The sequence below is a fragment of the Capra hircus genome, chromosome 9, assembly GCF_001704415.2.
Source record: "Capra hircus breed San Clemente chromosome 9, ASM170441v1, whole genome shotgun sequence".
Taxonomy (NCBI): domain Eukaryota; kingdom Metazoa; phylum Chordata; class Mammalia; order Artiodactyla; family Bovidae; genus Capra; species Capra hircus.
Window position 1 is genome coordinate 48205151 of NC_030816.1, and position 144179 is coordinate 48349329.

General features: G+C 41.3%; 4 protein-coding genes across 5 annotated transcripts; 2 read left to right on the forward strand and 2 right to left on the reverse strand.

Annotated features, from left to right (window-relative positions):
* GABRR1 (gamma-aminobutyric acid type A receptor rho1 subunit) lies at window positions 5448-39288 on the forward strand. Its single transcript, XM_005684689.3, has 9 exons — window positions 5448-5821; window positions 21103-21209; window positions 22855-22922; window positions 24516-24739; window positions 29113-29195; window positions 32144-32284; window positions 34696-34848; window positions 36685-36881; window positions 38627-39288. Exons 1-9 carry the CDS (start codon window positions 5718-5720, stop codon window positions 38918-38920), a joined length of 1371 nt encoding a protein of 456 aa, XP_005684746.1. The 5' UTR covers window positions 5448-5717; the 3' UTR covers window positions 38921-39288.
* On the reverse strand, window positions 50231-63469 carry PM20D2 (peptidase M20 domain containing 2). Its single transcript, XM_005684818.3, has 7 exons — window positions 62908-63469; window positions 60455-60603; window positions 56125-56267; window positions 54631-54785; window positions 51890-52025; window positions 50769-50876; window positions 50231-50544 (listed from the first exon to the last, which is right to left on the reverse strand). Exons 1-7 carry the CDS (start codon window positions 63361-63363, stop codon window positions 50405-50407), a joined length of 1287 nt encoding a protein of 428 aa, XP_005684875.3. The 5' UTR covers window positions 63364-63469; the 3' UTR covers window positions 50231-50404.
* SRSF12 (serine and arginine rich splicing factor 12) lies at window positions 93045-109258 on the forward strand. Of its 2 annotated transcripts, none has more exons than XR_001918543.1 (5): window positions 93045-93251; window positions 101132-101478; window positions 102300-102423; window positions 102601-102742; window positions 107209-107661. XR_001918543.1 is itself a non-coding variant. In XM_018053153.1 (5 exons), the coding sequence occupies exons 1-5, from the start codon at window positions 93187-93189 to the stop codon at window positions 107576-107578; spliced, it is 786 nt and encodes a 261-aa protein (XP_017908642.1). In that variant the 5' UTR covers window positions 93045-93186; the 3' UTR covers window positions 107579-109258. The 2 variants fall into 2 exon arrangements, 1 of the variants encoding a protein (XP_017908642.1); XM_018053153.1 differs by lacking the exon at window positions 101132-101478 and adding an exon at window positions 100890-100994 and having other exon boundaries at window positions 102320-102423; window positions 107209-109258.
* On the reverse strand, window positions 121124-125253 carry PNRC1 (proline rich nuclear receptor coactivator 1). Its single transcript, XM_018053154.1, has 2 exons — window positions 124477-125253; window positions 121124-122222 (listed from the first exon to the last, which is right to left on the reverse strand). The coding sequence occupies exons 1-2, from the start codon at window positions 125020-125022 to the stop codon at window positions 121779-121781; spliced, it is 990 nt and encodes a 329-aa protein (XP_017908643.1). The 5' UTR covers window positions 125023-125253; the 3' UTR covers window positions 121124-121778.

Here is a 144179-nt window from a genome sequence, read left to right on the forward strand (position 1 = left end):
CCTTGACTAGACGGACCTTAGTCAGCAAAGTAGTGTCTCTGCTTTTGAATATGCTATCTAGGTTGGTCATAACTTTTCTTCCAAAGAGTAAGTGTCTTTTCCATAGTGATGGGATTTTAGCTGGACATAAGGTGAAATCACTGTAGATGGTGACTGCAGCCATGAAATTAAAAGACGCCTACTCCTTGGAAGAAAAGGTATGACCAACCTAGACAGCATAGTCAAAAGCAGAGACATTACTTTGCCAACTAAGTTCTGTTTAGTCAAGGCTATGGTTTTTCCAGTGGTCATGTATGGATGTGAGATTTGGACTGTGAAGAAAGCTCAGCACTGAAGGATTGATGCTTTTGAACTGTGGTGTTGGAGAAGACTCTTGAGAGTCCCTTGGACTGCAAGGAAATCCAACCAGTCCATTCTGAAGATCAGCCCTGGGGTTTCTTTGGAAGGAATGATGCTAAAGCTGAAACTCCAGTACTTTGGCCACCTCATGCAAAGAGTTGACTCACTGGAAAAGACTCTGATGCTGGGAGGGATTGGGGGCAGGATGAGAAGGGGACGACAGAGGATGAGATGGCTGGATGGCATCACAGACTCGATGGATGTGAGTTTGAGTGAACTTCGGGAGATGGTGATGGACAGGGAGGCCTGGTGTGCTGTGATTCATGGGGTCACAAAGAATCGGACACGGCTGAGCGACTGAACTGAACTGAAGGTGACTCAACTAGAGACTACATTTCTCAGACTCCTCACAGCTAGAAGTGGCTATGTGGCCAAGTTTTTGCCAGTGGAATGTGAATAAAAGTGATGACTACAGTTTTTGTGTCACTTGTGAAATTGCTTGCCTTTCATTTCTTCTCCTTGCCTCTCTCAGTGGCCTGGACCACAGTCTTAGCAGCCACCCAACTTTGTGCATCTAAGGACCACACACTAAGAAAGGGCAGCAAGACAAAAAAGACCATCATATGCAGCAGACACTCCCATCAGTCTAGGTTATTTGCCTCTGAATTTTTACTTTTCTATCCTATTTGTTTATCTTCAGATGTCTTGTCAACTCCTTCCCATGTCCATGTCCTGCAGAGGGGCACAGATACTCTGCAACGGAGTCATGTGGTGTTAACGGAAAAAAAAAAAACAAAACAGAACAACAGTCATCAAGAGCACTTACAAGCAGGAAAGTAGCAAAGATCACACAGTTTTCTGAGCTCTCCTGATCCCCGGAGTTGTGTTTGGCATGGTTGACTGGGGCTAAATGGCTCCAGGATGGGCTCCTGCCATCCAGCTTTGCCATGGGAGCTTCCTGGTGAAAGAAGAAGTGGCTCTGTTGGGAAAGCTCAGCACCTGGTATCAGCCTGTGCTTCCACTGAGCTAACTCAGATCTGCTGAGCCAGCTCGCTACAAAGCTACTGAGAAAAGTAGGAATTGCCCCTGTGAGGCCATCCAGGTTTGTTTTCTGTGGTTATGTCCAGGCTTCTGGCTGCTGGAGCTAGTCCAGGGTTTTCCAAACAAGAAAGAAAGAGATTTTCTAATCTGGGCATCAAAAAGCCATTTAATGTCCCTCTCAATGCCTTCTTGGCCTGGAGACATTTTTAATATACTCAACCCCAGAATCATCCCACTTTGCTACTTTGGTTCTTCAGCAAGTCACTATTGGCTTCCTAGGTGGCTCAGTGGTAAAGAATTCACCTGCCAATGTCAGAGACAGGAGACTCGGGTTTAATCCCTGGGTGGAGAAGATCCCCTGGATCAGGAAATGCAACCCACTTCAGTATTCTTGCCTGGGAAATCCCATGGAAGAGGAGCCTGGCGGGCTACAGTCCATGGGGTCACAAAGAGTCCGAAATAACTGAGCACAGATGCACACACACACACACACACACACCCCAACTAAGTATCTAATGATGCTTGGCTTATGTTGACTTCTGGAGACATCAAATATTCTGCCTTTCTTTCTGTGCGTTGAACTGTTTCCAACATGTATTTATTGAAAGTGCTCTATTCTGATTTATACAAGAGGATTTAATTATGACTCACATAACCATAAAATGAACACATGTGAAACAATTTGCTTAATTCATTAATTAGTGAGGGAACATGCTATAACTGGTTCAAATGAGGATTTGCTTTTCAGAGATTTACATTCTCTAGTGGACAAGAGGAATAATTTGCATAGCTATGGACAGGAAGGATATGTATTACTGTTAGTTTTCTACATGTTAATATCTACCTTTCACAGGGTTGTAAAATAGCGTAAAGAAAATCAACACTCTTCCACTTTTGGTGGGAATGTAAATTGTTACAGCCATTACAGAGAACAGTTTGGAGGTTCCTTAAAAAACTGAAAATAGAGCTACCATATGATCCAGCAATCCCATTCCTAGGTGTATATATCTAGAGTAAACCATACTTCAAAAAGATACATTCATCCAAATGTTCATTGCAGCATTTACAATAGCCAAGACATGGAAGCAATCTAAATGTCCATTGACAGATGAATGGATAAAGATGTGGTACATATAGACAATGGAATACCACTCAGCCGTAAAAAAGAATGGATGATGCCATTTGCGGCAACACAAATGGGCCTAGAGGTGATCATACTACATGAAGTCAGAGAAAGATAAATATCGTGTGACATCGCATATAAGTGATATCTGTTAAAATGATCCAAATGAACTTATATACAAAGCAAAAATTGACTAAAAACTTAGCAAGCAAACTTAGTTACCAAAAGTGAAAGGCAAGGTTCAGTTCGGTTCAGTTCAGTTCATTTCAGTCACTCAGTCATGTCCGATTCTTTGCAACCCCATGGATTGCAGCATGCCAGGCCTCCCTGTCCATCACCAACTCCCAGAGTTTACTCAAACTCATGTCCATTGAGTCGGTGATGCTATCCAACCATCTCATTCTCTGTTGTCCCCTTCTCCTGCCTTTGATCTTTCCCAGCATCAGGGTCTTTTCAAATGAGTCAGCTCTTCGCATCAGGTGGCCAAAGTACTGGAGTTTCAGCTTCAGCGTCAGTCCTTTCAATGAACACCCAGGACTGATCTCCTTTAGGATGGACTGGTTGGATCTCCTTGTAGTCCAAGGGACTCTCAAGAGTCTTCTCCAACACCGCAGTTCAAAAGCATCAATTCTTTAGCACTCAGCTTTCTTCACAGTCCAACTCTCACATCCACACATGACTACTGGAAAAACCAAAACCTCGTCTAGATGGACCTTTGTTGAGAAAGTGATGTCTCTGCTTTTTAACATGCTGTCTATGTTGTTCATAACTTTCCTTCCAAGGAGCAACTGTCTTTTAATTTCATGGCTGCAATCACCATCTGCAGTGATTTTGGAGCCCCCCAAAATAAAGTCTGCCACTGTTTCCACTATTTCTCCATCTATTTGCCATGAAGTGATGGGACCAGATGCCATGATCTTAGTTTTCTGAATGTTGAGCTTTAAGCCAACTTTTTCACTCTCCTCTTTCACTTTCATCAAGAGGCTCTTTAGTTCTTCTTCACTTTCTGCCATAAGGGTGGTGTCATCTGCATATCTGAGGTTATTGATATTTCTCCTGGCAATCTTGATTCCAGCTCGTGCTTCCTCCAGCCCAGTGTTTTTCATGATGTCCTCTGCATGTAAGTTAAATAAGCCGGGTGACAATATACAGCCTTGATGTACTCCTCTTCCTATTTGGAACCAGTCTGTTGTTCCATGTCCAGTTCTAACTGTTGCTTCCTCACCTGCATACAGGTTTCTCAAGACGCAGGTCAGGTGATGTGGTGTTCTCTTCTCTTTCAGATTTTTCCACAGTTTATTGTGATCCACAGAGTCAAAGGATTTGGCATAGTTAATAAAGCAGAAATAGATTTTTCTGGAACTCTCTTGCTTTTTTCATGATCCAGTGGATGGTGACAATTTGATCTCTGGTTCCTCTGTCTTTTCTAAAACCAGCTTGAACATCTGGAATTTCATGGTTCACATATTGCTGAAGCCTGGCTTGGAGAATTTTGAGCATTACTTTACTAGCGTGTGAGATGAGTGCAATTGTGTGGTAGTTTGAGCATTCTTTGGCGTTGCCTTTCTTTGGGATTGGGATGAAAACTGACCTTTTCCAGTCCTGTGGCCACTGCTGAGTTTTCCAAGATTGCTGTCATATTAACTGCAGCACTTTGACAGCAGCAGGATTTGAAATAGCTCAACTGGAATTCCATCACTTCCACTAGCTTTGTTCGTAATGAGGTGGGGAGGGATAAATTAAGAGTTTGGGATTAACAGATACACACTACTACATATAAAATAGATAATCAATAAGGACTTAGTGTGTAGGATAGGGAACGCTACTCAATATTCTGTAATAATCTATATGGGAAAAGAATATGAAAAAGAATAGATATATGTATGTGTGTGTGTTCAGTTTTGTCTGACTATTTGCAACCCCATGGACTACAGCCTGCCAGGCTCCTCTGTCCATGGAATTTTCTAGCCAAGAATACTGGAGGGGGTTGCCGTTTCCTGATCCAGGGGATCTTCCTGACCCAGGGATGGAACTAGCATCTCTTGCACCTCCTGCATTGGCAGGCAGATTCTTTACCACTGTGCCACCTTGGAGGTCCAGATATTGTATGCTGCTGCTGCTGCTGCTAAGTTGCTTCAGTTGTGTCCGACTCTGTGCAACCCCATAGACGGCAGCCCACCAGGCTCCTCCATCCACGGGATTTGCCAGGCAGGGGTACTGGAGTGGGTTGCCATTGCCTTCTCCAATGCATGAAAGTGAAAGTGAAGACGCTCAGTCATGTTCAACTGTTAGCGACCCCATGGACTGCATCCTACCAGCCTCCTCCATCCATGGGATTTGCAAGGCAAGAGTACTGGAGTGGGGTGCCATTGCCTTCTCTCCAGATATTGTATATGTATAACTAAATCACTTTGCTGTACACCTGAAACTAATACAACACTGTAGATCAAACAGACTCCAGTATAAAGAAAAAATACAGAAAAAGAAAGAATTTACTATCCTCCACATCAAAGCAAAACAGACAAAACAAAGACAATGAAAACCATATCCATAGAGGATGAGAAGATTCCTGGAGAGTCCATCAGACAAGGATTAGCCTTCTGCTGAAGTGTTAGCCAAATAGACAACCCAGCCAGTTACAAAGCCCTGAGTTTCCACAGATTCAACCACAGAGAGGAGTGGGGGTGGGGAGCTGTCCAAATCCAGCCCTCATCTGAAGCAAATAATAATGGCTAAAAGCTTAAAATAGATCCAGGGAGGAGCTCATTTTCAGGGCAAAAGAAGCAATTCAGCACCTCAGGCAGTTCTGGATTTGGAAATTGTTTTGGTTCCTCCTTACTTCCTTCTATTTGTTGGACCAGAAATTCATACAGACCTTTATGAACGAATTCACCAGGTCTGACGATGAACTTATTTAGACCAGCCAAAATAATTGTCAGCCAGGGACACAGGACTTCAACCTCCCTGCAGAAAATCCCTGACATCTGACGTAGGAGGATTTATAGGTTTAGTGGAAATTGCTTTCTCCTGCTCTCCAGATTACAGACTGTGGGTTGATTTTTTTTTCCCCGTGAATAAACATCTTTCTAATAATGAACAGACCAATAATGTCTTAAGAGAGAAAAAGAACATCCTTTTCCTTTTTTTTTTTTTTTTTTTGCTGTTTCTTCAGAGAACCGTTTGGATTTGGAAACCCACATTGGCCATACAGAATATGAAAGTTGGCGTTTTCTTTTTGTGGTGGGCGTGGGTTTTGCCTACTGAAAGCAGAGTGCACTGGCGAAAAAGAGACATACAGGAGATGTCGAAGAAAGGCAGGTGAGTGGACATTTCAGCACAGAGGATTTAGGGGGAGATGGTGTGTACAGCGAGCTTCTGGTTTAATTGTGGAATCGTTTCCAGTATGTGGTGTTTCCTGTGGATGCCCTTTGCCTTCTTGCTCCTTTACCCTGTGTTCTCCTGCTTTCCTCCCCTCTTTTTTTGTGACGTTAGAATTACGTTTTCTTTTTAAATGATGCTTAGATTTGATACAGTGCTATCATTGCATATTCTTCAATCTCTTAGGAACTGTCCTGGGTGAAAGATTCTGGGTGAAAAAAAGCATATATGCACGTTAAAAATAATAAGGGCAATTATTTGGTGTTTGCATCCTAGGTTGGAGTGAATCTGGGAATTCTCAAATGACTGATGGGACCTCTAATTAGGGAGAATGATTCTGTGAGTTCTAATTATTTCTGCTAGATGTGTAGGTCCCTTTTACAATCTTTTAAAGGAGAACAAAACAGCTTTCTTCAAGCTATATGGCCAGGAGGATCGTTAGATTGTCCCCATTTGTAAACTGGGAGGGTACAGGGGTGGACCAGCCTGAGGACCAGCTGCTGATGGTTGCCAGTAAGGTACGTGCTGCCCTGGCTGTGCCAGCCCAGACAGAAACAGACTGATCCTTCGGCATCAGCTTCACCAGGGTGGCTCTGTGACAGCGCTGGTAGTGGAAGTGCATGTCTGCACACCTGCTTGCCAGACACGCATCAGTAAAATAGGATATTTGGAGATCCCGCTCCCCACCCCCCAAACCAGCTCTCTCTTTACTGATGAAGAGATGGAGGCAGGAAGGGCATTCTTGATTCTTGGTTCTTTATCACCCTGAGTTCAAATTGAGCTTTAGCTTTCTTCATCTCTGAATGTAAGATGAACAGAGGTCATAAGTATCAATTAATATGGGGCTTTCTTGGTGGTCCAGTGGTTAAACCTTCTTCCTTCCTGTGCAGGGGGTGTAGGTTCAATCCCCAGTCAGAGCACTAAGATCCAACATGCCACAAGGTGTGGCCAAAAACTTTTTTTAAAAAAAGCAAAATGGATGAATATGAAAGGAAATCCAGCTTCTTGGAGTCTGGGGCTAGTGGGAGGGCTGGGTGTCTGACTCCTGAGTGACCCACTCTGGGTTTGAGAGAGCCCTTCACACCTGGGCTTCTGAACAGCCAGCTATGGCTCACAGCCCTTGTTTCAAGCAGTTTTAGCAACATATCAAAGTTAAGGAGCTGAAATATCCATTGGTTGTGGTGGGCCCAGGACACAGACAGGGACTGCTGTGTGCAAGACACATGTCCCATCACTGTCAGAGTCAGAGGCTGCTGGACAAACAGTGGAATTTGTGGAGCGGTGCCGCCATAGAGATGATCTGAACCAAATGTGCTCTCGAGGATTACAGGTGACAGCAACAAATGCTATTGGTGGTCACCAAAAACTTCTCAGCCTCTCTCCCAAGCCAGAGTTAGAGAGGTGACTTAGTAGGAATACCAGTGTGTCACTAGTGGCAAAGAGTCTGCCAGCCGATGCAGGAGAGGCAAAGACTCAGGGTGGATCCCTGGGTCAGGAAGATCTCCTGGAGAAGGAAATGGCAGTCCACTCCTGTATTCTTGCCTGGAAAATCCCATGAACAGAGGAGTCTGGTGGGCTACAGTCCATAGGGTCACAAAGAGTGAGACATGACTGAGTGCGCGCGCGCGCACACACACACACACACACACAAAATGACAAAGCGAAATAAATTTTCTTTTAAAAATTACTTAAAGGAACTTTTATTTTTATTATGGAAGACATGTTATTTTAAAAACCATAGGAAAAAAATTTTTTTCAATGCACAAAATTCTCCCATAATCCCTAAAACCTAGAAATAACCTTGTTAACATTTTTGTGTATTTTCTTCTGTTTTTTTTATAAGCATGTATTAAATATTAACTAGTCTGGGATTTTTCTATGCATATAGTTTTGTAACCATATTGTATCTAATGTGATTTTATCTGCATATTTTCTTACTTGAAGTATATAGTGTTATCATTTGAATGAACACTATAAAGCACAATAACAATTAAAACTGCTTAAGTATCTTCCTCTGCTTACAATATTTAATTGTTTTCTCTTTGTTATTATAAATATTCTGTCTGGATATCTTTGTATACAAGGTCATTGTTTATGTGCATGATTATTTAATTAGGATAGACTTCTGGAAGTATATTAGACCAAATGGCATAAGAACATTTAAAGTTCCAGTAGAGTTGGCAGAATTGCTTTCCAAAATGGTGAACCCAGCCAGGTTTTTTGTTTTTACGTAGCCTAAATTTTTAAAGGGCTCACTTAATTTTAGCCAGACTCTAAATTCATAAACTGCTGGTAATTTGTAGCGAGGCTGCTTTTCACAGTTCATGCTAATAACATAAGAAGCAAGGTGAACTCATGCACATGGTGAGGGTGAGGCTAGTGAGGTGCCAGTGATGCAAAATTTAAAGAGACCCTTGGGAATGCCCTGGCTGTTCAATGGTTACTACTCCTTCCACTGCCAAGGGTGCGGGTTTGATCCCTGGTCAGGGAACTAAGATCCCAGAAGCTTCAGAGCACGACTGAAAAATTAATAGCTGACTGAGTGAATGAATAGGGCCTTGCACGACCCAAGAATAAGGGCCTTCTTACATTTTATGCCTCACTTGGGGATTACTCTAGTCTCTGCCCTGGCAAATAATTTCTGAGTTTTTCTCAGCATCTTCTTGGGAGATATATCCAGATGGGATCCACCTTCATGAAACATGCTGGATAAAGATCAGAGTGCCAGGGCAGTGAGCAGTGTTTCTAGAATGTATCAATACTTATGGTTTCTCCCTGCTCCTTGGAAGAATGAAAATCTAGCCTGTCTACACTTCAGGCCCCTGGACAAATTTCTGCTCAAGCTCTGGAAGCACAAATGGATCCCATCAGAAGCAAAGTACCATTAGCATTCTTATCTGTAATGCTATAGAACTCAAATTTAAACTGCAGGAAAGTGAGGATCTAAGAGTTTCAGCTGATTTCCATTTTGGGGAGATGACACTGGTGGCAGGGTGGCAGGAAGATGCAGAAGGAGTTGCAAGGCGGACTGAAAAAGTCATCCTGCTTTAGACCGGATGAGAGACGGTGAGAGCCGGAGCTAGGACGGTATTAGTGGGATGAAATGAACAGGGATGGGGGAAGATGGATGAGAAGTTTAAGGAGGCAGAGTTGTCAGGATTAGACTGGGTGGGAGTCTAGCAGGTATCTGGAAGGTGTAACTGGGTAGAGGGGAGTGCCTGGAAAGGGAGAGCAGGAGGAGAACAGGTTTGGGGACAAAGTATGAGCATGTGGACCCAGGTGTTCTTACAAGCTACTAGGAGATGATTGTCCAGTTGACAGGAAGGCCTCCAGGTCTGTGGCTCAAAAGAGAATTAGGGTCTGGAGGTGAAGCTGTAAAGAGAGTTCCTCAGTGGTGATGGATGAAGTGACCCAAAGACAGCATGAGATAAGAGCAGGACAAAGAGAGAGCTGTGATGAGCAATATTTAAGGCAAGGATGAAGAGGACTCCGTGGGGACCTCCCTGGTGGTCCAGTGGTTAGGAATTCGCCTTGCAATGCAGGGGACACGGGTTCAATCTCTGGTCGAGGAACTAAGATGCCACTTGCTGCAGGGCAACTGAACTCACTCACCACGAGGAAAGATCCCACGTGACGCAACTAGAGGGTTCAGGGAAGGAAGCTGGAAATGGGTGATGAGAGAAATGGGCGTAACACTGGAATGGAGAGGTGTCAAAGAGGCTAAGGGAGCACCTACGGGACAGTCATCAGACGCGTGTCACAGAGCAGACACCGCCCCGGGCAGTGGGTGCCTCATCACTGACCAAGTCAGGTACACACTCTCCTCGCAAGAGGCTTACGGACCAGAGAGGCGTTCAGTTGAGGTGTCAAAGGTTTCCAGAAGGAGGGAGCAATCCATGGTGGATTGCAAAACCTGGTGGGTCAGATCCCACCGGGGTCAAAATCAGTCAGGTAGAGGGCCAAGATGCAAGCTCCACTTACGGGATGAAGAGCCGTTAACAATCTCAGCAGGAGGAGACGAGTGGTGGTGTGTTGAGGACAGGAGAAAATGGAGTGAATGTGGTTCACTTTTACAAGAAGCCTGGCTGTCAACTGGACCACTGAGACTAGAAGAAAGTGAGAGGGATAGACAGCGATGGGAGCTTGCAGCGGATTCAGGTGATGAAGGGCAGAGGCCAGGAGGGAGGAGGTTGTTGGCTGTTAGAACCTGCCCTGACAAAGCGCAAACCTCTGGGTTATGGGCGGGGTCTCTCTGATCGCCCTATACCTCTTTTATTAGATTTTTATTTAAAAATATTTTTTCTTAATTTGGCTGTGCTGGGTCTTAGTTGAGGCATTCAGGACCAATTCCCTGATCAGGAATTGAACCTGGGTCCCCTGCATTGGGAGTGTGGAGTCTTAACTACTGGACCACCAGGGAAATGCTGTGATTTCTTCTTTTAAGTTAGCAGTGTTCTCTCTTCATTGCATCCCTTCATTCTCCAGAGAGCTTGCTAGAACTTTGAGTCTTCACTTTGTGTTTCTCACTTGTCTGGTTACAAAGCGCCACTCATCCTGACAGCTTCCTGAGCCTTCGCTGGGCTGCTCCAGGGCTCACCACACCCATCTCTTCCCTCTTCCTCTGGCTCACTTATTTTTCCTCCTCCAAGTGTTAGCACAGATGTCACCTTTTCTCGAGGACCTTCCTTGGCCCTCCCCCATCCCTGCATCTCAAGGCTCAGCTGGCTTTTTTCCGAGCTTCCGCGGCCCCCATCTATCCTATCTCGGACAACTGATCATTCAGCATTATCAGCCTATGAGCTCCCTGAGAGCTGTCTGCCCAGGCTGCCATAACAAAACGCCGCAGGTTGGGTGCCTTAAACAACAGACATTCATTTTCTCAGGTCCTGGAGGCTAGAAGGCCATGATCAAGATGGTGGCAACTTTGGTTTCTGGGAAGGAATCTCTTCTGGGCTTGTAGCTGCCGCCTTTTTGCTGTGTCCTTACAGGGTCTTTCGTCCGGGCTCACCAATGGGGAGATGGAATGTGATGGGGAGGCTCTTTGGTGTCTCTTCCTCTTCTTAAGTGGGCACCAGTCTCATTTAACCTTAAATACCTCCCTAAAGGCCCTGCCTCCAAATACAGTCACATGGAGCAGGGCACAGTTAGGAGACTATATGAATGGGCAGGGCACAGTTTAGTTATAACAAGGGCTCAGCTAACACCTTTATTCTTGTCTCCCCAGGTTCAAGTACAATATCTGATAAATAGCAGATATTCAAGAAATGTTGTGCATGAATAAATGAGAGACTCTTAACCCTTCCTTTTCTTGTACTTCACTCACTCATTCATTCATTCAACAAATATGTATTGATGACACTCTGCTCCAGGCACTGGAAGAAGCGGTGAGCAAATTGGACCTCACCCCTTCCTCTGCAGAATTTCAAAGGCCTTGGAAATGCCCTCCTTTCAAAGATGAGAAGAGAAAGGCCCAGAAAAGTTCAGAAGTCGTGCCAGGTCACACAGTGTACCCTCAGAGTTCCGTGTCCCCCGTTTCTCTACTTCCTGTGCCCAACTCTGCCCACTGTAAAAGGAGAACAAGAAGTTATACTCATGGATGTAAAATTCAGGTGGAACCATATGAAAATGTTTTCATATGTCAAAACCAGAGCAATGTTCACGTTAACATTTTTTAATCCTTATAGTGATCCTATAAGGTTAGGGTTATTCCCTCATTTTATAGGAAACTGAAACAGAAGGATCAAGAAAAGGGGATGTTCAAGGTTGAGATTTTACCAGAGAAGCAGGTGGACAAATATGCCCTTGCTGCGCCATCTTGTCCCCCTGGGAGGGCCACAGCGGGCCAGGTCTGAGTGTTGAGGATCCATCAGGTTGGTGGGAACCTGGGTCCATTGTGGTAGCAAGAAGGCTGGATCAGAAGACTCTGAGACAGCACAAACACCCCACCCACCCCAGACACAGCCTTCCGGTTCTAGGCAACTCAGGTCTCCCACAGGTGTGCAGACTTTAGGCATCATGGAATTTTCCCTGCCTCGATTAGTAAGGGTTCTCCCAAGAAATAGAACCAATAGGATGTGCATAACATGTATATATGATGTCTGTATGTATGTGGGGCTTCCCTGGTGGCTCAGTGATAGAGAATCTGCCTGCCAATGCAACACATGCAGATTCAATCCCTGGGTCAGAAGATCCTCTGGAGAAGGAAACGGCAACCCACTCCAGTATTCTTGTCTGGGAAGTCCCATGGACAGAGGAGCCTGGTGGGCTATAGTCCATGTAGTCCCAGAAGAGTCAGACGCAACTTAGATACTAAACAACAACAATGTATGTGTATCTATCTACCTCTCTATCTATCTCTCTGTGGTATTACACACACACACACATATATAGTACAATATTTATTATAATATATATATACCTATATATGTGTATATACGGGTATTCCCTGGTGGCCCAGAAGGTAAAAAAATCCGCCTGCAATACAGGAGACCTGGATTCAGTCCCTGGGGTGGGAAAATCCCCTGGAGGATGGCATGGCAACCCACTCCAGTATTCTTGCCTGGGAAGTCCCATGGGCAGAGGAGCCTGGTGGGCTATAGTCCATGTGGTCCCAGAAGAGTCAGACACAACTTAGACACTAAACAACAACAATGTATGTGTATCTATCTATCTCTCTATCTATCTCTCTGTGGTATTACACACACACACACACATATATAGTACAATATTTATTATAATATATATATACCTATATATGTGTATATACGGGGATTCCCTGGTGGCTCACAAGGTAAAAAATCCGCCTGCAATACAGGAGACCTGGATTCAATCCCTGGGGTGGGAAAATCCCCTGGAGGAGGGCATGGTAACCCACTCCAGTATTCTTGCCTAGAGAATCCCCATGAACAGAAGAGCCTGGCAGGCTATAGCCCATGGAGTCACAAAGAGTTGGACGCAACTGAGGGACTAAGCACATACGTATACACACACACACACACACACACACACACACACACACACGAGGGGAGCTGGGGTGGGAGGAGGATTTATTTAAAGAATTGGCTCATGTGATTGTGTGGGCAACCAAGTCTGAAATTTACATGGCAGTCAGGCAGGCAGGGGGAAATTCCAGCAGGAGCTGGTGTTACAGCTGAAGGCAGTCTGCAGACCAAATTCCCTCTTCCTCAGAGGACCTCAGTCTTTTTTTCTAAGGTCTTCAACTGATTGGATGGGACCTACCCACATTATGAAGGGTAATCTGCTTTATTTAAAGGCTACTGACTTAAATGTTAATCATATCTTAAGAACACCTTCATAGCAACATCTAGGCTGGTATTCAAACCAGAGTCTAGCCAAGTTGACACCTAACTTACCTATCACACAGTCTTAGAGGCAGTGGTTTGAAAAAGAGATCATCAGTTACCCAAAAATCCATTTAGTGAGGAATCCAAGGAAAGTTATACTTGAGAGAAAATACACAATCCTTACTCATTATGTGGAAAAATGCACAGTCTCTCTAGCAGTACAAGAAATGCTGTTCAAGAAATTATAAATAGCATGATGGCAGAAATAAATAAAATAAAGAAAAATTAAATGCACACACACATACTCACACAACCCCCAGGCCAGTGAGTCTATGGGGAACACAAAACCATCTCTGTGGGGCTCTGACAGTAGACTGACCATATTTCCACATTGCCGTCTGCCAGTAGGACTACAGCTATAATGTTGTTCAGTCGCTCAGTTGTGTCCAACTCTTTCCGACCCTATGGACTTCAGCATGCCAGGCCTGAAGATGAAATAATGAACAAAGTGAAGTATAACTTATCAAATGCTCTGCTATTAGTTAAATGAGCCTTCCGGCAGAACGCTGCTCCTAACGGGCCCCCAGACCTGATCTAACCTCTGGGAAATGTTTTGAGAAAACATCATCCTTAGACAAACTGACTGGGAACTACAGCAAGGAAATATCAAGAAGAATGACCATGGGCCAGAATTTTTCATAATCTCCAAGAAGATAGAATAAAAATGTATGTTCAAAAAACATACACCTTCCATTCAGTCCAAGAAGCTGTCTCAAATGTCATCCTGTATTATTATAACTTCAGTTCAGTTCAGTCTCTCAGTAGTGTCTGACTCTTTGTGACCCCATGAACTGCAGCACGCCAGGCCTCCCTGTCCATCACCAACTCCCGGAGTTCACTCAGACTAACGTCCATCGAGTCGGTGATGCCATCCAGCCATCTCATCCTCTGTCGTCCCCTTCTCCTCCTGCCCCCAGTCCCTCCCAGCATCAGAGTCTTTTCTAGTCAGTCAACTCTTCGCATCATGTGGCCAAAGTATTGGAGTTTCAGCTTCAACATCAGTCCTTTCAATGAACACCCAGGACTGGTCTCCTTTAGGATGGACTGGTTGGATCTCCTTGCAGTCCAAGGGACTCTCAAGAGTCAACACCACAGTTCAAAAGCATCAATTCTTTGGCGCTCAGCTTTCTTTATAGTCCAACTCTCACATCCATACATGACCACTGGAAAAATCATAGCCTTAACTAGATGGACCTTTGTTGATGAAGTAATGTCTCTGCTTTTTAATATGCTGTCTAGGTTGGTCATAGCTTTCCTTCCAGGGAGTAAGCGTCTTTTAATTTCATGGCTGCAATCACCATCTGCAGTGATTTTGGAGCCCAGAAAAGTAAAGTCAGCCACTGTTTCCACATCTATTTGCCATGAAGTGATGGGACCAGGTGCCATGATCTTAGTTTTCTGAATGTTGAGCTTTAAGCCAACTTTTTCACTCTCCTCTTTCACTTTCATCAAGAGGCTCTTTAGTTCTTCTTCACTTTCTGCCATAAGGGTGGTGTCATCTGCATATCTGAGGATATTGATATTTCTCCCAGCAATCTTGATTCCAGCTTGTGCTTCCTCCAGCCCAGTGTTTTTCATGATGTCCTCTGCATAGAAGTTAAATAAGCAGGGTGACAACATACAGCCTTGACATACTCCTTTTCCTATTTGGAACCAGCTTGTTGTTCCATGTCCAGTTCTAACTGTTGCTTCCTGACCTGCATACAGATTTCTCAAGAGGCAGATCAGGTGGTCTGGTATTCCCATTTCTTTCAGACTTTTCCACAGTTTATTGTGATCCACACAGTCAAAGGCTTTGGCATAGTCAATAAAGCAGAAGTAGATATTTTTCTGAAACTCTTTTGCTTTGTTGATGATCCAGTGGATATTGGCAATTTGATCTCTTGTTCCTTTGCCTTTTCTAAACCCAGTTGAACATCTGGAAGTTCATGGTTCACATATTGCTGAAGCCTGGCTTGGAGAATTTTGAGCATTACTTTACTAGCGTGTGAGATGAGTGCAATTGTGCGGTAGTTTGAGCATTCTTTGGCATTGCCTTTCTTTGGGATTGGAATGAAAACTGACCTTTTCCAGCCCTGTGGCCACTGCTGAGTTTTCCAAATTTGCTGGCATATTGAGTGCAGCACTTTCATAGCATCATCTTTCAGGATTTGAAATAGCTGAACTAGAATTCCATCATCTCCACTAGCTTTGCTTGTAGTCATGCTTTCTAAGGCCCACTTGACTTCACATTCCAGGATGTCTGGCTCTAGGTGAGTAATCACACCATCATGATTATCTTGGTCATGAAGATCTTTTTTGTACAGTTCTTCTGTGTATTCTTGCCACCTCTTCTTAATATCTTCTGCTTTTGTTAGGTCCCTGCCATTTCTGTCCTTTATTGAGCCCATCTTTGCATGAAATGTTCCCTTGGTGTCTTTAATTTTCTTGAAGAGACCCCTAGTCTTTCCCATTCTATTGTTTTTCTCTATTTCTTTGCATAGATTGCTGAGGAAGGCTTTCTTATCGCTCCTTGCTATTATTTGGAACTCTGCATTCAAATGGGTATATCTTTCCTTCCTTTGCTTTTTGCTTCCCTTCTTTTCACAGCTCTTTGTAAGGCCTCCTCAGACAGCCAAGTGTCCAACTTGGAACATTTCAATTCCTTGTTCATAAGTTCCTAGGGACTCAATCAGTAAATGCACTCATTTTTTTCCCGACCAGGATTGAACCCAATTCACTTGCACTGGAAGCATGGAAATTAAACCACTGTACTGCCAGGGAAATCCCAATAAATGCCTTTGTTTAATCAGTGAGTGGGCACCAGTTTTGTGCAAGGTCCATGCTGGCTCTTCTGTGAGGGGAAAGGTAAGCTTGGACCTTCCACATTGAACCCAAATTGCAGGCAATGGGAGCCAGATCTCCCAGTGAGATACAGTGGCCAAACTTGCTTCCCATCCTTAGAGCCAGAGCCTCTGAGTGTGACTCCTGGCTCCTTCACTTTCACAAGTTATTAAAACTGTCTGTGTCTTAGCTTCCTCATGTATGAAATGGGCACAATGGCAAGGCCTACCTCACAGGGTTGTTATAAAGACTAACCCAATTAATACATGTGATATAGTTAGCCTGGTAACTGGCAGAGAGTAAGTACTCAGGCAGTGTTAGTTATCCTTTTATTTGCTATGTGTTACACTTCATTTCAAGGTTAATACTCGTACCTCAGCTGGTAAAATGATGCTGGTGACATTAAAAGTATTTTTAAGATATACGTAACTTGAGTTAGAAGCAAGTTATAGTGTTTTTCCCTCTCTCAGGGTTGTAAGGATATACTCAGGATGGTACAGGTTATTTCTTAGTGGTTTTCATCCTTTCCTTTAGGCTTCAATCTATTTTCCAAAAAATGTTAACATAGGAATGTGAACAAAAATAGTTATTGTAAAATATTAAATAGCAACAATTTAAAAAAGATTTTATGGGAGTTCCTTGGTGGTCCAGTGGTTAGGACTCAGTGCTTGCACTGCCATGGCTGGGATTCAATTCCTGGTCGGGAACTAAGATCCCACAAGTTGCGTGGTGTGGCAAAGAAAGAATAAGATTTTATGTGTCCTAATTATCAGTTTTTTGCTAAGCTAGAATCTCAGCTTCATGATGGCAGAGATAGTGACATCTCAGAATTTGGCAGCCCTTCCTTGGGTTCTGTGCCCAGTTCTGTTTTAGACTGGCCCAAAGCCACAGTAGGGCTTCTCTGGTGGTTCAGTGGTAAAGAATTCACCTGCCAATTCAGGAGACTCAGGTTCGATCCCTGGATGGGGAAGAATCCCTTGGAGGAGAGCATAGCAACCTACTCCAGTATTCTTGCTTGGAGAATTCCATGGACAGATGAGACTGGTGGTCTCATAGCAACTAAACAAGAAAAGCCACAGTAAGACTGGGGCCAAACTTGACTTTTATTCCTATCGCCTCTTTCTTCCTGCATCTCTTGTATTGCTCTCTGGTATTGCTCTCACCCATCCAAAGAACTAATACCGTTCTTCACTCACTAACATGTGCTGAGAGTCCACGGGCACCCAGCACTGTGCAAAATGCCAAAGATGAAGAGGACTCTGCCCTCAGTGGCCTGTGGCCTCGTCCTGCCCCTGCTGACCATCCACTGTGATGACCTGTAGCTCTCCCTCCAGTCTTTGCCCTTCCCCAGCCCTGGGACCACCTCCTGCAGAGTGCACACCTGCCCCTGCTCCACTTGGTCGCAGATGACGTAATCCCTGTGCATCAGCCCTAATATCCCTGGGTATCAGTCGGGTCTTGGCAGAAAACAGCACTGCACTCAGAAGGGCTTAACCAATAATTGAATAAAGAGACCGCTCGCAGAGCGGTGCACAGGGCTCAGGGCAGCAACCAGGCAAGTAAATGCCCCACCCCCAAGCACAAGAAATACAGGAAGACGTGACTACCTGCAGACCTGAAGGGGAAATTGTGTAACTGGAGCTTAATGAAGTACTGTGATTATCTGTGGTCACAGAGCAACACAGACATGGCTAGTCCCTGGCATCGAAGCCGAGAGAGAAGGAGGAGTTACCCTCTGCTCTCTCATTTCCTGCCGGTGCACTTTTGGCTGAATCCCTAAGCTGAAGTGCAAGGATGCCCAAGCGAAATGGTCTACCTGGCAATGTGTCACTCTCCACACTGACAGCTTCATGGCAGTTCCAGGTTAAAAATGCCATCAGTTTCAGTTGGGGAGATAGTTTAGGTCAGACCTCTTCAAATCAGGCCTTCTGAATAATTAATCCTCCAATTCTTGCTTCTGTGGGTCATGGGAATTGCTCGTTGAAAGCTAAAATAATGCACTGCAGTTTTGTAGTCTTTTTTTTTTCTTTCACATTTTATTCCAGTTAGATTTGAAGCAAATCTACAGGGTGAAGGATATTTTGTTGATTTGAGTACCTGGACTCTCTAGAACACATTCAGTTTTAATTTCATAGTAAGCCTCAAAGACGGAGTGCACAAAGATGTGCTCAAGTAAGGCAGACAGTGACCAGAGGTGCACGCACACCACTGTAAGGGGCCTCTTCCCCACACCTAAGCTGCAGTGATTTGCAGCAACGCCTCTACTCCTGGCCAACGGGGAGGGAGCAGAAGGAGGGCTCCTGGCTCCATTAGGAGAGAGAGGAGGTGGGCAGCAGTGGCTTCCTCCCTCCCTTCCAGCAGCAGCGTACCTCCACCCTGATCCATTAGTTAAGATTCTTCCCCAGGACGAAGCCTTTGCTGCCAGCTCAGCGATTTCCTTCCGTTAGGAGGAAACTTCCTGTTGGCTGAGAAACAACAACGGCTCCTTCCATGTGCAGTCCACCTTCAAGTTTAAAAAGTACACACACACACACATGATCCCATTGGCTCCACGCAGCCCTGGTCCTGTCACAGAGCTTCACCTTCAATAAGATGAGGAAACTGAATCCCAGGGAAAGGTACCCAAAGGCACGGAGCAGGAAGGTCACTGGAGAGTGGAACTCTGCTTTTCTGTCTCCCGGACACATTCTCCGCACCCCCCACCCCCCACCCAGAATGATAGTTTCTTCAGGAAAGAAGATAGCCAAGCACTGAACGATGGACGGAGCCAGTTACAAGGGAGGAAATTGTGTGTTGAGAATGAATGCACCAGAGCTCTGTTTCTCAAAGTGCCATCTTCAGGGACTTTTCTGGTGGCCCAGTGGTTAAGACTCCATGCTTCCAATGCAGAGGGCACAGGTTCCATCCTTGGTCAGGAATCTAATGTCTTACATGCTGGGTGGCATGGCCAAAACATTAAAATAAAGTGCCATCTCCTGACCACCACCACCAGCAGCAGCATCTGAAAACTTGTGACAGATACAGATTCTTAGACCTTAGCCCAGACCTGCTGAATCAGAAACTCTGGGGCAAGGTGAGGTTCAGGAGCCTAGGTTTGAAACAGGCCTCCAAGAGATGCTGATGTAGGCCAAAGTTTGGGACATGTGCATTGAAAGAAGTGTGAGTGTGTGTTTGACTGTGCATGGTACACGGGAGGACACACACACGCTGCTGTTGGGATGAGGAGCTGGAAGGGCAGTTCATTGTTTCTGTGAGTTCCAGAGATGCTGCTGAGGGGTAAGTGAAGACCGTGCAAGGCCCTTGTGGCACTGATCATAACAGCAAGAGGAGAAGCAACTCATGTGTCCACCGATAGAGGACTGAGCGCGTGAGTGATGGTATATCTGTGCAGTGCAACACTATGTAGTGTGAAAAAGAATATGAGGCTTGGGATACTTTGATATGGAAAAAAATCCAAGTTATTTATATATATATATATATATATATATATAAAGAAGTAAAAAGTGTAAGATTATGTGTTACTTGATGTGTGAAAATAAGAGACCATTTGCCACAGCATACATGACAAATACTGTATGATTTCACTTCTATGTGGAATTAAAAAAAAAAACTAGTAGATACGGAGAACAGATAGGTGGTTGCCCTAGGTGTGGGGTGTGGGGTGGGCGAAATGGATGAAAGGGATCAAGAGGTACAAGCCTCCAGTTATATCATAAATAAGTCCCGAGGATGTTAATGTACAGCATGGTGACTATAGTTAACACTACTATATTGTATATTTGAAAACTGTTAAGAGTAGCTCTTAAAGTTTCTCATCACAAGAAAAAAAAAAGTGTGACTATGAGAGGTGAGGGATGTTAACTAGATGCATTGTGGTAATAATTTTATATAATTTTTATATCTCAATGAAACTGGAAAAATACAGGATATAAGAATGCATGTTTGTATTTACTTGTACCTACAAGATACTCTGAACAGGTAGACCAGACACGAATAAGAGGGGTACCAGGGGGAAGGGGGACTTGCCTGGCGGTCCAGTGGTTAAGACTCACGCTTGCAAAGCAGGGGCTCTGGGTTGATCCCTGGTCAGGGAACTAAGATCCTACAAGCCCCACGGCCAAATGAAGAACAGAGAGAGAGCAGTAACAGTGGTTGGGGGAATGGGATGAACGGAGGCACAGGTAGAAAGCCAACTTTTACTGCATTTCCTTTCTCTTTTTAATTGTCAAGCCCTGCAAATATATTACCTACTTAGAAAAAGTGAATATAAATGAAAATGGCCCTAGATTTGATTCAGAAGCAGAAGCACAGGAAGCTGCCTCCCAGGGAGCCAGAATGGTTGGCATTTGAACCAAGGGCAAGTCCATGCTCTCTCTGCAGGATGGGCCAGAGGGGTCCAAGGGAGCCAGGCTCGGCCAACACCCACTGCCTCTCCCCTCCAGCTACAACCTGCCCCAAATGTCTGAGGAGCTTTGGGTGAGTTTAGACTTATTAGTAAGCCCAGGACCAGCAGTTTTCAGCCTTGGTTTCACATTAAAATCATCTGGGAGGCTTTTAAAAACATTAATGTCCAGGTTCCGTTCTGCCCAGATTGTCACCTCTGAGATGGGGCCTAGATGTTGGATTTTAAAGTATTTTATTTATTTTGAAGTCTTTGTTGAATTTGTTACAATATTGCTTCTGTTTTATGTTTTTTGGGTTTTGGCCAAGAGGCACGTGAGATCTTAGCTCCTTGGGGAGCGAACCTGCACCCCCTATGCTGGAAGGTGAAGTCTTAACCGCTGCACCACCAGGGAAGCCCCCTAGATGCTGGTATTTTGCAAGCTCCTCATTCACATTCCTAAACTCCTGTCTTGGATCTTCTGCGTTGGTTCATTGACCCAGAAAGCCAGAGAATGGAAGAGAGGAATTCCAGTAGCTTTAAAGAAGAAATACCACAGCCCATCAAACTTGTCAAGATCAGGTCTGAATGCAAATAGTTTTCATCTGACTAAATTAGGGTATGTGATCAACCTGTTTTCTCTCACTCTGCAGCCCAATTCTTAAACGAAGCCCTGATATTACAAAATCGCCACTAACAAAATCAGAGCAGCTTCTGAGGATAGATGACCACGATTTCAGCATGAGGCCTGGCTTTGGAGGTATGAGGCATGCACTCTTGAGGCTCGTCTTCTTTCCAGGTCCTTCTGTCTGTCTGTGGGCAGCATCTGACCAGGGAACCATTCAGCATTGCTCCCTACTCCAATCAGGTCTGCCTAGGTTGTGAACAAGGCCTGAGCCCTCAGCATCATCTGAGCACCTGCCCTGGCCAGCCTGCCTTGGACTCTGCTGAACGCATTCTTGGGAGGCAGCTGCTGGTTTGTGGCCAGACCAGCCGAGCCGTCCTCAGGCCATGGCTCCCAACAAGGATGTCTCAGTATTAGAGAGGCTAGTAGCTGGCTGTGGGGACAGTTGCAGTCTAAAGTTGCCTCCTGAAAATGCTTTGAAATAACAATTTTTTTTTAATTGGGTCTTTTAAATTTATTTGTGGAAGCAGTTTTTGAAATTTTCTTAAATGATGCTCACTTTCATAGCTCCTAGAAATGCACAATTTTTAAAATAAAATGTAAAAGTTCTGTCTGCAATATACATTTAAAAATGTACAATAATCATACCCCTAAATCATGACTGTATTATCAATTTAATGTGAAATATGAATCTTAGACTAAATTTGTTCTTATCCTGGAGCTGGCAGACAGAACTCTGGGCCCATATCCTAGGGTAGAGTGTGGTCTGCTGAGTTTAATTAAATGAAAACTCTTTAGAAAATAATGAGTTAGTGCCAGAGCCCTTTGAAGCTTAGCCTGCAGCTGCCACATTTCAGGTTTCTTAGTGTCAAATAGGGTTTTCATTCTTATTAGTTTTTTTTTCCTCCCACTGGGAAAAAAATATTTATTTCAGAAATCATTCTGCCTTTTAGTTCTTCCAGTCACTTTTGCCTAAAGGATAAACAGGTTCTAGAAGGGAGTCTTTATTCAGTCCCTAATCTTCTGCTGTTGGACCCAAATTCACCTTTTCACTCCGTGATGATATTCCATGATGATATTCTGTGATGCTGTTCCATGCCTGTCCTACACACCTGAAAGCAGGGAGGGAAAGAGGCAGCAATCTACTTCCCTGATAATTCTTTCTTTTTATACATATTAAGTTTTTATGGCCTAGAAATGCCCCCCAAATATAATATTTTCATATCCACCCAGTGTATCACATCCCCCATGGAGGCGACTCCATCGTCTAGCAAAGATGCAGATCAGTACCTTGGCAAATGTTTTGAATATGACCTTGGTTCTAATTCACCAAGCAGGGCCTTTCTCCTGGCCAGAGACACTGGCTTCCAAGATGAAAGAGGGTGCAAAATCAGGAGGTAAATACAAAAATTAAAAAATGTGTGACTTCATGTTAAGGAGTAACTCTTTAGATGGGACCCAACTTTGACCCAGGTCTCATTGTTCCTTTAGATGAGCATATGTAACCAAAGACAAATGCTTTGCATTAACTTCCTCATTTCAGAATCACCTGACTGATTCAGACCAAATAAGAATTTTTTTTTTTTAACCTTCGCTGGAATATTCTAGGGAGCGAGCCCATGATGCCACCCTTTTATCTCTGGTTTGACTTTAGCCTGGCATGTGGGACACCAAACCTTCAAATCTGAATGTGCTATGAGAAATACTGCTTATGCCTGTCTCATTCGTAGTCAAAGTTCAAATAAAAAGAGTAATTGCTCTTGCCACGCCCCGTCCCCAGGGCCGGCCATTCCTGTTGGCGTGGACGTGCAGGTGGAGAGCTTGGACAGCATCTCAGAGGTGGATATGGTAAGCGCTTCTCTGGCCAAGGCTGCAGGTGAGGGATCCCCTCGGGCCCTGTGCTGGGCCAGGAGCGCCACACACCACAATTCCCCGGGCTCACAATCCCCGGGCTCACAACCCCCAGGCAGTGGGAATTCCCACACTCGATTTACAGGTGGCTCAGCGAGGTCGAGACACTTGCTCAAAGCTGCCCCGTTGGCAGGGAACAGAGCCGCATGACAGACATGACTGTCCCCACCCCAGTGTCTAGGCTCTTGCCACCTGCATGTGTTCTCTGGACAAATGCTGTCCAGCATAAACAGCGGGATCCAAGGAGCCAGACACAAGCTACTCCTGTGGACTCTGTGTCTGGCGGTGAAAATGCAGAAAAAGCTCAAGTTTCCTCTGTTTTTCTTTTTTAAATGGGCTTTGATTAACAAACAGAACATTCTGCAACTCCTTGACTTACAGGACTTTTTAGAAGCTGTCTTAGCTGCGGAGAAGCAGATCTGAGACTAGCATTCTGGCACAAGCAGTTTAATGGCAGCCACCCCAGTATTCTCGCCTAGAGAACTCCATGGACAGAGGCGCCTGGTGGGCTATAACTAATGGGGTTGCAAAGAGTCAAACGCGACTGGGCGCACACACAGACACCAAGGAAATACAAGAAAAGAGTGGGCGCGGGGATTCTCTGATGACCCAGGGCTTAGGACTCCACACTTTAACTACTGAAGGCCTGAGTTCAATTCCTGGTCAGGGAATGAAGATCCTGCAAGCTGCGTGGCACAGTCTATATATATATGTATGTGTGTGTGTGTGCGTGCATGCGCGCTAGGTCATTTCAGTCATGTCCAGCTCTGTGTGACCCTGTGGACTGCAACCTGCCAGGCTCCTCTGTCCATGGGATTCTCCAGACAAGAATACTGGAGTGGGTTGCCATGCCCTCCTTCAGGGGATCTTCCTGACCCCAGGAATCAAACCTGCATCTCCTGGGTTTACCTGTAATGGCAGGCAGGTTCTTTACCACTAGCACCACCTAGGAGATATATATATATATGGTGGTATAAAAAAATTATCTATATAAGAAGAGGGTGGAGAGGTGAGATAGGAAAAAGGAAGGAAGCAAAAACGGTCATGTCATCAGATCAGATCTATGTGAGAATCAGTCCCTCTGGGCTTCTCTGGGAGTCAGCAAAGAGCTCACCTCAGGGTTGTCCCCACTGAGGGGCCAGAGAGCTGGGTTATCCATCCCCCTTACCCATCCCCAGCCCCACTCCCTGGCTGAGGGCTGCTTCCAGAGGCATGAACTCTTAGGCTGGCAGTTGGCCCTGTGTGTGGGCAGGCTGCCCCCAGCCTCGGGTCCCAGCACTGGCAGGAGCAGCCTTCTGCAAGTGGAGGCAAGTGCCCAGGGGTGGGGTGGGGTGGATTCAAGGCCCCCTCTGTACAACCTCCTGCTGAGTCCCCCCATGCAGGGTTCCCTCCCTCCTGAAGCAGCAGAGACTAGAAGCAAGGCCGCCCTGGGCTCAGTTCACTCCTCAGCCTGGTGGTGCGGGTGCAGGGTGCCCTGCTATCACCCGGCCGTTCAGTGTGTGGGCTCCTCCTCCCTACCCTTGGTCCCAGGACTTCACGATGACCCTCTACCTGAGGCACTACTGGAAGGACGAGAGGCTGTCCTTCCCGAGCACCAACAACCTCAGCATGACATTTGACGGCCGGCTGGTGAAGAAGATCTGGGTCCCTGACATGTTTTTTGTGCACTCCAAGCGCTCCTTCATCCACGACACCACCACAGACAACGTGATGCTTCGGGTCCAGCCCGACGGCAAAGTGCTCTACAGCCTCAGGTGAGCCCTTCCCGACGTCCTTCTGGGCCTCTTCCCCTCAGCGTCCTCTTAACCCCGAAGCTAGGAAGAAGTGCAACTCATTGTCAACCAAGGGTATCATTGGTCCCACCACAGCACTTTTGCTTTTGGCTTTGGACAGTGAGCTTCTAACTTTCCAGGGGCTCTGACTTTTTAACATCAGGAAAACTTAACTCTACACATGCGTAAACATTTTAAAGAATTATTTCTCCTTAAAAATACATTTGGGGAAATTTCTCATACTGATGCTTATGATTTAGGCCCTGTGCAAGTTTAATTTTAAATGTTTAATGAAGGTTTTATTTCTCTAGTAGGAGTCAGAAAAGTAGATAACGTAATTCTTCTCAAAGACCTGGCTCCTTTGACCTCTCTGATTCCCATGCTGGAATTTTGCTTTAAAAAAAGTCATTTACCTCACCTGGTCAGTTTAGTCATGTTTCTTTTTTAAAAATCCCTTCTCACCAGAGTGTCCTGCTCGAGAGACTATGGGGAACCCCGGGCCACTTGAGGACTTTAAATGGTATTTTGAGCATCACTTCGAAAACATAAAGAATAAAATCATTGAGCACAGCTGACTTAGAAATGTTTTTTTTTTCTTCTTTTTCTTTATTCCTTCCTTCCTCTCATTCATTCATTCATTCTTTCTGTACAGTTGATTTATAATATTGCATTAGTTTCAGGTGTATGACAGTGATTCAATATATGTATAGACTATACTCCATTAAGTTATTATAAAATATTGGCTATATTCCCTGCGCTGAACAGTAGCCTTAGAAATGTTTAACTACTCATTAAGCACTGACCTGGATAACCTTCCCTTAGCCACAGACATTGCAGTGGGGCTTTCCCTGTATGCCCCCTTGAGGAAATCTTGGTGCCCACCTCCCCCAGGAGGACGTGTAGAGATGAGCTGCAGGCCTTTACAGAGCAGCACCTCAGCTACTGGCTGAGATTTACTCCTTCTGTGCTGTGCTGTGAGTGCATTTCAGTTTTACAGACTTTATTTTGGTAAAGCTGAATCCACACACCAGTGTCTAAGAAGGGAGTGCCTATACCGATGCAGTGTATTTTTAGAGTCAGAGATGGCAATATTGAAGCTGAATTTCTGCCCTAAAAGAATATTTATAGTAATCTTTTATTACTTCATCCTGACTTAGAATCTAAGCAGCTAGGTCCCAGACTCAGAGTTTTACTTCTGTTCTTAACATAACATTAATTTTTAGTAATGGCTATGTTTGGGACTTTCTTGGTGGTCCAATGATTAAGACTCTGAGTTTCCAGTGCAAGGGGGACTCTATCCCTGATCCCACATGCTGAGCAGCATAGCCAAAAGAAAAAAAAAAACTATGTTTAACAAGAGGCTTTCAAACTTCTGATAGTCTAGCATCAGGTCTCATGAACTGCTGGAGGTCCAGTGTGGCACTATTGGATGTGACACCAGAGGCAGAAGAGAGAAAAGAGGAAGTGGAAAACCTCTGTTCATTCAGCATCAAAGTTGTCAGTGAGCCTCCAGGTGCCTGAAAACATAGAATTTGATTTTTCATTGCAAATGAAATCATGGGTTTGTTTAAGGGAGAAATAAAGAGGTCCAAGTTAGGGAGGGCTATCACTTTGAGATTTATTTGGGGGAAAACATGGAGGAGCTGGGTACTGTCACCTCTGTTAACAGCAGGTTAACACCAAATCAGTACTAATATGTTGCCCTCCACCGCATCCATACTCATTGATCCATTCAACAGGATGTTTTTATTAAGATTGGCCGCCAGAGTTGTACAGATAAAAACCCTGTCAGGTCTTGTCTTAAGCTCTGGGTACATAAAGATGAATAGTATAAAGTCACTGAGCTTAACACGATTGCAGCCTGGTCGGGGAGCCCTGCAGGAACCAAAGGATTACATGCAGAGAGAGGCACGGACACCAAGGAGGTATGGGCAGGGAGCGACAGGTAACAGAATGGTGAAGTTTCCTAGGCATCAGGAGACAATAACAAGTGAAATTCACAAGTGAGATGCTCCATCACACTAGGTAGATTGAAAAATCAATTCCATGGTTCTTGAATTCCCAGTCAGTTTCAAGATTTGAGAGTCAATGATTGTTGGGAGGAAGAGATTTTTCTTGGGAGAGAGGTATGGGCATGCCATTTGCCAGACTGCACAGGACACATATGTGCTTATGGTTGGGGGACACTGCAGTTAGAGGGTGAGAGAAGAGCTGTTTAACTGCCGAGGGGCAGAGCTAGGAGGAGTTTTGGCTCTTATGGGGCCAGTCTGCCCTCCCAGGCTTGTTGGGAATAGTTCAGCATGTGTGGCATGGAGAGTGGTGAGCCAAGAGATGGAGTGGGAGATGCTGCTGGAGGATGGAGGTGCCCAGTGGGGGAAATGAAGGACCTGGGAAAAAAGTCTCAGCTTCAACCACGTAGTGGTCCCAGAGAGCTTGAAACCACCTCACCAGAGAACCATCCCTCTCTTATCTCACTTCTACCCATGTGGGAGGTGATTAGAGATGGGCAGACACTGACCACTCAAATGCCAACTCTGTGCCTTAGCTGGGAAGGAGGAGCAGAAGTCTCAATGTGAATGAAGTCTGAAGTGTCGATACCTTGGACCAAAATTCTTTGTTTCTGAACTGAGATATGTTTGGTTACTTGTGAGGGTTTTGACTGCCTGTTACATGAGAGGGTTAAGCAGGAAAATCTCAGGACCGGCCAAGCTTCCAAGGGAAGATGCTCTAGATGAAATAATTCAAAAGGACTTGAGGGAAGCAACAGTGAGCATGGGTGAGATTATACCACACGCTGTGCTTGTTCAGTGCTTGGGTTACAAGTGGAAAAGCATCAAGTCAGGGTGCCAAGAACAAGTCTGATAATGTCTGTGATTCTAAAAAACCTGCTCCTGTATCAACTGACAACAGAGAGAAGAGCTATTTAATACTTTCGTTCATAGCAAACCCTACCTGCATTTGACATTGGATGTCCCCAAAGTTTGCCACAAGTGTCTCCACGCTTAGCTCCTAGTTTCTTTCTTGCTGGTGACGCCATCATGTGTGGTTGTGCTGGTGATGTGCCCATAGAAATGGGAGCCCACCCATTAGGTGTCCAAGTCAGAGGCTGGCCGGACCACCCCAAAAAAACATCCTGTGTATCAGTATTCCCAGGAGAGATAAGATGATCCAGCTGCTAACAATATAAGATCCCTCCCAGACCACCACACTCAAATGGAATGAGGAAAATAAGGCAAATATCTGGATAACTGAGTTTCAAAAAAGCTCTTTTCCTTGAAATTTCCATTTAAAAGTGGTTTTTTCTCTTTGGCCATGAATTATCCAGATAATTTTCATAACTTATACATAGCCAATTTTCTGTGGCTGAAGGAAAAATAGTATGTTCACTAGCTAGTGACTGTTAATCATACCCTGCCATGGAATTCCACACTGGGTGGGAGATCTTTCTTCTGTGACTAACAATCTGTATTTGCTTATTCTTTGATGCAAAAGCCAATTTTCCTGTGCAAACTCTGAAGCAAAACCATTAGATGCCAGCAAGTGCTTGCATGTTGATGCATAAGATCTTCCAGTGGTTTTCCATTTTCATGATCTCCATGGAATTATCCACTAAGAACACCTGCTCCCACTAGTAGATGTTATTATCAATATAGAAATATCAACATTGTAAAAAAAAATAAAGTGCCTAATTTGGCAACTGGCATAAATACTTCATGAATATTATTGTAAAAACATTGTACACAAATAGTGAATGTCAGTAAAATCAAGAAAAGAAGAATCTGAATGAATCTGAAACAGGAGAGCAATATACTCTTACAGTTTCTTTTAAGAAACCATAGGAGCTGGGGTTTCACGTTGTTTTATTTTTTATTTATTTTTAATTTCAGAAGTGGCTCTTTTAAAAAATATTTATTGAATTTGTTACACTGCTGCTTCTGTTTTATGTTTTGGTTTTCTGGCCACAAGGCATGTGGGATCTTCGCTCCCTGACCAGAGACTGAACTTGCGCCCCTTCCACTGGAAGGCAAAATCTTAATCACTGGACCATAAAAGAAGTCCCCACATTGTTTTACCGATGGAGACCATTGCTTCTCTAAAATGCTTGCATGCGATGGGGCTTAGTGGAGTCATTGTTGGCCCCATGGTGAGCCTGGGGTTAAACATAAACACCCAAGAGTTCTCCAGTGTGGAAATCACACATAAGCTACTTGGTTCTCTAGGTCCTGGCACACTGCTTATGAACTATAAGATTCTTCTATATTGGGAGGAAGCAGAGGCCTTTTCTTTTTGTTTTATCATTCCGTGCTTGTATTTTGCAGCCTCTGCACATTTGGACTTTATCTGTTTGTTTCTAGGGTTACAGTGACCGCCATGTGCAACATGGACTTCAGCCGGTTTCCCCTGGACACACAAACGTGCTCGCTTGAAATTGAGAGCTGTGAGTAAGCCTATGCTCAGACAGCCCCTGCAGACCTTAAGTTACCCTAGAGCCTCTGACTCTCAGGAGTACGAGCAGGATGTGTTCCTATTCATGACTCTGCCTTTTTTTTTTTTTTACAAGAAATTTAATCTCTTAATACATTTTAATTAATTTATTTTTAATTGGAGGATAATTGCTTTACAATATCATGTTGGTTTCTACCATATATCAACATGAATTAGCCATAGGTATATGTATGTTCCCTCCATCTTGAACCTTCCTCCCACCTCCCACCCCATCCCACCACCCCTCTAGGTCACCACAGGTGACTATGCTTTTCAGATAGAAGCAACGTCTTGGGTAAGTTTGAAAATCAGGAACAAATTTGGCACTAAAAACCTTCTATTCCCATAATTGACCCTTTTAATACTCATGGCAGTGGTTATAAACTCGGTCCTGTGGAAACTGAAGGTTTGCCAGTTCCCCAGGGCAAGTGCCTGGGGAAGGGGAGCTGAGGGCTCAGCAAGCGTGGGTCTCCTTCCAAGCCCCCACATGGCACTCATCACACAGCCCACCAGAGAGCTCCTTATGGGTCTCTGTTATTGCTCTTCTGAGTAGGATTTCTGCTGAAGAAAGAATTTCCTGGCAAAAACAAGTTGGGCAGCAATTGCCCCAGGGTACAGCCGCTGTGAGTGCAGGTGGTGGCTGAGACACTCAGGCATAACCTAGGGGCCTTGGGAAACTTACACACATGCAGAAACCCTGGAAAATTAAATAGCCATAGGAGGACCAAGGCTGCGGGCACGTCCAGGACTGGCCTCCCTAGCTCTCTATGCACCTGTCCGTGCTCCAGTCTCTGCCAGAATGTTTCCTCTGACTGTCACAGTCTGATCCACCCCCGACCATGACTCCTTCTACACTCGTCTCAAACCAGCGCACACCCAGTGACACGTCCCAGCCGGTGTCAGAGTCTCAGTGAGGATTTTCGTTGGCCCAGCGCGTCTTGGTAAGCCTGCCGTGGCCGTGGTGGTGGATCAGGAGTCCTCTGGCTCCAATCACCCAGGGCCGAGGAGTTCAGGGACATGGACTCCACACATAGGAGGGACAGCTCTGTGGGCCGCTCAACGTGGGGTCAGGGAGAATAAATCCCAGGACCAAGGGAGTGACTGCCTCGTGCACCATGGCTTTCCGCCTGCTCTGTCCTTTAATCCTCCCAAGCTTCCTGTGAGAAGGTTACTGTTATCTCCTTTATGGAGCTTAACAATGAAGGACTAATTTTGCTTTCCCCACGACACCCAGGCAGTGGTACCCGTCAAGCTTCCACCAGAGAAGCAGAACCATAGGACAGGGGTCCCCAGCCTTCAGGATCTAATGCCTAATGATCTGAGGTGGAGCTGATGGAATAATAATAGAAATAACGTGCACAATATATGTAATGTGCTTTAAACTATGCCCCTACCCTGGTTCATGGAGGAAACTGTCTTCCACAAAACTGGCCCCTGGTGCCAAAAATGTTGGGGACCACTGCCATAGCACATAAACAGGGAGAGGCTGGTGCGGAGGACTGGCTCATGTGAGCATCTGTAGGGCAGGTGGTGGCAAGGGCAGGCTGCGGCCTCTCGGGCAGGAGCCCACCCTGCTGTCCACATGTGGAATTTTATTTTCCTCCAGGGAACCTCAGGTCCGCTCTTAAGGCCTTTCAACTGATGGGATCAGACCCACCCAGGTTATCCTGGGTCATCTTTATTTCAAGCGAGCTGGGTGTAGATAACACAGCAACAAGCATCTCCCCAGCAGCACCCAGATTAGTGCCGGATTGAATCCCTGGATACTTCCGATAGCCTGGCCAAGTAGACACGTGAAAGGGGTCATCGCATAGGTCAAAGATTAAAGGTAGAATAAAAGAGGAATAAAACAGCCTCGGGGAGCCCCAGAAAGAACTGTCGACACAGGATCAGCCCCTTCAGGTTTTACCCCTAGTTCTGCCCAAACAGCAGGCAGGTCTGCTGGGCTGGGGTAAGCGGTGTGCTCACCTAAAATAAGTGGGGTGGGGAAGTATGGGGCCAGAGGGAGGGATCCTCAGGGAAATCCCCTTGATTCTACCCTGGGCAGAGCAACGAGAGGTCTGCAGAGAAAGACCTTGTTAGGGTGCAAATCTCCTTGTGGGTCTTTCCTTGCTAGAATGCAGCCCCTATTACCTGAGCGTGTTTAAAGGTATTTGCCATCAATGATGCATCATCACCCTTTGAAAGAAGAAAGGGCTAAATTACCTGTGGTTTAGAAAGTTGAACTATATGCAATGTTGCCGCCTTGGACTGCAAGGAGATCCAACCAATCCATTCTGAAGGAGATCAGCCCTGGGATTTCTTTGGAAGGAATGATGCTAAGGCTGAAACTCCAGTACTTTGACCACCTCATGCAAAGAGTTGACTCATTAGAAAAGAGTCCCACATCTGATGCTGGGAGGGATTGGGGGCAGGAGGAGAAGGGGACGACAGAGGATGAGATGGCTGGATGGCATCACTGACCTGATGGATGCGAGTCTGAGTGAACTCTGGGAGTTGGTGATGGACAGGGAGGCCTGGCGTGCTGCGATTCATGCAGTCGCAAAGAGTTGGACACGACTGAGCAACTGAACTGAACTGAACTGAACTGAACCTGCAAAATAAAAAAAAATTTTTTTTTACAGAGCAAATTGTAGTTTCTGGTCTACAAAAATAGCAATTTCATCTGCTTTTAGGCTGACTTGAAGGGTGAACACTTTTGCAGTTAGGATGAGTATTTAGGCCAGAGAGCTTTGTCCTGATGATTCTGGAAGACTGAGGAGAATTAGATTTGTCTTTTTGGATTTTGTTGTGCTTTGTTGGACTGCAGTTTGTTTATTCAGCTGATCTTGTTACAACCTCCACAGAGCCTCGCAGACAGGCTCATCTTTCCTGGAGTCTGATGCCATCTTGTCTTTTTAGATGCCTACACGGAAGATGACCTCATGCTCTACTGGAAGAAAGGCAATGACTCCTTAAAGACAGACGAGAGGATCTCCCTCTCCCAGTTCCTCATCCAGGAATTCCACACCACCACGAAGCTGGCCTTCTACAGCAGCACAGGTGGGGGATGGGGAGGGAGCACAAAGCTGGCCTTCTACAGCAGCACAGGTCAGGGTGGGGAGGGAGCTAAGAGAGGGGCTACTTGGATCTCAGGAGGCGTGTGGACTGGTTGAGCAGAGCCTGTGCCTCTAGGATTTGAAACCAAAGATGAGATTTCCACATCGGGTCTAGAGGGTGGTGAGCACAGGGTGAGAGAGGTTTTTTGATACCACCACAGCATCAGAAGTGATAACCTAGAAAATCTTAATAAAAACTCCAACATAAGCCCTCTGTGCAGGTCTATTTGAGACAATTGCATTGACAGTTTAACAGCAGAAATTTCACCTTGATATGACTCCCAGAGACACCTCTCCTATGGGCAAAAATAGTCCAATTTCAGGTTTATTGTTTTCTGTTCATGTTCTCTTGACTTCAGCCCCTTTGAGTTCTTCTCTCTTAACCAATTCCCTGCTGCCATATTGTTTGCACAGCTCCTCTTATGACCCTCTTGTGAGCCACAGTGAAGGAACTACACCCCATGGGCAGTGTCGTTGTTTTTTGAACTGAGTCTGGGCAAGCTTGCCACCGCCACCCCCAGCCTCCACCACCATATTGTCTGAGGACAGGCGCTGTGGTCTTCTTGGCAGCTGAGGTTACCGCTGAGCTTCACTCTCTCCAACCCTTGCCTCTTTCTTAACTAATCCCCTTTCAAGATTACTTTGCTCTTATCTTTCTGCAATTTCTGTTGCTAAAACACTGCGTGGTTGACTACACTCTTTGATCTGTAACAGAAGGCATTGCTCATTTCCAACATATGGTGATATCACATCTCTTATCTTTTGCACACCTCACCCACCAGTCTTGGTCCTTTGGGGAACCCTCATTCCTTTGACTCTTAGCGTTTTGACATTCCCTCTTGTCTGAGTGTGCTTGGGCTGCTATAAAAAAACTACCATAATTCTCTGTGTGTGTGTGTTTGTGTGTGTGTGTGCGCTTAGTTGTGTCTGAGTCTTTGCAACCCCATAGACTGTAGCCTACCAGGCTCCTCTGTCCATGGAATCAAGAATACTAGGGAGGATCACCACTTCCTCCTCCAGGGGATCTTGCCAATGCAGGGAGTGAACCGGCGTCTTCTGCATGTCCTGCATTGGCAGGCAGATTCTTTACCACCGAGCCACCAGGAACCCACAGGAAGCCACAGACTGGGTGGCTTCTAAACAACAGGAACTGGTTTTGCACAGTTCTGGAGGCTGGGAAGTCAAGATCAAGGAAACTTACCCTACTTACAACCCCCACAGAGCCTCACAGACAGGCTCGTCTTTCCTGGAGTCTGAAATATTCAGTGTCTGATGAGAGCCCGCTTCCTAGGACTCACTGTGTCTTCACAGGAAAGAAGTCGCAAGGGAGCTCTCTGAGGCCTATTGTGTAAGGGCACCAATCCCATTCACAATGAAATAAAATTCACAAATGAAATTCACCTTCCAAAGGCCCCACCTCCAAATACCGTCACTTAGAGGATTAGGTTTCAACACATGAATTTGAGAAGGACATATTCAATCTCTAGCACCTCCACAATCACTTTCTGGAGCTGTTATAAATATAACCGTTGCACTAAAATTGTCCTGGGATGCCAGTTTTCCAGTTAATGTTGCCAAGTCCCCATTTCATTTTCAGTTCTTGTCATATCAAGTTTATCCTGCCTTTTCCTCTCCTTCCACCATTTTTTGTTCCCTTCAATTCCTCCATACAAGTTTTCCTTGTAAAGAGCACCAGGGTGAAGCTAAAGCATAGCCTAAATGTACTGTTGTAGTGAGCGTGGTATTTTTACTTTAAACATATTTTCCCCCATAAAGAAATCCAGAGGGAGTTGTTAAATCCACACATCTCAAGCTTTAACATATGTAGGAATCATGTGGAGAGGAGTGTTGAAAGAAGTTTCTTTTCCTTTTTTTTGACCACAGTGCGGGGCTTGTGGGATCTTATTTCCCTGACCAGGGGTTGAACCTGGGCCACCACAGTGAAAGCACCAAGTTCTAACCACTGGACAATCAGGAAATTCCCAAAAGGAAGTTATGATTCAGTAGATCCAGAGCAGGGTCCAAGAATCTAAGTTTCTAACAAGCACCCAAGTGATGGTGATGCTGCTGGGCCGTGTGCCATATTTGAGTAACAAAAGTCTTACATGGCCTTCCTGAGGGGTTCCCTTTGTGTATAGGATGGGGGCCAAAGATTCCTTGAAATGTACTAACCCTTATGATATGGGTTATCATATAATCATTCTGTTCCATGGTTTTGCTGTCTTCCATTTTATAAAGATAGGGTAAGTTTCCAGGCAAGCATCTAAGGCATTTATGATTCTCTGAATAAAATCTGTCCTATAGGGAGGCTAAGCGGCTATGGTGTGTATTCTTTCTTCTTCCTGTGTCCTGCAGGCTGGTACAACCGTCTGTATATCAACTTCACGCTGCGTCGCCACATCTTCTTCTTCTTGCTCCAAACCTACTTTCCTGCCACCCTGATGGTCATGCTGTCCTGGGTGTCCTTCTGGATCGACCGCAGAGCCGTGCCCGCCAGAGTCCCTTTAGGTAAGCAACATCTCAAGTGCACGTTCAAGACATCTGAAAATACAAGGAATTCCTTCCAGATAAAACCCTTCTTTCCAAATGGGTCCTGAATCCCTGTAGGCATTAAAACTCAGAAAAACATCAAGTTATTCATTCACAGGTATAATGCCACTATTAAGAATCTGTGTAGCAAAGCCGTTTCTAGGTCCCCCTGGGAGTCCAAACAAACAGTTCATCTTTAACCTTAGTAGAGCTGAATTCTGGAGTGGGTTGTCCTGGTCTCCGGTGCTTTCTCTGCTCATCTGGATAAGAAAGTCACATTCTGTAACAGGGCTTTTCAAAAAGTGGCCCAAGGGATCTTTGTGATAGATTCTCTGGGGGAAATTGTTTAAAATGAAGAATCCTGGGGTCTATCTACATGTATAGGATCAGAATCTCTGAGAAAGTTCCAGGAATTTGCATTTTGAACAAGCTCCCCCAGTAAACCTTTTTTTTCTTTTTCTTTGATGTGGATCATTTTTAAAGTCTTTATTTAACTTGTTATAACACCTTCTGTTTTATGTTTTGGTTTTTTGGCTGAGAGGCATGTGGGATCTTAGTTCCTCGACCAGAACTCGAACCTGCATCCCTGCATTAGAAGGTGAAGTCTCAACCACTGGACTTCCAGAGAAGTCCCTCCCCTAGTAATTCCTATACATACTTAAGTCTGAGAATCCCTACTGTACTATCAATAGCTGTTTGCCATCCACTCTCCTCCCTGATTTAAATATTGCACCCATTCCACACGTATCCCCATGGCTCAGAGGTCCAGGGGCTTCAAGGGAGAGAATGACTCACCAGGTTTTAGTGAAACTGGATTGGTGCTGGCTCTTAAGATGACCCCAATCCGCTGTGATTTGGTGTTTGCCAAGCAAATGTTCTGAGCTTAATTTGAAATCTCAGGGACATTCCCACTGACAGATGCCCTGGCCTCTAACGGTGGTTCTGTAGCTTGAACAGTTACTGTGCTGAATAAATGAATATTCTAGTTTCAGAAATCTGTCTCCCATAAATGAGGTTATCATCATTCTTGGTAAAACTGACAGGGTCCTTAAGTCAACACTGCAGTATGGGCAGCCAGGTCCAGGACCCAGACAGGCCCTGACAGCTGATAACACAGGCCAAGGACTACAGGATTCTACACCAGCAACAAGGACACAAAGATTAAAATATAACTTGTGTGCTTTTCCCCCCTCTTTTGGAGAAGGAGTTCCGAGAAACATACATACCTGCTCGTATATATAGTCTTCTTCTTATTTTGTTTATAAATATTTATTTTATAAATAAAGTTAATTAATTTATTTTTTGACTAGTTTGCAAGGTTTGTGAAATCTCAATTTCCTAACCAGGTATTGAATCCTAACCACTAGACTACCAGGGAACTCCCCTGCAACCTTTGTTTTAAACAACTGAATGTAAAGAATTGTCTTACTGCTAACCTGTCAGGGGCTCTCTGCAGAAAAACAAAGTGATAAAGGTGCCGTGATGAAGACACAAGGAGGGGGAATTCCCTGGCAGTCCTGCACTTAAGACGCCATACTGTGACTGCATTAAGACTCCATGCTTTTACTGCAGGGCACACGGGTTCAATCCCTAGTCTGTGAACTAAGACATGCCACTGAGCAGAGCCAAAAAATAAAAAGATTCAGGGATACAGCTGGGAACAGAGTAATAGGAGAAACTTCATAAAAGCTAAAACTGGAAACGTGAGCAGCTGGAGGGGCAGGGAGGGAGACGTTCTAGGCCAGAGGAGCAGCTGGGCGAAAGAAGAGAGGCACGGAGAAACAAACCCCTGCTCCTTTCTCTCTGTGTCTGCAGGGATCACCACGGTGCTGACCATGTCCACCATCATCACGGGCGTGAACGCCTCCATGCCCCGCGTGTCCTACATCAAGGCCGTGGACATTTACCTCTGGGTCAGCTTCGTGTTCGTGTTCCTCTCGGTGCTGGAGTACGCGGCCGTCAACTACCTGACCACCGTGCAGGAGCGGAAGGAGCGGAAGCCGCAGGAGAAGGTGACTTTACCATGAGCAGGAGTGTCTGCAAGGGTAGGATTTGGTCTAGCAAAGGACCTTGGGCAGGTCCGACCGCCTCTGTAAAATAGGGTAATGACACTCCCTTCTCCACTATTTCACCAGTTAGCTGTGAAGAACAAACAAGAGAATAAGTTTAAATGGTGTGAAATTTATTCTGAGCTGCCTCTTTTACTCATTCAAACATTTACTAGCATCTACCATAAACTAGCTTCGGAGAAGGCAATGGCAACCCACTCCAGTACTCTTGCCTGGAAACTCCGGTGGATGGAGGAGCCCGGTAGGCTGCTGTCTATGGGGCCGCACAGAGTTGAACACAACTGAAGCGACTTAGCAGCAGTAGTAGCAGCATAAACTAGCTTCCTGGAAATGGCAACCGACTCTAGTATTATTGCCTGGAAAATTCTATTGACAGAGGAGCCTGGTGGGCTGCTGTACATGGGGTCCCATAGAGTCCGACATGACTGAGCGACTTCACTTTCACTTTTCACTTTCATGCGTTGGAGAAGGAAATGGCAATCCACTCCAGTATTCTTGCCTGGAAAATTCCATGGACAGAGGAGCCTGGTGGGCTGCTGTCCATGGGATCTCAAAAAGTCAGGCAGGACTGAATGACTGAGCACCCACACATAGACCAGGAGCTAAGTCAAGTTAACTAAGGCATCTCTTCAATCTTGGTGGTGTTCCTAGTTCAGGGATAAAAGTAAATGGCAATTCAACATGGTGGGACAAATGATTTATGAACATAGAGGAATCATAAAAGAAGCTTCCAGAAATGTCTCTTTCCAAGACAGTCTTTTAAATAGTTGCATAATAAAGAATGTCTTGGATGTATTATAACATGATTTATTCCCCTATTGATAGGTAGTGTTTTTCTTTTCCATTTTTTGCCACTATAATATATGCTGCAATAAACATTATATATATGTATTATACATAGATAGATGGATAGATATGTTTGTCTCTTGAAAGCTTATATATATATAAGCTTCCAAGGAACCACATCCTCCATTCTAGGAAAATTTCCTTCATGTGTGAGCTCATACAACTCCCATCACTTCCCAGATCACCTTCCCTCCCACCTGGTTTCCCCTTCATTCTCCTGTCTGCAGTTCAGTGATTATCTCCTCCAGAAAACTCAGGCTCTGTAGAGGAAACTATCCCCACAATGCCACACCTTTCAAATTCCCACCCCATCTCTCTTTCTCTCTCTCCGCCCCACCCCCCACCCCCTCACACACACACAATAACTGCAAACATTTCTATCAGGAGTCATATCAGAGAACATGGCGATTATCTGATCATGACCCTTCTTGTGGGCCTCCAATATCACTTGGTGTTTCCTAACAGTTGATGGGTTACCTGCTCTTTCATTGACAAAATGTTTACAGTGCCACCATCATTATTCTCCCAACCCCTTAAAAGAAAGGACTTCCCTGTAGCTCAAATGATAAAGAATCTGCTTGCAATACAGGAGACTAGGGTTTGATCCCTGGGTCAGGAAGATCCTCTGGAGAAGGGAATGGCAATCCACTCCGGTATTCTTACCTGGAGAATCCCATGGACAGAGGGGCCTGGTGGGCTACAGTCCAAGGGGTCACAAAGAGTTGGACACGACTGAGCAACTAATACACACACCTTGAAAGAAAGTAGGAAAAGGCGATCCCCTCCTCTGTGCAACTTTGTTGGTTGAGTTGCATTCCAGCGTGCGTTTGCTATATCCGCAGCTTCCCTGCACCTGCGGGTTGCCTCAGCCGCGCGCAGTCCTCCTGGACGGCAGCTACAGTGACGGGGAGGTGAATGACTTGGGCAACTATACCCCCGAGAACGGAGACAAGCCCGACAGGATGATGGTGCAGCTGACGCTGGCCTCGGAGAGGAGCTCCCCGCGGAGGAAAAGCCAGAGGAGCAGCTACGTGAGCATGAGGATTGACACCCACGCCATCGATAAATACTCAAGGATCATTTTTCCAGCTGCATACATCTTATTCAATTTAATATACTGGTCGATTTTCTCATAAATGCCTGTAATTCTATACATTTCACATTCTTCTGTATGTACTATAGAAATAATTGAGTGATGAGACATAATTTAAGGTTATGATGAGAAGAAAGCTCCCAGTACCCACCCTTCTCCAGCTTTCCAAAACTACACTGACAAGGCACTTACTGGTTTAATTTACACTTGTTAACTGCTTATTGTATACACAGCATTATACTCGGTACTGAAGGTATAGAGACACCCGGAGCAACTGATGGTAGTTGTTAAGGCACCCTGGGGTGGGGTAGGCACACTGTAGTTCAACCTCTTTTAGACTCTAGATACTTACTCATACGAATCATATCCTTTATGTGAGTGTGACTCTATTCGCTGGACCAGGTGGATCTGGGAAGCACCTAAAGTTCTTTTGTTGTTGTCATTTAGTTGGTTAGTCATGTCCGACTCTTTGCGACTCTATTCTTGCCTGGGAAATCCCATGGACAGAGGAGCCTGCTGGGCTACACAGTCCATGGGATTTCCCAGGCAAGAATACTGGAGAGAGTTGCTGTTTCCTTCTCCAGGGGATCTTCCTGACCCAGGGATCAAACCCACATCTCCTGTATTGGCAGGAGAATTCTCTACCGCTGAGCCACTCATTTACATGCACCTAAATCTCCACTTTGACCAAAACTTATGCTTCAGTCTGTAGCCTCTTACCTATTTTATATGCATCTCTTAGTGTTGGTTTCATTACAAGGCAATAATAATATTCCTACTTTATTTACATCTTGTGGTTCCTAAGGTTTCACCTCTTCACAAGAAAAGCTCTTTAGATTGGTACAGTGGTTTCTGATTTTGGTAGGTATTTCCCCGGTAAGGAAACTTTGAAGAAGAGAGTATTTGCAGGCATTTTGTCAGTTTTGTCATAGGGGTACCTAGCCTAGAAAATTTGTGTGTGAGTGTTCCCTGTTTGATAATCACTGCTTCATGAATCTCCACCTTGCAGCATGTCCAAGTTCAAAGTGAAGTTAGTAATGTGATATCTTCACTGATGAACCTCGGATTAGACCAACTGTTTTCTGTATAACCATGGCAAGGAAATGCATAATTTGGGACTACCTATAATTTGTTAGGATGAGAAATACATGGTTACTGAATGTAGAAGAGAATGCCAAAATGAAAAAGAAATGGTTACACATCACTGTACATCTCCATTTATACTCAGTGAATACCACCATCTTCTGTGAACCAGAAAGCAATGGCCACTGATATCAGGGCAGGGGATAAAGGAGAGGGTTCTAATTTGGTGTATTATTTAAACAACATATAGCTATTCATACTGTATAGCCACAGGACCAACTCCCATCAAATTTATACATAAAGCATTTGTTTGAAATTCAAGTAAACTCTATACCCTATTATGTCATTTTTACTCCAAAGCTAATTTGACTGATCCCTATATCACGTTATTTCTTCATGAAGGCTATACTTTGGTCTTTGAAAACAACAACAACAACAACAACAACAACCAAAATTTCAGAAAGTCTAGTTACAGGGGAATCTCTCATTTTATTGAAATAAAAAAAAAGTTTTTTTTTAAATAGCAAACTCTAGTAGAAAAATGTAAAGGAATATAGATGAAATAGTTAAATGTCAACTTTTAATACTAAAAACATTTTTAGAACATTACCTTTTTCATACTTATTTTATGAAACAATTCCAATCAAATTTCAAAAACATCTCTGCCACTTGCTTCTTCATCGGAGCAGGGCCACTTTGAACCATCTGGGCAGGTTTCCAGGACACATAATCTGAACTTCCATCCACAGCGTTTGGGGAGCTCTGCCATTTGAACCAGCATATAGGATGCTGTATTGTATTAGTCCGCTCTGACTGCCAGAGTGGAGTACCATAAACTGGGCAGCTTAAACAATAGATATTTATTTTCTTTCAGTTCTGGAGGCTGGAAGTCCAAGGTCAAGGGGTTGGCAGGTATGTTTTCTCCTGAGGTCTGTCTCCTTGGCTGGAAGATGGCCGCCTACTTGCTGTCCTCCTCTGGCCTCTTTCTCTGAGTACATGCATGTTTGGTGTCTCTTAGGTGACACAAGTCATATTGGATTATAGCCCTGCCCTTGCGATCTCATTTAACCTTAATTACCTCTTTCAAGGCCCTATCTTCAAAGAAATCACAGGGGTGAGAACTTTAAAATACAAATTTTGGGAAGACACGATTTAGCCCATGTGCCTATGGGAATTATTCAGCTTCATAACAGTATATCTAGTGCATCTGAGGGCAGGAGGAGATGGGGGTGACAGGATGAGATGGTTGGATGGCATCACGGACTCAATGGACATGAGTTTGAGCAAGATCCAGGAGATAGTGAAGGACAGGGAAGCCTGGCGTGCTGCAGTCCATGGGGGCACAAAGAGTCGGACATGACTGAGCAGCTGAACAACAACAACAGTGCATATTACAAGTATTTACTCTTGATCTTTACAACATTATCACATACAGTATTGTTTTCTAGAGTGATCTTTAAAAGGCTTGTTTACATTGATATCTATACTAGTGGTATGAAGAATGTTATTGAATTCATGTTCAGTGTCTTTGCTACCTTTTCTAGCAATTCTCAGGTGACCTCTACAAGCATCTAACAGCATTGATTGAGGTGACAGTACTGTGCTCTCAAAGCTGTCACTGAGACAGGACTCTGTAATTTGACTTCATAAAAACCCAAATACAAAGCAACTCTCCTTTCTGATAATTTTGGAGAAAACCACCCTTTATATGTGGACATCTATAGTACTTAATAACTTGTTGGCTTGACTGGAGAGTAGAGAGATTTAGTTAACAATATTGTCTAGTTAACAGGCAGGCATGAGGACTTCCCCGCTGATCCAATGATTAAGACTGTGTCTCACTGCAGGGGAATGGATTCAATTCCTGGTGGGGAGACTAAGATCCTGCATGCCATGCAGTACAGCTGAAAAAAGAAAAAAAAAAGGCAGGTATCACATGAATACTGAACAAATAAACAAATTGTCACTCACAATGCATAAACGTTAATATGAGGAAAAAATTTTTAATAGTTGCACTTTTCTATTTATTCATTTTTAATAGTGGCATGTTTTGTATTTATTCATTCATTCACCAAGTAATTCTAAGCACCTAGTATGTAGCATGCAATGTTCAAGAGCAGTGCTTCTCAAACCGTCTGTGGTGAAGGACCAGTTTGTTTAATTATTTTATATTTCCAATTCACTGGAGAACTTCACAAACTTAGATCTGAGCCTGAATTCCACCCTGTAGGAACGTGGACTTGTGGGTTTGACCATGGAGCCCAAAACTGTGTGTGAATGTAAGTCATAATGATCACAATAAAGCATACAGAGAAAGAACATTTCATTCTGATTGTTATTAAATAACTTGTTACAACTGAGTGTCTTTGTATGGGAAATTCCAGTATTTGCAGTAATAAAAAAGCACATTATCCAACAAACACATTAATAATGTTAGAATAAAATGATTTAGTTCACTGAAGTATCACCGGAGAAGGTGATGGCATCCCACTCCAGTACTCTTGCCTGGAAAATCCCATGGATGGAAAAGCCTGGTAGGCTACAGTCCATGGGGTCTTGAAGAGTCGGACACGACTCAGCGACCTCACTTTCACTTTTCATTTTCATGCATTGGAGAAGGAAATGGTAACCCACTCCAGTGTTCTTGCCTGGAGAATCCCAGAGACAGCGGAGCCTGGTGGGCTGCCGTCTATTGGGTTGCGCAGAGTTGGACACGACTGAAATGACTTAGCAGCAAGTATTATCACCACTCTCAAAATAACTGGATGCTTTAACTTTTCAATTTTATATTGTTTAGTTTTTATCTATATATAATTGGGACAAATACTTGTAATTCCCAGAAGAGCGCTGACATTACCTAGGAACATGTTAGGAAAGCAGAACATCAAGCCTCACCCCACACCCAACTAGAATCTGTATGTTAACAAGTTCCCTAGGTGACTCTTACATACATTCAAGTGAGCAAAGCACTGAGCTAGGTTTGTGTAACCATATACCTTTAGTATCATTCACAAAAAGTTATGGAAGAGCTGCATTTATACATGAAGCAACTCAGTATTTCATGCTTACTCTATGTGGGAGGAATATTTCCTTTCTTTCTATCTTTTTTGTTTTGGAGGGGATGGTAATTTTTAAAGTTATAAAAAGCAGAAAAAAACCCATTCATAATCCTATTAGCCATGGGCAACTAGTGTTACTTCTCATCTTTTTTTCTACAGTTTTGTATAGTTGCCACCATATTTTATATACAAATTGATACAGGTTTTTTTCCATGACATAGTATGACCATTTTCCTACTAAAAACTCCCTATATTTTGCAGCCATTAAAATCATTCCATACTATGAGTGTACATGGCAATCTTTTCCTTAACACTGGATAAAAAAATAATACTGTGATGAATCTTAGGGAAATATTCTTGTCACACTCTAGACTTAATTTCCTCATATTAACAATGAATGTATAGAATGGATGCTGATTTGAGATCAGTATTAATATTATATTGAGTAAATAGTGTGTAGTGTAATTCTAAGTTCTCAGCTTTTTAAAACTTTAAAAATCACAAATGGAATTAAACTGTACCTTGTTAATGTTAATCACTCATTATGTCTGACTCTTTGTGACTCTATGTGACACCATAGCCTGCCAGGGTCCTCTGTCCATGAAATTCTCTAGGCAAGAATACTGGAGTGGGGGTAGCCATTCCCTTTTCCTGGGGATCTTCCCAATTCAGGGATCAAACCCAGGTCTCTTGTATTGCAAGCAGATTCTTTACCATCTGAGGCAACCAGGGAAGCTCAAAACTATACCTTAGTGATTCAATGGAACAGTAACCCACTCAAACGAACTTAAGACCACAGGAATCACAAAGACGTGAAGTAAATAAATGGCTGTGCCTGATGAGCACTTCAACGATTGCAGACAGTTTCTCTTTCTCAGCAGTTACCTTTTTTTTTCAGTGTGATTTGCTTTATTCACTATGAAGATTGTCCTTCTCTGCTCACACATGACATTCACCTCCAGATTCATTGACCTTAAAATCCCAGAGGTCATCATTCTCTAAATGACCTCAACTCTTATTTCCCAGGAGAGCTGTCTCTCCACCCTTTTCAAAATTCCATTTTAGTTTGTATAGGCCTTCTACTGAGCTAAAAGAAGGTGAGCTGGCCCTTCAGGAGATGTGAAAAGAATTAGAAACAAGAGTCAGAATAAGCCTTTTCCTACTCAGCCTACCCTGAACTCAATAATAGCTGTCTGCTAATGAAGCTAGAACAAAGACACTTTACAGTGTCAAAAACAAACAACCCACCCTCACAAATAACCAAAACATCAGAAACTGGTTCAATGTGAAGAACATGCTTCTGTACAGGCAGAAAAATGTATTTCTTTGGCAATGGGAATGGATAAATCAGGGCCATATATTAATAAGTAATAAATACAGTTATGATATATTGGGGGTGAGGACAGAAAACAAGTTTTATTAGTCAAATTGTTATCATCTTAGAATAAGAAATCTATGCTTTGTGAGTTAATTTCTAAAGTTTTGTTATTATTTCCCCTTGATTTTCTAAATTCTTTTGTTCCAACCTTGGATCAATGAAACAAGTAATATGTAGGCCAGAACTTTGAAAATGGCCAAGGGTAGGTAGGGTAATAGCAACATCAGAAGCTGGGAAACATGGGCTAAAATCTGATTGGAGAGACTCCTAGAGATAAGGGGCTTCCCCAGGCGGACCCAGTAGTAGAGAACCTGCCTGCCACTGCAGGAAACATAAGAGATGTGGGTTCATTCTCCAGGTTGGAAAGATCCCCTGGAGGAGGGCATGGGAACCCACTCCAGTATTCTTGCCTGGTAAATCCCATGGACAGAGGAGCATGGTGGGCTATGGTCCATAGGATCATAGAGTTGGACATGACTGAACACCATCATAAACATCTGAAACAGCTGTGGCTGCGATCTCTTTCTGGCCGGGATTTTCTATTATAATCTCTTCTTACATACATATTTTTTACAAAAGAGCTTGTCTTAAAAACACACAACCCATTTGAGTGGGAGGTAAGACAATGGGAGGTATACCAAACAGTTGCTGTGGGTAACCGCTCCATCTTTGAGGAAACATTAGGCTGAACAATAACTGAGTAGCCCCTCACCACTTTCAGAGATTAATGGACAGACAACAACTTAAAGTTTTGCTAAGATTTCAGCTGCACCTAAGTCTACTTCTTCACAGGTGGCCTCTTACTCCTCTATCAAGCTAAAATCAAACTTCAATTTTTATAGTTCAGGGGTACTTAGATTTGGATCAAACTCTTTTAAGCTTCTCATACACAACACATGATCCTCCTGTGAGGAATGAGTCAGGTCTGATGACAAGGCTTGAAGTGATGGTTAATCCTGAATCCATATCATTCACAGGCAGTAACAATGCTTGGGATCTAGGTTTGGTTATTCCTTAAATAAATTAAGCTCAAGTGGGAAAACATGAAGTTTTTGAACTGCTTCGGGTCAAATAAAAAGGAGTCAGGCATTAGCAACACAACTAATAGATAAAAGTTCAAACTCTCAAAGCCAACTCATTGTTTACTCAGTGGGGCAATGTCTACTTAGTCTTTTGAGCCAAACAAGAATTTTGTCTATTGAAGATCTTGATTTGATAGTCTTTTCTATTTTGTATTTCTAAGGTTTATTTTTTAAAGTGATTGGATGCTATGAGCCATTATACTAATCAATGCTCATTTTACATTTTAATCATTGGAAAAAAAAGAACAGATCTGGACTCTATTTTGAAAGCCAGTTCAAACCAAAAAAACCATGGACACTTGTAATTTTTTTCATATGAGGCACTTATTCTCTAGCCATTGATAAGAATCTAAAAATCTGCTCTGTTGCATTTCAGTTATTACATGGTATGACTTTGTACTGAAGTTGAAAAACATTTTTTAAGAAAATTCAATACTGTGATTATGTACCTATGTCTTATCATGTAAAACTTGTCCTGGCATTTCTCAGCATCTGAGACTAGTAAAACATTCCTTTTTAAACAAAAATAATTGTTCTTTTTAAATTTTCATATAAATAACATGACATTATAGTACAAAAGCAAATCAACATCTGTAATACTGAGAGACTATAATATATACAGCAGAAACCAACACAACATTGTAAAGGAATTATCCTCTCCAAAAAATAAATTTTTAAAGAAGATTATGTCACAGTGTATTTGGGTAATTGTGCTTTATAGTCATTATATTTTCAAAACTCCCTATATAGGTTGAAAAAAAACACAATTGCTATTTGATAAATACATTTATTAACATTATACATTTTTTCATACATACTTTAATATATGTATGCATTAAAATATTTTTAAAATGACTATGATCTGATGGTAGTAGAGACTGATTTTACTTGAAAATATTAACTTCATAATATCAAATGCACCATCCTTAACTATATAATTTGTTTGCAAAAGGCTTGCTGAAGTATAAACAAAAATAAAGAAACAGTTTTTCATACCTTACACACTTTATAAAGAGTTGCTAGCTAGCAGGAAGACAATTGACTTATTTTACAATGAAAATTTACTTTGATCTTTTGAAGGCTAGTACTACGCAGGACATTTTCCAGAAGACCAGAGATACTTCAGATAAAAAGTAAGAAATGTATAAAACTATCTGAAAGGTTTTCTAAAAAGAACATATTATAAAGTTTTGTAGATAATCATTCTTTAAGAAGACCTTTCATATCAATTTCTTTTATTCAAACAGACTGACATGACTCAGGTATTTTAAAATATTTTAGAAACACTTCCTCAAAAATTTCTGAGACAGCCTTCAGGTATTCCCTCAAACCCAGTGTTGCTTAAATGAAGCAAATCTTATGAGAAGTTGCCACCAATCACAAGATTTTGGGAACATGAACTATATCTTACTCTTTACCTTACCCCCAGTGCTTAGAAGTAGGCTCTCCTTGACACATGCTCACCAAACTCAACTGCTGAAAAGATCACTACAACTTACTAATAAATAAACAGTCCTTTGGAGGATTGTGGGAAACCAAAACAGTTCCAGTTTATACAAGTATTCACAAACACATGAAAATGTTCTAGTTTAACCTAAATGTCCCAGCCCTTATGAGTGCTACAGGAAGAAGCAATTAAAAGGGAAAAATTCCTGAATAATTAATAAAATATGAGTAGTTTTTAAAACTAATAGAACCTGAGAATTTTAAGAGGCAAGCTAAATATTAGCTACACTCAATCATTATATAGTATATAGCAACTTAGCAGTGAGTAGTACCACATAATTGTTTTATACAGGTCCCATATTCAGTCAGGCCTGCTTTTAAAATTAAGTCACAAAAGAAAGCACATGTTCAATCTCTTATCAAATTTAAACCATTAATCTGGATTATACATTTTAGGTCTATTAATTTAACAAAAATAGCCAAAAGTTGGTATTTGAAGAAAAGGCTTTCAGTTTAGCCTGTGAACAGTGAAAGTTAAAAAAAAAAAAAGCATGTAATAAAACACTTTTCCATAAATCTCAAGCAGGTCTACTTATGTCTTAAAAGTCAAATTACTTTAAACTTTATACTAACTTAGCTTGGCTTGTTTTTTCTTTCAAATGAGTCAGGTTTTAGTGTACTTAAAGGAAATTAAGCATACTGAAAAGACAACGGCTTCAAAGAATACATAACCGAGCGGAGGAACAACATACAATCACTGAATCTAAGAGATAGTCAAGTGTCATTATTCAAACTAATTCTGGGAGAAAAAGTTAGTTGCCCCCTTTCTCAAAAACAAGACACTAAATTATATTTTGAAAAGGTCTTATTCATGTGTCAACCACCTAAAAATACTCATCATTTACATATATAGAGTATATGTATATACATATATATATAATCCTTTTTATCTAGAAATGACACTATTCTCCTGTAATTGAGTGGTTTTCCATTTATCTTCCAAATAATCTTTGGAGATTTAATCTAAAATGTGAGGCCCAATCAACAGAATGACAATTTAAGCTAAGCATAAACATTTATGAAAATTTAGCACATTACAAACATGCCACTGAAGTATTAGGATAAAGAAAGACCTTAGTTTCAAAAGGAAAAACTACCGTTAGTTTCCCTGGTGACTCCAACGGTAAAGAATCTGCCTGCAGCGCAGGAGACCTGGGTTTGATCCCTGGCTTGTGAAGATCCCCTGGAGAAGGGAATGCAACCCATGGCAGTATTCTTGCCTGGGAAATCCTATGGACAGAGGAGCCTGGTGGGCTACAGTTCATGTGTCACAAAGAGTCTGTCACGACTGAGCAACTAATACTTTCACAAAGGAAGCGGTCTCCCAAATTCTAATTGCATAGTGAAGATTAGCTACAGTTGTTCCTCTGGACGGGAGATTTTGACTCAGCATTTATTTAAGTATTTATTTACACACTTTAATGTAATATGGCTCAGTTAACTCACTAGTAAATAAAAATGAAGAGGGGATTTTAAAAGTCTGAATTATAAAGAATAAAGTCTGAATTATACTAAATAACTTAACATAAAATGTCAAAGCGAGATCTAGGGGGAAATGGAATTCTCCAGGCAAGAGTACTGGAGTGGGTAGCCATTCCCTTCTCCAGGGGATCTTCCGGATCCAGGGATCTACTCTTAATTTTTAAAAATTAGATAAGAATGTCAAGGAGGATCAAGTTCTAAAAGCAGATACAAAGAGTTAAGAAGAGTGGCTTGCACAGGAGACAGCCTTAAAGCTGGATACTACAAGAAGGCAAACTTCCAAAGAGCCGGAACTCCCAGTGAGGACAAGCTGCTGACACATTACGGGCACTGCTGTCTAAATCCCTTTCTCAGTGTTTTCAATTCAGAGGTTGAAGTCTTCTTCTAGGAGAAGATCTGGTTATATGATGTAAGTCAAAGAGAACCAGTTTTTATGTTAAACAGGATGGACTGGCAAACTATTTTACAAAGGGGCAGACAGTAAATATTTTAGGTGTTGTGGGTCACACAATTTGCTCTCTGATGCTGTTTCTTCCTGCGCCCTTTAAAAAAAGAACAGCTCATTTTCAGCATGCTAGCCGTAAACAATCAGGCTGCTTGCCAAATCAGGCCAGTCTGCAGACGGCAGATACAGAAGAAAGCAATTCTCAAACATTAACTCTCCTCTCAAATTTCCCTCTCTTTCAACTTTAAGTAACTTCAGATAGAAGAGGAAATAGAGGTTTAAAAGACTATAAGGATAAGGGATCAAATCTAACTTTCCAAATGAGAAGCCAAAGTCTCAAAGCATACAAGTTGACTTGCTTACAGCTGAGACCACATGCTCACTTTGCTCTCTTTCCCTCTTCCATTTTTGGAATGCTGATGGCTCAAATTTGAGGACTCCCTTTAAAATAAAGACTCCTGGACCTTTACTATACTCACAGCTTAATGTATTTGTTTTACTGGATACTTTTCACATTCTTCTATCATGATAAAGAAAGTCACACCAGGAAAAACTAACACTTTTTAGCTTATACTGGGCTTAAGGGGGTTTAGAATTCTGTCCCTTAAATTTAATAAACTACCGAGTTTACTCAGGCAGGACAGGCTAGCTTCTGAGGAGAAGCCTGAATAAGGGCTGCTAGGTAGAGGGGACCAGTTCCATGACATTAACATTCAAGATAAGCAGACATCACTCCTCTCACCATATTCCTCTAGGACACGTGGGGCCACCAAGCAAAAACCTTGCAGGAAGAGTCTAATCCTATCCATCTACCATTTTCCCTGTTATAATAATATGGAATGAGAAACAGCACTTCATTGCCACTTCTCAGAGTAGCTTATATACAAAAAATTTTCATTTTCTTTCAAATGGTAACTTAAGCTCATTCTTTGTAGCTGAGTTTCTAGTTGTTTCCCACAGCATTTCTGATTAAAAGCCTACTTTTATTATCAATGAAAAGAGTCTCTAGACCAAAAGAGATACAGTCAGATATTCCAAATGAATCTTCCCTAAATTTAGAACAGGAATTTTTAAACAACTTTATAGAACAGTCTTACCAACCAATACCAAAAATATCTTTCATGTGCCTATTATGAATGTAAGGCCTGAAATCTCTTGGATCTTTTAAAATACACTCACACAACATATGGCTTTATAAAATATTATCACCGATAAACCATGTGTCATCCAGGTTGTTTATGAAATGCCAGCTCTGAAAGGTCACAATTTCATCAGACACAGATTTGTGAAATTTTCACTGTAGATATGAGGTAATATGTTTTTTCCACATCGTGTCCTCACTTTTCAGTTAAGAGGAATTTGACTCCTTTAAGACTGAAAAACAAGCCATGCCTTCCTCGCTCATTAAAAAAGATTACAGGAAAAAAAAAATCACCACTTCTTCTGAATGATCTGTAAGTAGCTCCTAAACCCTCCTTTTATTCCACTGTATTTAAAACTGTTCTTCTTGAAGTTTCAATTTGAAGTCCTCTCTGATTCTTTCCAGCAACTCTGGTTTAAAAATAACATCCAGTGCAGTCATTGCCAGAGCTTTGGCTGTTCTTAAAGTGTAGAACTGAGCTTCTTGTGATCCTAAAGAGGAGAGAAGTTAAATAAAGGTAAGCAGCAGCATATGTGTTACAATAATTTATTCATTTTCAGGTTAGCTCTAAATATCTAAATTGCCTCTCCAACTGACCAGCACAATATAGTATTTTCTGAGGTGTTCAGTAAAGAAGTGATAATGGGCTAAACTAAGCAGTTAGAAAGGCAGCTACTACTACAAAAAGAGCTCATGTCAAAACATCAACACTTACCTGCAGCTTCAGTATATTGTTCTGTATGATTCAAGGCATTAGACCCAATGTAAAAATATGGATGAATCCCAGGAACCACAAAAGAAACATTTCCAAAATCGGTAGATCCTTGGAAAGGTAAGACAAATCATGAATTTTTAATTGCTAGTCCAATGGAGTACCTGTACCTTAATCTCCATACACCTGGCATGATTTACAAATCCTTTCCTTCCAGAAATTCTCTACTCTTTTGTTTTCCATGACTCCACTATCTACTGACTGGCTTTCTCTATGACTCCCTCTCCAGTCACTTCTGTTGCCTGTTTCCTGAGCACTGGTGATCCCTAGGGCTTCATCTCTGGGTTACTCCTTCCTCTGTGTCATCAGGCAACCTCCTCAACATTGAAACCTATGTCTTCAATCACCTCTCATGTGTTGACAACCCCTAAGTCTCAACCTAGACAACTTTTGGAATAGGCTACTAGACAGCTTTCCTGAGAAGTCCTGTGAACACCTCAAATTTAACAAATGCATAATTTATACCGACCTACCCTACTTCAGCCTGCTCTTTCCCTTGAACTCTTATCTCGTTGAATGACATCAACATCCTGTTTTTATCTCTAAGTCCCCCTGAGTCTACATCATCAACATCTACTGTATTTTAGGAGATACATTTTAACATGTAAACATGTTAACAATAATGCTCTTTAAAGGAAAAAAACAAAAAACAAAAAACTAAAATGACCTGATATACTTATGAGTGTTTAAATTCTAATAGTTGTTTGTTATTTCTCAGAAACTGAAAATGTCCCCATAGAACCAAGTCCTTAAATTTTGATTTCTCCTTTAAGTAGCTTACTTAAAAATTAGAACTACGAAAATTTAAACACTAGAAACACTTAGAATATAAAGCCAAGAGTAGGTTGGCTGTTTCTAAAAGCAGATCTGTTCACATGACATTCTACATTCACTGAAGAGTTCTTTAATGTCTTTCTCCTAACCATTAAGTTTGTAAAAAAGTGTCATTAAAAAGCATAAGCAATACTTCCCCCAACCTCCAAAGTTGTTAAGCAAAACCATTTAACCTTGGATGGTACTTCCCTTCCTCAAACAGCATGGTATGTTTGAAAGAACTTAATTACCTGAAGGGCCACTGAACATAGCATCTTCTGAAATGAAGTCTATTCCCAGCTTTTTTCCATTTTCAACATAAGTTTTCCACAGACTCTTATTGGGAAGAACATTGTAATAATCATGTGCTCCACCGTTAATTTCCACCTAATAAAAATTATAACACAAATTTAAAATTAAGAAATTTGAATTCACAATCTAATTTTCAAACCAGCACTGGTTCTCTAACAGAAAGAAGTTTTAAAAGGAGGCGCCTCCCCTTCATGATATAAACTCTCTCAAATCTTTACTTTAAAAAAATACATTTTTCTATAAAGAGAGTTCCTAGGACCCTATCTCCTTTATGCTTTACATGTACCAAAGCACACAAGGTCACCTAGTTCTACCAACCAGTAAGCCTCAGTTTCAGTCCCCTAAGCCAGGAGTGGGGGCAGCCAGGAATCTCCACTTTAACCAGCACCCCCAAGTAACTCTGAGGCAGGGGTCCCAAAGCCACATAAGAAACACTGCTCTAGGCTACAGCCCTTAAAAGACAAAGCATGATTTACTGATTTTCAGCCTGGAAAATCCCATGGACAGAGGAGCCTGGTAGGCTACAGTCCATGGGGTTGCTAAGAGTCAGACACAACTGAACGACTTCACTTTCACTTTTCACTTTCCTGCATTGGAGAAGGAAATGGCAACCCACTCCAGTGTTCTTGCCTGGAGAATCCCAGGGACAGCGGAGCCTGGTGGGCTGCTGTCTATGGTGTCACACAGAGTCGGGCACGACTGAAGCGACTTAGCAGCAGCAGTAGTATACAAACTGACACTGACACCACTACCTGGCCTGAAAAGTATAAAGTACTTTAAGAGAGAGACAGAGGATCCACAGTGCGGAGGGGTTGACTACGGTCCTCTTTTATTAATTTCAGTGCATTAAGATACAGAAGCAGTTTACATGTGCCCAGTTAAGAGGATTTACAGATTTAGATTTTTATTAAATAAAAAACGGGCAATATTCCCATAAACTAAAGATAATTCCAATAACATCAGCAAAAACCAATTATAAAATGGCAGACATAATAATTATTCTACTCTCAGCAACATCTAAGTTAGAAACAACGAAAATATAAACATACTAAGTTGCACAGTTGTGTCTGACTCTTTGCGACTCCAAGGAATTCTCCAGGCCAGAATACTGGAGTTAGCAGCTGTTCCCTTCTCCAGGGGATCTTCCCAACCCAGGGATTGAACCCAGGTTTCCCGCATTACAGGTGGATTCTTTAATGAGCTGAGCTACCAGGGAAGCCCAACAGATACTATAAGTCAGCCAAAACATAAAAATTATTAAAAGACTATTTAAATATAAGAGGAGATAAGCAATCTATCTGATAAGATATTTAAAGCAATATTCATAAACTCAAAGAACTCAGGAGAAGAATGGATGAACAGAATGAGAAGTTTTAAACAAAGAGTTGGAAAATATAAAAAAGAACTACACAGAGCTAAAGAATATAGTAACTGAAATAAATACACTAGAAAAAATCAACAGTAGGTTAAATGATAACAGAGTAATTGATGAGCAAAGTGGAAGACAAAGTAGTGATAATCACTCAAGCTGAAAAGAAAAAAGAAAAATGAATTTTTAAAAATGAAGACAGTTTAAGAACCCTTTGGGACAACATCAAGAGTATTAACATTTGTATTATAGGGATCCCAAAAGGAGAAGAGAGAGAGAAAGGAGCAGAGAACACACTTGAAGACATAATAGCTAAAAACTTCCCTAATCTGGGAAAGTAAACAGACATCTAGTCCAGGAAACACAGAGAATACCAAACAGGATCAACCCGAAAAGGACCATGCTGTCATTAAACAGCAAAAATTAAAGATGAAGACAGAATGTTAAAAAGCAAAAGAGAAAAGCAACAAGTTACCTACAAGGGAATTCCCATAAGGCTATCAGCTGACTTTTCAGCAGAAACTCTGCAGGCCAGAGGGAGTAGCACAATATACTTTACGTGATGGAAGGGAAAACCTACAACCAAAAATACTCTCCTGACCAAGCTTTCCTTCAGATTTGAAGCAGAGATCAAAAGTTTCACAGACAAGCAAAAGCTAAGAGTTCAGTATCACAAAGCCCCAACTTTCTAAGAAATGTCTGAAGGACTATTTAAGCAAAAAAAAAAAAGGCCATGTCTAAAAATATGAAAATTACAAAAGGAAAAATCTCATTGCCAAAGGTCAATACATGGTAAAAGTAGTAGATCAACCACTTTAAAGCTAGTAAGAAGGTTAAAAGACAAAAGCAGCAAAATCATCTGTAACTATAATAAGGAGTTAAGGGACACACAAAAGAAAAGGGTGCAAAATATGATATCAAAAGCAGTAACAGTGACAAGAGGAATAAAAACAAAAGATTGGTCTGACTGATTTTGCTGTAAAGTTGCCTTCATAGCAACTATATAGAGCAATTCTAAAAGCATAACTGCCAATAAGGAAAAATATAACTTGCAGAAAGGCAGGGGTTCTAGCTCAGCAATACCAGTTATTCTAAGTCCTGTGTGATAAGACAACTGTGGTCTTCCCTATGCGAACACCGAGTAAAATAAATAAGAATGAAAGACTTTCAAATCAACTGATTTTAGCATATTCAAGACACTGCCAAATGAAAGAAAGGCAAAATTAGGTTCTAATGTAACTTAATATAAACAGTCCCAGCCCACATATATACTTCTGATTATAACTTAGATTAACTCTTAAAAGTTCTTACTGTGCACCCAGTAGCCAAAGCTGCAGCTCTGAAGCAATCTTCTGCCTTTTTGGTCAAAACTGGAAGTTCTTTCATTGAGGGTGCACGGAAGTAATAGATTAACTCAGAATAAGAGGGAATGATATTGGGTTTTACACCACCATTTTTTATTATACCTATAAAAAGAACCAAATTACTGGAATTGAACTTGGAGCTTGGAGACCATTCCTTTAGTTTAAATACAGCCATAAATTTTTTCAGCCAAAACATATATACAGAAAAATAGTTTAAACTTATTATCTTCACATATACACCAATCAAGATTTTGATGTTATACAAGTTTCTATGCATAGTGTGATACTTACTGGCTAATAGGAAAAATAAAATAACTGTCTATATGTACTTTAGCCTGAGGAATTTACATGATGTTAAGAAATTATGATTCTTGACTAAAAAGAAACTGTCAGAAATTTTTACAAGTATTGTTAGCCTTCTGAAAGAGACTTTGATTTCAGTGGGCTTTCTTACAGTTGTATATTTTGCTAAACTTTTGACATAAGGAAAAACCCCAATGGTATGAGGTTCTATAATTACCCTCATATCTTAGGAATCCTGCTTTAAATGGCATTTGGCTCTGGGGAAATATTTGAGAATATTTTTACGTCAATAAGAAACCAATACAAATCAAAGATCACAAAGTATACTCTCAACTGTCAAAACAAATGCATTTATTTGTAACTACACTGAGAAGGAAGATGTATCCATTCAAAATAATAACTAAAATAAATAAGCAAAGCCTAATATTTTATGACCTGCTTTTTTTAAAAGTATTTTTACATATTCATGTTTGGTCCTTTCAAAGAAACTAAAGTAGAAAATTGGTAAAAGTGCAATTACGAATTAATTTTAGAGTACAGCAAAATCGGGTAAAGAAGAGATTTGAAGTATAATAATTTCCCAAAGCATAAGGAAATAAACTAAAAAATAAATCTGCAACTTCAAGACAGTACTTTATTACTGTATTTACATTAAGGTGCTACACATAATTTTAAATTAAGCATAATATTTTACTTAGGATTAACAGCACTTGAATATATAAAACCAGTAACCATCAATTTTTTTTTTAATGAGAAAACAATGAAATTTTGTTATCAAGAAACAGGATAACTGGGAAATCAAGTTCTAACTTTCAAATACCAACAGAAATAACATATATCCCTACATAAAAACATCAGTTCTAACACTCAAAATGACCATTCTATTTATGCACAAATAATCTTAATCACATGTAAACAAACATCTACTATCCTGCCCCAGGAATTCCTGAAAACGTTAAAAAATTTTTTGAATATTCACAGAGTACATAAAATGTTCCCAATTTTTTTTTTACATTTAAAAAAATTTATGTATTTATTTTAAACCCCAATTTTTTTCATCAAATAGTCTATTAAAGAATTGCATTGCACTCAAATATATTAAGCACCATCTATTACTCAAAGTATCTGACATTTGTACCATGAACTCTCCAGGTTGGTTTCAGTTGCTGTCTTAACACAGACAGATTGTTGTAAGCGAGGACAGCAGCATCTAACGCATTCAGCCCTTCCCAGGGATAAGCAGCAGCATGAGACGCTTTACCATAGTACTTCACAGTCACACTAGGAAATAAAACATCATTAGGAATTACTTTTTTCAATATCACTAAACAAAGAAAATCCAATTATTATTCAAAATTAATTCACACTGCTGGAATTTTTATTTGCAAATTATTTATAGCAATAATATATCAATTTACATATCTTAGTTCTAATTTATATGTAATATAGGAATTAACACAAAGAAGGCAGTCCAAAAAGAATTTTGCTCAAACTCCTCTTCAAATTAAATCTGTACACCATTAAATTTAAATAAACAATCCAATACTGTATTAAGCGCTGGTGTTGCAAAAAAAGATGGCTCCTGTCTTCTACACTGTATTGTGACAGTTCTGTATCAAAGGTCTGCAGAAACTCAGATAATTCTGTCTTAGGGGCGGAGAAAGGTCAAGGAAAAACAAAAAGGAGGTCACTTTGTGTGTGTGTGTGTGTGTGTGTTTATTTTTACTTCTTTTTTTTTTTTGCAGAGCCACACAGCTTATGGATTTTTAGCTCTCTGAGTAGGGATCAAATTCTGTGCCCTTAGCAGTGAGTGCACAGAGTTCTAACCAGTGGACTGCCAGAGAATTCCCAGGATGTAATATTTGAAATGCATTAAGAAAACCTCTAAAAATCAGATTAAACTCACAGTTAAAAAATACTCTTGCTTTAAGTCAGCTGTTCCTGTTCAATACTTTATTAGCTTTAAGTCAGCTGTTCCTGTTCAATACTTTATTAATGTTCCAGAATACCCATATCACTAATGCCTTAAAATTTTATACACTGTTTTCTCACTTTTAAATAGTTCTCATGCTAGTCTCACTACTTAGATACAATAAAAAACAAATTTCAAGGGATTAGATCTGATAGACAGAGGGCCTGAAGAACTATGGACGGAGGTTTGTGACACTGTATAGGAGGCAGGGATCAAGACCATTCCCAAGGAAAAGAAATGCAAAAAGGCCCTTACAAATAGCTGTGAATAGAAGAGAAGCAAAAGGCAAAGGAGGAAAGGAAAGGTAAACCCATCTGAATGCAGAGTTCCAAATAATAGCAAGGAGAGATAAGAAAGCCTTCCTCAGTGATCAATGCAAAGAAATAGAGGAAAACAACAGAATGGGAAAGTCTAGAGATTTCTTCAAGAAAATCAGAGATACCAAGGGAACATTTCATGCAAAGATGGGCACAATAAAGGACAGAAATGGTATGGACCTAACAGAAGCAGAAGATAATAAAAATAGGTGGCAAGAATACACAGAAGAACTGTACAAAAAAGACCTTCACGACCCAGATAATCACAATGGTGTGATCACCAACCTAGAGCCAGATATCCTGGAATGCGAAGTCAAGTGGGCCTTAGGAAGCATCACTACGAACAAAGCTAGTGGAGATGATGGAATTCCAGTTGAGCTATGATGCTGTGAAAGTGCTGCACTCAATATGCCAGCAAATTTGGAAAACTCAGCAGTGGCCACAGGACTGGAAAGGGTTAGTTTTCATTCCAATCCCAAACAAAGGCAATGCCAAAGAATGCTCAAACTACTGCACAATTGCACTCATCTCACACGCTGGTAAAGTAATGCTCAAAATTCTCCAAGCCAGGCTTCAGTGAACCGTGAACTTCCAGATATGCAAGCTGGTTTTAGAAAAGGCAGAGGAACCAGAGATCAAATTGCCAACATCCGCTGGATCATTGACAAAGCAAGAGAGTTTCAGAAAAACATCTATTTCTGCTTTATTGACTATGCCAAAGCCTTTGACTGTGTGAATCACAATAAACTGTGGAAAAGTCTGAAAGAGATGAGAATACCAGACCACCTGACCTGCCTCTTGAGAAATTTGTATGCAGGTCAGGAAGCAACAGTTAGAACTGGACATGGAACAACAGACTGGTTCCAAATCGAGAAAGGAGTACATAAAGGCTGTATATTGTCACCCTGCTTATTTAACTTATATGCAGAGGACATCATGAGAAACGCTGGGCTGGAGGAACCACAAGCTGGAATTAAGATTGCTGGAAGAAATATCAATAACCTCAGATATGCAGATGACACCATCCTTCTGGCAGAAAGTGAAGAACTAAAGAGCCTCTTGATGAAAATGAAAGAAGAGAGTGAAAAAGTTGGCTTAAAGCTCAACATTCAGAAAATGAAGATCATGGCATCTGGTCCCATCACTTCATGGCAAATAGATGGGGAAACGGTGGAAACAGTGACAGACTTTATTTTTTTGGACTCCAAAATCACTGGAGATGGTGACTGCAGCCATGAAATTAAAAGACGCTTACTCCTTGGAAGGAAAGTTATGACCAACCTAGACAGCATATTAAAAAGCAGAGACACTGCTTTGCCAACAAAGGTCCATCTAGTCAAAGCTATGGTTTTTCCAGTAGTCATGTGTGGATGTGAGAGTTGAACTATAAAGAAAGCTGAGCGCCAAAGAATTGATGCATTTGAACTGTGGTGTTGGAGAAGACTCTTGAAGAGTCCCTTGGACTGCAAGGAGGTCCAACCAGTCCATTCTAAAGGAGATCAGTCCTGAATATTCATTGGAAGGACTGATGCTGAAGCTGAAACCCCAATACTTTGGCCACCTGATGTGAAGCACTGACTCACTGGAAAAGACTCTGATGCTGGGAAAGATTGAAGGCAGGAGGAGAAGGGGAAGACAGAGAATGAGATGGCTGGATGGTATCATTGACTCAATGGACATGAGTTTGAGTAAACTCCGGAAGTTGGTGATGGACAGGAAGGCCTGGCGTGCTGCAGTCCATGGGGTCGCAAAGAGTTGGACACGACTGAGCGACTGAACTTAACCGAAGGTTTAGAGAAAGGATTGCATATTAAATAGTTATTTACAAAGATGACTTGCTTAGATAATACTTTTTAAGCCTGAATATTAGGACCCATGTGTAAATTAATAAAAAGTCACTTAGATTTTTTTTTTAAATGAGTAGATTCAGGAGGCTCATGACTATTCTTTACTGATTCCAAACATTCAATTAGCAAAACAAAAACAAGTAAAAGCATTCAAGTAAAATACATTTTAAAAATTTTAGGATACTTGTTATTTCCTCAATATATATCTTATCACCACCACCCATAAACTGGAATTTTAACAAAACTGGTGATAAATATTATAAAATGGAAAAGGTTGTCCTTTATGAAAAAGATTCTAGCACTATTTTTTCTAGGATTCAAATCTATGTACAATGAAAATACTAAACTACAGGAAAAGAAATGCTAATGCTTGTTTTATATTAGCATTAGTATTTTAGGCTTAAAACATATTTAAAAAGTGATATGGAATGATATTCAAGACATTGTTTAATTTAAAAAGCAAGAACAAGATCAACTATATATTTAGAAGAATCTTTTTTGGGGAAATCCTCCTTTAAAATTTAATTTATACATGTACCTATTTTATGGCTATAAATATACCCTAAAAGTTCTAGAAGAAAAAAATAAGTTCTAGAAGAATATATATCTCTAGAAAAGGACTGGATGTGGGGAAGGTGAGTAATAGGGACACAGTGCTTTATTTATTGTTATAGATTTTTAGCATAAATAGAGTAATTTAAAAAAATTTTTGTTCTTGTTCTCTTTCCACCTTAAAAGATGGCCAATGAAAATTTAAGAAGTCAGATACTAAGAAAAGGCCTGAGGCCAAAAGGGCTGACTTCAGGATCAACGCCAATAAACCTACCTAACCCTAAATCCTAGAAGGCTAATGGACTGGGAAGCCTGCCTGCAGTCACTGGCCCCTTCTAGCCAGAGGTATTGGCAGAGATCTCTAATCTCTAAGGTTTTCCAGAGGTGTACTACTACACATCATCCTTGAAACCAAAGATGAAAGATTCTTCCTCCTGTCACAACACCAGTTCCTGGTGATAAAGCCAAAGACACCAGGACAGTTAAAATACTCACCCTCTGAAAACAGGGGGTGCGGAGAGAGGTAGGATAACTGAACTATCCTTCCCAATGAACTATCACTAGCCCTGCTGGGTTGGTTCCTCTATTACTCTCTAGCTACGGCAGAAAATGTAGGGTTTTCCTGAAGCACCTGAGCAGTGGCTCCTTGGAACCAGACTACTGACTGGACCATTAACTACTATGGTTGAAACTTCTGATGTAAAAATTTAAACCACTTGAATGATGCACTCAGATATCAAAATAAATGAATAATAAGTTTCTTTCAACTTGATTACTCACTCATGTTCAGCAACATCAGGTAGATAAGCAGCATTCTCTTGAGATGGATGGGCCATAAAAACAACATCAAGATTTTTGAAAGCCCCGGCTTCAATTAAATCAATTTTGCCACCACCATCTTCCTCTGCAGGGGTTCCCAGGACAATTACCTAGAAAGAAATACCTGTGTCAGAGGGACAAAAATTCCTAGTAGGAAATGTCAGTCAGATTTCCTTGCATATATATTCACAATCTACATCAAACTATGAAGAGAGATTTTGTTCTCTGACTCTTAAATTATGCAGTGGGCATAAATCTATGGTGCTAAATTAATCACAAACTTGCAGTTGACATCATTATAACAATTTATTGCAAAGTATGTACTAAAACCTCTACAGGAAATTTTCCCAATCCTCTAACGCAATTTTATATAACTAATGTCAAAGATGAAAAAAGATAAGTACTATATACTAAGTCCCTCAAAATTATTTAGGAGTTATTTCTTAAAGCTTTTATTTGATTATCTTTCAGTATATGTATATAATGATTCATAATCACTTTATTGTAAGGAACTTTCTAGTTACTTACTAGTTATCCTCACAACAACCCTGTGAGGTAGGTAAGAGATCCATGTCATCATTTTAAGGTGGTTTTGAGGCAGGGAGTGAAGTGTCTTGCCCCAGGTCACAGAGCAAGTCTTAAGGCAGAGCTGGGATAGATATCCTGACCCTCAGGCCTGAACTTTGTTTCTTTACTAAACTACCTCTTTAAAAGGTCTTAACGCATTAATCCTTTATGAAAAATATTAAATAAATCTTAATACCACAGTTAGAAACGGCCAACTGTTACACAAACTTACTAATTCGATTCCACCAGCTCAACCAGGCAGATTTATTGGTCACCAAACACCTAATTAAACAAAAGAGAACTTTACAGAATAAACATTTTACTTTGATATTTAAACTTTAACTTCTTCAAACAATTTTTAAAAGTAAAGACAAATTATCTATAAACAACTAATACACTTTCAAGGTCACGTATAAGAACACAGTGAAACAAGTTGGAAAAAGTCTTGGCTTGCAAAGAGAATCAACATAAACTCCATTTTCAGGTAAGACAGATAACCTTCTAAATCTGAGTATTATGGTTCAAAATCAGAAGTGTGTATATTTCCAGGCATTCAAACTCTTATATTAAGCTGCTTTTTACTATTAACATTTGGCTCAAGAAATCTGATGACTTTTCAGGTTAAATCTTGCTGACTTCTCTGAACCTTTCATAAACCTGGTTAAAGCTAAACCTCTCCAGTGCTTCATGCAACAGCAAAGGACACCTCCTCCCCCAAACAAAACAAAATCCTAGCTGGATGAAAAACAAAGGCCCAGTCAGAGGCAGAAAAGAGAAGGCAGCTAGATAGAAAAAGCCACAAAAGATGGAACTGTTAGAATAAAAGAGAGAGGTTACTGACGCTGGAAAAAAATGGGCTAAAGAATATGAAATATAACACTAGTCTTCCCCTTAACCGAAATGGTGCTGACTGAATCTTAGCTCACAGAATGAAGAATATACAATCTGGAAAAACAGAGTAACACAAGATTAAACTTGCCCTATGGCTAACATAAGCAACATTTCCCTGTTTAATTTCTAGTTAATTTCTTAAAATCGCTAAATAAACTTTAAGACTTAAGGATCAACTCATCTATATTCTTAATGGTCACTCTCCTCCCATTTTCTGTATACTTCTAGAGGTTTTGTAGTTCTAATGGCTGAACATTTCTTATCCAAACTCCAATGATTCTAATCACAACAGCTTCTAGAACTGCCACAAACAAACAAACAAAATTTTTGGAGTCTAACAAGCAAGGTCTGCAGGTCTCCCTACAATAACTACTTCCTTCTAGAGATTGCACAAGCTTGTCAGCCAATTGCGATTGCCCGTTACCAAAAACAAGCCATCACGAAAACCAGGCTTGGTTCTAAGGTTCTTTCCTAAGGGAGAAAGTCGACTCAATTGTTTACAACTGTACAGGAGAGACTTCCCTGGCTCAGACGGTAAAAGCATCTGCCTACAATGTGGGAGACCTGGGTACGATCCCTGGGTAGGGAAGATCCCCTGGAGAAGGAAATGGCAATCCACTCCAGTACTCTTGTCTGGAAAATCCCATGGACGGAGAAGCCTGGTAGGCTACAGTCCGTGGGGTCACGAAGAGTCGGACACGACTGAGCTACTTCACTTCACATACAGGAGAGAAAATGTCTGTAAAATGTCGCTGGGTCGGCAACTCATGAACTACTGATTTTGATCCAGGGATTCTGCCCACTATAGCAAAGGCCAGGACATCGAGCGCTGTCTCTTACACCTGCCCCGGGGTGGGAAGGGACTGATGCGCAAGGGAAGCGCCAGCTGCCGCCCTTTTCCGGTCGGTCCCGGACTGGGCAGGCAAAGAGAGCCCCACTCCCGGGTCCCACCTCACCTTCAGCGGCAGAGGCAGTCCGGCGAGGCTCTCCAGGGCCCCCTTCACGCCCAGGGCGGCCGCCGCCCCGACCTCGGCGATCAGGTTGTGGCCGCAGGCGTGCCCGATGCCTGGCAACGCGTCGTACTCGCATAGAAAGCCCAGGTGCAGCGGGCGCGGCGCCGCCCAGCCCCTCGGCGACCCCCACTCGGCGCGGAAGGCCGTGGCCAGCTGGTAGTGCGGCTGCACGGTCCACGACCCGGCCGGGGTCTCGCTCTGGAAGAAGCGCGTCAGCACTCCGTGGGCGTGATGCTCCTCGTAGGCCAGCTCGGGCTCGCTCCAAATGGAGCGGCTCAGGGCCCCCAGGCGCTCGGCCGCCGCGTCGATGCACTCCGCTGCGCGCAGCTTCAGCAGCTCCAGATCGGAGACGCTGGCGCAGGCACCCCCTTCCACCGGCCGCTCCTCTCCGGGTCTCATCGTGCCCACAGCCTGTGACCCGTCAGCAGTTCTCTCCGTGGAACGCTGGCCGCTCCCGGGGGCCCACCGAGCCTGCGTACACGCCCGGCGTCCGTGGAGGTCGTCGCCACAGCTCCCGGGAGACCCGCCCCCGAGTCCCCCCGACCCCGCCTCCAGAGCCTGGCCCGAAACGTGCTCCGCCCCTTCTGCAGCCCGTAAGTGCTCCGCCCCCCAGTCCGGGCGGGGGTCGCGGGGGAAAACCCGGTTCCGGCGACTCCTGCGCTCTTCTCCGTTCTCGTGGCTGTCCTGACAACTGATCTGTGCTTTAAGGGTATTATTCCTTGCCCGTCGTTGCTTCTGTCCCGCAGTAGCAGAATGGGGACTGTTTCATTGGCTAATAGGTATCAGAGGCAGACCAAGGGAACGTTTGTTGTTGCTTATAGTCGGTAAGTCGTGTCCGACTCTGCGACCCAGTCGACTGTAGCCCGCCAGGCTCCTCTGTCCATGAGCTTTCCCGGGCAAGAATACTGGAGTGGGTTGCCATTTCCTTCTCCAGGGGATCTTCCCAACTCAGGGATTGAAACACAACCCCCCTCCCCCCACCTCAGCCCCACCATTGCTGCAGCGCAGGTGGATTCTTTATCGCTGAGCCAACCAGGGGAGTCAAGTGGAACATAGTCTTCCTGAAAAACCAGCTCTCTCTAAAATAGGAATAAGCCCCTCTGTTTCTAGAATAGTAATACAAATTTATACAAGGTTTTTAGTTCATAAAATTGGGTGCCGATATAAATGGTTTGCAAAGAACACCGGTCTATAGACTACGAACTTCCCTTTGCGGTTTGCCCTCATTTTCTTCTCCTTGAGGTTACTGTGTAATAGAAAGGCTGAAACTACTGTATACAGCTTTCTCATTAGAATCAGAACTCACTAATGACTGGAACAGTGTCAGGAATGCAGTAAGCACTATGTATGTATTCCCTTTATAGTCTATTTGAGTAGAATAGAATTAGAATTAAGAATTTAAAATGAGGTTTTGTGGGGTTTTTTTAAAAGTGCAAAACAAAGTTAATTAAAAGATATATGGTTATATATACTCATTCTGCTTTGTTGATTTGACTATGTTTTTTTAATAGTAACAGCTTTGAGAGAGAGAGCATATTTTCTGTTTTCGTTTACAATTTTGAGGCTGAACTCAAGTAACATGAGGTGTGCAGTTGGTGTCCACATTATAACTTGGTTTTAGATTACCCAATGAAGAAATTCAAGATGCTGCAGAGTGAAGTACAAAGTCTGAAAAACTGTTGTTGATGATATAACTATTAATAGCACGGTAGAGATTTATAATCTAAGGTGTTCCACATAGTAAAAGCTTCCATCAGCATCTCATACCCTATCACCTCTATCCTTCATTTGTCACAATTAGGTTAAGTCAGACAGAATATATTCATATAATAAGACAAATATATTTAAAAAATATTTTTTGGTATGAATCATTTTTAAAGCCTTCATTGAATTGCTACAGTATTGCTTCTGTTTTATGTGGGATGTTAGCTTCCCAACCAGGGATTGAACCCACACCCCCTTCATTGCAAGGGGAAGTCTCAACCACTGGACCACCAGGGGAGTCCCAAAAATGTATTTTTTTTGAAAATACATTTCTGGTCTAAAGAAAGCTAATATACATGAAGACTATCTACTGCTGCTTTTAACTACTACACATATTAACATACTAGAGTATGTTAAAATACTAGAGTAATGTCACATTCTAGATCAGAAAATACTGCCATTCTCAGTCTAACCAAAACTCAGCCCTATAGACAACAAATGTGGAATTAAATTCCTGGACCCTCTTGTCTATGCTTAATAAATTTACGAATATACACTCCTGCAATAATCTCCTTTGAGTCTATGTGATTCAGTATTACTGTGCTCAGCTGGCTAAAAAACCAGCCTTGTTTGTAAAAGCAATAAGTGACATTTGTAGAGCACTTCCTCTGTAACAGGAGCTAAGTGCTTTACAAGTATTAACTCATTTAATTCTCGTAACAACCGATGAGGTTGTTAATGAGATTGTTTATCTTTACAGGTGCACTGTATGAGATTTCACTGCTAGTAAGTAGTGGATCTTTTAGATATGTATAGATAAGTATAGAACAGAAGCCAGTCTGGCTCCAGGGGCCTGCTTTCAGCCACTGTGCTCTATTGCTTATCCAAATTCTTAAATTCATCTATAGCTTGTCAGTTGACACCAGAACCCATAACAGTTACTCATTTTGAATAAATTTACTGCAGCAACCCTGCCTGGTGACATCAGTAGCGCTCATGTTTGCTTGCTTTTATAGCCAGCTATAAACAACAACAGAAAAGGGGCACATAGAAATTCTACATAGAAGCTGCTATTTATATGACTTGTGAATTAACAAAGCTGTCACTTGAGGTAGAGAAAAGTAGATTCAAGCTTTGTTTTGTGTGTATGCACATGCATGCATTCATGTGTTGGTTTTCCATTGTTGGCAGCCTGTGTTTCTTACTTATTGTATTCTTAATTTATTTAATAAATTGTAATAATTTGTTGAATATATATCTTCCCCTCCAGCCGTTAAACTTCTTTTGCCTTCCCACTGTGTTTCTAACATGGTACGGTGGTGATACAACCTTTCCTTGTCAATAAATGTTTGTTGGTTGATTTTTCTTCTTGAATCTAGTAGGCTAATGGAGTAATGGTAGCAATTAACCACTCAGCTATGATAAATACCTACAGATACTGTGTGTGTCAATGTGATTCTTCTCCCCAGACTTCTCAGTCTTTTGCCTGTGGGAGTTGAGAAGCAGGAAGAATGGCTTCTGGAAGCTGATGGAGTTGGACATATGCCTTCTTGAATCAGGTCAGCTCAGTAGTTCTCACTATCACAGTCATTTATATGCATAATATTCATACAGCTGTCTATGTGCTGCCACTAAGAAGCCTGTAATTCTTTTTCCCAGAAATATTTTTTTTAAATGTAGAGTACTTCCCTTCCTCTACCAGGTGCTATATCTGCAAAAATAATACAGTACCCAGAATTTAGTACTAAAGTGTTTCATTTTGACCTTTGTTTTGGGGATGGGTGAGTAGAAAGCATTCTCATTAAAGGATTGGTTTTAAAGTCCAAGGTACTTCTCTCCCTGCTCAGGAAATGAGCCTCCATGACACCTGATTCCATATCTTTTAGAAGAGGAAATTCATTACAAATGAGTGCTTTGGTGGGAAGAGTAGATCAAGTATTTCCTTTACCCTGGGAAAGCAACATTGTCCATGACTGAAACACTAGCCAAATTGTATAAGACTAGCCCACTCCAGTACTCTTGCCTGGAAAATCCCATGGATGGAGAAGCCTGGTAGCCTGCAGTCCATGGGGTCTCTAGGAGTCGGACACAACTGAGTGACTTCACTCTCACTTTTCACTTTCATGCATTGGAGAAGGAAATGGCAACCCACTCCAGTGTTCTTGCCTGGAGAATCCCAGGGATGGCGGAGCCTGGTGGGCTGCCGTCTACGGGGTTGCACAGAGCCGGACACGACTGAAGCGACTTAGCAGCAGCAGCAGCAGCAGCAGACTGGACAGCATTCTGGACTTCAGATTTAGAACTCTTTCTGGCAAGACAGCAGACTTGGATAAGGTTGATATTCTTATGATTATAATAAAATAAGATAGTAAAATAAAACCCTCAGCATAGACTTGCAAAGCATGACCTAAATGGGAAGAAAAAAAATATGTTGAGAACCCAGAAAAAGAAATAGAGTGAAAAATTAGATAGCACATTAAGAAACCACTTCTGGGCTAAGATGTTGGGAAAGCTGGCTATAAGGCTGAGTAACCAGAGAATTGATGCTTTCAAACTGTGGTGCTGGAGAAGACCCTTGAGAGTCCCTTGGACAGCAAGGAGATTAAATGAGTCAATACTAAAAGAAATCAACCCTGAATATTCATTGGAAGGACTGGTGCGGAAGCTGAAGCTCCAATCCTTTGGCTACCTGATGTGAAGAGTCGACTCATTGGAAAAGACCCTGATGCTGGAAAAGTTTGAGGGCAGGAGAAGAGGGCGACAGAGGATGAGATGGTTGGATGGCGTCACTGACTCAATGGACATGAGTTTGAGCAAGTTCCGGGAGTTGGTGATGGGCAGGGAAGCCTGGTGTGCTGCAGTCCATGGGGTCTCAAAGAGTCAGACACGACTGAACAACTGAACAACAACAACAACAATAAGTGAACCAAGAGAGCAGGTTAGCAGAAAGATGAGTTTTGATTAAGGGTGAAGGGACATAGCAGAGTTGTATACACTTTTTTTTGTAAACATTTATCCATTTTATATATTATTTGGCCACACTGGGTCTTAGTTACGGTATGTGGGATCTAGTTCCCTGACCAGGGATGAAACCCGGCCCCCCTATACTGAGAGCATGGAGTCTCAGTCACTGGACCACCAGAGAAATCCTACACTGTTAAGGAGACGGTGGGTAACTATCAAATGTTGCTAAACAGGAGAGAAATAAAATCAGATTTTTGTTCTGGAAGAATAATTGATGATGATGTGGAGGATAAATGGAAACAGAGACTTTGGGCTGAGACAAGCTAAAAACTTCCTGCAAAGTCCCTGAACTCTAAAAACATTTTACAGACAGAAGTGGCCAGACTTGATGCCTGTTTGAAAGGCATCCTTTTGCGGGGAAGACAAATGAGCAAGGGAGGTGAGATGACTGAGGTTTCTAGTGGGAATGGCTAGGTAGATGGTAAAGTCATTCAACAGATAGGGAGAAGTGAGAACGTGAGGGGCCAGTGGATGGATGTGTGTCAGGGGACGTGGATGCCACCATACTAGAGCCTAGCAGTGGCTGGAAGGAAAGAGGAGGAGCTAAGGAAACTGCATATCCATGTATCTACTATGCATATTGGGTTATACCCAGAGGAGAATTAAACCATCCAAGGAGTGAGAGTAAGCAGGAAAAATGTTAAACTGAGGAAGAAACTCTGGAAAACAAAAACAAAGGGAATGAGCAAAGATGTCTGGCAGGATCTTGCTTCTGTTGGGTAAGGTTCTAGTACAACTTGTTTTCAAGTTCTGTATAGATTTCTTCAAATGACCCATGAGGTAAAGGCAGCTATTTTAAAGCCTGGAATGTCCTGGTACTAAGTTACTTGAGGCTCCCTTTGACTTCCCTCCCTCTTGGCAGTGAGATTAGCTGCTTTGCTGACCATAACCGTTCCTGGAAATGAGGACAGTGAGCTTCTCTCAGAGGAAAGGTGTCTTTACTGCCTGATTCCCTAGGGCTGGGGGGCTACAAAACTGTGAGGACACAGCCCAGCTTGTGCTATGAGAGCATTTCTCCCCTAAGGTTGTGGTTCAGGAAAATGGAGACAAATTTTATGGCTCCCCTACCCTTGTTGATACAACATTTAGAACTTGGACCCAATGCAGTACTAGAAAGTCCTTTAAGAGAGGACATCTCTTCAAGGTCTTCTCTCAAGCAATGTGTACAGCTTGACCATGTACGTATCATGTTAACAATTACCTTTACCAAGGATTCACTTCTCAAACTTCTCAGTCATTTTGGTGTTACTTGTTTATTTATTTTTGGCCGCTGTGTGAAGCATGTGGGATCTTAGTTCCCTGGCTAGGGAAGTGCAGATTCATAGCCTCTGGACCACCAGGAAAGTCCTGGTGCTACTTATTTTGAGTTACTAGCAGGACTGGATTACATGAATGGTCATGGGATGCTTAAAATACTCAAGAAGATTTATAAAGGATGTGATCATGAAGAGCCATTCAGTTCAGTTCAGTTCAGTCGCTCAGTCGTGTCTCTTTGCAACCCCATGAATCGCAGCACGCCAGGCCTCCCTGTCCATCACCATCTCCCGGAGTTCACTCAGACTCTCGTCCATTGAGTCGATGATGCCATCCAGCCATCTCATCCTCTGTTGTCCCCTTCTCCTCCTGCCCCCAATCCCTCCCAGCATCAGAGTCTTTTCCAATGAGTCAGCTCTTCGCATGAAGTGGCCAAAGTACTGGAGTTTCAGCTTTAGCATCATTCCTTCCAAAGAACACCCAGGACTGATCTCCTTTAGAATGGACTGGTTGGATCTCCTGAAGAGCCATTATTGACTTTTAAACTGTGTGGGCTAAAACTTAATAAATAAACATCTAGGAATTAAAGGTATCATGGAACATGAAACAGGAAGCAAATGAGAAATATCCAATAAAACTGATTAGGAAAAATGCAGTTACAGTGTTCTCTAAGGTCTTCTGCATAAAGTGCTCCCTATTCTGTTTTGCTTTCGGAGAAGACAATAGCACCCCACTCCAGTACTTTTGCCTGGAAAACCCCATGGACGGAGGAGCCTGGTAGGCTGCAGTCCATGGGGTCGCTAAGAGCCAGACATGACTAAGAGACTTCACTTTCACTTTTCGCTTTGATGCATTGGAGAAGGAAATGGCAACCCACTCCAGTGTTCTTGCCCGGAGAATCCCAGAGATGGGGGAGCCTGGTGGGCTGCCATCTACGGGGTCGCACAGAGTTGGACATGACTGAAGCAATTTAGCAGCAGCAGCAGCATTCTGTTTTGCTACAAAGTGTAAGACCAAAGTAAAGAAAGAGACACTGGTGAAACTTCTGGCTGACCAAAAAAGACAGAAAAGCCAAGTTAAGTCTTTTTACTGGTTAACATCTGAAATATTTTGTTTGTTAATATGAAACAAATAAGCTTCTGGTACTTGGTTAAATTGAAACTGGAGCCAAGCTAGAAGGCTCAGTGCCTGAAGAGAAGTGGTCAAAGGGTACAGAGTTTCAGTTATGCAAGATGAAAAATTCCTAGAGATCTATTGGACAGTGTAGTGCCTGTGTTGACAATTAAGACTTGATTTCCCTGGTGTTCCAGTGATTAAGAACCTGCCTTCCAATGCAGGTGATACGGGTTTGATCCCTGGTCAGGGAACTAAGAGCCCACATGCCAGGGCAACTAAGCTGACGCATCACAACTGGAGAGACTGTGCACCACAACAAAGACCCCTTTTAGCCAAAAAAAATTTTTTAAGAATTGGTTAAGAGAGTAGATGTTATATTAAGAGTCCTTATCACAAAAAATAATAATAATGAAGGCAGGAGGAAGCTTTTGGAGGTGATGGATATGTTTATGGCATAGATTGTGGTGATGGTTTCACTGATATGTTCTTATATCCAAGATCATCAAGGTGCATACATTAAATATGTATAGCTCTTGATATGTCATTCATGCCTCAATCAAGTGGTCCGTTGAGAAGGAGGTGCCTGTAAGAACCACAAAGGCTTCCTGAGTATCATATTGATAGTCCCCCCCCCGCCGCCCCCGCCAACAATAGCATGATGATTTCCAAGTTAAAAGGTTTCAGAGGAGTCTGCTCAACTCTAGGGATAATTCCTAGTTTAGGTTAATTAATGTCTGAGAACGTTTAAATATTAGTGGCTATGGTAACAAATTATAATTGAGTTCACATTTTTAAAACATGTGTCTAAATTGTGTAGCCTATATTTATGTAACCAGAGACAGGGATCTCATCTCAGTCCTTGACACTTGATCAGTGTCTCCTTGGGTCATTCAGGTTCTCACCTGTAAAACGAGATTAGACTCAGTTTTGGGTAAAATCCATTTTGGGGTAAAGATACTCCCCTATGATCTCATTCTTTAATCATTCTGCCTACCTGCTTCAATAAAATATTTTCATTTTTAAAGCACAAATTTACTAGTAAGCATGCTTTTCACTGTGAGTTGATCATGGTGGTGAGAAAAAAAGACCTAGCACAATCTACCAATACATTCTGTAGTTTCCTCTCATCCGCACTCTCCCTTTTGCTCTCTTCTTTTTGAGTGTCATTTTCCTCATTTCTGATTTTTAAATGTAATATATCATGGGAATTCTCTAGTAGTCCAGTGGTTAGGACTCCAAGATTTTGGTGCTGAGGGCCAGGGTTTCATCCCTGATCAGGGAACTAAGATCCCATAAGCTGTGTGGCATAGCCAAAATAAACAAATAAGTAAATAAATAAAATAGAAAGAAAACAACTAAGCCAAAGTGCCGCAATGAAAGATCCTGCATGATGCAACAAGGATCCTGTGTGCTGCAACTAAGACCCAACACAGCCAGATAAGCAAATTAAAAAAAAAAAAAAAAAAGAGTATCAAGCCTTTGCTTTGAATTGCTCCATTTACTAAGTCCAGACATCTGAATTGCTTTGAGAGAAAATAATAAAATTTCTACAATAAAAATATCAACAATAATAGAAATTACAAATTCTCAATCTCTTATGCAATTCTTGAAATACTGTTAGAATCTGTAATTTAGTGACCAGCTGAGTGAAGTAGATGCGTCATCACCATCAAATTACTTATGTTGTAATGCTTTAACTGGAAATATCTCCTCTGTTCAAAAGTGGTATTTTCGTGCTCCCCAAGGTGAATCTGATGCTATTTCTACGCTGTGCATCACATCAGACCTTGCCAATCCGCAGACTCAGAATTTTATTTAATGAACAGTCCTTTTAAGTCTGTATTGTGCCTTTATCTACTATCTTAGTCTGCCCAGGCTGCCATAACAAAATACCAGAGCCTAGGTAGCTTGAACAACAGAAGTTTATTTACTCACTGTCTGGAGGCTGGAAGTCCAAGATCAAGTTGCTGTCAGGATTGGTGTTTGGTGAGAACTTTCTCCCTAGGGTTGCAGACAACCATTTTCTCATTTTGTCCTCAAATGACCTTCCCTCTATGCTGGGGAGGATGAGTGGGGAGTGGAGACGAGAAAGAGAGAGAGATATCTGGTGTCTTTGCCTCTTCTAAGGACATGGATCCTATTAGATTAGGAGTCCATCCTTATGACTCATTTAAACTTAATGCCCTAAAGGCCCTATCTTCAAAGACAGTCGCACTGGGAGTCAGAGCTTCAACTTATGAATTTAAGGAAGTGCAATTCAGTCCACAACAGCTACCAAACACCAGCAGCTCTAGATAACTACGTATCAGCAAAGCAGATGATTTGTTTTGAGTAATCTCTCATTATAGGCTATGATAATAAGTATTTCTAAAGAGACATGTATGGTAAACACATAACAAAACTAGATACATTTTTCATAAAGGCTTCCTGTGTATTGGCCTTGAAAAATTAAAAATTGTTAATGTATATTTATGATAACGTTAGAATTGAAAATATTCATTTCCTTTTTAGAGATCATTCCTTGAAATTACATGTTTTTTTAAAGCAATAAGTATGAATCAGATTAAAATGTTCTTCAAAAGGTGCTTTTCACCTCAGCTAACATATATTTAATTTTTTTTAAATTATTGTTATTATAAGCTATTTAACGTCACTGAAACTAGCTTCCTTTGTTATAAATTAATATGGCTTAGGAGAAAAGTACATTCAAGCTCACTTATGAGAAAAGAGAGATTTCATTCAATATTTTAATTTTTTTCAGGCAAATATGATAGCTGGCCAGTTTTTGAAAATCTAGAATGTCACTTATCATTTCAGAAAAACATATTTTATTCATTGTCTAATTCATATCGAATGGCAGCAATTAGCCTCTCCCTCGAGGCTGGCCCACTCCCACTATCTGCTGTTTAATAAAAGTTCTGTCTGCTTGGATTGTATAAAAAAAAAAAAAAGGCAGCAATTGATGCTCTTGTGTGTTTGTTTTTCTTTTTCTTGTCTAAAATTAGTTTATAATTTTACCTAAGTGTTGTTGGTGCCAAGAGGTCAGTTTCTTTCTCCAGGAACACTTGACTATGCAGTGCTCTGCCATCATAAGGACATGTAATAATGTACCTAGCACGTTGCTTTGAAAGCTTCAAAACCCAGATTTGACCATAACATTCAATACCAGAGTTCAACACAGAGCAAAGTTAATTGTAGAACAGTGTATACTACTGAACAGAAGTGAACCAAAATTAATATTTGAAATGGGAATAAAAGGTCTAAAGTCAAAGTTATTACACAGAATTGTTCAAGGTTTATACTTGTCATTAACAGACAGACCCTATACCGTGTAATTTTAGACTACTAGAGAAACTATGAAAAGAAATTGAAAATGCAATGTATATGAAGGAGAGAGTGACAAAAAGAGGGGTAAGCCTGTGGGCTGCCGTCTGCGGGGTCGCACAGAGTTGGACACAACTGAAGCGACTTGGCAGCAGCAGCAGCAGCAGCAGCAAGGAAACATTTTGCAGCTGTGAAATGTTTACATGGCTGTAGTCTCGTCTAAATAGTTTTATTTTTAAAATTAAGTCTGCAGTATATACAACTAAACACACATAAATATGCCATTTTTAGCCCAGGGAATACACAATGAAGGTGAAGATGAAGGAAACAAACTGGGCTAAATTAAATGAGTAAGAAGGCCCAAATTGCCAATCCATGACCAGCCTATCTGTTTTCTTTCAGTTGATGGCTACGTGAATTTTACGCAAGATCAAATTCAACCCAAGTTTCTGCATTGCACAATAGGATGATCCACCATAGCTGCTAATCCAAGATAATTTGATCTTCAGATACTAATGCTGTGAAATAAACTCTGCAAATCGTAACCAACAATCTGGTTTCAAATTCCCAAATTCTTTCTGAAAAGTGCCTATTATGTCCCTATATTTCCATTACCTTTATTGTATATTTTTACATCGATATAGAATCTCAGTAAGTGTTTGTTAGTTAACTTTGATTGATGTGGTATCTGAAACAGCAGTTATTAGTAAAGTTTCGGTAGAATTGAAACCCATGTGTGCAAGGAAATTACACTGCTCTCCAGAGTATCCGCTTAAGCAGCCTATGATTCTGATAAGACGGCAAGCCTGTGGAAGCTGAAAAAGCTTAAAAGTTGACAGAACAATCCCGGCGAAACATCTTATGAAAACTATCATGGTAAAAGTTCTGTAGCAATGGATTCTACTTTTAGCCTCTGCTGCTCATATCAGAGAAACTGCCCACCCCCATTGCTACACTGCCATTTTCTTTAACTTATAATGAAGTGTGGTCGTCGTTGTTGTTGTTTTTCAGTCGCCAAGTCGTGTCTGACTCTTTGCGACCCCATGGACCATAGCCCACCAGGCTCCTCTGTCCATGGGATTCTCCAGGCAAGAATACTGAAGTGGGTTGCCATGCTTTTCTCCAGGGGATCTTCCTGACCCAAAGATCGAACCCACGTCACTTAGTCTTCTGCATTGGCAAGCAGGTTCTTTACCGCTAGCGTCACCTGGGGAGCCCCCATAATGAAGAGTTCAGTTCAGTTCAGTTCAGTCTCTCAGTCGTGTCCAACTCTTTGCGACCCCAAGAATCGCAGCACACCAGGCCTCCCTGTCCATCACCATCTCCCGGAATTCACTCAGACTCATGTCCGTCGAGTCCATGATGCCATCCGGCCATCTCATCCTCTGTCATCCCCTTCTCCTCCTGCCCCCAATCTCTCCCAGCATCAGAGTCTTTCCCAATGAGTCAACTCTTCGCATGAGGTGGCCAAAGTACTGGAGTTTTAGCTTTAGCATCATTCCTTCCAAAGAACACCCAGGGCTGATCTCCTTTAGAATGGACTGGTTGGATCTCCTTGCAGTCAAAAGAAAAATATATTCTGAGGAAATGTGTAAAATTAATGTGTATAAAACATGAAACTTTCTGAGTACAGTATAACAGTATGCATGGTATGTCTGGTTAGGATTATATGAAGGAATAAAGCATCATGTGGATATATGTGTTTGAAAACTACTTTGTGTACTAATAAGTTAAAAGTAAATTGTACTGAATTAGTAGATTTAAGTGAACATGACTCATTTGCTAAGAATGGGTCTCGGTCAGCAAGATATTTGGAAATAGATCCAACAAAGAGGATGAGACCTCACAGTGTGAAATTCCTGCACCACAAAAAGAGGGAGAAACAGAAGTAAAGTTTGGGAAGAATTTATGCAGAAGCCAGTGTTTAAGATCACGAGAAGTGATTGGTTTGTGAATAAAAGGATGTTCTTGCATCTCATTCAACTGAACATTTTGGGCATAGTGGCTGTTGTTTCTCCTGGTACTGTGATTGCAACAACATAAGTAAACTAATGTTCCTGTTTGATAAATATTATTCCACCTGTCCAATCAGGATGCAAATATACGATAAAGCTAATGGAGCATAAGCTTCAGAGCCCCTCACTCACACAGACTGCTTCCAAGTCCATTCGGGGCCTAGAAATGATCTCACATGGTCATATATTTGAGTAGAATTTGCCAAAGATATTTCAATCACAATCAGTTAGGACCACTATTTCTTTCCATTCTGACGTTCCCTCTGATAGACTTCCCCTTAGTCATGTCACGTTGGAATGGCCATAAGCATTTTGGGATGCAGTAATGGAAAGCTGAACTGCACACACATTGGTTTGAGTTTCATGGAATGTGATTATGTGTGATGCAGTGCTTCTGTGTGGAGATAAGTATTACTAGCCATCCAGGTATAGAAATGGCTTTCAGGAATATCCCTACTGCCCTCTGTGCCAGCTCACCTGGGATCCTGTCATGTAAAGTTGCAGAACCAGAGGGTACATTGCAATGTGACTTTTTCCTACAATTGATGGCCTGGTTAGTATTAATATGTGGGTTAATGGAGAAGAAACAAAGACTATAAGGAAAGGAGGTAAAAGTCAGTCTATTGGAAATTCTTCCAGTCACTAGATAGGTAAATTGTTAAGGAGAGAGAAGTCTATTTTTGTCCTCCTAGTCAAAAAAGGAAGTTCTATCCTGTCAGCAACATGCTCAGTAATGCCATGTACACAATTATCAATGTTTCATAGTCTTTCCCCCTCTTTTGAAGGAAATTGTACATGTTAGAATTTATCAGAATTACTGTTAGTATGAAAGAAGTCTGGTTGTAGTCTGGGGTAACTCTACAGCCACCAGGGACCAAGGCTCCTATATTTCTGCTTTGTCATCCTTAGTATGTGGCTTCTTTCCTGAAGATTCTCTCATGAATTCAGAATAATTACTGGTGTTTCAGCTATCATGTTTACCTTCCAGGAAGAAGAGAAAAATAAAAGGATGTGCCCTACAGCCAAATCAAATCCCGTTAAGGGGCTATTCCAGATATTTTTCACAGCATTTCCCTTTTGGTCAGAATTTAGTAATGTGATCATAACTAGATACAAAGGAGGTTGAGATGTGTAGTCTTTTCAGATAGGCAATTTGCTGCTAGAATACAACTTGGAAAATGGCAAGCAGGTGGACAAACGGAGGCTTAACAAAGCAGAGAAAGCTGACATTTAAGCATCTGCAGTCAGGGACTTCCTTGGTGGCCCAGTGGTTAAGCCTCAATACTGCCAATGCAGGGGGCCGGGGTTCCATTCCTGGTTGGGGAACTAGATCCCACATGCTGCAACAACAGCAGCGAAAAGCATCTGCATCAGAAAAGACAAAAATGGCTGCAGAATTGGAGTGTCCGTCACTTTGAATGGGGTGTGGATTAAAAACAAGATTAGTTGAAAGTCTGTATAAATCCCTGTTAGATCTCTATATGCCAGCCCTAACATTGCACAGCTAGGCGCCTAAAACTTTCCCACCCCGACAGAAGACAGGTATTCTCACTGGAAAACTTGAACCAGAACTCTAGCCTCAGGAATATTTTAGGAAAGTAAGACAAAAAAGTAAAACAAGGAGGCAAAGTTAAATTTTATATCCTGCATTGTGAGAACTTAATTCCCTTGCCCTTACTCAACTCCTAGAATGATAGCAGTCATGTTTACACCCTCTTCTGAAACATACAACAACAATAATACAAACAAAAAAACAACCCAAAAGGAAAAAACCCAAAGATGCTAATATTTGCACATCTACAAAGTAAGGCCTGAGTATAGGTCTACAGTAAACTGTACAGCGAAGCCATCAGTTAACAGCCCCTAGCCAAGCTTTTAACCCACTCCAGGGACGGGGGAGCCTGGTGGGCTGCCGTCTATGGGGTCGCACAGAGTTGGACACGACTGAAGCGACTTAGCAGCAGCAGCAGCAGCAGCCGCCAAGCTTTTAAGCCATTCTGATGTTTCTCTCTTAAATAAGAACAGAGAACAAAAAAATCACTAGATGTTTAAGGATGTCTCTGCAAGATCACCTTATTGGCACTCTAAAGGCCTGGAATCATAAATCCCAGTGCGTGTGTTAGTCGCTCAGTCATGTCCAACTCTTTGCGACCCCACAGACTGTAGCCCACCAGGCTCCTCTGTCCACGGAGTTCTCCAGGCAAGAATTCTGGAGTGGGTTGCCATTTCCTTCTCCAGTAAATCCCAGAGATGCCTGCAATGGACATTAATGCTATTTCAGAAGCTTTCAGTTCAAGGAAGCATATGTTAGCCTGAAAGACTGCAGGTGATAAAAAAAAAAAAAAAAGACAGTGTTCATGTCTGGTGTTCTCTGCTATAGTGTGCTCTGTCTTATTTATTGTGCACAACAAGATTGATAGGGTGCTCCCAGCTCTAATGAGATGGCCTCTGACATAGATCAGGACTGGCTTAAGTGCAGAACTCCAGGCTCTCAGCTCCTAAAATTACCCGACATAGCTGCTTGCCACTTTTCTACTGAAAATGAATTACTAGACTGCTACCAGACAACCTGTTGACATGGCAGCCCAATTGAGGGACACTCAAGACGAAAGGTTCCCATAATTTCCTGGGTGGTGTCAGAGAAGCAATGGAATAAGGAAGGAGCAGTTACATCAATCTCATTGATTTAATGTGACTGATACATTCAGGAACATTTGAAAAGGGGCAGGATAGGAAGAGTCTAGAGAATTCATAGAGCAGAGGCATCCAGTGCCTGGGGATGACATTGTCCCCATTACATGCTGTCTCTCTGACAATGGAGACTGCAGTTCAGCTGAAGCCAAGCGAAGCAAAGTCGCTCAATCGTGTCCAACTATTTGCGACCCCACGGACTGTAGCCTACCAGGCTTTTCCATCCATGGGATTTTCCAGGCAAGAATACTGGAGTGGGTTGCCATTTCCTTCTCCAGAAGATCTTCCCAACCCAGGGATTGAACCCAGGTCTCCCGCATTATATGCAGATGCTTTACCACCTGAGCCACCAGAGAAGTCGAAGTTCAGAAGTGATTAAGCTTCATTTATTGATGGCAGCATCCACAACCCTGGTAGGAGAAGGCAAGGAAAAGTCAGCCTAAAGGGCCTAGTTACATACGGTGTGGCTGGCTGTACAGTCCAATGTCTTAGCGTAGTTTTGTCTGAAAGCAGAGCCAGAGACATACTCTCAGGGGCATGTAACTTATTTGGAAGCTAATCCCAGAAAAAGCAGAGTGGTACAGGCAAGGAGAGAGAGCCAGTAAAATGTATGTTATTGAATTGTTACCACCCTATAGAGCTCGGGCTCAATCCTACTTGTGCTGTGCTTAGTCGCTCAGTCGTGTCTGACTGTTTGCAACCCCATGGACCCCAGGCTCCTCTGTCCATGGGGATTCTCCAGGGAAGAATACTGGAGTGGGTTGCTATGCCCTCCTCCAGGGGATCTTCCCAACCCAGGGATCGAACCCAGCATTCCTGGTCTCCAGCATTGCAGGTGGATTCTTTACCATGTGAGCTATGAGGGAAGCCCTCAGTCCTGCTTGGGACTCTCTAAAGAACTATAGAATCCTCTTGGAATTGTATGCTATTGATAAACTGCACATATAATTAAAGAAAACATAATATTTATATTATATATTGTGAAAAGTAAAAATAATTTAATTATAAAATTTATATAAAAATAATTTCACAAAACCCTATTCGGAGAACTAAAGGTCTATTGATTTTTTAAAAAATATTTATTTTATTTATTTGTTTGTACTGGGTCTTAGTTGTGGCATGCAGGATCTAGTTCTCTGACCAGGGATCAAATCTGGGCTGCCTGCATTGGGAGCTTGAGTCTTAGTCACTGGACCACCAAGGAAATCCCTATTTATTGTTAATTAGAGCACAAGTATGGTTCTTGAAGTAGCATCAGTTTTTAAAATGCTGATGAATGAGATTAAAATTCGTTTTGAAGAGACATGATTTGTAAAAGTCTCTAGTTTCTTGATGTTGGTTCCAGTAGTTGGTTCATTTGAAATTTTGATTAACTTCATAGGAACTCACTTCTGTTTTTAGGGCTTGAGGGTTGAGGAGAAACTCCAGTCCAAGAAGGGAGGTGGTCCATGAGCACCTCCCAGAGGAAGAAGAGAAAGAATAGGAGGTCTCTGCAGGAACTGTTTGCTTTCATCACAGGCAATGATAAGGTCATACTGGAGGGGAGGTGGGTGTATGTGGCCTGGCAGCACAGGAAGCCTCTGCTTTCAGACCAAGGCCCACAGTTTGGAGGGACAGCAAGGAAGCTGTTGTTTGGAGAAGTTTATTGAGATGTGTTCACTCCTATTCCAGTAACTGGATCAGTCTTGTAATTTCAGTCATCATCTCCCTTTTTCCTGAGTATCTGGATCTCTCTTCATCTCTCTCTTTTACTAAGGAAGTATTATTTTATTATTTCTTCCTTTAGGATACAGTTGGTATTCATCTTTACTCCCTCTGATTCTGCTAGGCTCTGAATCTTTGATAACTCTTTCTCTAGGCTTGTATCCTCCAGAGATGACTCATTCACTACATCCCCCCTTTGCACAGTGCCATCCTTGCCAAGGAGTTGACACTTCTCTTAAATTAGTGCCACCAATGTTTTTGATTTTTCAGCCAGCATTTATAAAAGCAGCATTTCCTGTTTCACATAAAGTCAGCTTTTAGACAACAAGTCTGAACAAATATTCTAGGTTGCTTCAGTTGTGTCCAGCTCTTTGCAACCCTATGGACTAGAGCCTGCCAGGCTTCTCTGTCCATGGGATTTTCCAGGCAAGCCTACTGAAGTGGGTCGTCATTTCCTCCTCTAGGGGATTTTCCCAACCCATGGACTGAGCCAGCATCTCTTAGTTCTCCTGCATTGACAGTCAGGCTCTTTACCACTAGCGCCACATATGAGACCCACCAAAAGGCTGATGACTGTGCGCACATCTCGACTCCAGCTGGAGGCTGCAGAGGGCAGGGCCTGGGTACCTCTCACCCAGCCAGAGCTCCACCACCACTGCTTGTAGCTTCCCAAGGACGCCTGAAGCCAAACTCTAGAGTGACTTAAATCCCTCCCATGTGACTGAAGCCCACCACAGAGTCCTGTAGAATAACCACACCCCTACTCAGCTCATGAAAACTTCTGAGATCCCTCTAGTTACACTGGCAACATCCCACACTAGCAACCTAAGCAAGCCACCAGTGGAGCTGGTTCAGAGAACGGATGCGTGCTAAGTCACTTCAGTCTTACATGACTCTTTGCAGCCCTATGGACTGAAGCCTGCCTCGCTTCAGGCAAGAATCCTAGAGTGGGTTGCCATTTCCTTTTCCAAGGAATCTTCTTGACCCAGGGATCAAACCTACATCTCCTGTGTCTCCTGCTTTGCAGGCAGATTCTTTACCACCAAGTCACAAAGGAAGCCCCAAAGAATGGATAGATCAAGTTTTTAGTTTCTTTCAGTTACTGTCCACTGAACCCCTCCTCTCTCCTTAATTAAAAAGAGAAAAAACATGTACCTTTCTGTTTTCAAGCCATGCTGTGTGACATGTGGGATCTTAGTTCCCCTACTAGGGATTGAGCCTGTGCCCTCAGCAGTGGAACTCAGAGTCAGGAAAATCCTGAAACATTTTTTTTTATTAAGGTAAAATATACGTTCTGTGAATACATATTTTAAATGTATATAATTTGATGACTTTTGACAAATATATACACCTGTATAACCAACATGCCAGTCTGGATGTAGGACAGTTTCATCACCTTCAGAAAGTTCCCTCATTCCCCCTCCTAGGAATCCCTACTTCCTGAAGGCAGTCGTCTCTGATTTTTATCGACATATATTAATTTGAACTCTTGGCATAAATGGCATCATGAGAATGTATTCTTTTGTATCTGGCTTCTTTTGTTCAGCATCATGTGTTTGGCATTCATCCATGTTGCTCCAAGTCTTTCATTCTGAGTTGAATGCCGTTGTACAAACACACATGATTGGACATCATCAGCCCACCCTTCTGGCTCCCCATTCACTCCACTGCCTCTGACCTCACATCAATAAGGCAGCCCCCTAGCTCTGCAGCAAGAACCCCTCATTGAGTGCCAGGGGTCCTCAACCGCAAAATAAGAGACCACCACATCCTCTAATTCACATTAGCTTCCCTCCTTTTAAAAAATGTTTGCAATTTATTTGTTAAAGAAATTGGGTAGTTACTCTTATAGATTCCCACATAGTGAAACTTGTTAACTGCTTTCCTCTGGTATCGGACAGTACAGATACAGAATACTTCCAATATCAAAGAAAGTTCTGTTAATCAGTGCTGAGCTATAGGCTGGATCACTCGATGTTTTTGCAAGGGTATACTGATGTGAACTTCCTTCAAGAGGGCATATAACTGGTTGTTTCTTTGTGTTAATTGAACAGCCATTCATGGTCATTGCCTAGAGCCATTATTTCTCTAGAAGTTGCAAAACTGTGATATTTTAATCCTATCCCTGGAGAAGGAAATGGCAACCCATTCTAGTATTCTTGCCTGGAAAATCCCATGGATGGAGGAGCCTGGTGGGCTTCATGGGCTTTGTGTCCATGGTCACAAAGAGTCGGACACTGAGCAATTGCACTTTAATTCTATTGTTCCTTCTTTAATTCTATCATTCCTTCTTTACTGACTGAAATACTTTTAGAAAGAAAACTTCTCTCATCAACCATTTGGGTTTCCTCGAGGTATAAGTTTGCACAGAGAAGTTAGGTTCAAAAGGTGATCAATCAGACTTATTTTTTAGTATGAATGCGACCTTGCACATTTACAAATAAATAATGCTTTAATTCATCTTCCTTATTGATACTCAAATTGTCCCCTCTTTAGCTATTACTGCCTTTTGAATCCTTTTGACAGGACTTCAGAGGACTTTGATAGCTTCTTTACTTCTGATTTGACAAAATATTCTAGATTTATTTTCTACATTTCTTTCCCCATACCTTACATTAGCCACTCTTTCTTTTTTTTTTTTTAGCCACTGTTTCACAGTCATGGTTCCTTTGAGAAAACAATTATGTTTAAAGATTATGCTTTCAGGGTGCTAAGTGCTACTGGTCATTGTTTCTAAGCCTGTTCAGTGGACAAAGCTAAGAAATAGTATTTAAATTGAGGTATAACTGACATTGGGGAAGGAAATGGCAACCCACTCCAGAATTCTTTCCTGGAGAGGAGCCTGGCGGGTCACAGTCCATGGGGTCACAAAGAGTCGGACATGACTGAAGCAACTTAGCATATTTGTGTATAATTGACTTGTAACATTGTATTAGTTTTAGGTGTACAACATAATGATTTGATGTATGTAGATATTGTGAAATGATTACCATAAAAAGTGTCTTCAACATGCATTACCACACACAGATAAAAATTTTTGTTTACTTGTGATGAGAACTATTAAAATTTACTTTCAGCAACTTTGAAATGTATAACACAGTATTGTGAACTCTAGTCACCATGCTGCACATTTTACCCCCAGGACTTATGTTCTCACTATTGGAGATTTGTACCTTTTGATCACCTTCATTCATTTTCTTCAGCCCTTTCACCCTGGCTTTGGCAGCCATCAATCTGTCCTCTGTATCTACAAGCTCCATTATTTTAGATTTCATAAGCAAGTGAGAAATAGAGGAAAACAACAGAATGGGAAAGTCTAGAGATCTCTTCAAGAAAATTAGAGATACCAAGGGAACATTTCATGCAAAGATGGGCACAATAAAGGACAGAAATGGTCTGGACCTAACAGAAGCAGAAGATATTAAGAAGAGGTGGCAAGAATACACAGAAGAACTGTACAAAAAAGATCTTCATGACCAAGATAATCACAATGGTGTGATCACTCACCTAGAGCCAGACATCCTGGAATGTGAAGTCAAGTGGGCCTTAGGAAGCATCACTACAAACAAAGCTAGTGGAGATGATGGAATTCCAGTTGAGCTATTTCAAATCCTAAAAGATGATGCTGTGAAAGTGCTGCACTCAATATGCCAGCAAATTTGGAAAACTCAGCAGTGGCCACAGGACAGGAAAAGGTCAGTTTTCATTCCAATCCCAAAGAAAGGCAATGCCAAAGAATGCTCAAACTACCGCACAATTGCACTCATCTCACATGCTAGTCAAGTAACGCTCAAAATTCTCCAAGCCAGGCTTCAGCAATGCATGAACCATGAACTTCCAGATGTTCAAGCTGGTTTTAGAAAAGGCAGAGGAACCAAAGATCAAATTGCCAACATCCACTGGATCATCGAAAAAGCAAGAGAATTCTAGAAAACCATCTATTTCTGCTTTATTAACTATGTCAAAGCCTTTGACTGTGCAGATCACAACAAACTGTGGAAAAGTCTGAAAGAGATGAGAATACCAGATCTCCTGACCTGCCTCTTGAGAAACCTATATGCAGGTCAGGAAGCAACAGTTAGAACTGGACATGGAACAACAGACTGGTTCCAAATAGGAAAAGGAGTACATCAAGACTGTATATTGTCACCCTGCTTATTTAACTTATATGCAGAGTACATCATGAGAAACGCTGGGCTGGAAGAAGCACAAGCTGGAGTCAAGATTGTTGGAAGAATTATCAATAACCTCAGATATGCAGATGACACCACCCTTATGGCAGAAAGTGAAGAGGAACTAAAAAGCCTCTTGATGAGAGTGAAAGAGGAGAGTGAAAAAGTTGGCTTAAAGCTCAACATTCAGAAAACAAAGATTATGGCATCTGGTCCCATCACTTCATGGGAAATAGATGGGAAAACAGTGGAAACAGTGTCAGACTTTATTTTGGGGGGCTCCAAAATCACTGCAGATGGTGACTGCAGCCATGAAATTAAAAGACACTTACTCCTTGGAAGGAAAGTTATGACCAACCTAGATAGCAAATTGAAAAGCAGAGACATTAGTTTGCTGACAAAGGTCCGTCTAGTCAAGGCTATGGTTTTTCCAGTGGTCATGTATGGATGTGGGAGTTGGACTGTGAAGAAAGCTGAGCGCCAAAGAATTGATGCTTTTGAACTGTGGTGTTGGAGAAGACTCTTGAAGAGTCCCTTGGACTGCAAGGAGATCCAACCAGTCCATTCTGAAGGAGATCAGTCCTGGATGTTCTTTGGAAGGAATGATGCTAAAGCTGAAACTCCAGTACGTTGGCCACCTCATGCGAAGAGTTGACTCATTGGAAAAGACTCTGATGCTGGGAGAGATTGAGGGCAGGAGGAGAAGGGGATGACAGAGGATGAAATGGCTGGATGGCATTACCGAGTCGATGGACGTAAGTTCGAGTGAACTCCGGGAGATGGTGATGGACAGGGAGGCCTGCGATTCATGGGGTCACAGAGTCAGACACGACTGAGCGACTGAACTGAACTGAACCGAGATCATGTAGTATTTGTCTTTCTCTGTCTGACTTAAGAAATTTTTTTTAAAGAGAAAACGTACCACATGCAAGAATCTTTCAACTAAGCTGTTTGTGCCAGTTTCTACTTCACTATTCCTTCCAATTCATCCTCCGCATTTCGGTCAGAATCAGCCTTGTAAAATACAGATCTAATCTTCTTAATCCCCTGCTTAAAAACTTGTGCTGGAGTTCCATTGCCCAAAGGATTAAGCCAAAGCTCCTTGGCATGGTATACATGCAGATCCTCTCAAAATTTGGCTCCTGATCTCCATTCCAACCTCTTTACCATTCATTCTTTCCTCCCCCGTAGTTCAGCACACCATACTGTTCCCACCACACTGTCCCTTTGCTTATCTCCCTGAAATACCCTGATTTCTCTATTCCTCAGTAAAGTTGTATTTATCCTTCAATAAATAGCTCAAACATCAGTTTTATCTAAAATAAATTGTGATCTCACATCCCCATAGAGAACTAATCTATTTCTATCATGTTCTTCATAGTACTTTGAAATATCTGTATACAGTGCTGATGAAATTGTATAATAACGATTTGTTTACATCCATCACTCTCTCTCTCTCTTTGTCTAGCTAGAATGTTCCCCCAAAGGTAAAACACTTACCACTGGTGGTACTGTAAATGGTTTTATGTGTTCCGCTGATATGACATTAAATATTGAATTCCATAGTGTGAGAATTATTCCCCTTTTAATACTTTAAGGAGAAAGTTTTAGTATTGTGCTAGTTAATAGCTTCCCTGGTGGCTCAGATGGTAAAGAATCCGCCTGCAATGCAGGAGACCTGGGTTTGATCCCGGGGTCGGGAAGATCCTCTAGAGAAGGGAATGGCAACCCACTCCAATATACTTGTCAGGAGAATCCCATGGACAGAGGAACCTGGTGGGCTACAGTCCATGGGGTCTCAAAGAGTCAGACACAACTGAGTGACTAAGCAGGCACACACACATGCGTGCCTTTAACATCTATTATTATGTGATTAATTTCCTTTTTAAAAGAAAGAGCAGGTTCAGGCTTGAAATTATGTAGATACCTACTTAAATTGGCTGAAGTTTATATATTTCTTCAAAATATTTTCTTTTCTTTCTTTTTTTTACTTTCTGACCTCACCTCACAGCATGTGGGCTCTTTGTTCCTTGTCCAGGGATTGAACCCGTGCCCCCTGCATTGGAAGCACAGAGTCTTAACCACTGGACCACTAGATAAGTCCCACTTTATGATATCTTCTGATGATTGCTTTTTGTCTGTGAAATTTTAAAAATTAATATCAATAATAGATTTTTCTTTTAAAATAAAAGATAATTTAAAGAAAGATAGTGAGCTTATAATAGTAACAAAGTGCATCATTATGGCAAAACTCTTATAGGATATGTGAAAACGACTTAATGCTGGGAAATTACACTAAATCCTTCAGAATTAGGAAACATCTATTTTCATCCTAGTACTATGTTTAGTAGATCACTAAATATTTGTCAAATTAAGTTAGGAAGAAACACCCACCTCCAACATTTTTGAGATTTGGTGTAATTTGGGGGGATATATAGTTCAAGAGACAAGCTTTCTCTAATCTGACTTTTCTGAAAAAGTTAAATTATACTCATTGTTATCATATGCTGCTGCTGCTGCTGCTAAGTCGCTTTAGTTGTGTCCAACTCTGTGTGACCCCATAGACAGCAGCCCACCAGGCTCCCCCATCCCTAGGATTCTTCAGGCAAGAACACTGGAGTGGGTTGCCATTTCCTTCTCCAATGCATGAAAGTGAAAAGTGAAAGGGAAGTCACTCAGTCGTGTCCGACTCTTCGAGACCCCATGGACTGCAGCCCACCAGGGTCCTCCGTCCACGGGACTTTCCAGGCAAGAGTACTGGAGCGGGGTGCCAATGCCTTCTCCGTTGTTATCATATAAACTACCTTTAAAATGGTTTCCTATAGCTATGCTGTGCTTAGTCACTCAGTCGTGTCCGACTCTTTGCGACCCCATGGACTATAGCCCGCCAGGCTCCTCTGTCCATGGAGTTTCTCCAGGGAAGAATACTGTGAGTGGGTTGCCATGCCCTCCTCCAGGGGATCTCCCAACCTAGGGATCGAATCCAGGTGTCCCACATTGCAGGCAGATTTTTTACCATCTGAGCCACCAGGGAAGCCCAAGAATACTGGAGTGGGTAACTTATCCCTTCTCCAGGCGATCTTCCCAGCCCAGCAATTGAACCAGGGTCTCCTGCATTGCAGGCAGACTCTTTACCAGCTGAACTATCATGGAAGAAATATTCATAATCCTCTTAGAGGATATGTTCTCCAATTGGATTGTGTGAAATGATGTCTTATTAACCAAAGTTCAGGGGCAATAGAAGAATGTTTACAAGACATTCTATTCAAATCACCACATCACTTTCTACCATCAACACCATCAAGGTCACGGTACATTTTAAGGAAGGATAGACCAGAATAGCTGTCACTAGAGGCAAGCTAGCACCATCTGTTGGAGAATTAGTTCACAGCATAAGATGATACCAGCTGACTTCATTACTGTGGAATTTATTTCTCCAAAGTACTTTTCATCATCCAAATTTCAACATACTCATGCATTTCCAAGTACAATTTAATTTTCATTTACATCTAGTTCTCCACTATGATAGTCAAAAACAAAACTAGTTAATTAAACTGATTACACTATGATTTTATGATTTGACTCTTTAATTACAGATTTGATAACGAGACTATTTTGACCCATTTAAGAACTGGAAAAAAAGTTAGTGATATTATACAGCCACAGGCATTGTAGGTTTGCTGTAAAATAACAAATACATGTTGCACAAAACAGACTCATAGACACAGAGAGCAAGTCAGTGGGTGGTTGCCAGAGGAGAAAGTTGTGGAAAGGTGGACAAAACAAGTGAAGGACGTTAAGAGGTATAAATCTCCGGGTTATAAAATAAGCCACGGGGATGTAATATACAGCATAAGGATATGGTTAATAATACTGTAATAGCTTTGTATGGGGATGGATGATTAGTAGACTTACTGTGGTGATCATTTCATAATATATGTAAATGTCAAATTGCTATGTGGTACTCCTGAAACTAATATACTATTGTACATCAGCTCTATTTCAATTTTATATATATGTGTGTGTGTGTATGTGTGTTCAGAATGAAAAACAAAAATACATTGTTTGCTTTTATAAACCAGCTTTGGTATCTCTTGATTATCCATGGTAATTAGAAATAAGGCTAGCCTTAGAACTTCCCTGGTGGTCCAGTGGTTAAGAATCCAACTTCCAACGCAGGGGATATGGGTTCCATCCCTCGTCAGGGAACTAAGATCTCACATGTCACAGGGCAACAAAACTTTCACTTTAACTTTAGATGCTAAATGACAAGTGAGTTATCAGCAATTTTCCCAGAGACAGGAGTAAAGTTTCAAACATTAGAAATAAAATCGTAAGTGCTTTTATTTTAAACATAACTTACAGATGGCTGATTTGAAAGATTTGTCCACTATGACAAGTTTTAGCAAGCTAAAAAAAGATTCTGAATTTTTCATGCTATATTCTCTATGGAACTGTGATTTCAATGAAGTTTAAAATCTATTTACTTTTGAAAAGTGAGCTAAGTAAAGTAATGATATTATTTAAATGAGAAATAACCTATTTTTCCTAAAATATTTTCCAATCAAAGTCTCTCTTATAGGGAAAAACAAGAAGCATTAGATTGTAGCATTTATTAATTACTTATTTATTTTATGGAGCTAGAACTGACATAACATTGCCTACAATTAAGGTGTATAACATTTGTTTGATACATTTATGTATGGCAACATGATTAGCATTTGCTAACTTCTATCACATAGCATAATTAATACCTCTTTTTTTATGGTGAATATAAAGTATAATATTGAAATGCATTATTATTATTATTATTATGTACTGGCCATGCTCCTCAGCTTGCAGGAGTTTAGTTCTCTGACCAGGGACTGAACCTGCACCCTCAGTAGTGAAAGCACAGAGTGGTAGCCACTGGACAGCCAAGGAATTCCCATTAAAACTGTATTAAATGGAAAGGAAGTAGTAATTGCTGCGAAGTATGATACATATAACTCTGCTGTACAACAGGGGTTATAGTTATTAAACAGTCATCAGATTTTGCCAGTGGTATACCCCTTGGGAATTCTCTGGCAATTTAGAGAGAACATTAACTCTCCCAAGCCTTGGGGGTACCATTTAATGCCTTAAGGCAATGACTCATTACAGTGATACTTTCACTAAATGCATCTAGCTTAAGTCTAGTCTTAGGGTAAATATGAATATGTCCGTGAACCTGGTGACAGGCAGAGTATTTAGTCTTGACCTAAGCCTTTTCTTCGCTTCTTTAAGTAAGAATATCTGCCCTGGTGGCTCAGCTGGTAAAGAAATCTGCCTGCAGTGCGGGAGACCTGGGTTTAATCCCAGGGTTGGGAAGATCCCCTGGGGAAGGGAAAGACTACCCACTGCAGCATTCTGGCCTGGAGAATTCCATGGACTGTATAGTCCATGGGGTTGAAAAGAGTCGGACACGACTGAGTGACTCTCACTTTCACTTTGGTAAGTACCCCAAAATGCCAAGGGAAGGGTAAAGCACAGCAGTTACCATCTGAACTGGTTTAAGGACCTGGTTAGAGGCTGGGGGGCCTAACCCTCTGTGTAACACTCTTCAGTTGTCCCTTCCTGACAACAGCCCTCCTCCAGCCTTCCACTAGAGAGCAGTTTCCCCACACTTCTTTACACTTCATTGCCTCGAATCAAATTTGGAAATAGGAGGAATATACATTTTTATATCATATAAAAATTAGGGTTCCATAACTTATTATTTTAAATTAAAATTTTACACATTTAAAGCATACATGATAATTGGGAATATACACACGCATAGTGAAATGATTACTACAGTCAAGTTACTTATCGTATCCATCTCTGACATGGTTACCATTTCCATAACTTATTTTAAATCAATTCCAGCTAGTTTTAAAGTTCAAGTTTGCAACTGAACTTTCATAGTTTAAGTCCCTTTCCTCAAATGCTTCTATCTATAGGAAGAGGAAAAAAACCCACTACCTATCCATTAGGTCTTTTCAGATATGCCAGTAGAAGCTTTTTTCAAACTGTAAAGAGATTTGTAGGGTTTTGCCAATTATAAAAAGCGTTTTAAAAATAACTCGACAGTACCAAATGTAAGGAAAAGAAAGTGAAAATCAGAGTGTAACGCCTCCACCTAGAAACAGCTCTGTTTATAAATGAGCATACCAATGCATATATTTTTAACTAATAGGTTCGTGGTTTACATAGAGTCCAGTGAATTTTTACCCCACTTAATGTGTCAGTGTGCATGCGTGTGTGCTAGGTCACTTCAGTTGTGTCCAACTCTTTGTGACCATATGGACTGTAGCCCAGCAGGCTCCCTTGTCTGTGGGATTCTCCAGGCACGAATACTGGAGTAGGTTGCCATACCCTCCTTCAGGGGATCCTCCCGACCCAGGGATAGAACCCACATCTCTTACATCTCCTGCCTTGGCAGGCAGGTTTTTTAACCACTAGCACCATCTGGGAAGCCCAAGGGAAGAGGCTTATTGATAACTCTCACTTCCTACCAAATCTCTTTCCTTGGCAAGGTCAGTGTAGTGGGTTGAATGGTGGCCCCAGAAAAGACAGGCCCAAGTCCTAATCTTATTTAGAAAAAGAGTCTTTGCAATTAAGTTAAGGATCTTGGGATGAGATCATCCTGGATTACCTGGGTGGGCCCTAAATCCAATGACAGTTGTCCTCATAAGACAAAGAGGAGAAAGCTGTATGAAGATGGAAGCAAGATTGGAGGCACTAGGGACCAGAAGAAGCAAGGAAGGATGCTCCTCTAGTGCCTTAGGAGAGAGTGTGGCCCTGCCAACACCTTGATTTCAGATTTCTGGCCTCCTAAATCGTGAGAGAATACAATTCTGTTCTTTTAAACCACTGAATTTGTGGTAATTTGTTTCAAAAAGGTTATAGACAGCATATTAAAAAGCAGAGATGTTACTTTGCCAACAAAGCTCCATCTAATCAAAGTTATGGTTTTTCCAGTAGTCATGCATGGATGTGAGAGTTGGACTATACAGAAAGCTGAGTGCTGAAGAATTAATGCTTTTGAACTGTGGTGTTGGTGAAGATCCTTCAGAGTCCCTTGGACTGCAAGGAGATCCAACCAGTCCATCCTAAAGGAAATCAGTCCTGAATATTCATTGGAAGGACTGACGCTGAAGCTGAAACTCCAATACTTTGGCCACCTGATGTGAAGAACTGACTCATTGGAAAAGATCCCGATGCTGGGAAAGATTGAAGGTGGGAGCAAAAAGGGACAACAGAGGATGAGATGGTTGGATGGCATCACCGACTCGGTGGACATGCGTTTGAGCAACCTTCGGGGGTGGTGGTGGACAGGGAAGTCTGGCGTGCTACAGTCCATGAGTCACAAAGAGTTGGACACAACTGAGCAACTGAACTGAGAAAATCAAACTTTCCTACCATACACTCAGCCTGCTCTCCAGCCTCATTTTCTTGTGCTTCTCCAGCTTGCTGCTCCTGTTTGCTGCCTTTCATTTCCCTGTATTGCCTCAAAGCCTTTGCACATGCTGTTCCAGTGCATGGATTGCTCCTCTTCATTCTCCAAATATTCCTGTAAGGCTTCTTCAGGGTAAAGGTCAGTGATCCTCTAGCCTTGCTTGCCAACCCCTATAAGGTACCCTTCCAGTAGCATGTAGCTCCTTTTCAAGAAAGAAAATTTTTTATTCATTTGACAGCATCAGGTCTTGCAGCACACAGGATCTTCCTTGCATCAGGTGAGATCTTTCCTGGTGGTGCATGGACTGTCTGGTTGTGGTCCTCAGGCTCAGTTGCTCCAAGGCATGTGGGATCTTAGTTCCCCCACCAGGCATTGAACCTTTATCACCTACATTGCAAGATGGATTTTTAACCACTGGATCACAAGGGAAGTCCTGCATATAGCTATTTTCATACCCTTAGCATAGGCCTATCTTTATTAGTTTGATAATTAGATTCTGCCTCCTCTACCAAGTTGTAAGCTTCAAAGAATGTGATCCCACTCCCACCCCTTAGATTCCCAGGCTAGCCCTGAGCTTGCTGTGCCCTAACGAATCACATTTTGAACGAATGGCCACTATTCCAGAAGCATTTGCTGACCTTGGGAAACTCTCACAGCCTTTGAGACAGCCATGGGCTAGGTAGGGTGACCAGATTATTTACCCTCCCAAATTAGCCACTTCTGAGAATGAAAAGGGGTGCTACTATAATTACAAGCCACCTGGTTTCAGTCCTGGTAACAAGTTTTTCTGACCACAGTAGCAAATGTGAAGGTACGAGGATTTCTAAGATGGGGTGGCTATGACATTTTGGAGAGGCAAGGAGAGGATAATTTAAATTTGCTTAATTGCCTCTGCATTTTCATCGCTTTCTCCTACACTTGTTCATTTTTTATTGTCTGGTCTTTGCTCAAGAATGTAAACTCTATGAGGGCAGGGATGTGGCTTCTTGTTTGTTGCTGGGTCCCACACCAAGAATAGTTCTCGGTGCATAGCAGGTGCTCAATAAACATCTGAATGAATGTACTCACAGCTGAATGGTGTACTCTAAACGAATGATGGATGAAGAATCAAAACACGCAGAAAAAAAAAATCCTCGCAGTTTGAAAGTCTAAACAGTCTCAGCATTCAAAGGGCAGGAGGCAGAAACATTGCCAAGGTCTGGGGCTGAAGATGCAATAAAGAAGGCCCCAGTGACCATCCGGCTGTGGCGCGTTTGAAGGCATCCTTCACCCCGCCCACCTCCGACTCGTGACATCTTTTCTCCGGATGCTCTCTAACCCCCGTTTCACCTGCTTCAGCCCCTAGGACCGCTCTAGTCCATGCCCTCCTATTACACTCTGACCCAGCCGCCTCCTCTGAGAGTCCCCTTCGACCCCCCGGGACCCCCGCGCTGCCCCTTCCCCGAAGCCCTCCACGCCGGGGCTCCTGCGCCGCCCCCTTCGAAGAGGCCCTCGAATCCTGGGACCCCGCACCGCCCCCTCCCCGCACGCCGCTCGGCCCCGCCCCCCGCCCCGCCCCCGCGTGGTCCGCACGGACAGACTCGCGCTGCACATCGCTCCCCCCGCGCCCGCCTCTGCGGCTGCGCGCTGGCGGGGCCGAGGCCGAGGCGAGGGGGTCGCGCCGCGGGCCGGCGGAGCTGCTGTGGCGGCGGCGGCGGCTGCGGGAGACGGAGTGAGCCCGGCGGCCGGGCAGACCCCCGAGGGAACGGAGGAAGCGGTCATGTCTCGCTACACGAGGCCCCCCAACACCTCCCTGTTCGTCAGGAACGTCGCGGACGCCACCAGGTGAGCGGCGGCGGGTCCGCAGGTTGGGGCGCGGGGGAGGGGCGGGTAACGGCCGCGACGCAGAGCCCGGCGGGGCTAGCCTGCACCTCCCCGCCGGCCGGCCCGGGGCTCGCCGTGGAGGAGCCTCTCCCGAGGCCGGCGGGGAGTGCTCGGGGCCTGGGCGGGACTCGCGCCTCCGCCCTCCCGCCCGGCCTTTCGCCCCGGCGCGGCCCCGTCTCCGGGCCCCGCCGCCCTTGACCGCCTCCCGCACCTGGGCGGCTGGCCGGTGCCTATTCCTCGCCGAGAGAACAGGAGGAGCGCCGGCTGCCCCTGGCTGGGAGCCACGGTCACTCCCCGCCTCCGCCCCTGAGAGTTCCTCGGGCGAGTGCCAGCGTCTCGCTCCTTTGTCGCTGTGCAGGGATAAAGCCGCGCATCTCACCATCTAGATGGGAAGGAATTGGGGATGGTGAGAACGCGTTACGGAATAGTGCGTGCCTTGGGCCTTACGACTCCCTTTCCCTGTAGTCAGTAGTCTGGTTTACTTACAGGTGGCGCTGGTTCAATTTTATTTGTTGCACAATTTTATACTGTATACAAAGGATAACTTCAGTGAATGAGATTTATGTGTTTTTCTTTTAAAGTTTTGAGGGCAGTGTGAGCACCCATCATAATGGTTTGGTTAGACTTCCCTGGTCGATTCTGTTGCATTCAGCCCACCCGCCCCCCTTTGGAGAATTCTGTCTGCATAGCTTCTAACGTTGACTTCTTATAGCTGTGTCTTTCTCCCCCAATAGGAGCCAGAGGGGATGGGGGGATTAGTAGACGTTTTCGTTTCACTGGGCTTGCTTAATTTACTCCACAGCCCTCCTCCCCATCCCAGTCTTTATAGTTATGCAAGATTATCTTGTAGTACATAAGGGAAAGCTGAAATTCAGAGTTTCCGTGACTTACCTGGAGCTTCACGGCTGGAAATATATTGGAGCCTTTGACTCCAGAGCCATCAGGAATAATCATCATAATTTACTTTTGAGAAGTAAATTTTAAGTCTTTTTTAGAAGCTTGATTTCTGCTAATAATATATATATATATGTACGTCACAACTATAGACTGTGAGTTAACATATTTTAACATCCTGAGTATGCCTGTGTTTACATGTCTTCGCTCAGCTTGTTTATCAGCATATTACATAGAAAGCAAGCGAAATTTATAATTTGGGTAAGGTTAAAAAAATTCCTACGGTTAAACAGACCACTTGAATACTGAATAAGATTTCAGTGAGCCAACAAAAAAAGTTTCCAATTCTAATGGCCACAGAGGCCAACAAAGGTAATATGAATGAATGAGTGAAGGTGTCAGGTTAAAGCCCAATAGAATGGTGTGGACTGTGGCAAATGGAAAAGAACATGTGCCATCTCAAGGGGACAGCGGCTGCTACCAAGCTTTAGCTAATAACGACTGTATAGACATTTGGACTTGTGGCCACATTGTTTTAATTTTCAAAAGAGTCAAAAGCCTGTATTTTGTGTGTGTGAACTGTCAGTTTCAAACTGTTGGTAGTTTCTAAATTGAATTATACGAAATTGCTATTTTTGTAGTTTTAAAAGCTATAAAATATTGGCATTTCCGTTTCAGCACTTTTCGTTAAATGTTTATAAACATTGTGCAGGCCGAATAACACACACACACATGTGTGATGTATGATCTCTGATCTAGATAATCAAGAATGATAATTGAGATTTATTAATTTCCTTTTACATCTTTTCCACAGCTTTTTAACGTTGCCACTGGGCAGTGGAGGGTGGGGAGGGCAATCAAAATCAAGCAGGTTTGAAGTAGTGAAATTATAGTAATCCTAACATTTGTTGAGTACTCATTGTGTACCAGGCACTGTACTAAAAACCTTACATATATTATTCTATTAAGTTTTCAATAACCTTATATAACAGATGAAAATGTGAGATTTTAGAGAGATTAAGGATCTTGACTAAAACTGCTCAGCTGTTGAGTAGTGTTATGAAAGTAGAATCATCACATGTAACCTTAATAGCTTTTTTGGTACAAAGTAGCATATAGTTTAACTAGCAATATGATACCTAGAAACATTTTAATTTTTTAACATTTGGTATGCTTATAAAGAAAATCATTGGGATAAATGTTAAATGGGGTATAAAATTATATACAATATGTTTTCTGTTATATGAAAAATGAAGGGAAAAACTATATAAACACATAATCCACACATATAGAAAATAATCCTAGAAGGAAATCCCTTTGAGTGGTTTTCTTTATCCTGCTTTCATATTCTAATTGTTGGTTTTATAACAAAGTCAAGTTTTATTTTAAAATTTTCTTTAAAGTAGCTGTTCTAGTATATATAATAAAGTACAAGACATTATAACATGTAGGTTAGCGAAAAATTTGTTAGAAATGAAATTCAGCAAAAGAACTAAGGAAAGGTTTAAAAGTACGTTTTGTAATTTTATAATTTGTGTTATGTTTCTCTTCACTGGTGAAATAAGATGTGGATTGGGAAGAATATTAATTTTAAATCTTTTTGTATAATTTTTTTAATGGCAGATATAGTTTTCTAGTGAAACAAAGCAATGCCCACATCTCAAATAAAACATTCCTGTTTTGCTACTTAACATCATGTTAGGTTGGGGAGCACTGATCAAGTACTTCTCTGGGACATACTTAGTAGCATTCTTTGGTTATAGTGTGTATACTGCTAAGTCGCTTCAGTTGTGTCCGACTCTGTGCAACCCCATAGACGGCAGCCCACCAGGCTCCCCTGTCCCTGAGATTCTCCAGGCAAGAACACGGGAGTGAGTTGCCATTTCCTTCTCCAATGCATGAAAGTGAAGTCCCTCAGTCACATCCGACTCTTCGCGACCCCATGGAATGCAGCCCACCAGGCTCCTCCATCTATGGGATTTTCCAGGCAAGAGTACTGGAGTGGGGTGCCATTGCCTTCTCCGATAGTGTGTATGAGGCTTACATTAATATTGGTGTAAGTGGTGATGTAGAAAAAAGCATTAAAATCTAGCCGAATTCATGATAGGAAGTCTCAGCAAACTAGTAATAGAAGGGAACTTCCTCAGCTTATGGCATCTATGAAAAACCTTTAGCTAACGACATATTTAATGATGAAACTGAATGCTTTCTCCTTAAGATCAGAACAAGACAAGGATGTCAACTCGTACAATCACTATTCAACATTTTATTGCAGGTCCTAACCAATGCAACAAGGCAAGAAAAATAAAGACATAAAAATTATAAAGGTAAAAGTAAAACCTGGCCCTGTTCTGAGGTGACATGTTTATTTACATAAAGCTACAGTAACTAATAGTGAGTTTCCTTAAGTTATCAGAATATGAAGTAAATTTAGTGACAGTTCTATTTGTATATACTAACAGCAAACAACAAAAACTTTAAAAATTCCTTTTATCTTAGTATCAAAACACATACTTAGGAATAAGTTTTGCAAAACCACATAAAAACCTTTGCATTGAAGATAACAACGCATGGCCAAGAGCAATCAAAGAGCAACATAAATCAGTAAATATACTGTGTTCTTAGATAGGAAGGTGAACTGTTATCAGTTTGATATCAATTGATTATATTATAGATTCAAGGTATTTGTGATCAAATTGCTTTTTAAAAATAGGAATAAATTAATTCTAAAATCTATTAACATGCAAAGGATCTGAATAGCCAAAATAATATTTAAAAAGGTCACTGAAGCTGGAAGGCTTATATTCCCTGGCTTAAAGATTTACTAAAAAGTTACAATATCAAAATAGTTTGTTATTGGCCTAAGGATAGACAAATAGATCAATAAAACAGAAAGAAGGTCCATAAATAATCCACACATAATAGAGTCAATTGATTTTTTACAAAGGCACTAGACTAAAGCCTTTAGAAAAAAAATCTTTCCACCAAATGATGCTGTACCAACTGGATATATATGTAGGGAAAAAATGTACTTTGACCTCTGTCCCACATAATTTGAACTGGATCATTAATTGATATGTAAAAGATAAAATGGTAAAGCTTTTAGAAGAAAGCAAAGGAAAATATCTGTATGACTTAGGGATAGGCAGATTTTTTATAAGACAAAGTCATTACCTTAAAAGGGAATATTGAAAAATCAGATTTCTCCAAAATTAAAATTTCTGTTCATTAAGAAATTAAATAGGTGAGCCAGGGACTGGGAGAAAGTATTCAGAAGGCATATATCTCACAAAGGACTTTTTCTAAGAATATAATGAACTTTTTTTATAAGTCAACAATGAAAAGACAAATGTTATTATTAAAAATGGACAAAAAACTCCTACATGTTCAAGAGAAATACATATGAATGTCCAATTAGCATGTGAAAAAGTGCTCAGCATCAGTTGTGCAACACAAATGTACACATTGAAATGCAAAAATTGCAATGCAAATTGAAGCCGCAGCAAGATTCCACTTAATACCCTCTTGAATGGCTAAAATTCAAACGACTGACAATACAAAGTGCTGACAGAGATGGGCAGAACTGAATCGTACATGTTGGTAGGAGTATAAAATGTTAACAACCATTTTGCAGAACTGTTTGGTCGGGTCATAGAAATTAAATATATATATATATATATATATATATATATATCCTGTTTAGCCCAGAAATTCTGACCCTAGAATAAATGACCCATAAGCATGTAACGATGTTGAACCTAACTGGTGTTTACAGAAATTAAAATTCAAATAATGAGATACTCATTCACTTTATATCCTTCAGAATGGCAGGGAGTGAGAAGTTGGATTCTTAGGAATTCTGATGCATGTCTTGAGGAGTATAAGTTGATTTGGCCATTTTGAAGAAAATGTAGTAAAGCTGAAGATATGTATACTCTTCAGCCCGTCAATTCAATGGCTAGTGGTACATCCCAGAAAACTATGCTACAGCACAATTTGCGGTTAAAAAAAGGAAGCATATTAAATGCTCACCCATAGAAGTATGTGTAAAATTGTGGTTTATCCATAACAATACCAATACAGAATTAAAATGAGTGAACTAGAGCACCATGGAGAAATCTCAAGGGTGGAAAAGGCAAGGTTCAAAATTTTACAGGTAATCTGATACCTTTTATATAGATTTGCAGTAGAAATACAAAGTTATGTAGAGGAATGATGAACACCAGTGATTATTTATAAGGAGAAGGAGACAATATCTTACTTAAAAAATACGAAAAATTACAAGTATAGTAATTATTAAGGCATAATAAATCTTATTGATGGATACATGGGTGTTTAATATCAAAATAGATTACACCAGAAATACAAAAATCAATGAAAAAAACAGCTAACAGATGGAGTGGAGACTGAATGAGAGCCAGTTCTTTTGAGAAGGTTCATTCCCTCAGACTTCTGGGATTCTAAGTCTACGACGCATTGCTCTAGCCTCGTTTATATATCTAGTATCCTTTTCTGTCAGCCACTCACATTTGGTTGATGGAATTGGTTGCCTCTGAAGGTACTCATTTGAATTCTAGCTTTGCTACTGGCCGTGTGTATCTTTGGGCAAGGTAACTGCTCTCCTTTCAGTCTCCTTGACTGGTAAATGGTAACAGTAATGTGTCCCTCACTCATTAATACAGCAGGTATATTCTGAGGCCTCCTATATGCCAAGCAGCTATGCTAGGTACTGAGATATGTTAGTGACGACCTCTGCTTTAGAAGTGATTCTCAACCCTGAGCCTCAGAATTGCCTATGAAACCCTTAAAAAATTAAACATAACTGGGGCTTACCATGGGAAGCACAAATTAGGTCAGGGATTAAAGGATCAGGCTGGAATGCCTGCTTCTATGATATCTCCTTTATAGATGATTCCAATATTCAGGAATGGTTGAGAATTTTTGCTGTTAGTCTGTGTTTTATGGGAGCAGGAATTTTGTCTGTCTTGTTCTCCATCATATTTCTAGAGCCTGGCCCATAGTACATACTATGTACTCAATAAGTATTTGTTGAATGAATAAATGAAAGAAAAAGACATTGTCATTGTCCTCTAAATCTAAAGTGAACAGTCACTTACGAAAGGCAGGCAGTTAAGCATGGTATAGTGAATATTAAAAATAACATAAAAATAAAATGAAGTTGTCATGATATCAATGTAATATTGGCTACTTGGTCAGTGTTAGTTGAATCTTTATTTGATTCTTAAATTCATATCTCTAGCTTTAATCACTGACTTCTAGTCTTGAGAAAAAATAAAATTGAATTTGTATAACCACAGTTTTCAGTTGCTCATAGAATAGAACTTTTATGGCTGTTCCACCATCACCTCAAATTTGGCATTTCCAAACGTGAAAGTTTCTTCTTTTGCCTCTCCTCAATCTTCAATCTAACTCTCTTTTCCAGGTATCTGATTTTTATCTTGGACACCATCTTTCTTCCATTTCCCTGAGTTAGAAGCTTTGTACTCATCTTTAGGCCCTTTTTTCTACAGAGCATGTTTTGAAATACTCTTTAATTCCTCTAAGCCGTGTTTCGTGCTCATAGCTGGTTTTGAATCTAAGAGCTCCATGAGGCAGTAGGATGTAGTCATTAGGAAGCCAGACTGGTTAGTGTCAGATTGTGGGAGTTTGCTTCCAGCTCTGTCTCTTGCTGACTCGGTGACGTTAGGTGACTTCATCTGTCTCTACCCTCATCTGTAAACAACATTTGTTAAGATCTGTTATGGGAATTAAGTGGTCTTAAGGTGAACAGTGGCTGGTATATAAATGCATTATAAACGGCAGTTTTTAATGCTAAGTGTTTTGTCTCTTCAGTTAAATTGTAAATCCTGAAGAGAAATATTATGCTATGTGTTTCCTTGGTTTCCCCTCTTTAATACCTATGACAGTAGAAAGCACGTAAGTGACTCAAAAATACTTGCCAGATTTGAGGCTCTGGTAGTTATTTTTGCTTTATGTTTACTAATAAATCATCGATTTTTCTTTTAAAGCCTGAGAAAGAACTTTAGGACTTCTTTAGAATCTTACTGCTATCTGAAAACATTTAACATAAATATGAAATTATAGTGAGATAAATAAATGTATTCTTAATGAATAGTTAATAGTACTCTGTATTTTGACAGTTGAAAAGTCTTATAATAGAAGTAACTTTCAAAAGTGCATATGCTCTATATAAAATATATAACCAACAAAGACCTACTGTATAGCACAGGGAACTGTACTCAATATTTTGTAATCTATAAGGGAAAAGAATTTGAAAAGGAATGTGTAGAAAATATATAGAAACTAAATCACTATGCTGTACACTTGAAACTAACACAATATTGTAAATCAACTATACTTCAGTTTTAAAAAAGCAAAAAAATTAAGTGAATGTGCTGGATCAGTATCCTCAACCTGAATAAACATAAAAGCCACCTAGAGTGCTTATAAAAATACAGATTTCCAGACCTGTTGAATCAGAATCTCCAAGACTTAGAACTGAGAATTTGTTGTTTTATTTTTTCTTTCTTTTCTAAACCCTGGATGATTCCTATGAGAGACAATTTTAGCTAATTCTAGTCCGGAAACTATACTTTATTCTGAAGTTTTTAACTGAATTTCTGTAGGCAAAATATTTGAATCTAGCTATTCATATTTCTTTACCTTATTTCTAAAATACTTCAGGCCTGAGGACTTGCGCCGTGAGTTTGGTCGATATGGCCCTATAGTAGACGTTTACATTCCACTTGACTTCTACACCCGCCGCCCAAGAGGATTTGCTTATGTCCAATATCCTTTATGTTACTGTGTGCATGTGCATAGACTACATACATGTGCATATACATATGTGTATACATACACGTACTCAGGAGCGTATTTTATGAAATAATATTGCCTAATTAAATGTGTTTATTTCTTTATCTCAGAAAATCTAATGCAGTCCACAGTAGCTGGCAAGCGCCCCTCAGTTTGAACCAACCTGTTAGCTAGAATCCAAGCATAAACCAAGCAGGCAAGACAAAAGGCACCTAAAGTTCAAGCATCAAGGAGTAAAGAGGGAGGGTGGACACAGATATAAAGACCTGGAAGAGGGGAAGTCTTTACCAAGCAAAAGACAAAGCCAACACCAGGTTGAGACTTCGGCTTTCCTACATTTACTCAGAGTTCCAGGATCAAAGCCAAGTCTGATTTTGTTGGTTCTGCGTCTCTTATAAAGTCCATCTTGCAAGCCCTAAAGAATAAAGGTCAAGGTTCAAGATCAAGTGACACTGAGGTAATTGCCTAAGTCTCATTTTGTATTGCATTACTTGAGCTTTTTCTGTTTCTAAAAAGTTAAACCAGTGACAACCTTCTGAAATACAGCTAGTTGGTTTATATAGTTTGTTTCCATTTTAGTTAGGTTTATTATATAATTTACATAGATAAGGGAGTTCAGTGGGATATATAATTCCAGATGTTAACAGATTGTTTATAGATGTTAATAGATTGTTTATATATTTCTTTTATAATTATATCCGAAGTAATAAAAACATAAAGGTATTTTAAAGCAGTAGGTTCAAAGTCAAATATGATCACTTTTAAAGGACCAAATCGGTTTTGAAAATATGTTTTAGCTCACTTATATGTGTGCACTTTTGTTTATAAGTAATTTCTCCTAAATTAATTTTAAAAGCCTGTTAATGAAACAGTAATTTTAATTTCAGAATGAAGGCTTCTGTGTACTGATTTTACCTGAAATACTGAAAAACCTGGTAAATCTTTTACCTAAGAGAAGGGAGTGAGTCCTGCCTAAATGTTTTATTTGATAATACTAGCCAGTGTTAGAGTTACTCTCATGTTTCAAATTACATGCATTCTACAGCTTTTAATGTATACATTAAAAATACAGTTAGAGATTTGTTTCTGTTCTTTTTATTTTCAGACTCACTCTTCAGAATCATAATGGGGCATTTGTTTTGATAGTGGTATTTTTTCTGATTTTTCAATTATGTTAGAGATATGACCTTAAAAACTTGAGCTTGTTTTTCCTAATAATTTCATGCCACCTGTAAATTATTTTTAAAAAATAATATTTTTGATATCTGATGTTCAAAGTGTCCTTAACAGCTAGTCATATTTGAAGATGTTCGTGATGCTGAAGACGCACTTTATAACCTCAACAGAAAATGGGTATGTGGCCGTCAGATTGAAATACAGTTTGCACAAGGTGATCGCAAAAGTAAGTGTGACTTAATAGCAGATCTTGCTTTTTTAGCAGGATGAGTTTCAGCAATGACAAATTTGTTAATTTAAAATTATTTCATAATATAATACTATTTGAGTGGCTTATTTATTGAATGATTATTTATTGAGGTTTTCAGGTAATGAATTATAAATTTTGAACTTCATATTCTAGCACCAGGCCAGATGAAATCAAAAGAACGTCACCCTTGTTCTCCAAGTGATCATAGGAGATCAAGAAGCCCTAGCCAAAGGAGAACCCGAAGTAGAAGTTCCTCATGGGGAAGAAATAGGCGGCGATCGGATAGCCTTAAAGAGTGAGTACAAAGTAAAAGGGAATTGAAAACTTAATTTTCTGCTGTTTCCAGAAAACATTTTAAAGAGTTTTCAAAAACAGGACACCAGAATCATTTTATTTAATATACATCAAGTATCAACTTTTTTAGAAGGATATGCTCCTCTCAATTTATAATGTATTGTTATTTTAACTTGGGTTTGTTAGATACCTTTCGGTGTGTTCATTTTATCTTTCTAATAGAAAGATAATATATACTGAGGAAAAAGGCAAAAATTTAAAGTTGTATACTTGACAATAAAATGAGGATTTTAAATAAAAATTTTTAAATGAACCCCCAAATTAAGAATCTGAGGCCTGATAATTAAAAACTCATATGAAATAAAATATAATCATTTGTGAAAGGAAGTTGACCAAAATGTGAATCAGTGTATTTATAAAAAGCAAATTATTTCGAGAATAAATTCCAAGTATGGTAGCATTGTAGGAAGAAAATATAAAAGTAGTAGATTTTTCAGAAAAAGATGTTTAAAAGTTATCTGTTTTTCCTGGTAGGGGTTAGTTTCTGTTAGAATAATAGGAAATTGCAGTGGAAATTACTTGATGATGCTGTTTTAGTCATAACTGAAATTGTATTAGCATACCTAAATTCTACCACTTACTGTTTTTCTCTTGAGTTTTAATGCTGTAATTTTTTTATAGGCATATAGAATTTTAAGGTGAATTCTGTTCTTAGAGATTGATCAGCGTTTATGCTACTATCCTCTTTCTATGAGTAATAAAGAGTTGACTCTCCTGGGGCTTCCTTCACAATCCAGTGGTTAAGTCTTCAGGCTTCCACTGCAGGGGACTTATCTTGGGTTTGATCCCTGGTTAGGGAACTAAGCTCCCACATGCCACATGGCGCAGTTAGTGATAAGAAAGAGTTGGCTCTCCTGGGCCATATATCTAAGCTGTCCAGTGACAACATAACCTCAAATCAGAGCTGATCTGTAGAGCTGCTCACTTTCACTCCACTCCCTCGTTCCTCAACTCCCAGGAGCCTATACAAGGAAGAGCCCAACACAGGGTGTATGTACCTGAGCTAGACAGTCTTTACCCCAAGTACCTAGTTCTAAAAACAAGACTGTAAAGTGGCCTGGCTCCAGTCCCTCCAACCAAGTGGAAAGGAAAGACTAGGAAGAGAGAAATATTTGAGAAAGAAATATCTGTAGCAAAGTCACACCAATACCACTGGTATTGCTTCTGACTTCACAAAGGACATGAGTAGTATGAATGATATTCAGCATTTCACATTACCATAAGTTAATGGTTTATATACAAAAAATCAAACTAGATATAATATTGTACCTAAAGCAATACTTTCCTAACTTACTAAATGATAACCAGTGGTCTTGGTGAAAAAGAGTAAAAGAAAAGGAGAAAATTGTCCATCTGATTCATTAAAAATATAAGCTGTTCCAAATGCATTAGAGCCTTAATCAACCACCTTTTCTCCTGATTGATCTAGAGAAGTGAATATTCACAGCATTTTCTGCCTTCTAGTGGCAGTAAAGTATACTACTTGTCTGGAGTACTACTGTCAGTTCCCAGTCACTGTGGAGTATCAGAAATAGAAAGAACCACATTTTCTTATAAGACAGTACAGTTCTACTTTGCTCTAGTTATAGTTCTAGAGGTTAAGACTGTTGCTTAACCTCTCTGACCTCAGTGGTTTTTGTTTGCAGTTACAGTATTTGTTGTTCAGCCACTCAGTCCTGTCAGACTCTTCAAGACCCCATGGACTGCAGCACGCGGAGGGTTCCCTGTCCTTCACCGTCTCCTGGAGTTTGCTGAAACTCATGTCCATTGAGTTGATGCCATCCAACCATTTCATCCTTTGTCACACCCTTTTCCTGCCCTCACTCCTTCCCAGCATCAGGGTCTTTTCCAGTGAGTCAGCTCTTTGCATCAGGTGGCCAGAGTATCAGAGCTTCAGCGTCAGTCCTTCCAGTGAATATTCAGGAATGATTTCCTTTAGGATGGACTGGTTGGATCTCCTTGCTGTCAAAGGGACTTTCAGGAGTCTTTTCCAGCACCACAGTTGGAAAGCATCAGTTCTTTGGGGCTCAGCCTTCTTTATGGTCCTGTTCTCACATCTGTACATGACTTCTGGAAAACCATACAGCTTTGACTATACAGACCTTTGTTAGCAAAGTGACGTCTCTGCTTTTTAATATGCTGTTTAGGTTCGTCATAGCTTTTCTTCCAAGGAGCAAGTATCTTTTAATTTCCATGGCTGTGGTCACCATCTGCAGTGATTTTGGAGCCCAAGAAGATTGTCTGTCACTGTTTCCGTTGTTTCCCCACTATTTGCCATGAAGTGATGGGACTGGATGCCATGATCTTCATTTTTTGACTGTTGAGTTTTAAGCCAGCTTTTTTACTCCCCTCTTTCATCTTCATCAAGAGGCTATTTGCTGTTCACTTTCTGCCATCACGGTGGTGTCATCTGTGTATCTGAGGTTATTGATATTTCTCCTGGCAATCTTGATTCCAGCTTGTGCTTCAGCCAGTCTGGCATTTTGCATGAGGTAGTCTGCATATGAATTAAATATGTAGAGTAACAATATACAGCCTTGATGTACTCTTTTCCCAGTTTTGAAACAGTCCATTGTTCCAGGTCCTATTCTTACTGTTGCTTCTTGACCTGCATAGGGTTTTCTCAGGAGGCAAGTAAAGTGATTTGGTATTCCCATCTCTGGAATTTTCTACAGTTTGTTGTAATCTACACAGTCAAAGTCTTTAGCATAGTCAATGAAGCAGAAGTAGATGTTTTTTGAAATTCCCTTGCTTTCCTATGATCCAGTGGATATTGGCAATTCGATCTCTGGTTCCTCTGCCTTTTCTAAAACCAGCTTGCATATCTGGAAGTTCACGGTTCACTGAAGCCTGGCTTGGAGAATTTTGAGCATTACTTTACTAGCGTGTGAGATGAGTGCAATTGTGCAGTAGTTTGAGCATTCTTTGGCATTGCCTTTCTTTGGGATTAGAATGAAAACTGACCTTTTCCAGTCCTGTGGCCACTGCTGAGTTTTCTAAATTTGCTGGCATACTGAGTGTAGCACTTTCACAGCATCATCTTTTAGGATTTGAAATAGCTCAACTGGAATTCCATCACCACCACTAGCTTTGTTCACAGTGATGCTTTCTAAGGCCCACTTGACTTCACATTCCAGGATGTCTGGCTCTAGGTGAGTGATCACACCATCGTGATTATCTTGGTCTTAAAGATCTTTTTTGTACAGTTCTTCTGTGTATTCATGGAGAAGAAAATGGCAACCCACTCCAGTACTCTTGCCTGGAAAATCCCATGGAAGGAGGTAGACTACAGTCCACGGGATCGTAAAGAGTCGGACACGACTGAGCTACTTCACTTCTGTGTATTCTTGCCACCTCTTCTTAATGTCTTCTGCTTCTGTTAGGTCCATACCATTTCTGTCCTTTATTGAGCCCATCTTTGCATGAAATGTTCCCTTGGTATCTCTAATTTTCTTGACGAGATCTCTAGTCTTTCCCATTCTATTGTTTTCCTCTGTTTCTTTGCATTGATCACTGAGGAAGGCTTTCTTATCTCTCCTTGCTATTCTTTGGAGCTCTGTATTCAGATGCTTATAACTTTCCTTTTCTCCTTTGCTTTTTGCTTCTCTTCTTTTCACAGCTATTTGTAAGACCTCCCCAGACAGCCATTTTGCTTTTTTGCATTTCTTTTCCATGGGGATGATCTTGATCACTGTCTCGTGTACAGTGTCACCAACCTCTGTCCATAGTTCATCAGGCACTCTATCTATCAGATCTAATCCCTTAAATCTATTTCTCACTTCCACTGTACAATCATAAGGTACTTGATTTAGGTCATACCTGAATGGTCTAGTGGTTTTCCCTACTTTCTTCAATTTAAGTCTGAATTTGGCAATAAGGAGTTCATGATCTGAGCCACAGTCAGCTCCCAGTCTTGTTTTTGTTGACTGTATAGAGCTTCTCCATCTTTGGCTGCAAAGAATATAATCTAGCCTTTTAATATAGCTTTTTTTTTAATGGAAAGATTGGTCTAGAACAAGCTGCTCTGTCATGGCAAGATTCAGAAGTCCTCCATCTAGGTTTTTGCTTTTATTAACATTATTTAATATTCTTAGATATTTTATCTTTTTTCCCCTTTCAGATTTTCTTACCTCTTAGGAATTATGTAACCCAGACTAAATATGCAAAATATATTTTTCAGAACTGACTCATAAAAGATATCCAGCAAAGTCAAAATCTTTTGGTCAAATATTACAAACTTGTACATATTTTTGAACCAAAAGCATGCATAATAAAATTAGAATTTTTTTCTCCAACAAAAGCACAACTAATGTTATGTAAAGTATATAAGTTCTTGAGAGTGTTGTTTCCTAACCTATTAACTATTTTTATATGAAATATATACTCTGATGTTATGGATGTTTGCAGGTCGCGACACAGGCGATTTTCTTACAGCCAATCTAAATCTCGCTCCAAATCACTACCCAGGCGGTCTACCTCAGCAAGGCAGTCAAGAACTCCAGGAAGGAATTCTGGTTCTAGAGAACGGTCAAGGTCCAAGTCCTTGCAGAAAAGGTCCAAGTCAATAGGAAAATCACAGTCAAGCTCACCTCAGAAGCAGACTAGCTCAGGAACAAAATCAAGATCACATGGAAGACATTCTGACTCCATAGCAAGATCCCCATGTAAATCTCCCAAAGCGTATACCAATTCTGAAACAAAAGCACAAACAGCGAAACACTCTCATTTTCGATCACATTCCAGATCGCGGAGTTATCGTCATAAAAACAGTTGGTGAACAGCAACAGAAGAATGCTCCGTAGTGTTAATGTAGCTTACTTATTAAACTTCTCATTATGTTGAATAAAAATTCTTGAAGGCTTACAGAAAATGTGAGTTGATATTAGTTACTTTGGGCATGTATAAGAAATAAAGGCTCTCTCACTTGGGTTAATGAAGATTTGGTCTCAGTATAAGGGCCCACACCACAAATATGATGTGAGTGATGTCCCATTTTATGGACCGTTTTTTGCTTACATTGTGGCAGAAGAGTACTTTTTAGAGGAAATGTATAAAGTGAAACTAAATTAGAAAATTTGATTTGGATATTAAGTATTAACAGTAATTAAAAAAATATTTTTTACTTTAAAGCACTTTCATGTAAAAGTAATGATGACTGTATAATTGCATAAGGCAAACTTAAGACTGTTTGACACTGTACGTCTCCTTTGTGTTTTCCCTTTAAACTTGGGCCAATTCCTGATGGTATTAGTTCTGTATCACAAAATACTGACATTTCTAAAAGTAGAGTTTATGTAGCAATCAAGCATTCAAAAGATATTCTTTCCTAAGCTCAAAAAAGCTTCCTGAGTGGAACAGTATAGATAAATTGATATTAAGTTGTATCCTGTATCATGTTCATTCATGTCAGAAATATCAAAACGTTTTAAAAATACTGAATTTTGAATGGTTTGAGACTGCTATAAAAATGTGCAACACTCATAGTCCAAAAATATTCATATCAAGCCTTATACATATGAAGATTGGTACATTTTGTATAAAATCACATTTTATACCATTAATTCTACATACCTACTTTTCATCTGTTACTTAGTGGTTTCTTTTTAGAGCTTTTGTTCAAGACTTTAAATGGTATAGAATAAGTCTTGGTTTATTTTTGAAAATGTTTAGTACCTTGTATTAAACTCAAGACTGCATTCTCAGAAAACAGCTTCTCAGTACGGGATTTACATTACACTGCCGTTCGTTTTTTAAAGCCAAATAGCTTTATTGATATTCTTTTGTAGTTGTTAAAACAGAATTTCTTTAAAAATGTGTTTGTAGTTTATGTTTTTCAAAGAGTTTGGTAGTATTTGTGATAAAATGATTTTGCATATGGTTATTATAGGGGATATATTTATAGAGCTCTACTTGTGTACCTTGTTGAATTATATTGAAATTAAAAGTTCTCAGCCCATACAGTTAATATTTGTATCTAGAATGCTTAAGAAAAAAAATCTGTCATATATTTTTAGCATATAGGAGCCAGTGTTGTTTCTGTTTGTTTTGGATACAAATTCCTTTTTTTTGTTGTCCTTTTTTTGCATTTTACATCCTGTGTGTAAGAAATAACTTTACAATATAATTTATATGCTTGTGGTAATTGGATAAGTACCATAAATTCGTGTATTCTGTACTTTCTGAATAGATTTTCTCTATTTAATCATAGCAGAATTTATTTCAAAACTACAGCTCTTTGAAGTGTTCAGATGTAATAAAATTTAGGTATAAAATTATGTGGCACTATTGAAAATTGAAAGGATAGTCTGAAGAAAGAGCAAGACAAACAGTAATTTTTGTATTTTCTAAATAAATGTTTTGGTTTATGTACATATGTATGTAGTTATTGTGGATACTAACTACGAATTGATTATAGTGTCTACATTTAATCATATTTTCGTAAAAAGTTAATAAGGCAGTGTTTCTGAACATGCTTAATCCTTTGATTTACTCTGATTTTGGTTGTCCACTGTAATTGCTAGACTGTTTATGAGGATGCTGTTTGGTTTGATGGAAAAACTGGAATGATAATACTTTAAACTTTATGATAATTTAATATGTGCTTGGCAATGCTCTGTAAAGTTTTACATTACTCACTCATCACAGAAACTTCAGGAGGGCAATACCACTGCAGATAAGGTAAGTGAGAAGAAGAGAGGTTAAATGACATGCACAAACAAGGTCACACAACATACTTTGTATAGCTGGGTGGTGGCTGGGCTCCATGCTGCCCTCCCTGATCACCATGCTTATCTTTTTGGAAGACAAAAGTCTTTGACAGATATATGCTAAACTAAGATAATATTTAGAGGAAAAGGAGATAATAGAATTAGGAAAAGAAACAATTACAGGCTTCAGTGAAACTGGGTTCTGTGAGTAGAAATTGATTAACAATTGTGCTGATACCCTGGAAAATTGTATTCTGGGTACATCTGTTCTAGGATTCACTTGTGCTATAGAATTGTTTCTTGGGCCTTTTAAGAGAGGATACTTAGGGTAAGATTGTTAAATAAAGCAAATGTATCCCCTATCTGTGATCATTTCCTTTAAAGATTGTATATTTATTCAAGTACTTCCCCAGTTTAAATATAGGGGCACTTCCTACCTCCATTTGTTCAGGATTCATAGAGGATCAGCTGTGTCAGAGAAGGTAAAGATGGCTACTTTGATTGCTTGTTTTCTTTCTCTTATAAATAATACATGTAATTGCTGTATAGCAGCTGGTATTTGCAGCTGCAGACAGATAATGGGGAAATATGCTAAACTTTATCAGGATTTAACCTTGTGCCACTGGGCTATTTATCTCTAAATGTAAAATATTAACTAATTTCAGGACTTTATGTGGTATCTGAGATAAATATATATTAACTTGAGGTACTACTGTTCTAAGACATGCTCTTCTATTATAAATAAATATGAGTATCTGTCTTTATTCCAGTTCCATTGCATGAGGCAAAATCAGAGTTTAAAAGAAGAAACATTTAGAAATACTTCTACAATTCTTCTAAAGAAAAGTGAAAGTTGCTTAGTCATGTCAACTGTTTGCAACCCTAGAATTCTCCAGGCCAGAATGCTGGAGTGGGTAGCCTTTCCCTTCTCCAGCAAATCTTCCCAACCCAGGAATCGAACCAGAGTCTCCTGCATTGCAGGTGCATTCTTTACCAACTGAGCTTTTCAGGGAAGCTCATAATTCTACAGAGAAGGCAATGGCACCCCACTCCAGTACTCTTGCCTGGAAAATCCCATGGATGGAGGAGCCTGGTAGGCTGCAGTCCATGGGGTTGCTAAGAGTTGAACGTGACTGAGCAACTTCCCTTTCACTTTTCACTTTCATGCATTGGAGAAGGAAATGGCAGCCCGCTCCAGTGTTCTTGCCTGGAGAATCCCAGGGACAGTGGAGCCTGATGGGCTGCTGTCTGTGGGGTTGCACAGAGTCGGACACGACTGAAGCAGCTTAGCAGTAGCAACATAATTCTCCTAAACTACATTAAAAATGTAATTTTCTGCTTGGAGTTAAAAATTAAATTTGCTTTCCAAACAGGGTGGCAGAGTATCTGGAGTACTTGGATAACATTGCTACTTATGCAGAGGATCTTAATTCAGCATCATGAAGCCAAAGCTTCAGATCTGGCACCTGTAGATTTTAAAACAAGTCTGTGACTCCTAGTAGTTTAAAAACCAGTGGTTCAGTGATACATCCAGATACTAGTCTCAAAACTCATATATTCAATTAGAAAATATTTAAGCATTAAGTGAAGATTATGAATTTAGCATCTGAATCACTCCCTTGATGAAGATAGGATATTTAGGATCATAGCATTAGCTCCAGCATTGGTCTTCCAGGTCAGTTTAGGCCCTCTGCAAAATTTTTATCTTGTACAAGGTGCTCTTGAATCAAGCAAATTAACCAAACTAGTGCATCCCAGACAGGCCCTATTCATTGCCTCACATAAACAGCCTCAGGGGAGTAAGCACTTCATTCTTGACTGGGCTTCCCTGAATCCCTCCCGGCCCCATCCCCCACTTAGAGAATGTTCCTGATGTACTGACCCCAACCCAGGCACACAGTAGAGCTGGGACAGCCAACAAAGAAGGTGGATGGACTATAAAGGAGTCATGAAGAAATTGGGAATTTAAAAATACACCTAGGCTACTATACCCCAGTAATAGCCCCCTCACAAAACATGGTATAATGTTTTAATTATATTTGGGGGAAAGGGTTATATGATTACTCTTCTTGAAGCTTATGTTCTAGGAATATACCACAATTTTAAATACATGAAAAAAAGTATCAACTTGTGGAAGTAGATGCTCAAGGGGGTTAATGGTTACTATTTTTTAATGTATTATGCAATTTAAAACACCATATTAAACCTACCACTTAAAGCCTACTTAGTTTATAAACTAGTATTTAAATAGGTTGTAAATTAAAATCAATATCTTAATGGTGTGTCAGGTTTCAGGTTCTTTCAGAATGTGGATAGAAGATTTAAAGGGTCAGTCTCCAAATGAGAGAATATCTTGACCACATGTCTTTTACTGTTTGATTTTAGGTACTGCAGCTTGTGTAGGATGAGTAGTTTCTCAGGAAAAGTGTAACTGAAACAAGAAGCAAAGTTATAGCTTCCTGAATTCAGGAGTATATTATATGAACTAAATACCTAAGAACTATATGCTTTTTAGAAATGGATGTAGATGTAGATTGAGGAAACCCAGGATTCTTTGCTATGAGCAGCTGTTTCCTAAAGAAATAACTACATTCTAGTTTTCTTAGCTTACTCCTGATAATCAGTAGTCTTAAAATGCTGTTAAATTGACTTATTTCAACAAAAATCTCAATATAAAATAGTCTTCCAGGCTCAAGTGATACCCTGTTTCAGTAGTAAGAAAAAAATGCTTTTTTTGTAAGGCGAAACTAAAAACCATTCCTATTAAATTTGTGAGGCAGTATCCACTTTGTTGTAATACTTTACACCTTGAGGAAAAAGTACTCTGACATAAGCTGTGTAATTGGTTCAATGTTTCAGGGCATTTTTACATTTTAAAAAATAAGTGTTGCTTAAGTTTATTTTAACACTGAAACATAATTTCATAAGAACCTTAAGGAAAAGCATTTACATTGATCATTGTCAGTAAACCTTAAAATGTTCAATGTAGCTGAATTAGAAATAGGCTCTAGTTTTGTTAAGATATTCATTATAATTTTTAATGTGTATGTGAAGTCTAACCATTTTTGGTATTGTTTTATACTTTATAATTCATTCCCTAGTCTTGTCATATAATCTATGTGGGTTTTTTTTTAAATGCCACTTAAAAACATGGATAATAAAATTTTATTCTATGGTATCTCATACATGAAAAGCACTTGTGTAAGGAGGTGCTCTTAGCTGGTTGTCAGTAGTCAAGTATAACTAATAATCAAAGAGGTTTTGGTGACCACACTTTTGTCCATCACCTGTTATCTACTTTTGACTAAAATGTTCTGGTTTTACATGAATATCTATCACGGAAAGTGGAACTACACTTGAATAAATTTAAACGCTTTTAACTTTTCATTAGCTCCACGGATGTTAATTCTGCATTAAAGGTTTTAAAGAGTAGGAGCCAGAGAGTTGCATGCTGCTTTGTCCATCTACTTCTTGGTCACCTCAGTGCTAACCAGACCTTTGCTGCTGCTGTTAAGCCGCTTCAGTCATGTCCAACTCTGTGCAACCCCATAGACGGCAGCCCACCATGCTCCTCCATCCCTGGGATCCTCCAGGCAAGAACACTGGAGTGGGTGGCCATTTCCTTCTCCAATGCATGAAAGTGAAAAGTGAAAGTGAAGTGTCTCAGTCGTATCTGACTCCTAGCGACCCCATGGACTACAGCCTACCAGGCTCCTCCATCCATGGGATTTGCCAGGCAAGAGTACTGGAGTGGGGTGCCATCGCCTTCTTCCACCAGCCCTCTAGCCATCCCCTTTCTTCTCCTTTGGGCATCTCATACAAACAGGTATTTCCTTACACTCCTAAGGATCATTCTTTAACTTTCCTCTCACACCATGGGCAGTTAGCATAAATGCCCTTCGGAATCTCGTTAGTCTCCACCTACCTCCTCCTCCTCTAAATTTAGTTTCAAGCTTTAACATTTATTTCAACATTAAATAACAATTGTCACATTTCCCAAATAAGCCAGTGCTTAAATACATTATCATTTCTCTAATTTTTCAGTTCTTATTTACAATGACTGGTATTTCAGTCATCATGACTAGAGTTCTGTTATTTTAGAAGTTATGACCAACTAAGCAGCCTAGTTTTAAGTGCAAAGAAAAAACATTCAGTTTACAGCCTCAAAAGATTGACTTATTTGTGCTTTATATTTAATGTAAATGAATTTTTGGAATTGTTGGCAAATACTCAATTTGTGTATAATGTAGGAGTAATGTGGTTTAACTGCTAAATGGACCCATGAACTGTGCCTGCCAGGCTCCTCTGTCCATGGGATTTCCCAGGCAAGAATACTGGAGTGCATTTCCATTTTCTTCTCCAGGGGATATTCTTGAACCAGAGATCAAACCCAGGCCTCCTGCGTTGCAGGCAGATTCTTTACTGACTGAGCCACCAGGGAAGCTACTAGGATATTCATGATAATTTTTAACGTGTATAAGCAGCCTTCGTTTTCCCTAATTCTGTTAACGTTTTGTTGTAGAAATCTTTAGTAAGGTAACCTTACAATGAATACCCATATACTCATTAATTACATAGAGTCTACAATTGAACAGTAAGTTATGCTTGATTTATCACATCCTTTCTTCAGTAATTTGAGTGAACTCTGGGAGTTGGTGATGGACAGGGAGGCCTGGCGTGCTGTGATTCATGGGGTCGCAAAGAGTCGGACGCGACTGAGCAAGTGAACAGAACTGAAATGTTTGAAAATTGGAATGTTCATAAGTGGGCTTTTCCAGTTAGCAAAAGAGTGACAAAAAAACCTTATCTTTCATAAACATAATCCTGTTTTCTTAGTTTTAAAATTCAGGGTGTGGTTTCAAAGATCAAAGATCACATGATTTACAGTAACCTAAGATATTTAAAGAGACTGGGCTGAGTGCACAGTGACTAGGACCCTTGGAAGGCTGGCTGAAAAGGGAAATCTAACCTTTGATAATCCTTTTGTTCTATTAATGTGAGAGCCCTTAATATCTGGTAACTTTAAGGGTAATTTCAACGTTGAAAGGGACTGTTAACAGCCATTATTTTATAGCAAGAAGATCTCCCAAATTGTAGATCTCTCCAAGATTTTGACAGGAAGAGCTAAAGGCCTCTGGTTCCATGCTGCCAAGCAGAATGAAATAAAGATCTTCCTGTTCAAAGAGCTTACTGTTAGAAGGCAATTTGAGTTCAATTAAATCAAACATTTCCATGTCAGAAATAATCAAAAAGTCACCAGAATGTGTTCATCCTGCCATCTCAAGATTCTAGACGGGTTTGTAATTCGGCTTTGACAACTAATCAGGTTAATTTCTAATCTTAGAACAAAGGAACTATCTAATAATTTAGGAGTAGCTTGAAGGATCCTGTGGACAGAGAAGCCTGGCAGGCTACAGTTCAAAGGGTCACAAAGACACAACTCAGCACAAAGCACATGTAAATATGGGGCATCCCTTGTGGCTTAGCTGGTAAAGAATCTGCCTGCAATGCGGGAGACCTGGGTTTGATCCTTGGGTTGGGAACATCCCCTGGAGAAGGGAAAGGCTACCCACTCCAGTATTCTGGCCTAGAGAATTCCATGGACTGACCTGCTTTCACTTTCACTTTATCTGGTGGCTCAGTGGTAAAGAGTCTGCTTGCCAAGCAGGAGATGTGGGTTCAATTCCTGGATTGGGAAGATCCCCTGGGGAAGGAAATGGCAATCCACTCTAGTATTCTTGCCTGAGGAATCCCATGGATAGAGAAACCCGGTGGGCTACAGTCCATGGGGTCCCAGAGTCCCAACATGACTTAATGACTAAACAATAAACTACTTTAGAAAATGAATTCTAAGACCTTGACAATGAACCCTCAGTAAATGTATCACCTATAAATCTTAAATTGTAATTCACAAGTTTAGTTTTGGCAAATACAATTCTTGGGTGTTGAGAATATTACTCATACTTTTTAGCATATTCTATTTAGAACTCCCAAGAAAATTGCAAAGGATATGAAAAGTAATCTGAAAACTGTCAAACAATCTAATCCAAGAGGATTTAAAGAAAAAGTTTAATCCAAGCATAAAATAGATTATCCCTAACTCTTAAAACTTCATCCATCCCATACCTTCAGAGAATCGTAAAATTTTCAAGAAAGTTTCTTTCAAAGATTAATTTTTTATGAGTTTATAAAAAGCAGTCTGTAAAATGTACTCTCAAATTCCCTTTCAGATACAAAAACAAGTGAGCTAAATTCCCTTTCAGATACAAAAACAAGTGAACTGCTGAATTACACATGGTGTGTGCTTACCAATTCATTTCATAACAGACATACTGTTAACCCATTTGGAAACTTTTGAAAGATTTATGGATTCAGGAGGAGTATTATAAAAGACCAGTTTTACCCAGTTTGAAATTCAGAAAAGGGAAAGAAACTCTGTTCCTCCTTTTCAGCAACCGGCTCCCTGCTGTCTGTTTTTAATCGAGAATTTAGTATTAGAACCATTACTAACGGACTTTTACAGGTCAGTAGTAACTAACCGTCATTAATACTATTTCAGAGGAAATACTTTTAAACCATATACTCTCATAGATGAAGTCTAGAGTCTATAGGAGGCAGAAAGGATGAGGTCAGAAATACTGGTAAAGGTGCTAACCTAAGGAGGGGAAAAGGAGAAAATACAGGAGGACAATACTTGTTTCATATTCATGTTGTAATTAGGGTTTTTGTGCGGTTACCATGGCTGTACCTCTTGGCCTGACCTGACCTTACTTGCTGTATATTTCCACTGGGATATCCTACACAAATCTCAAAAGTTCAACATGCAAATCAAAATTACCTTCCTCTACAATTCCAGCCCCTTCCAGAGTTCCTTAATTGCTGGCTTTATCTTCCTAATAGCTCAATTTTAAATTAAATCTTTTTCTTACGCTTCATTCAGTTTCTCGATTCTGAATTTTACCTCCAGAACATCTCCCAAATAAGTCCATGCCTCAGCATAACCTCCAATAATGTCCTTTAGGCTTTTTTTAAACTACTGAATCCTCAAGTGGCTTTCGTGTCTCAAGCTCCCCCTTTCCAAACTATACTCCATCTTTTCACGTTTTCTTTTAGAATCTTATTACCTTGTTCATAAACCTCTGATGACTGTCATGCTTATAAAGTTGAAACTCTTAAACGTGGAATTTAAAGCCCTTCATGTTATTACCCCAGTACACCATTCAAGACAATCTCGGAAAAAAAAAGACAATCTTCCAACTCTGCACTTCTCAAGCCACATCTTTTCATATAACACCGCCAAAACTTTTACCTCTGACAGTTATTCAGCTTTTCTTTGCATGTCATACTATTTTAAGGCCCCACGCAATATTCCTTCCGTTGTGTCTGATCACCAAGGAGACAATCCCTACTCTTTCTCTAGTTAGTAACCACCTGTTGGAAGACATAGTGACTTGACTTGTTTTTACATCCCCTAAAGACATTCGGTAGGGTGTAGGGTGAAGGGAATGCAGCTTGTATTTTAGTTACGGTGGCCATTTCTTCCTCACCCACCTATGCTGCTAACTTTTCTTTTTGCCAGTTATCCTTGTACAGTTGAGCCCTGAGCAACTCATAGGTCAGGTGCACTTTGCAGCTGAAGGAAACATGATATAAATGATGGTCTGTTATCGGTGATTCCTCCATATCCAAGTTTCCACATCCTGGGATCCAGCCAACTGCAGATCATATAGTATTTAATATTTTTTTAAAAATGTGTATAAAGTGGACTTGCTCAGTTTGAACCTGTGATGTCCAAGGGTTAGCTATCTCCTGAACATACTTCACACTTAATCCCACACACTCCGTAGACAGGCTGCTCAAAAATGACACAAAAGAACAGGTATTTCAAACAGAGGGAAGTAGTGGTTGAAGTTTTTATCCAAGACAAGGACTCTATATTAGTTTCATTGTTAGGATTTTTATTATACGGAGAAATGTGCATATGCACATAAATGAGCCATTTGATGGAATCATAGACTTAAGATTTGGGAGGCTTCAGAACTCATGTAGGCCAATTAGTGGTAATATTTACAACATACTATTTTTAAAAGCTAAACTTCGTGACTTAACAATTGGGGGAATTTTTAACTATGGGCTTAACTCCTAAAATGAATTTCCCATCTGTAAGGAAGACATCTGCATTTATGTGAGCAGCAAGACTCATACAAAAATGCCAGTATCAGATAGAAGTTCCTTTGCATCTTCCTTTCTAGAACTGATTGCTTAATGGAGAAAGTGTCTGTTGCTCAGTCACGTTTGACTCTTTGCAACCCCATGGACTGTAGCCCATCAGACTCCTCTGTCCATGGGATTTCCCAGGCAAGAATACTGGATAGGTTGCCATTATCTTCTCCAGGGGATCTTCCCAACTCAGGTTTTGAACCCTTGTCTCTTGCACTGCAGGCAGATTCTTTACCATCTGAGCTACCACAGGAGCTCAGTGAAAGGCTTAGTCGCTCAGTCATAACCAGTTCCGACCCTGTGGACTCAACTCAAAATTAACCCACCACCTCAATCACAAAACCAGCTTCCCCCACAGAACACTTGCCTTGCATTTTTTGGGTAATCTCAAACCACTGAATATTCATGTTTCTCCCCAGCACTTCTGGAGGAACCAGGAATAAATAGGGCAGAGTTTGGTGGCTTTGAGCTATGACAGCCCTTTTCCTCCCCAGACATTGAAATGCTTTTGAGAACATGCTGGGAGCTGAGGCATCAGAGGGGTCTAGTTTATCCACTACACTCATGCTGCTGCTGCTGCTAAGTCACTTCAGTCATGTCTGACTCTGTGCGACCTCATAGACAGCAGCCCACCAGGCTCCCCCATCCCTGGGATTCTCCAGGCAAGAACACTGGAGTGGGTTGCCATTTCCTTCTCCAATGCATGAAAGTGAAAAGTGAAAGTGAAGTCGCTCAGTCACGTCTGACTCTTCACGACCCCCTGGACTGCAGCCTACCAGGCCCCAATGGGATTTCCCAGGCACGAGTACTACACTCATAGTTCCTCATAATCCTCATTTCCCCGTCTTGGGTGGATGTCCACTGTGCCCGCCTTACCAGGTCCATGCTTGGCCCTGGTGCTGAGGGGCAGAAGCACTGGGATGGGCCTGGATTTTGTTCCTTCTCAACACCAATATTGAGTCAGGGCTTTTAATGAAGGCAGGTGAAGACAGAACAAATATTATGGGTTTTTAACTAGTTTAAAAACCACATACTAGGCAAAAGAAATACAAGTGGTTTTAAGTACAGAGTAACCCATTCATTTTCCACAATTATACTAGTTTTATAACTTGTGAAGGAAAGGGGTATAGTAATGCCTAGAAACCTGAAAGCTGGTTAAGAGTAAAATGTAAATTACTTGATAATACATTCAGATCTTCAAATTTATAAACTACACTAAAGTTTGTATTTTAACTTAAAAACCACCTTTAAGTTTAAAAAGAATGGCTCCCATCAATCTTTTAATATTGTAATTTGGTCTTTTATTACCTTTTTTTTCCCTTTCTCATTCTGCAAGGACACAGATTAGCACCAAGATTAATGCAAATAAAAGCAGCTTTCTATATTGTCACTACATCAGTGGTATGAGCTGAATAAACTCAGTATCAAATTGTACAAATTTACCTAAAGACACTTCAGTATGGGAAGTGCCACTGAATAGAACATTTTCCGCTCACACCTTTTACCCCTTTGCAATTTTAAACTTGGCCATTAGTTAACATTTAGGTCTGTAGCAGAAAACTGCAGTGTACTTTATACCCCCACAAGACAAATTACATGAACATTGGGAGGAAATGTTTCAAGAAACTCCAATAGGAGAAAAATAATTGTTCAATAATTAGGCTGCACTATTTTTTTCTTGAATTTTTATGTTGAAACCCAGCCCCCCAAGGTGATAGTACTAGGAGGTAGAGACTTGGCAAGTGATTAGGAGGGGGGAACCCTCATGAATGGGATTCATGTCCTTATAAAAGGGAGCCCCCCCACCCCTGTGCCATGCACATACACAGCTAAAGGTCGCCTCCCACAAACCTCATGAGGGCTCCTGGGCATGCTTAACGTGCCAACTCACTTCAGTCCTGTCCCTATTCTTTGCAGCCCTATGGACTGTAGCTCACCAGGCTCCTCTACCCATGTGATTATCCAGGGGAGAATTCTGGAGTGGGTTGCCATGCCCTCCTCTAGGGGATCTTCCTGACCCTGGGATGGAACCTCCATCTCCTGCATTGGCAGGCACACACTTTACCACTAGCATCACATGGGAAGCCCTAGACAACAAATCTGCTGATGCCTTGATCTTAAGACTTCCTAGCCTACAGAACTGAGAAATTGTTTATAAGCTACCCAATCTCTAGTATGTTGTTACAGTAGTCTGAAGGGACTAATACTGTTAAATAACTTTTACTGTAAAACCAAAACTATTCAAATTTGTTGACACCTTCTCACTAAATATATCTGTAGTCTATTTCAACCACTTTTCAAACTATAAAATTTATTAATTTCCTTATATCACCCCTTAAAAAATTTAGCCATCTTCTTTACCAGTGTATTAACACTCCTCTTGGCTAAAAGAAAAAAAGTCTTTACAAGGTTGAAAGTGCACTTGTATCTTAGTTTTTCTAAATGCTTTTTAAAAATCTAGCTATATATACCTGTATGTAAATTAAGTGTAACTTTCTCTAAACTCATAAGAACAAGGCATCAGTGCCAAAGAAAAATACCTGGATGGGTTTTTACAAGTTGTAAATTCTTAAGAGATTTTGTGGTGGCAGTAACAAGTCATCATGCCATCATGGCACTGCTTATCAAGTCAACAGGATTCTAAAGTTAGGTCCTCCCTTGTGTGAACCAAAGGATCCAAGAAATTGAGACTTATGACTCATTTTCTCCCCTTAGGATGGTAGCACCTTTCTCATCTATACTGTTTTATAAAATCATATTTAACCTTTTAACAACTTTACATTTTCACGTGTCTAAATATTGACCAATTACTCATTAAGACTTTTTCCTTTGTACTGTTTAGGATAACCTTGGCTTTGTATAATGAGAAGGGAAAGTTGTGTTCTAGAATTTCTTATTGGAATAGACCGTATACACTATTGAGTAGAAGTTTGAATTTTAAAGTAAAAAACATAATGCTACAGTACCTTCAAGCAAGCTTTAGATCCCAAAATCTCCATCTATTATTTTAACATGTTATATTTGCTTTGATTCAAGTATCCCATTTAGTATCAATATACTGATTTTGAAAACCAATACACTGAAAATTTGAAAACCAAACAAGTGCCATTTTCCTTCATTCTAAATATGGTAAGTGAAATGGTACTTTATGAAAACAGTTCGAAAATAAAAACATTCTAAGATATAAACTAAATCAGCTACACTTTTGCCCACAACCATTTCCATTCGTAAAATGGGGAATTCCTCCCCTTATAGGTAGTAGTGTTTTAGACTCTCCAAATTTCAAGAGGACACACAATTAGTATAAACATTTAGCCAGTGAAATGGAAAGTTAAAATCCATCTCCTAGTTACACATTCAAACATGAAAAACAATCACACACAAAGAGTCAAGACTTAAAAGGGGGGGGCCAAATTATTATTATTGTTTTAAAATTTGATTACAACCGATTTTGTTGGCATTAAAATCTTAAATTTGAATGGATATAAACCAAAAAACCAGAAATTAAGTTTGGTAAAAATGGGAATAGAAGTTTTCCAGTAATTACAGATTAGAAGGCAGAAATCAATTTAGAGAAACATAGACAAATCCTATGTTTACAATGATTGTGCCACAGATTTAACTTCAGTAGTGCATTAGTAAACTGTTCACATTGAGATCTTCACCTTGAGATTCAACAGCTGTTTCTTGAAAAAAAAAAAAAAAAAAAAAAAAAACTCAGTACCTTGTGCAAATAAATCGGTCTTATATGTGCCTTAGCACACTTAAAATTTCTCCACTGTATATATACAAAACACCTACCATTTGGGCAGGGCAAAATACATACTTTCATAACAAAACTATAATGTACCTCTCAAGTATGAACAATATACACATAATACATGGTATACAGTATTTACAAAATATAAAATATAATACAAGCTGTTTGTAACTTAAACTCATCTTCTGCCCTTGTATGTTACAACAAGGCAATTTTCCGTTTCTGTATCACTTCTTTTCAAGGAGTCCAGGGATTTTGGAAAAACTTATGTTTTACATACATACTGAGATCTAAGTCTGAACTTTTAGGAGAGTTTTTAAGTGTACTGCCATCAACTCCCTATTTTGGTTGGAATTCTCGATGGTGGTTCCCATCCAGTGACTAGGAGGCTTTGGAAGAACACTAGGAGATGGTGGATCACTAAACTTTGCCCCAGCATAATTCTCCTTTTGGCTCACTTCAGTTAGAAATGATGATTTCTTCAAATGCTTATTTTTAATATTCTCAGTATTTTTAAAAGGCTTTTTTTCCTGCTTCTGAATAATATCAGATGAAACAGAATCCTGCCAAAAGTTATTTTCATTTCGTTTTGCAGAGGTGATCTTGGTTAGTGGTAAGTTATATTTGTTTTTCTGTCTGTTTATCTTTGGTTGTTCACACAAGGGTATACCATGAACAAGCTGGCCGTGGGGAATGGCAATTTTCTCCGATTTTCCCATCTTTGATTTTAAAACCTACAAAGACAAGGAACATAATAAAAGTGAATACAGTCTCATGATAAAAAAAGCAGTCATGAACCTCACCATATATCTAATATTTATTTTTTTAAAAAGTTCTCCTGGACTTTCACTCACTATCTTGATTAAATGTGCTTGCTGCACTTAAGCACTGATGCCCAAATATGCACACATCTAATTTTACCACGAAAATAGTTAAATCACTGTTACCAGTGCAGTGTATGAGCTGATTCTAAAACATACAGTAAAAGGCCCAAGAAAATCAAGTTCACCTTTCTGGAAAGAAGATAATGAGCTCTCTCCCAAACAAGTATGCCAACCTCTTCCTAACAAAGGTCAGTGTTCTTACAGTATGAGTTTTCCAAGAGAAATTTTCAAATGCTTTGGCAGATTAGAAAGAAAAACTATGTTAACAGATACACTATCTACCTTGTAAGACAGGTACTTTATAAAATATTTCAAAATAAAAATCTGATTAGCAGGAGCCAGGAAATGTGAGGAGTGAGGAAATGTTTTGACAATGGTTACTAAGTATATACATTAAAAATGATCTCCCCGCTTCTGAAAATAAAATTTCAAAAATTTAAATACTAAAAAAACTATCATCCTTTCCACTTTTATACTTAATGGTAAAGGTGATTTCTGCCTGCCCCCTACTTTGTTTTAACAATTGCTTCAAGAACTTACCACTTTCCTAACTCAAGTGATCCTTATAAGAAGCGATGAGAGGATGGAAAGACAAGATATCTATTAGATCACTGTCCTTTCAACACTTGTAATGTCGTAGGGAAGTAGGACACAAATAGAAAGCCAGAGCACAAGGTTAACCAAGACAAAAGTGGTAACTTCAACAGAGAGAGCCCAGGTTTTAATATGGTTCTAGAAAATGTAATCTTACTAAGAAACAAGTATAAAAGCTCGTTTTTACATTATCACTTCTATGTTTCAGAAGAGCCATGGACGTGTAAGACGCTCAGTCGTGTCCCACTCTTTGAGACCCACGGCCTGTAGCCGGCTCCTCTGTCCATGAGATTTCCCAGGCAAGCATACTGGAGTGGGTTGCCATTCCCTTCTCCAGGGAATCTTCCGAACCCAAGGACTGAACCTGGGTCTCCTGCACTGCAGGGAGATTCTTAGTCTGAGCCACCAGGGAAGCCCATGGAATTGAAACAAGAACCTACACTAAATTTTTTAGGACTCACGGCGGACAAATTTAATTTTTGCAAGGGCACAGTTAGATAAGCTGCAAGTCTCTTAAACATTCTTTCAACAAATGGCAGTAACGTATTTTCATTATTACGGAAATCTTTGAAATTAAAGGAAAAATGTCTTATTTCGATGTAAATGTTACCTTAGCGACTTAATACCATCTAAGTTTTAATCAGTTTTATCCTAGTCCTTTAACAGTAACTGAGCATCATAACATCAACTGCTAACTTTTCTTTCGAAAACTTCATCCTTCTGGGCACAACACTACGTTCCATTAAGGAATCCTGGCACAGCATACATAGTGGGGATGGTTAAAAGTAAATTCCGTTCACCTGATAAACAGAATTATCGCTTCAAAGAGACAACCCAACTCTACCGTCGCTCCTGCCAACTTTCAAAGTTGAAAAGTACAGCTAAGTAGGTCGGCCCGGCAAGGAGCTGCGCCCCAGTTGGACCGGCGCCCACCAGGCACCTTACAACTCAACAAAGAGCCAACGTAAGCGAGCGGCTGGCGGCCCACTGAGAACCCCACCTAGGGAGGCGAGAGGCCGTAAGCGCGTCCCGACCGGTTTTGGCGCTACCAGCGGTCGGGAAGCCGCCGGCTGGCCCGTACCCTGGCTCTCCATCGCCACCCGCTCGCCTCCTTCATGGGCGCCGCAGCGCTCCGCACGTAGCGCGCGCTGACGTCAGCTTCCCGCGGGCTGCTTCCCTCCCCCGCCCCCCGCGCGCCCGGAACGCCGAAACCCCCTGGAACGCCGCCAGCCTTCTAAATCCGGGCTGTTGCTGGGGCGCAGCGGCTTCTCTCATTGGACGGCTCCCTGGAGCCAATCAGCGGTGCCAGCGCAGGCCTCTCCCCCTCCCCCCAGCAAGAAGGGAGCCGGCGTCACGGAAACTTCCCTCCCGAGTAAACAGCCGCCCCTCGCACCGGCCCCCGCCCCCCTCCCCGACCCCTCGGCGCAGGGCCCCAAACCTCGGGGCCCGGCTGTGGCCGTATAGGCCGGAACGCCAACGGTTCCCCCTCCGTCTCCCTCGTGGCCCTTACCTCTCTTCTAAACGAGGGTTGGCCGGGCGCCGCAGGCGGCAGCGGGCCAAGTAAAGGGCTCGCTTCCTCAGTTCGGGTTGCGGTCGTAGGAGCTGGGACCCAGGCAGCGGCCTGGGCCTGGTCCGGGACTTGCTGCGCTCCGCCATGGCCCGTCGCGGGACTCCGCCCGCCGTCCAGGCTCGGCCGGTGCTGCTGGTACTGGTGGAAGCGGCTGGGGAGCTGCCCCGACGGGCTGGTCCGCACCTTCTTCTTTCGTCGCTTCTTTGGTGCCGCCCGAGGAGTGCCCCCCGCCGCGGCGAGGCTGCAGTTGGGAAGAGGTGCTGGAGCGCGAGGCTGGGGGGTCAGACAGGGACCGTCTCCCCCTAAGAAGTGAGGAAGGAAGAGAGTGGGAGGTAGCGCCCGGGGGTCCGGGATCCTGGGTAAAGGCGGCGGAGCAGTGGTAACCATCGGGAGGGCGCCGAAGTAACCGCGGGTGGAAAAGCCCATGGACGCAAGGCGGCCGCCTAGAACAAGCGGCTCCCGCTGTGGGACAGAAACGACGGTCATAGCGCTGAGCGGAAAAGTGGCTCCGCAAGAGTAGGAGCTAGTGAGGCCACAGATCACAGGGCGGCGGCAGTGGCGGTGGCGGCTGCTGCTGCTGCTAAGAGAGCCGGAGTTAATCGCGGACCATGGCTCGGGCGGTGGCGGCGCAGCAACAAATATCCTCAGCCTCAGCTCTGAGTGTTGTTATCCGAGGCTCCGCCCTGTGCCCGCCCACCTTCCTGAGAAAGCCCAATCAGAATGCGACAGAGCAGGTCACGCCCATAAGGCTCCGCCTCCACCGCCTGGAAGAGACACACACAAACAACCCGCTGCTGCAGCCAGGCACAAAGAGCGCGCACTGCGCAGGCGCTGCCAACGGGCTCTTTCGGGAAGAGTCGGTCCCGCGAACAATGAAGTTCCGTTTCAGCCCCACCTGCCCCACCCCCCGATCCTGACTCCTCCTTACTTATCCTTGCACTTTGCCCTGAAAGCATTGATCAGATAGCCAGATAAAGGCTGATTTGGGCGTTGGGGTTGGGGGCGGGAACCAGGGAGAAAGAATCGGAAATCTTCAAGACCACTGTCGCCTACTCCCCAGCCACTGACCTTGGGGAAGTATTTATTTCAAGCCCAACATAATAGCATTATTATTGTGTGTGTGTGTGTGTGTGTTTAAGATTTCAGAGTACGTTGTAAGAGTTTCATTCTTCGCAGTCGGAAAACCAATCCACATTTACGTTTGATGAAGTGTGGCTCACGTTTTTTCATTAACCTGAGTGAGAAACACTGCTCATTAGCCATGGTAATCGGAATAAAAATTAAGAGAGTGACTCCATGAAACTGACTTCTTAATATATAAAAAGTTCTCCATAATCCGTAATTGCGAAATGGAAATGTTACCGCTTTCATACGGTGGGACTTTGGATCGCGAAACAGTGCTTGGTACTGAGAAGGAAGCAGAGGAGGGTTGTGTCTCAAAGGGAGAAAGTGAAACAGTTCTGCAACACACTGCATTTTACTTGCTCTGTGTTGATAGAAATTCGTCATCTCCCCGTACTGCGCTCACACAGAAAGAATTGTGGCTATTTATCTAGCGCTTATGTACCTTGACCTGTTTTTTACATAAATTATCTCGTTCGAACCTCGAAAGAACTCTAAGGAATAGGTACTGTATTTTATCGCTAGTTTAGAGGAGAGAATACAGGCTTGAAAGTGAAAGTGAAGTCGCTCAGTGTCCGACTCTTTGCGACCCTATGGACTGTAGCCCACCAGTCTTCTCCATCCATAGGATGTTTCAGGCAAGAATACTAGAGTGCGTTTCCCTTTTCTTCGCCAAGGAATCTTCCCGACCCAGGGATCAAACTCAGGTCTCTTGCCTTGCAGGCAGACTCTTTACCCTCTGAGCCACCAGGGAATCCTGAAAACAGGCTTAGAGAGGCAAAAAGTACTTGTCAAATGTCATACAATAAGCAAGTTAACAGAATTTGAACTCCAGGTCAGGCAAGACTAAAATTTTAACACCATCGTACTGCTTGCAACACTAGATTATAGGTTATTAGAATACCACAATAATCTTTTAACTTCTCTATCTTACCACCCTTTAACCAGTATTCTTCAGCTTTGAGTGCTTGAGAAGTATTTTGTGATTGATAGCAGAGTTGAACAGAGGCAATAGCCAGAATGATACCTCCCAATAACTTTATATAAACTTTGTGAATGCTACATTTCATCATTTTTCATTGCTGTTCGCGTTTTTTGCTGGATTTTACTCATTTTTGTGTTTCCAACACTTACTACGTAGTAAGTGTTCATGATCATGGGATGAATAGGAGTCATATACTTCCAGTCCTGTAAAAGATCTTGTTTAGTCGCTAAATTGTGTCCAACTCTTTTAGCAACCTCATGGACTGTAGCCCACCAGCCTTCTCTGTCCATGGGATTTTCTAGGCAAGAATACTGGAGTGGGTTGCCACTTCTTTCTCCAAGGGATCTTCTCCATCCACGAATGGAACGCACGTCTCCTGCATTGGCAGGCAGATTATTTACCAGTGAGCCACCTGGGAATCCCTGTAAAAGATTTTGTTGTCAAAGATCTTAGAGAGCCTTTCATTGAAGTTCTCAGGTCTCTAAACTGAAGTTGGGTTTAAGATCCAAGTAAAAAATATAGCCTAGCAAGAGTTGGTGGGAAAGAGGGGACAAAAATTGTGGAACCTCTAGAATGAGCTAATTGTTCTTTTGTTTTTGTAAGAGTTTCTACTTTTTCAAAGCACTTTTTCATCTATTATCATTTAATTCTTCAATCCTTTAAAGAAGATATTCTATCTACTTGTAATGTAGATGTAAATGATACATAAAGTCTCTAAAGATGAAGTGAGTGCTGAAGAATTGATGCTTTTGATGTATTGGAGAAGACTCTTGAGAGTGCCTTGGACTGCAAGGAGATCAAACCAGTCAATACTAAAGGAAATCAGTCCTGAATATTCATTGCAAGGACTGATGCTGAAGCTGAAGCTCCAATAGTTTGGCCACCTGATGCAAAGAGCTGACTCATTGAAAGAGACCCTGATGCTGGGAAAGATTGAAGGCAAGAGGAGAAGGAGACGACGACAACAGAGGATGAGATAGTTGGAGGGCATCATCGACTCGATGGACACGAGTTTGAGCAAGCTCTGGGAGTTGTTGATGAACAGGGAAGCCTGGGGTTTCTTTCAGTTCATGGGGCTGAAAAGAGACAAGACTGAGCAACTGAACTGAAAGATAAAGTAACTTGCCTGGGGGCCACATGCCCTGAGGTGTGTTGTTGTTCTGTCTTGTCCAACTCTTTTCGACCCCATGGACTGCAGCACCCCAGGCTTCCTGTGCGCTCTAGAATACTGGCACATTTTTTAGGCTTTTAGACTCTCACATTAATTAGACTTACTAATATATTTTTCCGTTAGTAAACAGTGTTCTTAAGTATTACAGAACAGTTTTAAACAACAAAACAATTTGAAGAGAAAGGCAGAGGATCACAGAAAAGGAGCAGTTAGGACAAGCATTTTGCAGTTTATCAAGGTTTGAGAAAATTACCTCTTAAAAAAAAACACTGAATACATTGTTGTGTTTCTTCATTGAGAAATTCACTCAGATTACCTAAAGTAATGAGGTATCTGTTTTAATGATACAAACACAGTCATAAGAGAGATAAGAAAGTGTGAAGTCACTCAGTCGTGGTCCGACTCTGCGGCCCCATGGACTGTAGCCCACCAGGCTCCTCCATCCACGGAATTTTCCCAGGCAAGAGTACTGGAGTGGGTTGCCATTTCCTTCTCCAGGGGATCTTCCTGGCTGACCACATATCAGGCCTCATAGGATCCTGCTGCTGCTGCCGCTGCTAAGTCACTTCAGTCACGTCCGACTCTGTGCGGCCCCATAGACGGCAGCCCACCAGGCTCCCCTGTCCCTGGGATTCTCTAGGCAAGAATACTGGAGTAGGTTGCCATTTCCTTCTCCAATGCATGAAAGTGAAAAGTGAAAGTGAAGTCGCTCAGTCGTGTCTGACTCTTAGCGACCCCATGGACTGTAGCCTACCAGGCTCCTCCATCCATGGGATTTTCCAGGCAAGAGTACTGGAGTGGGGTGCCATTGCCTTCTCCCATAGAATCCTAGGAAACCTTTATACCCAGAACTCATGGGAAGAAGAGGAATTATGGTATAGTGCCTAAAAGATCTGGAATGAAGAAACTCAAAATTTCTTCAGCATCCAGCGCAACCCTAGATAACTGGGTTTATTTTGTGACTCCTAAGCAGAAGATGTTTGCTTGTTCTAATGTTCTGTCAGCTCCATGATTTAACTACTCTGTGCTTTTGTATATTTCTACCTGTACTATCACTGCCAATTAACACACTGTTCATCTGAAGTTCAAATTCCAGAGGGAAACTGATTGGTCCAGTTTGGATTGGTTCTCACTGGATGACTGGATGATTCATCACCATCATCCTGGTTCAACAGAACTTTCTTACTAGATCAGATCTCCTCTGGGCCGTTCCTGCCAAAAATGATGAGCCAGGATAGTGAGGCACTTTCTAAGGAACCATTTAGGACCAGTTTAGGAACTATGGGCATGACAAGCACTGGTAGGCTTGGCCAGCCCAGTATATTGCATATCCTATTTTCCAGGCACTAAACATCCCTCTGTTTAGATGTATAATTCCCAGAAATTCAAGGGAAGTGAGAGAACTTATGGAAACTCTGGAAATCTCTGATTTTTCTGAGAAAGTTGGATTTCTAGCAACATTGTCCCATCATGCTTGCTGAAGCGACAATTGGCTAGAGCTGAATAGAGGCTGCCCTTTAAAAAGGCTGCCTGACTTTCAGAATCGGAGAGAATAATAGCAGTGAAGCAACTGACAAAGAATTAATCTCCAAAATACACAAGCAGCTCCTGCAGCTCAATACCAGAAAAACGAACAACCCAATCAAAAAGTGGGCCAAAGAACTAAACAGACATTTCTTCAAAGAAGACATACAAATGGCTAATAAACACATGAAAAGATGCTCAACACCACTCATTATTAGAGAAATGCAAGTCAAAACCATAATGAGGTATCATCTCAAGTTGGTCAGAATGGCCACCATCAAAAAGTCTACGAACAATAAATGCTAGAGAGGATGTGGAGAAAAGGGAACCCTCTTACACTGTTGGTGAGAATGCAAACTGATACAGCCACTATGGAGAACAGTGTAAAGATTCCTTAAAAAACTGCAAATAGAACTAACATATGACCCAGCAATCCCACTGCTGGGCATACACACCAAGGAAACCAGAATTGAAAGAGACACGTGTACCCCAATGTTCATTGCAGCATTGTTTACAATAGCTAGGACATGGAAGCAACCTAGATGTCCATTGGCAGATAAGAAAGTGTGGTACATATACACAATGGAATATTACTCAACTATGAAAAGGAATGAGTTTGACTCCATTCTAATGAGGCAGATTAAACTGGAGCCTATTATACAGAGTGAAGTAAGTCAGAAAGAGAAACACCATTACAGTATATTAATGCACATATGTGGAATTTAGAAAGATGCTAACAATGATCCTATATGTAAGGCAGCAAAAGAGACACAGATGTAAAGAACAGACTTTTGGACTATGTGGGAGAAGGTGGGGGTGGGATGATTTGAGAGAATAGCGCTGAAACAAGTATATTACCATATGTAAAATAGATGACCAATACAAGTTAGATGCATGAAGTACTAAAAGCTGATGCCCTGGGACAGCCCAGGGGGATAAGGTGTGGAGGGAGGTTGGTGGGGGTGGTTCAAGATCGGGGGACATGTGTGCACCCATGGCTGATTCATATCGATGTATGGCAGAAGCCATCACAATATTGTAAAGTAATTATCCTCCAATTAAGACAAATAAATTTAGAAAAAAAAAACAAGGGCTCTATAGCAACCTAGAAGGGTGGGTTAGGGAGGGAGATGGGAGGAAGGCTCAAGAGGGAGGGGACATATGTACTCCTATGGCTGATTCATGTTGATATTTGGCAGAAACCAACAAAATTCTGTAAAGCAATCATACTTCGATTAAAAAAATAAAAGCCTGCTTGTTCTCATCCAGATCATTTCACTCCTTTACTTCCCTGACTCTTTAGGCAAAAAAGCTTGAAGTTCCTCTAAAAACAGATTGGAGGCAGTGAGGCAAATGGCAATAACTTACCTGTGAGGCACCTGAGGACTTGGACTAAGATAGTTCAGAGGAAACGGAAAGGTAGACATGGAAATAGAAGCCTGAGGCCTGGTGACTGAGCGGGGAGACCAGACATGGTGGGGAAGATGAGGAAGAGGCGAGGTAAGGAGAAGGGAGACTGGACAGGATGCTCCCTGACTTTCTAATCTTGTTGATTTGGAGAGAAATAGTAGCTTGACAGGATTGTGAAAATCCAGAGGGGCAATTTGAGGAGAAAATATGATCGTTGGGGTTTAGTAAGGTTTTATTTTTGATGTTCTTCATTTCAAAGCCAAGTGAATTAAAATTTTTGTTTTGTTTCTCATAAACAAAAGAACCAAAAATAATTAAGTTGCTTTTTAAAAAATTTGCCTATGAACCCCTTATAGAAAAAGTGTTCTTACTTTTGTTCAGTAAAAACATGAAAATCCACTTTTTAAATCAATCTGGTTATCTTTGCTTATTTCATTTGACATTTCCAGAAAATACTTAAGCTACTTCCAGAAAACTTAAATTAAGGAAAATGAATAGAAATATACCCTGTCAAATCGCCTTATTTTTCAGGTCCCCGAAGAGTCAATTCAATCTTATTCTAGTCAGCTAAAATTCCATGAAGAAAATAGCATATCTCATTTCTATGAAATAGTGCAATGCCCCAATTTTTACTGTATTTGAACTTAGGGTGAGATCAGTTCAGTTCAGTCGCTCAGTCGTGTCCGACTCTTTGTGACCCCATGAACCATAGGACGCCAGGCCTCCCTGTCCATCACCAGCTCCCAGAGTCCACCCAAACCCATGTCCAATAAGTTGGTGATGCCATCCAACCTTCTCATCCTCTGTCATCCCCTTCTCCTCCTGCCCTCAATCCTTCCCAGCATCAGGGTCTTTTCAAATGAATCAGCTCTTCACATCAGGTGGTCAAAGTATTGGAGTTTCAGCTTCAAAATCAGTCCTACCAATTAACACCCAGGACTGATCTCCTTTAGGATGGACTGGTTGGATCTCCTTGCAGTCCAAGGGATTCTCAGGAGTCTTCTCCAACACCACAGTTCAAAAGCATCAATTCTTTAGCGCTCAGCTTTCTTTATAGTCCAACTCTCACATCCATACATGACCACTGGAAAAACCATAGCCTTGACTAGATGAACCTTTTTGGACAAAGTAATGTCTCTGCTTTTTAATATGCTGTCTAGGTTGGTCATAACTTTCTTTCCAAGGAGTAAGCGTCTTTTAATTTCATGGCTGCAATCACCATCTGCAGTGATTTTGGAGCCCCCCAAAATAAAGCCTGTCATCGTTTCCACTGTTTCCCCATCTATTTGCAATGAAGTGATGGGACCGGATGCCATGATCTTAGTTTTCTGAATGTTGAGCTTTAAGCCAACTTTTTCACTCTCCTCTTTCACTTTCATCAAGAGGCTCTTTACTTCTTCTTCACTTTCTGCCATAGGGTGGTATCATCTGCATATCTGAGGTTTTTGATATTTCTCCCAGCAATCTTGATTCAGTTAAGGTGAGATAATAAAGCAGAATTTCAGACTCAAGGGCTCTTTCAACTATGTGATGGTAAAAGGTTCCAAAATGAATCTTTGTTTTAGAGAAACACTCTTGATTTTCAGTTTTTTTTTTCTTTTTTTTTTTTTTTTAGTTTGTAACCCTAGAACACAAAAAGAAAAATGAAATTTGGCCAATTATTTTTCCATTAATTTTTCCTAAGAAAGAAGATTTTCCATGTCCTTACCATATCCAAAAAGATTTAAGATTTGTCCAAAGCAATCCAAACCAGAATTTCCTGAGTTATCTTTACTGTGTCCTTATTCCATCCTTGGAAATATAAGATTTGTATAAAAAAATGAAACTGACCATCCCTGAGTTATATCTTTTTTTTTCTTTTTACATTGCTGAACACAGAGCGGAAGACCAAAACAATGTTTGAATTGCAGAGCCAAAGAAAAGCGCAGAGAAACTCAGAATGAAACTGTGATATTGATATTTTACCAAGTTTTCTCCAAGATATTGATTACGACTTTCAGCCAAGTATGACTCATTGCTGTAATCTAACATGATATCATCAGCCTTTTGAATTTCAGGAGAGAGATGAGAGTGATCTTTCAGCAAAATTAGTAAGTTAAGCATATTACAGTTATTCTGCATGTATACAAGTGCATATGTGGTTAGCTTAAATACTGACAGCAAAGATTCTCTAAGAGCTATCCCAGCCAGATCATCTCATAAAGATGTTCACTGGCCAGTAATTCATGCCATGTACACTGAGTTTACGATCAGCTTTTTGCTATACCCTAAAGTGCAAGCAGTCAGGCAAGGATCACCAGAGAAACGAACAAGCAGGAATAAAAGGAACTTGCAGGACATAGAAAATGTAGAAGAAATTTTAAAAATTATTTTTGGTTGTGCTGGGTCTTTGTTATTGTGCATGGGCTTTCTCTAGCTGAGATATTCAGTTGTGTTGTGCAGGCTTCTCATCACGGTGGCATCTCTTGCACAGCATGGGTTCTAGAGCGTGGGCTTCGGTAGTTGTGGCTGCTCCTTGGTATGCGGAATCTGCCAGGACTAGGAATGGAAGTCATCATTCCATTGTCTTCTGGCTTCAAGCTGATATTTCAGATACGATTCTGCTTTCAATACTTTGTATCGGACCTGTTTTTTCCCTGCCTGATGATATTAAGAGGTGGGGCTTTTGGGGGTAGGGGGTGATACAGTCGTGTACTTGGAGCTCTCATGAATGGGATTAGTGCCCTTGTAACAGTTTGCTTCCTTTTCTCTGCTCTTTATCAGAGGAGGATACGAAATGGCAACCCACTCCAGTACTCTTGCCTTGAAAATCCCATGGACGGAGGAGCCATGGACGGATGCTACAGTCCATGGGGTAGCAAAGAGTCAGACACGACTGAGCCGCTTCACTTTCATAAGTCAGAAGAGGGCTTTCCCTAGAACCCATCCAGGCTAGCACCCTGATATGAAACTTCCTGCCTCCAGAAACTGTTAAGTGTCTGCCTGCCGTGCGGGAGACCCGGGTTCGATCCCTGGGTTGGGAAGATCCGCTGGAGAAGGAAATGGCAACCCACTCCAGTAATCTTGCCTGGAAAATTCCATGGACTGAAGAGCCTGATGGGCTACAGTCCATGGGGTCGCAAAGAGTTAGACACGACTGAGCAACTTCACTTTCACTTTCCAGAACTGTTAGAAAGAAACTTCTGTTATTTATAACCACCGGTGTATGTTAGTCAGTCAGTCCTGTCCAACTTTTTGCGACCCCGTGGACTGTAGCTTACCAGGCTCCTCTATCCGTGGGATTCTCCAGGCAAGAATACTGGAGCGGATTGCCATTCCTTTCTCCAGAGGATCTTCCTAACCCAGGGATCGAACCCAGGCCTCCTGCATTGCAGGCAGATTCTTTACCATTTGAGCTACAGGGAAGTCCTTATCTACGGTCCTTTGTTACCGCAGCCCAAACTAAGATACCTCCCAAACTATCATTCAAGCATAAAGGCACAATAACAGATCTTCAAATACAGAACAACTTGTGAAATTTCTCTCATACATTTTTTTCTTCAGGAAGCTACTAGAAGAGTGCTTCATTGAAGAGAATAAACCGACAAAGAGGAAGTCATGGAGACTAGGAAACATGAGAGCCCACACCAGAGAGGAGTAGAAGGAATTTTCAGGATCAGGGTGAGAGGTGAGCTCAGGGCGATAGCTGTACTGTGGCCTGGAAGGCAAGACACTCACCATGCAGCAGGAAGGTGGATGACTCTGGGGGGAGAGGAGGACTTCTAAGAAAAAGGTGAAATTGATAAGAGTCCTCAGTAAGTTTGAAGGAATTGAGAAGAGATGTACACTTTTGGCAGAGAGCTTGGGGACTAATAAATGCTAGGTAAATGGGCTTCCCTGGTGGCTCAGTGGTAAAGAATCCGCCTGCCGATGCAGGAGACTCAGGTTTGATCCCCAGGTTGGGAAGATCCCCTGGAGAAGGAAATGGCAATGCACTCCGGTATTCTTGCCTGGAGAATTCCATAGACAGAGGAGCCTGGTGGGCTACAGTCCATGGGGTCCCAGAAAGAGTCAGACATGACTTAGTGCCTAAACAGCAACAAAAAATGGAAAATGAAACAAGGAAAATAAAGTCAAGGGAGGAGCAAGGCAATGATTAAGAGAAAAAGCCCAAGCAAGAGACTATATTCATAGTAAAACTGGTTACATGTAAATACCTGTTAAAAAGAAACAAGCCCTGAAGTCACTGTGGTAAATCACACCAAGACTTAATACCTAACCTAATGCAGTTTTAACCTCTCCCAGAAGGTTTAAAAACCACTGAGTGTGAAATTTCCTGGTAGGGCTAGTGAGGTAATCTGCCTATGACCGCCCACCCCCCCACCCTGCCCCGCCTTCCTCTCAGGGAGGGTGAGAGTCTTGAAATAATCCACTCTTGTAATTTCCTTGTCCCACCCTCTTTCTGCTATAGAAACCTTCCATTTTATACAAACTCCTCTGGAGCACCTCAGGAGTCATTTAATAAAGCCAGTCAGGGACTTCACTGGCAGTCCAGCTGAAACTCTCCCTCCCAATGCAGGGGGTGCAGATTCCATCCCTGGGTGGGGAGCTAAGATTCCACATCCCAAAACACCAGAAAGTAAAACAGAAGCAACACTATAACAAATTCAATCAAGACTTTTAAAATGATCGCCATCAAAAAATCCTTTAAAAAAAAATAATAAAGCCAATTAGACCTTTAGATTGACTCAGTCTACTTTTGTTTTATAACATGACAAATATTAATGGAATTCAAACTTAAGATTTAACCATATTAAGATGGGGAAGGAGAATATATGTACACCTATACTTGTTGTTGTTCATTCGACAAGTCATGTCCGACTCTTCACACACTAGGCTTCCCTGTCCTTCACTATCTCCTAGAGTGTGCTCAAATTCATGTCCATTGAGTCCGTGATACTATCTATCTCATCCTCTGCCACCCTCTTCTCCTTTTGCCTTCAATTTTTCCCAGCATCAGGATCTTTTCCAATGAGTTGACTCTTTCCAGCAGGTGGCCAAAGTATTGGAGCTTCAGCTTCAGCATCAGTCCTTCCAATGAATATTCAGGGTTTTTTTCTTTTAGTTTTTTTAACGCATAAGTGTAAGTATATGTGTATAGATGGGATCTAGGTGATAACAGAGTGAAAACCTCATCATAGTAGAAAGTCATCAGTTTATATTCAGCCAAAAAATAAATATATTATTGTTGTTTAGTCACTAAGTTGTGTCCAACTCTTTTGCGACCCCATGAACTGTAGCCTGCCAGGCTCTGTCCATGAGATTTCCTCGGCAAAAATACTGGAAAGGATTGCCATTTCCTTCTCCAGGGGATCTCCCTGACCCAGGGATCAAACTTGAGTCTCCTGCATTGGCAGGCAGATTTTTTGCGACTGAGCCACCAGGAAAGCCCCCCGAATATATCATTATTAGTGTTTTACTTTAAAATATGAAGATTGACATTAAAAGAACCATCAGAAGATTAGAAGTTTGCCAGAAAGGAGAAGGCGTGGACAGGAAGCAAGGGCTGGTAGAAGGAGTTTGATTTATGATACCACACTTATTTTTCTTTTTAAAGAAAGATCATGATTTTTAAAAAAATAGACCTACAGGATTTCATCTTTCTGTGTCATATCTTTTTGCCTTTTCATACTGTTCATGGGGTTCCAGATATTCAAGCTGGATTTAGAAAAGGCAGAGGAACCAGAGATCAAATTGCCAACATCCGTTGGATCATAGAAAAAGCAACAGAATCCCAGGAAAACATCTGTTTGTGTGTGTTAGTCGCTCAGTCGTGCCCGACTCTTTGCGACCCCATGGACTGCAATCCACCAGGTTCCTCTGTCCATGAGATTTTCCAGGCAAGGATACTGGAGTGGGTTGCCATTTCCTTCTCCAGGGGATCTTCCCAACCCAGGGACCGAACCTGGGTCTCCTGCACTGCAGGCAAATTCTTTACCGACTGAGCTACAAGGGAAGCCCAGAAAAACATCTACTTCTGCTTTATTTATTACGCCAAAGCCTTTGACTGTCTAGATCACAACAAACTGTGAAAAATTCTTCAAGAGATGGGAATACCAGACCACCTTACCTGCCTCCTGAGAAATTTGTATGCAGGTCAAGAAGCAACAGTTAGAACTGGACATGGAACAACAGACTGGTTCCAAATTAGGAAAGGAGTATGTCAAGGCTGTATATTGTCATCCTGCTTATTATATGCAGAGTACATCATGTGAAATGCCAGGCTGGATGAAGCACAAGCTAGAATCAAGATTGCCAGGAGAAATATCAATAACTTCAGATATGCAGATGACACACCCTTATGGCAGAAAGTGAAGAGGAACTAAAAACCTCTTGATGAAAGTGAAAGAGGAGAGTGAAAAACCTAGCTTAAAACTCAACATGCAAAAAATGAAGATCATGGCATCTGGTCCCCATCACTTCATGGCAAATAGATGGGGAAAATATGGAAACCATGACAGACTTTATTTTGGGGGGCTCCAAAATCACTGCAGATGGTGACTGCAGCCATGAAATTAAAAGACACTTACTCCTTGGAAGAAAAGCTATGACTAACCTAGACAGCATATTAAAAAGCAGAGACATTACTTTGCCGGCAAAGGTCTGTCTAGTCAAAGCTATGGTTTTTCCAGTGGTCATGTATGGATGAGAGAATTGGACTATAAAGAAAGCTGAGCACCAAAGAATTGATGCTTTTGAACTGTGGTGTTGGAGAAGACTCCTGAGAGTCCCTTGGACTGCAAGGAGATCAAACTGGTCAATCCTAAAGGATATCAACCCTGAGTATTCACTGGACTGATGCTAAAGCTGAAGCTCCAATATTTTGGCCACCTGATGCTAAGAACTGACTCATTAGAAAAGACCCTGATGCTGGGAAAGATTGAAGGCAGGAGTAGAAGGGGATGACAGAGAGTGAGATGGTTGGATGGTATCACTGACTCAATGGACATTAGTTTGAGCAAGCTCCAGGAGTTCTTGATGAACAGGGAAATCTGGTGTGCCGCAGTACATGGGGTTGCAAAGAATCAGACACGACTGAGCGACTAATTTGAACTGAAGAGGACTTCAACCTTAAAGCAAAGGCAGAGAGATGAGAGTACGCAGGGCAAGCATGGGTAGGAAAGAAAATAATCCAGAGAACCTGGAAATTTCGATGGAGGTCATACTGAGAGGGGCACTCAGGGTCCTGCTGAAGAACTCTGGTGCTGTGAGTACCTCAAGAAGGTGGGGAAGTATTTATGTCATGTGCTGGGGAGTGTATTTTGGCAGAGTTAGTAAGAGAGTGCCAAGACATCCAAAATTGAAAGGCAAGGAGGCTAATTAGAAGCTATTGCTGCTGCCAAAATCTTGGCTTCCTCTGCCCACTGGAAAGAAAATATGGAGACAGAGTTTGGAGAAAATCTAAAGATGGCTTTAATCCTCAAGCCAGCAGAGGAGAGAAGTAGGCTCATGCCTCAAGGATTGTGCCTCCCCTCCATGGGGAATCAAGGGGATCCTATAGTTGGGGCTTGCTCTCAGTCAGGTGTTGGAAATAAAGAGCAAAGATGTAAGGATCCTGTATTCTTCTTTCTTTTTGCATTGTTTCAAAGCACTCGATAGGCTGGCGTCAGGTAGCCCAGTCACTTGGGTCTAACACTTGGTCCCAATAGTGGGACCCTTTGATTTTTGTGGATTGCACTGCGATTTGCAGAACAAGGGAAAAACGAACTATAATGGGTGGTTTGCAGAGAAAGTGCAGTAAAGTTGAGCATCAGGATGTGACTAGCATAAAATTAGAAGATAATGGATACATAATGTGGTTCATGCAGAGTTAGACGGCAATAGGTCCGTGATGTAGTTTACCTAACAGGTTAGTCTTCTGAAAAGAAGGAAATGTAGTTATCAGTGCAGACTGCAGATCAGGAACAGTTAAATCAAAGAAGGACTCAAAAGGGAAAGAGAAAAAGAACTTTTTCATGTTTCACTGCAACACTACTTTTACTTTATTTTTAATTTTTTATTTTTAAATTTCCAAATGAAATAATTAATTGTATGTGTTAATGTGGCTGAGCCACAGTTCTCCAGTATGTGGTCAAACACTGTTCTGGATGTTTCCATGAGGATATTTTTGGATGAGATTGACTTAAAAAAATATTTACTTATGTCTGGCTGCCTCTGGTCTAAGTTGTGGCACTTGGGGTCTTCATTGCGTCGAGCAGGATCTTTCACTGCGGCGTACAGACTCTCTAGTGTCTCAGTAGCTGTGGCATAAATATGCATAGTAGCCTTATTTATAATAGTCACAACAACCCAAATGGTTGCCAATTAATGGGTATCTGTCGAATAATACACAGATCACTAAGGTGGTATATTCAAACCATAGAGTATTATTTGGCCATAAAAAGGAAAGAAATACTGAAAGAAATACCTTGAAAACATGTTCAGTGAAGGAAGCCAGACACAAGGACTGTATGATTTGATTCCATTTATATGAAATGTCCAGTAAAAGAAAATGTATAGAAAACCGAAGTAAGGTTAGTAGCTGACAAGAGCTGGAGGGGATGAGGAATGGGGAATGACTGCTAATGAGTATGGGGTTTCTTTTTGGAAAAGAAACAAAGTTTTAAAATTAGATATTGATGATAGTTGCATAATTCTGTAAATATTCTAAAATTCATTAAATTGTAAACTTTAAAACTGTAAATTTTATGGCATTCAAATTTATCTCAGTAAAGTTATGTTAAAAAACAAAAAACCCAATCTTTGCTTATACTTCTTCACTGAGCTAATAGGTTAAGAAGTTCTTAGAGAGACACAAAAATCTTCTATTTCCATGTGGGTGTGGCTCTTGCCTCTAGTTGCATCAGCACACAATCACTCACACGCATGCATATGCGCATACACGCATACGGAGACAGCCTTACAAGCAGAGCTGGACCACAGGTGATAGGTGGTCCCAGGGACCTGGCTAGGATCATTGACAGCTGCTGCCTGTGCCTTCCCTCCGTAAAGCAGACAAGCAAGATACACAGTGAAGGTGTAGGAGGTGGTGCTGGCCCAAGGGGAGCATTTTATAAACTGTTGTTGCCTAAAGCCTTCCCACCCATGGTAGCAAGGCCACGCCAATGTGCTGAGAATTCGCTAGTCTCAGAGCTCAACTTGGTTGTCAGCTATCTTTCCATCAGTTCCCCCAATAAATAGGAACCAGGCTGTAAAAATGTAATTATGTTGTTAATTTATAACACCAACTCCTACCTCTCTGAGAATCAGTTTTTTCCACACACACCCAGCAGGTTGGGCTTTATTGTTTGTTTCCTTCTTTCAGCCCAGGCACTGAGTCATCTTTGTTCATAAATGTGCTTGCACTTCCTAACCTCGTCTCGCTGAAGATGGGTAGTGTGTTTTCTTTCCCTCACCCACTTCCTAGGATGGCTAGTCCACTCCCCTCTTCCCTCAGCACCTTCCCTCAGGAACGTATATTTTATCTATCTTTCCTGTTCCAGACTGCCAGCTGTCATATATGATTGAGAATTGGGCAATCATAAGTGGAGAAATGGGAGGCAGGGAAGGTGAGAAATGGGAGTTCTGTTCTTCTAGCAGGCTCTGGAGTTTCTGAAGGGCTGGAACTCTGTGGGGCTTCCCAGGTGGCTCAGTGGTAAAGAGTCCACCTGTCCATGCAGGAGACGCAGATTCGATCTCAGGTCTGGGAATATTCCTTGGAGAAGGAAATGGCAACCCACTCCAGTATTCTTGCCAGGAGAATCCCATGGACAGATCTGTCTGGCGAGCTACAGTCCACAGGGTCACAAAGAGTTGTATACAACTTAGCGACTGACCAACAACAAGAGGAGCTTTGTGACAGAGAGGGTCATTATTGCTGCAGCAACTATCTATTTATTAAGTTTAAATAGCTACTTTATATCATTATTATTATTATTTTGCCCATGCCCCGAGGCATGCCGGATCTTAGTTCTCTGTCCTGGTACTGAACGCATGCACCATGCCATGGAAGTTGAGTCTTAACCACTGAACCACCAAGAATGCCCTACAAGTGTCACTTTAGGACAGCAGTTTCCAGAATGAGGCCAGAAACCGCCAGCGTCCCCAAGATCCTCCCTTTTCCAACTATATCTCTATGTGAGACCAGATTTCAACCAAAATATATCACAACTGATTAAACAGAGGAGCAGATATAAGAATTCAGCTGCCTTTATCAAACCAGACACAAGAGACTTGAAAAAAGAGTAAATGTCACTCCTCTTGGTAACTTTTGTTTTGGAAAATACAGCTATGCTTTATACACATTACTATATACAAAATATAGGACCTACTATATACAAAACAAGGACCTACTGAATAGGACAAAGAAACAGAGTCAATATTTTGTAGTAATTTATAAGGGAAAAGAATTGGAAAAAGAATATATATATTAATATATAAATAAATCACTTGTCTTATATACCTGATACTAACATGATATTGTAAATCAATTATGCTTCAATAAAAAAAGAAAATATAATTGTTAAAAAATATTTATGCTAACGTAATATTTTTGTTCATTTTCAATAAATTAAGTAATATTTAAATTTTTGTTTTATTTTTAATAGAAGAAATATTGACATAACCCATGTAAAGAGAGTTCCTTGGAGTCCTCAACAATTTTTTGAAGTGTAAAGAGGTTCTGAGATTCAGAAGTTTGAGAACTGCTGCTCTAGGACCACTCTTGGCCCCCACGTGTGCTCCTTCTTGCTCTTCCTGAGGGACCTCACTAAGACCCACCACTATCAACCACCACCTCCAAGCTGGTGACTGCTCTGGCCAGCGTGCGAGCGCCTGGGTACCGCTCTGCAAGGACCTGGAGAGAAGGGAAGGAGGATTGCCCCGAGAGTGGAACTGGATAAATCCAAACACAGAGGATGTGACTGACCACTCAGCCATTCAACAAATACTCATTGAGCACCTACCCGGAGCCATGTGCTATTTCAGATGTTGCAGTTACAGTGGCAAGCAAAATGGAAAATCTCTGAATGTTCTGTTATAGGGAGACCATGAAAGAGTATAATGGGAAATGAAGTCATACGTAGCAATGAAAGTGAAGTCATTCAGTCGTGTCCAACTCTTTGAGACCACATGGACTGTAGCCTACCAAGCTCCTCCGTCCATGGGATTCTCCAGGCAAGAATACTGGAGTGGGTTGCCATTTCCTTCTCCAGAGGATCTTCCCGACCCAGGGATCAAACCCAGGGATCGAACTCGGGTCTCCCACATTGGAGGCAGACGCTTTAACCTCTGAGCCACCAGGGAAGCCCCTGGTGTACGTAGCGATAATACTAGAAATTATTTGTAAGAATTATTTGTAAGAATAATCCCAAATTCCAGGTTTCTTTCCCTATACGATTTCCAAAGGTGATATTCAGACAACAGACAGTGATAAAGGAATGCAATGTGACAAAGATTGTGTGTGGGGGGTGTATGTTTTTTTCTATTCCATAAATAATGTTTTCCCAGGAGCCATTCTGCTGCTATGGTTCTGGGAAGTAGGTGTTTACAGATTTCACCTTGGTGAGGAGGCAGATGTGATGCAAGAGAAGTTCCTGCCAGTCTCAGGAATGGCAGGGAAGGAGGAGATCGAAGAGAGGAGACTTTAGGATTGACAGCTCAAGGACATGACCAGACTAGCATTCTTGCGACACACGTTGGTGACAATCCAGAGAAGAGTCACCATGAGGTCACCTAAGCACCACCCTCTAGACACTGTCTCCAGGAGGAAGAGAACAAAAGTGAGAGAAACAGCTTTGGCAGAGAGTTGTCAGCTTGGGATAACACTGTCTCACATTAGAAAACTGAGATACTTTCATTGGCAATTTGAAGCTCCATCTTCAACATTTTCTTTGCATGACCTGTCCTCAAATTTCAGTCTGAATGCATTAACCATTTATTGTTGCTGGGCTTGTATGTGAATCCCTGGGGCAGGGTACTCCAGTGATAATGACTCAATCAGACCCTTCCTTCTTTTAATCCTAAACCCAAGTGTAACGACCAGTTAGTCACATGGGAGACAGGAGGTTGAAGCGAAGAGATGCCAGAAGAAAAGACAAGAGGATGGACAGGTCGTTTCTTCAGAAGGAAATGCTTCCCGTCTTCTCTGCCACTTCGGCCACCTGGAAAGAAAGAGCTGAGATTGAGCTGACCTCCTACTACTGAAACATACACCCAGAAAGAGAACAGAGGGTGAAGAGAAAAACAATGAGTGTGTGTGTGTGTGTTGGGGGTGGAGGGGGGCAGGGGGTGGGATGACTCCTTCCATGCTGACCCTCAGAAAAGATAAAGAAGAAAGAAAGAGAGCCCCATTCACTTGTGGCCCAATTCATAACCTATGAACTTGGGGTCTCCTCTGTGGAGTCAGAATAAAAGCAAGGACCAAGGAAGAGCCTGAGTAGACACTTCTCATGCCCAAAATACAACATCCCTGAAAGTTAGGCATTTTTCTTTTTTAAGTCTGAGCTGTGTGGCATGTGGGATCTTAGTTCCCAAACCAGGAATCAAACCTGTTCTCCCTGCGCTGAGAGCACAATCTTAACCACTGGACCTCCAAGGAAGTCCTGAGTTGCGTGTGTTTGCTCAGTCTTACCCAACTCATCTGCGATCTCTTGGACTACAGCCCGCCAGGCTCCTCTGTCTATGGGATTTCCCAGGGAAGAATACTGGAGTGGGTTACCATTTCCTTCTCTAGGGGATCTTCCTGACCCAGGGATAAAACCTGTGGCTCCTGCATCTCCTGAATTGGCAGGTGGGTTCTTTACCACTGCACCACCTGGGTCCTGAGCTAGGCATTTTAAATAGGCCTATTGACTGAGGCTCAAGGAAAGAAATTGAAGTCCCACACTAAGGAAGGAGCAAAGTCAGAGTCTGACCTTGGCTTGCAGGTTCCAGTAAACCATGCTGCTGCCCTTCTAAGCTCCCCCATCCCCCACAATTAGAACCTAATTGTTAGCATAGGTAGTCTTTAGTATATCTTGCAGTCCTGTGTCCTTCCCCACCCCAGGATATTAGATGAAATGACCACACCTATAGTCATTACTCATTCATCCGGCTAATGTTTACTGAGACTGAGGCCTTTTTTCAGTTCTGAGCCCTGAAATTGCTTCTGTGATCCAGTGTCCTGAAATGTGGTATGAAGCTTCCCAGGTGATTAGTGGTAAGGAATCTGCATCAGGAGATGCAAGAGACAAGGGTTTAATCCCTGGATTGGGTAGATACCCTGGAGTGGGAAATAGGTGCCCACTCCAGTACTACTGCCTGGAAAATTCCATGGACGGAGGAGCCTGGTGGGCCACAGTCCATGGGCTGGCAAAGAGTCAGACACAACTGAGCACTCACATGAGTGCATGTGCACAGACACACACACACACA

Bases quoted from the DNA above. Each gene is read 5' to 3' on its own strand.
- SRSF12 (XM_018053153.1), top strand. From the start codon at position 93,187: ATGTCTCGCTACACGAGGCCCCCCAACACCTCCCTGTTCGTCAGGAAC. The intron at 100,995-102,319 runs ATATCCTTTATG...ACAGCTAGTCAT, and splicing joins AGAGGATTTGCTTATGTCCA to ATTTGAAGATGTTCGTGATG. The intron at 102,424-102,600 runs GTAAGTGTGACT...TTCATATTCTAG, and splicing joins TGCACAAGGTGATCGCAAAA to CACCAGGCCAGATGAAATCA.
- PM20D2 (XM_005684818.3), bottom strand. From the start codon at position 63,363: ATGAGACCCGGAGAGGAGCGGCCGGTGGAAGGGGGTGCCTGCGCCAGC. The intron at 56,268-60,454 runs GTGAGTAATCAA...TTTATTTCCTAG, and splicing joins CCTGATGTTGCTGAACATGA to TGTGACTGTGAAGTACTATG. The intron at 54,786-56,124 runs GTACAAATGTCA...TTCTTTTTATAG, and splicing joins ACCAACCTGGAGAGTTCATG to GTATAATAAAAAATGGTGGT.
- PNRC1 (XM_018053154.1), bottom strand. From the start codon at position 125,022: ATGACCGTCGTTTCTGTCCCACAGCGGGAGCCGCTTGTTCTAGGCGGC. The intron at 122,223-124,476 runs GTAAGGGCCACG...TTGTCTTTGTAG, and splicing joins AACCCTCGTTTAGAAGAGAG to GTTTTAAAATCAAAGATGGG.
- GABRR1 (XM_005684689.3), top strand. From the start codon at position 5,718: ATGAAAGTTGGCGTTTTCTTTTTGTGGTGGGCGTGGGTTTTGCCTACT. The intron at 22,923-24,515 runs GTAAGCGCTTCT...CCTTGGTCCCAG, and splicing joins GCATCTCAGAGGTGGATATG to GACTTCACGATGACCCTCTA. The intron at 36,882-38,626 runs GTGACTTTACCA...CTATATCCGCAG, and splicing joins AGCGGAAGCCGCAGGAGAAG to CTTCCCTGCACCTGCGGGTT.